General features: G+C 41.9%; 2 protein-coding genes across 4 annotated transcripts; one reads left to right on the top strand and one right to left on the bottom strand.

Annotated features, from left to right (window-relative positions):
• Window positions 1-2,988: 2,988 nt before the first annotated feature.
• CLDN10 (claudin 10) lies at window positions 2,989-65,238 on the top strand (the record flags this gene model as incomplete). 3 transcript variants are annotated; one of them, XM_080350871.1, is made up of 5 exons in its annotated part: window positions 2,989-3,136; window positions 56,381-56,542; window positions 56,708-56,789; window positions 64,278-64,385; window positions 65,124-65,238. In XM_080350871.1, 5 exons carry the CDS (start codon window positions 3,067-3,069, stop codon window positions 65,236-65,238), a joined length of 537 nt encoding a protein of 178 aa, XP_080206997.1. The 3 variants fall into 3 exon arrangements, with proteins under 3 accessions (XP_080206997.1, XP_080206996.1, XP_080206995.1); XM_080350870.1 differs by lacking the exon at window positions 2,989-3,136 and adding an exon at window positions 49,558-49,777 and having other exon boundaries at window positions 56,501-56,542; XM_080350869.1 differs by lacking the exon at window positions 2,989-3,136 and adding an exon at window positions 49,558-49,777.
• A 2,012-nt stretch (window positions 65,239-67,250) lies between these two features.
• DZIP1 (DAZ interacting zinc finger protein 1) lies at window positions 67,251-104,031 on the bottom strand (the record flags this gene model as incomplete). The annotated part of the gene is made up of 18 exons (XM_080363774.1): window positions 67,251-67,379; window positions 68,159-68,324; window positions 74,383-74,513; window positions 74,890-75,092; window positions 75,959-76,009; window positions 76,201-76,330; window positions 76,690-76,885; window positions 77,213-77,358; window positions 80,206-80,265; window positions 87,689-87,745; window positions 89,030-89,078; window positions 91,485-91,625; window positions 92,878-92,940; window positions 94,162-94,299; window positions 95,028-95,189; window positions 98,391-98,515; window positions 99,999-100,083; window positions 103,441-104,031. The coding sequence occupies 18 exons, from the start codon at window positions 104,029-104,031 to the stop codon at window positions 67,297-67,299; spliced, it is 2,577 nt and encodes an 858-aa protein (XP_080219900.1). The 3' UTR covers window positions 67,251-67,296.
• Between the last annotated feature and the right edge of the window lie 13,667 nt (window positions 104,032-117,698).

Raw genomic sequence — 117,698 nt, 5'->3', positions numbered from 1 at the left:
TTAACGAAGTCCTGCAGCAGTTTTCCCCTTTCCAACTTTGTATTTAAACACTCCTTAAGCTCCCAGATGCTTTCCAACTTTTGTCTGTTCAGTAACAGAGAAAACAAGTTTTGATGTAATGGAAAATGCCATTAACAGGTTAACTTTCAACTTTGCCTTCAACTTCTTAAATGACTGATTAACTTACTTTCTGACAGTTTATAGAAGAAATGAGTGTTGTAAACAGGACCTCTTACTTCTTTCTTATCACCTAAGTATCTGTTTAATTTATTCATCACTCACACACTAACAGCCTAGAAACAATGCAGGGTGAAGTGCTTGCAACCATGAATTCCACAAAGTCATGCACTAGACTAGGCTCAGCATAAAGGCCAAAGAACCACTAAGTCTCCCTTGAGCCCTGCAAGTGCAGTCTACAGTTCAAGTGGTGCCTACAAGCACTTTCCAATAAAGTGTCTTTCATTGTCCCACAAGCGAGTGACACGCATGAGTGAATGTGTATTGGATGGGACCTTTGTTTATGAGCATCTAAGAGTGAAAAGGGAAATGACTTATGAGTTTGTAGTTCAGTTTATCTAGAAACAGAAATGTGAAGCCGCTTCCTAGCATGATACCAGTTTAAAAGAAAAAAAAAAGGAGGAAAAAGAGAAAAAAAAGATAAAAAGGAGAAAAAAGATAAAAGGTCTTACTGAGGAGGCACCACTGCCTTTGGCCCGTGTCACTAGGAAGCAACCTGTGCTGATCCTGGGTAGCTCCTCACAGCACAGGGCAGAGCAAGGAAGGATGGAGCAGTGTTTGTATCCAGTCACCTTTGCTTTCCCAGCCAAAACAGTGGCTGCTCCATTTTGTTCTCGATCAGAGAGGAGAATACCCAGGGCAAGTCCAGAACAGGGCCTGAATTTAGCATCAGATGTAAAACATGTATTTGAGCTTCTCTGAGCACTCAGCCAACATCACTTTCACTGGGCTGGTTTAATAAAAAAACGATACCCAATGACATCTCCTGTCAGTCTCCTCTGCGAACCAGCACAGCCTTTGACAAACAAACAAACAAAAAACCCACAACAAAAACAAACAACACTTTCCCCCTCAAAACAAACCCAAATCTTAAAAACCAAAAACCTAAGACTAAATCACTCAACCAACAAAAAAACAATCAAACAAGCAAAAACAGCAATGACAACAAAAACAAACAACCAAACCCCACAACATTTTGTATGGTAGAAGTTGAACAAAAACCAGTATAAGCTCTCAGGAATCTACTTCAAAGATCAACCCATTTCTGTATACTTCTCTATACCATTTCAGATTTACTGAAAAGATATGTGAAGGATTACATGAAGGTTGAGCCTTGCCATACGAAAAATATGTTACTGCATTATTTGACAGCAAGGAAAAATAGCTCCCTGGGTAATATGGTCCTCATCATTAGAACAATCTGCTATATTATAATGTTACTCTGTAGCAAAACCACTTTCCATGTCTCCCAAGCTGGCTGTGTTAATAAAAAGCTTTATATTTATCCTTGATATGTGGATTGTGAGCCTACTAATTACTCTGAAAATGAATTCCTTCTTGTAGGGTAATTCTTTGACCTGCATAATCATACTTTTGGGTCCTACTTCTTATCACTGAGGTGATGGTACAACAGGACAGTCTCAGTAAAACTCCTCTTAGTCCTGACGAAGGTTATCAATAGCGCTTTAGTATCCTTCATTACTTGTCCTTGAGATTTGGAAATCTATAGAAAAATTCAGAAGCCAAAGCTCAGTATGGTGTTTATCACAGCTGTAAAAGGGAGAAACAACAGTAGAAGCATCCAAAAGGAAAAAAATAGACTACTTTTGTTGTCAAAAGAGATCTCCAGAGTGAACTCATGTCACCAAATTGCATGCAGTAACACCAAAGAGAGGAGACACTTGCTCATTCTTCAGAGGAGAGGCCAAAAGGACTGCAGCATGAGGGTGCATGAATAAAGCTAGAAGTTGTCCTACTGAAAGACTGGAGGCCACACATACTTGCAAAATCTTGTGTAAGTCTCACACATGTATTGAGAATTTACTGAGGAACTGGAAGCAGAATAGTTGTTGCAGTGTAGTGCTGCACCTGAGCTTATCAGATCTGCTGGGTGTCACATTGTATTAAATCAGCAGTATTCTCTCAGGATTTCTCATGGCATGAGGTTGCAGGAGCTCAGTCAGTGGTGGGACAGGTGTTTCCATGGTATGTTCATCGTGCAGGGCAGACATACTGTAAGACACAGTACATTTTCTACGCTGACCAGAAAACTCTCGATGGAGTATACATAAGGTTTATTCTGCTGAGTGCTGCAGGGAGCACTTGCTATTTCTGTTGTTTCTCTAGATTTGCAGTTCTACGAACACATCCACAGAGACTGCCTCCAAGACGCTACTGTTTTATGGTGGCTAGTGATGGCTGAATTAATTTCACAGCGTTTTCAAAATTTATTCTTCAAGTGTTGTGTGATCCTTCTAAAATGTTATGGTAATCTGTTAAATAGCACGGTACAGTTTGGACTCTGAACTTCTTTTGCTAGATGCAATGGTTGTAAGTTTCCAATTAACTGAAAATTAAGCATTAACTGGACTACCTTAATTGAAAAAATATGAAAAAAAAAAATCAATTAATTTTTACAATTAGAAATTAGTAAGTAAGTACTTGTAATTAGCTTCCATAAAGTTGTACCTTGTCTTGCTTTCTAAACATTTGTAATGCCTGAGGCCTTTCTTGAATCACTCAAGCATGACAATTTCTTTCAGCCATATTAACTTTCTGTAGCAAGTGTTACTGAACTTGTTCAAGGATAATTTGCTTATGTTATGCCTTTTTGCTTACTCACATGACTAAAGTACTTTTCTCTCCACGCAGTGGCATTACTAAGTCCCTGGGCTACAGAGAAACATGCTAGGAATACAGATTATAGCTTTCATATTTTGTTTCTGCGGGCTGGGAGCTGCTATTGCTGCTACTGCATCAAATGAGTGGAAAGTCACTAGTCGAGCATCATCTGTTATCACCGCAACCTGGGTTTTCCAGGGGCTTTGGATGAACTGTGCTGGCAATGCGCTGGGTGCTTTTCACTGCAGACCTCACCTAACTATCTTCAAAGTAGAAGGTAAGTAAGCGTAATTTAAGTGGAACCTATGAAGAACTATGTGTATTGCAAGGTGTGAGCCTGAGGAGAAAAAGATTATTCAGGCTTGTGTAAGAAATTATGATTAAAGCACTGAGATGAAATATAAGTAAAAGATATTGTGGGCAAAATATCAGAAACAACTTTGTAGGAATGATATGTGTTCCAAGAGAGACAGTAAGCTCTACTCTGTGGTTGGTGATATGTGATAAGCATACTAGACAAAGTTCCAGTAAGTATTCTATCAGTTACAAACCACTGTTAGCAGGGAGATCGACTACACTGTTTTCCAGCTCTAATTTCCGTGCAAAAATAAGTGGTCTGCTTGCTGGATGGGGAGAGGAGGAAAGATAGCAAGGTCTGTGACAGCTATCAATCCTCTTTTTAGTATCTAAGAAACTTAGATAGCAAAGAATCGTGTCCGTGAATATTATGCAAATATTCATATGCTGGGAATTATGTGTGTGTTTATATACTTGCTGCATCAGAGGCTAATATTGTAAGTTTAAAAATCAAAGTTGTGCTGTTTCAGAATGTGCATTTTGATGGAAAGCGTTGGATTTGGGAGCTGTTTGACAGAGTGTGAAAACGAACAAGTCCTTCTTGCCTTATATCAGAGATAGGGACTAACTAAAAGTCCACTGCACAAAGTGTCTTCCATGTTGCTCTGCCTGTAAGACAGTAAATGAAGAGGTTTGTTTTCTATTTGTTGTTAAACCTTGAGACAGTAGGCAAGGTAGTGTTTTCAGTGAAACTGTGCACCCACTCAGGAGAGCAAGGGCAGTGGGATTGCTCTCTCCTGGATGTGGGCAGCACATGAGCAAGATGGAGTCAGGCTACAGGAGGGAAAAATGAGTTAAGACACTGATGTTTTAGGAAACCAGAAAAGAAATCCAGAGTAGACAAAACATTCCAAAGCTTTTATGAGACCAGAAAAAAAGCACAATTGTAAGATGTAAACAGCCAGAGGCTGAACGAGGTATAAAACGTACTATTGAATCGTTACTATACTACATTAACAGGGTCATAGCACACACCTCACACACATGTGGAAACATGGAAACACAGGGATGTTACAGATTCCTACCTTTCCTTGCCTCTCATGGCCCTGCCACCTCAGACTGTGTGCCGGGACATACAGATCAACTCTCACACGTGTAGACGACTTGGAGATACAACTCAGCATCATTTTTGTACACGTTTTATCATGTCCTGCTCCAAACCATCACAAATTGCACATGAGGGATGTGAATGGATAAGAATAGTTTTATTTCTTTTAAAGAATGCTGTTCATCAGAAATTACTTAAGCATAGAAACTCACACATGCACTTTAAAAACAAATATTAGATCTTTGCGGATCACCATTTGTGCATTACTTCTGCTGAGATTTAAAGAGAAAAAGAAGAAAACAACACTCTTCTTCTCAGGGACATATGATCAAATTTGTTTCAAACAATGTAAAGTACTTCAGTAACTTGAAACTACCGTGGTTGCTATTATTAGTACTAGAAAAGCTGCTTTCAGAATAATCAGCTGTAATCCATTTGCCACTGTGTATTGCTACTATTATTTTGATCACTGAAACCTGAATAAACAAAATACACATCATTATGTGTGCATCCTTTATGTACGTACCTAAGCATCTGAGTTAGATTTTGCTTATTTTCTGTGCAGAGAAACATAGACAAGAAATTCACCACACGTTAAAGAAGCACGCTCTCGCTAAAGGAAGCAAGTAGCAAGCTGCTGCCTTGACATTTAGGAAGTCTAATTTTAACCTGTCAGTGCACACACCAGCAGAGGATAATGTTACACGTAGCATAAACACTCCTGGGAAAGAGTGAGGTATTTTGTTTGAAAAACCTGCTAATCATAAACTCCTGGTAATCCGAGGAAAACAGGATCTCAACAGGGAAAGAGCTTTGTACTCTCACTCCATCCTGCGTTGTAAAACAATAAAATGCTCAGATTAAGCAGGTAATGAGCTCCCATCTCTGTCCTCAAAGCTTCAATGTATCATCATCATTTGCATGCTGACATTAGAGTCAGCTGGTAATATAAATTTTTCTTCTGCATGTTTATGATTTTATGGAATCTATTTGCAGTTTGTCCTCTAGCCAAAGATAATGGTTACACAAGCTCCTCACTCCATGGACAGGTAGGCCTGTCCATTGCTCCACAGACTGTAGTTACCTCTCTTCTCATTCCTCTTATGTTTATCATCCTGAATCCTTATAATCCCAGAATTATCCAGATCTGACAAGAATTAGCTTTGAGTTGTCTAGCACCACTTAGACACTTTATTTAGAGTTGTTTCGTTCACATAAAATACTGAAGTGTAACCAGAAAACTGAATTGTGCCCACAACCCTTTCCTATGGCACTTCCCTAGTCTGTCAGGGCAGCTACTAGGCTTCTTCGAACAATTAGTTCAGCATTTGTCATGCCTAACTTACAGTACTGTTTAATGTCTCCTCTGCACTCCCTGGTTTTCCATGCCATGTGTTCAGGAAGAGTGCCAGCACATAGAAGAAACGTGCTTCCTTGAACCTTCGCTTGTCTGAGCCTCGAATCTTCTGCTGGCACCTCTTATTCTTGCCAGTGCCTATTTTGATGGAGCCACATGGGACAAACAGTGCTATCCTGATGGTAGCCAATATGGGCTATGGCCAGGTGTTCTGGGTCACATCAGCAGACAGATTCGGAGATGCCATTTCATGAAGGTGTTGCTGTAAAGCAGCTGAGGGGTGGAAGGAAGATGAAACTGGGCAACTGCTATTGCAGCACCTGTAGCCAGATGAGCCTTGCTCAGGTGAACACCATCTGAGTTCACCAGAGTGTGGAGAGCAATTTCAGTCGTGCTTCAGGGTGCCATTCACAACTTTCTCAGAAGGTTCAGCCAAGAACAGGAATCATGGAATCACAGAATGCTTGGGCTTCGAAGGGACCTCTGGAGATGATCTAGTCCAACCTACCTGCTAAAGCAGGTTCACCCAGACCAGATCACACAGGAATCTGTCTGGGCAAGTTTTGAATGTCTCCAGAGTAGGAGACTCCACAACCTCTCTGGGCAGCCTGTTCCAGTGCTCTGGCACCCTCACAGTAAAGAAGTTTCTCCTCATATTCAGGTGGAACCTCCTGTGTTTCAGTTTGTGCCCATTGCCCATTATCCTGTCACTGAGCACCACTGGAAAGAGTCTGGTGCCATACTCTTGACACTTGCCCCGGGAAAGGACTGCCATGAGAGCTTCCCTCACTAGACAGAAACTTACTGCCAGGGAAAACACTATCCATTTGTTTGCTGCCAGCCAACAACAAGCCAGCCAGAAACCTACATGGCAGCCAAAACCAGGGATTTAGTACTAAAACCCTACTGCTCTGTACTCATCACAAGTGGGCTTACGTGGAAGGCAGGCTGAGTGAGGGCTGGGGACAGAGAATGCGCTCCTGCTCCCCACTGCCTGCCAGATCCAGCTTGAGATTCAGCAAATTCAGCTTACTAAGTAACATGAAGCAGAGAGTGTATCAAAAATCACACAACCTTATAATTCTAGATGATTCATTCTACTCAGTACACATTTCATTAAGCTAAAAGATTGATATGAAACTTAAATTAGGCTCATCCACTGATCTGTGAGTAGTAAAAAAGCATCACCATACAGCCATCTTACTTATCAGAGAGAGTTCAAAGTAGGCTCACCCAGACTGTCATATTTATAGAATAAAGTGTTTGACTCGTAGTCAAATCGCACACAGTGGGAAAGGTCTGCACGAGACTCCCTGCACCCACAACTCATCAGTGTTCAATGCTGTTCTGCTTCCTTGTGAGTTTCCTAAAAGCAGTTATAGAGTCATAGAATCATGGAATGTCCTGAGTTGGAAGGGGCCCACAAGGATCATCGAGTCCAAGTCCTGTCCCTGCACAGGACAACCCCACAGTTCACACCATGTGTCTGAGGGCTTGTCCAGTCTCTGCTTGAACACTGTCAGGCTTGGGGCCGTGACACCTCCCTGGGGAGCCTGTTCCAGTGCTGCACCACCCTCTGGGGGAAGAACCTTTTCCCCATGTCCAACCTAAACCTCCCCTGGCACATCTTCCTGCCATTCCCTTGGGTTCTGTCACTGGTCACCAGAGAGAGGAGATCAGCGCCTGCCCCTCCTCCTCCCCCGGTGAAGAAGCTGCAGCCGCCATGAGGTCTCCCCTCTTCGGGCTGAACAAACCAAGTGACTTTAGCCACTCCTCATATGGCTTCCTCTCCAAACCCTTCACCAACTTTGTAGCCCTCTTCTGGACACTATCCAGCAGCTTTATACCCTTTTTATCTTGTGTTGCCCAGAACTGCACACAGTGCTCCAGGTGAGGCCGCACCACTGCAGAGCAGAGCGGGACAATCACCTCCCTCGCCCGGCTGGCAATGCTGTGCTTGATGCACCCTGGAACACAGGTGGCCATCTTGGCTGCCAGGGCACAGGGCTCCAGCTCAGGCCTTTACCTCCTTTGGAGCCTGGACCAAATGGTGCTGATTTGGCTTGGGGTTTGGGTGCATCCACCGCAAATCCCGGCTCCTGGGCCATTCCAGCCCGCAGAATCGGGTGTGCTCCCCTCTCCATGGTGCTGCAGGTCGATGTCCAGCCACACAGGACTCTGCTGAGGGACACTACAGGTGGTCAAAGGGACAGAGTCACAGGGTCCGATTTTGAGGGTAGAAGATAACTGTGCCTAAGAACTTTCCTGTAGCAAGCAAATCCTCCTAGGAAAAGTGCTAACTGAAGGGAAATATGGTTGATTTGTGTTCAGTAGACTGACACACCCCTCCGTTAGGTTTTTCTGCCCACTGAGTACAATGTCCATTTAGAAAAACAAAGTCAAAAGAGCATTGGCAAAGCTGCATCAATATAAAAGAAATGCACAATAGGATCAATAGTGCAAATTTGGCAATGGTGACCTTGAGACATGGCCAAGATTCCTGTCAGATTTTTATGGCATAATTCCAAAATAATCCCCATTTCTCAACAGGCAGAAGATTCACTATTTAGACTGATCGAAATACTGATTCTTGCATGTGGACTTTACTGTATGCAGAGAAACAGGGTGTTAAATCTTGATAGTGAACGGTTCTCCACTCTCACAGTTTGCCTCTCCATTGCAGAAAACCTCTTTCCGGGCTCATGGACTCCATTCTGACATTAGATGGCTAGGTCTGCTCTCTGCTTAAACAAGATAGCCTGAAACACGTGTTTGGTCCTTAGAGGAAGCTGGTAATGCACTAGAGGTCATGAGATGTCCCAACAATATACGTTAAAAGTTTTGTGAATCTGTTATATATTGTATACTATTCCCAAGAGTAAAAGAAGAGAATAAATTTAAAAGTTCAGCCTAGGTAGGAGTTAGTCAGAGATGTAACGGGTCTTATTTGGGTGGTTTCAAGTAAGGGAAGGAATTTATTCATATGCAGCAGAGCTATTCATGAAGCAGAGAGCCATGTTTGACCTGAAAAATATGAACTGAAGGAGGGAGCTAATTCCCAAGTATCCCCCAGGGACCTCCAGTGACAGGTTTGCTGAGCAAAACCCAGGGCTTCCATGGGCATGGTGAGTTCCAGAGGAGGCATCCAGAGCCCAGAATTCCCCCAAGAGGCAGGACAGCTCTGTGAAACCTGGCTTTTTGGATCTCAGAGCTGAAACATAGGTTAGAAATTTTGAAGTGGTTCACATGGAATCTTGGTGCCAAGTTTTGTTTTCTCTTCGAGCCTTTTGTTTCCAAGATTTTAATCTATATGCTCTGAAAATTCATGAATCTAAACCACAATGAATCACTATTTACTGCTATTACTATGAAGACTGACTGGATCTGGCTGATTACTTGACCCAGATTAGTCCAGAGCTGTGGGGCAGACTGGCAAGAGGTGTGCCTACTGGGGGATCTGCAGCCACAAGGACATACAAAAGGAGTCCAAGAACTGCAGGACTAGACTGCACAGAGCCATCTGGAAAACGCCAAGAGTGGAGGCTTTCACAGCCAGCTGCCAGTTTTGGAGGAGAAGCTGATGGCAGGTTACAAAGAACAGACTCTGACACCACATTAAAATCTGCAGGATTCCAGGAAGACATAAGGCATTGTGGACCAGCCCCCCTTTTTAGCCCTTGTTTACACCTGGCAATTTGACAGTATCTCTGCAATCTTTTTGGTGCTACAAGCCTTCTGTCTTCCCACCTCTGTGCAAGGGCAGAGGTTACGGTGCTGAGACCTTTTTCACAATTGTCAAGACCTGGACAAGATTAATGATGCTTATGCTTCTCTTCAGTCATCCTTACAGATTTTTGCCTGGTGGGCAGTCCCCGAGAGGGAGTCTACATTTGCAGAACATCAGTGAGGAAATCTGGAAAGTGCAAAGTGCTGCCATTTGCTAGCGTGGTTCCCATGCAGCTGGTGCAAGAATGGGAATGCAAAGCTTGTTATTGGGGCATTAATAATGAAGCTCTTTCATCTTCTAATACTCACACCAGGATAGATTGTTATCTCTGCTTTGCTTTTAGCTTTCTTTGATTACTCCTACACAGCAGCATAGAGCGTACTGCAAAATGAATAGACCTCAGCTGTAATTGGTATGCAGCCAATGTCTTAAAATACCTCTGTTCAAACAGGTTTTGTAGCCTGGTCTGCCTTGTGAGCGAGGGCAGGGGAGGTGGGCGAGGGGAGCTTGCCTGTAGCCTGAGCTGAGGAGCATAAGGCCAGCATACCTTTTCTAATCTTTTTAGCAGTCGTACTACAACCACAGCTTCATTCAAAGTTACAGAGATACAATCCATTTCATTTTTACAAGTCCCTGTAGCAGGAGCGAAGAGGAAACCTGTCAAAAACAACCATGGTAAGCAGATGGGTGAGAGAAGGAGGCTGGAGTAGAAATCATTAAAGCTGATGATTTTGGAATTCAGACTGCTGAAACGAAAGATTTTAAGTCTTTAACCTTCTATCACACATGACATTTTCAGAGAGTGGTGCAAGGGGGAGGAGAGAGGCTGGAACAGCAAATAGCTTAGGAATGGATATTGGGGAATAAGTGTAGCAAATGGTCATGAGATGAGAAATTGTAAAGAAAGAAATATATATACACAAAAATCTCTGCTGTGGATACCATATGGAGTTGACTGAGCAAGTGTGAGATAAGTGACAATTTGGTAGAGAAAGCAAATTGCTACACAGACAACAGAGGTGTTAAATCCCTCAATGCAGGTGCTACTCTGTGTCTTATGGTACTTACACATAGTTTTGAAATGTCAAGCAAGGTGCCAGATGTGTGCAGCCTTTTAAATACAGCTGTGCCCATGGGATTACCCTCCATATCCCACATGCATCAGGTACTACAGTGTCTGATTATCTTTATAACCCTTCCCTGGAGCGGGTGCCTTGGGGCTCTCTAGTGGTTTAGAGGCTGAGTGACATATCCTCTTGGGTGTTTCACTGATTCAGATGAGATCAAATGCCTGGAGCAGTGGTGTTGCCAGGGGTGTTACTGAGGGCTTCAGATCCTCGTTTTTTCAGGGCATTTATTCCTTGACTCGGTCCTGGTGTCAATACTGTGAAGGACCTCTGGCTTTGGCCAGCAACCCACTCAGTCTCTCTCTGCAGACTGGACATGGAAGCCCAGGGCTCTTGTATGGTTTTCTTCTCCAGAGATGCATTTCCTAACACAGGAGAGAGCACATCAGCTCACATGGCTGTGCCTTAAAGCAGGGGTTTGTTATGAGCAAGGACATTTCTTCTTTTCCCATGCCATGCCTCTTAGACCATGGCCTCATTTGCCCCGCACAGCCATGCAGCAGCTCATGGACCTGCTGACCAAATGGTCTTATCATGAGGGTGAGCAGCCAGGGGTGCAGGAGGTAAAGCAGGGGCCTGGAATTTGGGAAGCTGAGAAGGTATGAGATGGGCAGGCTTGGTAGTGGGGTACCTGGCAAGGTACTTGATGCGGTGGCACAGATAACCAACAACACTGAGCAGATATCTACCAGAATCTGTTAGTGTAGACCCTACAAACTGACATTCAGCTAGCTGAGGTCACTCAAGAACAAAGATGACGGCTAAATAGGGTGGACCCATAGAATGAGATGGCCTTATATCTACTTCATGTCAGGCACAGGACTGACAGGGGATGAGTGAATGTGCTGGACTGCAGAGAAAGACGGAAAGCCAGATTATTGTTCTGCCCCTACAGTCACCTTTGTGGGATGCTGGGAGACACCGTTGCCTGACCAAATATTAAAAAATCTAGAATTTAAACATTTATGGTCTTAATTCAGTGAAGCACATATTGAAATTCAGGCATATGCAAAGTCTCCTGAGAACATTTCACTCACCTCTCACCTTTGATACCTTATGCTGGTCATCCAGACATTTGCCTATTAAATTTCTAAAAAAGAATCTGAAACAGTCAAAAAAGCAGAGGCATTGGAAGGCTTCTAAAGGTCATGCCCAACAGTTCACAGATGTGATAATTTTACACTTACGTTTCTCTTACTGTGTTAGCTTTTTTCTAAAGAAAATGTATGTTAATCTGGAGGTAATTAGTCAAACTCTGGTATAACACATCCTCAGGATTAACCTGCTTAAAGATGGAATTTTAAAATTCTATATCCTGAGCTAAGATTTATGTTGCACTATTTAAGAGTTTTCCATAAATCAAGACTTCAATGCAGTAGATTTTATTACTATACATTTTCAACTGTATATGACATTAATCTTATTTTCTAAGATTATTTTATGTTAAAGTCCAAAATCTCCCTTCTAGTCCTTTACTTTCCCAAAAGTTAATTACACAGACTCCACTAGTATTTGAAAGAGTACAATTACATAACCTCACAGTCCAAATGAGAAGCAAAACTGAATACCTGAAGATACTAATGAATTTGCTTTCACAATAATATATACTGGTTTCCTACCAGGTCCACTCTACCGATTTTTGTACTTGCTAGTTTTTTTCTATCCAGCTAAGATGTGAATCTACTCTTCTGCAGACATCAGTCAGACACAAATACGTGTCTCATGCTCATATTCAGGGCAATGCATACCGATTCATATTTCCGAAGGAAACAAGAGCTCAGAAGTTCTAAATTTCCGCTGCAGGTGGAAATCTGCCAAAATCCTTTGTTATTTGGAGACTGCCTTTTCCTTCTTCACAAATGGATTTCTAAACAATAACATAGAATGTCACATAAAAGCCTTTCTATTGATTTTTCATTCTATAAACTGGCAAAAGCAGAAATCAACCCCCAGCCCCTAAGAAACAGTGAAAGTGAGTCATTAAGCCTATGTCAGTACAGCGTTTAATTGGGTGACCAGGAGAACAGCATGCTTGGGAGGCATAAACACCTTCTCCACCGCAAGCCCAGCACCAGCCCAGGCTGCTGCCCCAGGCTGGCATCCCACCTCGAGCAAGCACCACACCATATATTGGTGCCCTGAGTTCAGCCACCTTTTGTTAATAACAGAAGTAGTTATCTCACAAAGTCGGGAAAAGAGGTAATTTAATAAACTAAATAATCAATATGGCATATGGCTGTTCAATAGCATGATTTTAATGGAAACATTCCACCTTACAAAACAGATGATACCATTATATACCAGCAAAACCAATGCAAGAGACAATTTTACTTTCATTTACACCACTTTTCAACATCTTCAAGCTGCAAGAAGTTTCACTTTGCTCAGTGGCTATTACAAAACCTCCAATATCATGATTTTTTAATATTCTGTCTAGAAATGCAGTGGTTTGCATTTAATCTTTACAGAAATTCAGCATTTGAAAGTGTCTGTAACTCTCGTGCCTCTGTGTGCAGGAAGGCTCAGGTCCTCTTTGAGCAGACCTGTTTGCCTGGGCTAGTGGAAGTCTTTTGACCCTCATAAGTGCATTCCTGTTCAGATCAAAGCGTCCTGCAAAGATGTCCTTTCAGTGCAAAAGCCAAAGCTTCTTCAGCTTTCCTGTTGAGCTGGATCTCATCTTGCTAGGCTACAAAACCTCCACACCGGCTGTACTGATGAGGTAGGAAATCCCAATATGATGTGACCTGACCAAAAAGCCCCACCAGCTGAGAAGTCACCCAGCACCCTAGTCAGAGCCCTGGACCTCCACTTTTAAAACAAAGGCACCCACCACAGCCAGGGACAGGATATGAGTGTAAGACATAAAATTTGTTTTCCTCCCTGGCAGGGATTTGGGTCAATTCCTGCTGAGTCAGAAAGACTCGCTGCCATCCCAGGCAGCTGATGGCAGCCAGGACTTCTCACCCTGCAGTTCCGGAGGCTGAGCAAGCACCATGGTCTGGCACTGCTCACAGAGCTCTGCTAGGGAGGTCACTGCCCATGGTGCTGCGAACACCAGCACTTCTCCACAGCACGGCCCTCCTGCACATCTCGTACCAACCATATGGCCTTTATCTTCTTTGCTTTTCTCTCTCAGCTCTTTTCTCCCAAGAGCATCTCCAGCTGAGACCACCACAGGGCTCCTCTTCTGTTCCTGGCTGACACTGGAGTCTGACAGTACAGGTTGCAGAGGAACCATCACATTACTGCTGCCTCTGTGTAGGCATTTGGTACAGAGACATCCTTCTAGGAGATGCAGGAAGCTCAGCTGACATAGAATGTGGGATGCTCAAAGGCAGAGAAATAAACTACAGCAGGAAATGTGTACCCCTGAGGGAGCAGGAGGCCACATACAGTAGAGCCACCTTCCCCAAAGTAAATGAGATGCAGTGTGGTCGGAGATGGTGAGGTTCGGTGCAGGGTTATTCGACAGAGCACTGGAACAGGCTGCTCAGAGAGGTTGTGGAGTCTCCTTCTCTGGAGACATTCAAAACCCACCTGGACACATTCCTGTGTGACTTACTCTGGGTGAACCTGCTTTAGCAGATGCATTGGACTAGATGATCTCTAGAGGTCACTTTCAACCCCAACCATTCTGTGATTCTGTGATATAGCTAGGAGCAAAGGGGTTGTGCTTCTCCAGCTCTGTGCATCTTGTTTGCTTTCTGGGCTGTGGTACAGGCCTCACTCTCAGAGGATCAATAGCCACTCGGGTCTCTGTGGCAGAGACATCCTGCACCACTATAGCCATACTTTGGCCTCGGCTTCACTGGGGGTGCAGATACCCCCAACCCATGGCTCAGCTAAGTTCTGAGCAACAAAGCTCCCTTGTCCTAGCTGCTGGTGGTGGTGGTCCCTTTGGAGACGCAGTGCTTGGGATGGCTAGGGAGAGAGGCAGGAGAGCCAGGCAGCCAAAGCCAGAGTCCCTCCCTGCAGGCAGCAGTGACCACCCTCAGGCAGGACACACAGCCTGGACACACGGCGAAGAGGTGCGGTGGGCTGCGAGGGAGGTGGCTGCGTGGGGTGGCATGTCCTTCCCCTCCCTCCCTGCGTCAGGCACGGAGCAGAGTGCTGTGTGTGTTAACAGGAACAAGGATAAACATTTCCAGCTAAGGTACTTAACACTAGTGTGTTTGCCAAATGGCTTCACTAACCTTCTTTGGTTAAGGTTAAGAGAAATGTTGTTGCTCAAAGGAGAAAACAAGTGGGGGTGTTTTCCCCCCTCACCCTTCCTGTCTGCAAATCCAGGCACCTCTGGTCTGCCGTTCCTTATAAACAAAAGAAGGAGCTTTTATGGAGCCTGTTGATAAGAGACACTCCACACCACTTCACATCCCACAGATTTTTATTATTATTTTTATGTTTGCAATAATATGCAAATGTTTGAGAACGTTCTAAGGTCACTCACTGGTTGTGCTGCAGTGTGGTGATCACACCGGTTACCGCAGAGATCTAAGGACAAGTCCAGGGCACAGTAAGACATGACTGGTTGTCTCGGCCATCTGATGGGATTTGCACTCAATCAGCAAGACCTAAGTGTGCAAGACTTAGATGCTCCCTGGTGAGAGGACAGTCAGGGACATAGGAGTGGCTTTCTCTTGCATTCCTCTTTCTTGGGAACACTTTGCAAGGACACAAAACGCTTGCAGCCAAGGGAAGTGAGTCTGGTGTATGACAGCTGGAGCATGGAGCAGGGAGAGAGCCCGTGACAAATCACGTAGGCCACAGACACCCAAAATACATCAGGGAGCTTGATGGAAGCAGATCATCAGGAAAGCAGAAAGTGAGCTTGCGAGGTACAAGGCTCTGACTTGACCTAGTTGTGACAATTTGGCCACTGCTTTCAGTATAAGACGGACCAGGCCCAAGTTCTCCGCAATCTCAGCAAAGGCTCACCACTCAGCTGGGAGAGATTAGCACATTTCCAAAAACCTCCAGCATTTTAATCAAAAGAATGAGTGGGAGTTCTTATTTAAGGAACCTGAATGCCTTCAACCACCTGTTCTTTATAATTTTGCCACCTTGGATCATTTTGAATAAAAGTCTGTGTCCAGCAACAGAGTTCCATGCTGTACCCACTTGCTCACACAGCCTTGCAGCAAGATGGTTATGGTTCGTAATACTGAAGGGAAATCGCTGCTGAACAAGGGAGACGAACTAGGAAGGAAAGAAATGTACTTCAGGTGTGCAGGGCTCCTGAATAGCTCTTTAAAATAAGAAGGAATTATGAGGAAAAGTCTGTTGCCAAACAACACTCATTTCTAATATAAATGAGTCATACAAAGTGATTTTTAGAGCCAGAGATTTCTTCACTGGCGTTGCTCACTTTTCTCAGCAAAAGAAAAAACATTACTTCGAGGTCTGAAGTTCACTGGGTTACATCTGCTTTCACTCATTTCTACCAACAGTAATATTTTCTAAATGGATTTATTTCTTTTTTTATTCCTTTCCTCTCAACATCTTTGCAGCCTTACTGTCTCCTTCATGCTACTAGCAGAGACAGGATCATAAATTAGTTCAGTGCCATGTCTGACCCAGTACTGTTGCTCAAGTAATGTTAAGTTTTTATAATCTATCCCCTCCTTTGCCTCAAAATATCTACCTTCTCCTTTCTGAATAACTTACTGGAAACTCAACAGAAAAGAAATCCCACAAGGTTCTAGTCGATTATTTGATCTGGGTAGATGGAGGAGCAGAATCCTCTCATTTGGGATCAGGCAATGTATGACATATAGATTGTACTGTGTTGGGGAAGAAAAAAATAAGGGGGGGAGGGGAAGGGCAAGTCTTTATTAAAAAAAATGGCTTGTCTGTAAGACGTGAGATGGCTTCTGCTTGGCCCAAGCAAAGCCTCTGCTGCAGTACTGTGTCCAGTTTGGGTACTACACCTGAAGCAAAGTGCACAGCACTTGGAAAGAGCAGACAGATAAGAGCAACAAGAACGCCTCAAGTTTACGAAATGTGACCTATGAGGAAAGACTGGAAAAGTTAAGGCTGTTTAGTCTGAAGAAGAGTAGACTAACCATAGGCATGAAAATAGCCTTCAAATACGTAAAAGATGGCTGCAAACAAGAAGAGTATAATCAGTTCCGCATGTCCAGTGGCAACACCACAGGAAACGGTGAGCCTGAATTACCACAAAGACTATTAGCAGTTTTAGCACTCTACCCTAAAAGCAACTGTCCTTTTTTGTCCGTCTACAGACAGCCTACCTCTAACTTTTAGCTTAATTTTGTTAGTCTGTGGTTGTTTTACTCTGTGATTAGCTGCATCGATGTAGCCTTATACCCCTCAGTCAGTCCTAGCTGCCAGAAGTCAACTGTGCCCCCTGAAGTCCTCACCTGTTCTCTCTCAGATTGCCCCTTGAAACATGCTTAGGTTGAAAGCTATAATTCAGAAAATACCATTTATAAAGTATCTAAGGTCCACTGGTTAGTAGCCTTTAGTCTACAAAGGTCTTTTAGTGGACCTTTGCTTTGGTCTGCAAAGGTTGATTGGTACTAAATCCTCTTGCACTTTTTCTATACATTTCCTACTGTCTGTCTGAACTTGGAGAGGGCATTTTTCTCTGTACTTGCAGAGCACATAGCTCTGTGAAACACATTTGATGCCCATGATTTGGCCTAGATATTGCTGAGACACCTATAGTCCTGAGCAAAGGCAGCACACTCGCATTCATCCCATTTTACTTCTCTGTGGTATTTTCACTGTGAAACAATATGCTCTTAACATACCTGAAACAGCCAAAATGGAGGAGGTAGGCAGACAATATAGGCCAAAATGCTTGAAGTACTCAAGATGTACATTATCTTCCTTGCATCAAATATAAACAGTATTTAAACTGGAATCTGAAAAAAATCATTCAGTTAATAGCCAACTCAGGGAAGAGTCAAGTGAGGCTGGCAGAGAAAGGGAATACTTTGAATAAGCATCATGTCCTCTGTAACAGCTGAGATTTGCTGTGAGATGGTAAACCTGTGTACAGAAAGGAGAGTCACAGATCAATAATCTTGAATGGTGTGGGTCCCGTAGTTCTCCTTTCTTCCTACCTAGGAGAGCTTGTCCTGCTTCATCAGGTACCTAAAGCTGGGCACAGATGGGATGCTAAAAATGCTGCACTGAATCTTAAGCATAGGCTTAAGATTTATCCCAGACTACTTCAGACATCTGTGGTGTTACATGCTGTGTGGGAGCTAGTCACCCTCCGATCCCCTTATAGTCAACAGGGACAGAATCAATCCTGTCCCTGTGAGACACCTACACCAAGTCAGCGGAGCCGTCTAGACACGCCAATGGACAGTAAAGCAGATGGATGATCAGTGAAGGTATAGACATACTGGGCAGGATTTGACTGAATCCCACCCTGACTCAGTAGATACCGGAGGGTGAATCCTACCCTATCTCAGATCAGTTGGATGTAACTTATACCCACAATTTTCAGTCCAAACTAGAGTGCACATGGAGAGCACTTTCCTCCTTTCCTTCTGCAGTTAATTTTTCCATATTTCATGTCTCTCTCTTCTCTCAGTCTGTGCCTGAATTTTGGCCAAAGCTGCTGCAGTTGGTAGCATACTGAAGCCCTTAAAATGTCACCTTGCATTGAGGACCCCCTGTCCATCCCACATTATTAATCTCCATTGAATAGACCATTAGCTGACCAGGATTCAAACTGGCCTTGATGTGCAAATCCTTGTCACCTACCTCTTTCCATGCAGCCTGGGTGACCCAATGAAATCCACATTCTTCTTTAGCCATAACACGGTGATTGGCATGAATAGGAAAACAAGTGTCTGCTAGGCATTTGCTGACAGCCTGGATCTCACTCACGCAAGAGATAACACCAGCTATTTCAAAAACTAAGTCTGTCATTTGTTCTTTTGATCAAGCTTTTACATAAGGCATGTTCAGTGTGTGTGTGTGCACACCAAGTCAAGCTGTCCCTCATTTTCCTTGCAGAAGTCATGCTATCCTTCTTGAAAGATGCTTCACTAATAAAAGGCTGTTGGAGAAGCAGTTACACTGGACAAAAAGGCTAATTAAGAGCAAGGGTTGTTTAAGATCAGTTGTTTAAGGTTATATCATTGCCAGACAGCTTTTGGGAATCAATGGACATTTTCATAAAGTGTTTAATAGTTAGAATGCACTGAGACAATATAAACCCTTTCCAAAGGAGCCCTTTGTTGAAATTTTGGCAGTGTATCTGGCTGCAGTGAAATCAATTAGTCATCAGATAAACCGGTCATGCCAGCTATGAGATTGATACCAAAATAAACAGAATGTTTTAGTCAAATCCATGAAACAAAAGGATCAGCAAATCTTATTTAAAATTCCCCCATGTAATTGATGCATAATTAAGCTTCTAAACATGAATGCAAGCGTGCTGTTTCAGAGTATGTGACGATGAAGATTGTATCTTTGAAAGTAAATGGGGATCTCCGGATGCGATTAAAAGTAATTTTGGAATTGGTAGCTCCAAGTTCCTACTGGCAAAATCCAATAAATTCACAGCCTGAGTCATTCCCAAATTACTGCAGTTTTGATGCCAGGGAAACTCCAGAGATTTTGATGGAGTTACACCAGATTCAGGTTGAATCAGGCCCTCAGGACTTAGTCCCATTTAAAATGTATTTGAAATATTTTTATAGGAAAATGTCAGCATAAGTTTATAGAAATTGCATTCCACGATAAAAACAGTTCAATACCAGCAATTTGACTGCCTTATCCCAAACATAATCTACCTTAGTAGGTCTAAAATACACAAATATTCTGAATTCTTTTAAATTTTTCTTGTCCTAAAATACTGACAAAATAATAACAGTGATACCTTTATAATTATTCCAGTTATCTTTATGTTTAGCTCATATGTTAATAATTATTTTCATATAAAATACTGCTAAAAAGCTACTTCTTTTACCAGTGTCCTTACTCTACTCCTTGGGATGCCTGTCAATCTGGCAAAGGACCTGGGTCCTGGGAGGGCATGAAAAAGAGCCCATCGGTTGTAGTCAGTGTTTGTTTCCTAAGAGCTGCTGTCTCAGCCCAAAATATTACACTTCATGCGCCTAATGTCAGATAAGTAAACAGATTAACTGGCCTTGTGCATAGAGGATGCAATTCTCACTGGCTTTGGTTGTCCAAGTCTCTGAAATCAAGTCTGGAAGGGATGCAGGGGCAAATTCTCCTTTACCCCGAGTACATTAAGATACATCAAGTCTCACAGCTTCAGTGTGAGTCTCGCACTGTCCTCCCATCCCATGCATCCTTGTGCCACATAGCCATGGTCACCTCTGTCCTGCTCCGATCCTCCCTATGTCAAGTGCAGCTGATGATCGTGTCCTTCAGGCAAGGAGACCTGCAAGGGGGTGGCTTGAGTATGGATGACCTATACTCAAGTATTAAAGCAATTAATGCATTTTAGCTCAGGCAGATGATGGGATCCCTAACTGAAACAGTACAGAGAGGTCTCTCAGAGGTAGGATTTCCTCTTCTTCCATTACTGAGCACTTGTTTCCATGAGATACCTCCCCCAAAAACTAAAACTGCTCCTTACTTATTAAGTCCCTTAGTAGGACATACCCTAAAAGTAACAGCCTTTGTCACATTTATTCACTAATGTTGTATTCAATGTGCACATACAAGAAAGGACAGGACATCACCTCTGTGCACACTCACCAAATTCCACTGAAAAGAGACTAGGGAACAAGCTTCAGACGTATATTGTTTGGAGGAATATTCTCAAAGCAGAGAAATTTCATATTTCCTCATGGAGCCTTGTTGAGATTTGGCAATGTGATCAATAGTAGTGCTGAAGTTTGACTTATATTACTTCACTTTTACAGCAGCTCATATACTGTTGAATTCCATATCTACATTTTAATTCAAGCAATAATGTGTTCTTTCTCTTGAAGCATCAACTAAAGTCAATATGTATTTGCATTGGAAAGGCTGTACCACTTTCAGTAGTACCATAAACCACACAGATTTTAGAATTGGCAAGGACTAGAAGGAAAATATTGCTCTGTAGGATGCTCAGGGGATTTGTGAATCTGATTCTGCTTGATGAGGTGTTTTCACTGCTCTGCTGATGGTCAGCTATATTCACATATTTTGGGGATTACACCTCTCTCATGCAGTGCTCCACAAAGGAACCAAACATAGGCATTGTGTTCTGTTCGCACTTATCAGGAACCACTGAAACCAGAGCAAATGTTTATTATTTGTTATTATTACTGGCTTCTAGGAGCACAGCTTGTAATTGGCACTGTGCAAACACAGAACACAAAGGACAGTTCTGTCCCAAAGTATTTATAATCTAGGGAGCAAACTTCAAAAGAAGTGGGTAGGTTTAAGCCATGAAGGAAGAGGAAGAAGGAGGTGGAAGAAGCTTGTTTGATCACACTGCTTCACAAAAACCAAAAGGGAAATTCCTTTGGATTGGTGGGGTTTGTAGACTCTTCGTCAGGCTGTTCCTCCAGGGCACTGGGAGCTTCTCCACCGGTCACTCCTGCATTTCCCACCTTGGAATCTTTTCTGTCAAAATTGAGAAAGTACAGCACCCCCGCTCTTCTTTTGAAATGTTTTATAGTTTATAGTTTTTCGCTGTCTTGAAGAAAAGGATCAAAATGCCCAGTCAGACCGCACCCAGGAGTGAGATGGGAGCCAGAACTGTGACCCCCAGATAGGAAACCGGGTGGACGATGGTGGCAGCTAAGGTATTGGTGGCCCCCACCTGCTCTGCAGCACCTGCAAGGCTGTGGAGGGCACTTTCTTCTGCTGGGCCATGCAGGTGCCCAGCCCAGCAACAGCAGAGCATTAGAGATGGGAAATCGGATCCAGTCCTCTATAGCTCCTGAGTTTCACACAAAACCTTAGTGCATCTTACAGCAAAACATAGTCTGCAGGATGAGAGGGTGTTTTGGAGTGGTTGATTGACATTGGAGCTAGAGAACAAGCTTGTGAAAAGCAGCTGATTATGAAAGAGACAAAAACTCAGCTCTGAAACCCCGTGGGCACTTTCCCAAATTATTTAATAATATCTGAGTTGGTAATAGCACCAGAACCCTCTTCTTATATCAGTACAAGACAGATTCAAATGATTCCTCCACTTGCCACTTCAGACAAGTCACATTATAAATGGTCTGTTTTCCAAGCCAGGATAATTTAAACACATAAAGGGTTTGACTGTTTAGCTTCTGTATATTTTACACAGCTAATACTTTCTAAATATGAGGTTTGGATTTAAATAATTTAGAGTTTTTGAGGAGAGAGCATAAGATAACCGAGATTTCCTGGGAAAAAACATGTCTCTGACTTTTACACTATTCAAACAACAAATCTGAGGCTGAGAAGAATGTGTGTAGGGAACATCTATATGCATGGATAAAGACAAAAGTCCTGATCGTACATAATTTGAAACCATTATCCCATATGTCACGGAGGCACCCCAAAGTCAGTTTTAGGCGGACGTGTTCCAAAACAGTCTTTATTCTAGACAGAAAAGTGCAGCCAATAAATCAACTAGAAACAGGGTTTATACAATTAGTTAGCACTCCGACAATATAAAATACAGGTTCAGATATCAGTTGAGGAGATTATTGGGGTACAGCAAAATAAGAATAATGAGGATCCACAGCATGCATGCACACACTCACAAGAAACGAAAACAGAGCCCTCTGACTCCAGGGTACCCACAAGAAATAATCACTTGCTTGGGTTAGGCAAGGACTCATTTAAGGATATATCCAGTAAATTACCACTCACCCAAACGAGAAGGTGAGGCGCTTTCATTTCCAGGAAGTCTCCTTAGACGGTGTCCCAGTCTAAGGAGAGGGCTCCAGTTCACAGACCAGCTGCTCTGAGAAGACCACTCCAAAGGGGGCCTTCAGTGGGAACCCCATTTTATAGTCTGGTCAGATCTGGCTGTGAGCATTACCACATGGTTCAGAAGCTCTGAAGCTACTCTGGGTACCTCCTCTCGTAATGACCCTCTCAATTGACTCAAGGTCCTGTTAAGGACCATGTCAATTGACCAAGGGTCCCACCCCTCCTGCCCCACCAGCTGGTGGAGATGAAGTCACCCTGCCCCAGGGTAGGGGATGATGTGACTGACAGCACCTTGGTATCACCCTAGGTGTGTGCATGGGGACAGGCACAGTGGGGCACAAAAGGTGCTAAAAGAGCCATCAATTGCCCTGCTGAGGGCTCCAGATCTCAGGAGGCTATGCAACTGCCACACCATAAAACAATTTCAATTTTCCCCTTCAGTTCAGTTCATATATCTCATATTCTGCTCTTATTTTTTAACGTTAGGAGAAATTAATCTGCAATCACAGGAAGCAGGTTTTGATGTAGGCACCAGTCTGTCTGTAAACATCTGAGCAGGAGTGAGTTGGCCACTTATGCAAGCTTATGTGATACATCTAAGAAGAAACAGATGACTTCTTTTGTGTCTTGGTTTTGTGATAATAATTCATTTATTATCGTCCACTAACAGGTATATGGCAGAAGCTCTTATATGGTCAATTACAACTGAGACTAGGGTCCAAGAAACAACCATTAGGGGAAGAACCTTATGCAACTGCATTAAGAATTGCCTTTGGTAGCAGGATTAAAAGTTTTTATTTTATCCTCCAGGATAAACGTGTATAAAAATTTTATTTTGGATCCCCTTGTTAAATTATGTTATGCCCTTACTTAATTCTCCCTATTCAGTTTTCTGGTTGCCTCCACTTTTAGTTAAAGCTTAAATACATGTTAGAAAAATAATAAAAATATACATAGAATTAACAACTGCAGGTTATTTTCATTGGTAAGTCAAGGTAGAATGCCTGGAAGGTGCTCAGATATTTAATAAATTCTTCTTTTAAGAGGAGTTAGCTAATTCTGCTTACCGGACAATGCTGATTATTATTATTGAAACAATCTATATCACCCTTCCTTGCTACCACATATGGAAAAATAGTAATAGACGCATTTAGGATTTACTATTCAAATTACTGTGCACACAGAAAAAACAAATCTCTCTCACCTATAGACAAAAAGGAGAGGACAGTGTCACATTACCCATCACAGATGCTTCTTCTTTCTCTGGTTCCTCTCCATCTTTATGCTGGCATTTTCAACTGGACCTTACTTGGAAGGAGGAGAGGTTTTACAGTGGATAATGCTTTTTGCCCTTGAAATGCCCAAGTACATGGACCTTCTTGTATTTTTTTTTCCTTTTTCTTTTTTTTCCTAAGACTTTAGGTCATATTTCTAGAAATTCAAAAGTTCACCAGTAAAATCCCAAAATCAGTCTGTTAGGATGTTCAGGCCAATTATGACTAAGAGTAATGTAAGAGTATACAAACCCAGTGAGGTTTCCACAACATGCAAAATATTGTCAAATGTTGTTTAAACATTTCATTTGAAATGTTGTCTTGCACAACCCTTGGATGTTAACATATGCGATTAAAGTTTAAACTTACACCTAGCACTCCTTAATCGGCTTATAGCTTCCCTCAGCAATACCAGTGAAAAGATATGCACCAAGACTGATGTAATTTACCCGGGTTTATGTAAGTCTGGGCATAACATCTCATTTAAAAGGGGGTAGCACCTCATTTTGTAAGCCTGGGAACTCCAGAGGAGCCTTAGCTGGGAGCACCATGGCCTGTGTTGTCCAGGGCAGCCCCTGCACTCAGAGAGGGCAAGGGGTTTCCAGGGAGATAGGCGCAAATCTAGAAATCACCTTGCAAATAATGTGAAAGAATTGGGAATACTTCAGTACACATACGTGGTTTCAATAGTTCGTGCTGTAGCTCTGCTAGTGGTAACAGAGATCCTGTTTGCCAGCTATACTAACAAAGGACCCAAAAGCACTAGGTTTAGCACAGATTCCTGCAGACCCCTCATGAGAGCATCATGGACAGGAAGCCATTAATGATGATTCAGCAGGGGTTTGGTGTCTCTGCTTTAGGGTGATCTCAGCAAACTTGATATTGTTTTTATCGAGTGTAAAAAACCTCAAGGTATACAATATATAAGTACAATTTTCTAACCAGGAGGCTTTCTACTCTTTCAGGAAAGAAATTAGATTGATTTGACATGACTCATCTGCACTGGCTGTTATGCATCTCTTCATTGTCTTACGGGTACTTATAAATACTTACCTTGGTACTTACTTTGGGCCCCTCACTACAAGAAAGACTTTGAGGTACTACAGAGAGTGCAGAGAAGGGCAACGAAGCTGATGAGGGGCCTGGAGCACAAGTTTGATGAGAAGCAGCTGAGGGAACTGGGGCTGTTCAGCCTGGAGAAAAGGAGGCTGAGGGGAGACCTTATCGCTGTCTGCAACTACCTGAAAGGAGGTTGTAGCATGGAGGGTGTTGGTCTCTTCTCCCAAATAACAAGTGATAGGACAAGAGGAAATGGCCTCAAGCTGCACCAGAGGAGGTTTAGATTGGATATTAGGAAAAAATTCTTCACATACAGAGTTGTCAGGTATTGGAACAGGCTGCCCAGGGAAGTGCTGGAGTCACCATCCCTGGAGGTGTCTAAAAGATGTTTAGACAAGGTTCTTAGGGACATGGTTTAGTGCTAGAGTTAGGTTATGGCTGGACTTGGTGATCCTGAGAGTCTCTTCCAACGAAAAAGATTCTATGATTCTACAAAATAGTTTATTTCCCTACCCGTTCAAAAATATTTTCCAACAATTGACATTAGGTGTATGATGGGTCTTGCATCTTCCTGTGCCTTTTTTTTTAAATTTGTCCCTGTTTGTCGTTGTCAAAGCCTCTCCATTTACAAATCCTCCAAGAGCCTGAGAAGGCTCTGACTATGGCACGACATAAAACAGCCCTGAGCGGGCTCAGGGCACGCTCCAGAGCAGACATGTCTTGGGGAAAGCCAGCTGGTGTGGCCTAAACCAAGCCATAAAGTTGTACAACTGGCGATCAGAAGTCTGAAGCCATAGCTCTTTGCTTGGACTTTCTTTCTCTAGAAGCATGCATATACTGAAAACTACATGAACTTCTCTAAGACTGCTTCAAACTCATTATATCATTCCAGGCTATATATAAGGCATCTGCCTTCTCCCCATAAAACAACAGCTCTGGTCTGCCAGAAGTGTGGACACAGGCACGCTGCCCTGGCCGAACGCCCGCAGGGGAATTATTGCCCCGTCAATGTGCCACCGAACAGAAAAAGGACACAGCAAGGACAGAAAACTTTACCCATAGAGATTTTGCTGCCACGTCTGATCTTTAAAGATCTTAAAAGTAATCATCTGTCTTTAAAATTCCTTTTAGTGCAAAAGGAAAGCTTCAAATAGGTATAATTACACCACCACACATATCACAGCCCTTCAGTTATGTAGTATTTAAAAATCACCCTTTAGGACTTTGGCTCTGAGTCTTTATGCAGGTATTTTCCAGACAAGATTGTTCCCTGATCCTTCATAGGAGAATAGACAGAAGCCCAGAAGCTTCATGTCATAGATTTATTTCAAATCATGCCTTATAATGCCAATCAGGAGAACACCTCTTTCCAGACTTGATGAGTGCCCTCCCTGCTCCTGTGGTTCTCTGTCATCCCCATATCCCATTCTCAAGGGAGCTTTTGAAGTCTAAATGAAAGTTTGCCAGATGACAAAGCAGCAAGATCTCCTGACATGAGCAGATTAAGATGATTTACCCATGGGTTCCTTTGCTCTGTGAGACCTTTCAGACTGGAATAATGTGAGGAGTATTCAAATCTCACCCACTACTACACAGGAGCAAAGAGAACAAGCCAAGTATCTCAGCTTTGGGTGTTGTTACCAAGATCTGTCAGGCTGATCTTGCAAAATTCTTGCTTCTCTCTCCATAGATTCTTGGGATCTGCTTCCCTCTAAAGGCCATTCAGTGAATGATGGTATTTCCCTGAATGTCAATCAAGTCTTAATGCAAAATCAGTTCTCAGAGGCATTCCTTACCTGGAGAGGTGTTTGAGCTCTATGAAGGAGAGGAATAAATACTTTAAAGGTTGCTTCTTCTTGTAAGACAGCTTAAAATAAGTAAGATTTAAGTCAAGTCATAGAATTTATCAACAAGCAGAGGTTTTAATGATAAAATTTATCTAAAACAGAATCTAAAGCATGCATGCTTTTGAAGTAGTATGTTATTGTACAATAAAGTGAACTTCAAACCTGCACTAGCTTGTCCCAGGCAGAAACTGGGATCTGGCCATCCTTGCTCCCAACCCAGTGCTCAGAGCAGTAAGTGAGTCTCTCCAAATATGATGGAACATTTGACCTTGTATTGCTGCAGTTTCACATGATTCCAGCTAAGGAACTTCCTGGTGTAGTGGAGTTTGAGCAGACTGTGTTTTATCTCAAAAGATGAATTGCACCTTCAGCTGAGAGGCTTAGATGTGCCATGAAATCGAGACCTTTAACTGAGCTGTTGGACTCTCACTGCTCTCAGAGGACAAAGAGAAGCCCAGGTTGGTATCTCTGGAGGGGAAGGGATCAGATTTTAGGCAAATTGAGCACCTCTCTCCAGTCCCCTCTGCAGGGGGAGCACACAGCAGTTCCACTCCTGAACTGAATCGGATAAACGAGGGTCTGAGAGAAGGGCTCGTCTAACTTAGAGTCAAGGGAACAACTGAGATATTTAAACATAGGCCATTTTAAAAGCCCTTAAAATATTTGAGACTTTCCACAGGCCTGGCAAATATGATAGAGGAGACCTACGTCCTGCAGTCAGGGCACTAGAGGATACATTAGGGCAATTAGAATGGTACAAGCCACATACACTCAAGTACCTGCATTGCTCCTTAGTTGTTTTGTCTACTGTAAGTGCCCTAACCAGAGAAGGAATCATCCTTTGGGATTGCCTCCTCATCTCTCTGCAAACTATAAGAATCTGCATGACAAATTCAGGTTAAATCTTTAAGCTAAATTCGGCAGAGCTGCATCCTGCCCTGACGTAACGAAGCAGCAGTAGGGCTCCTTATTTGTGTTTTAGCCTCCTCCAGATGTAACATAGTGATTCCAGGTGACTTCCAGCTGTTTGGGGTCCTGTTCTTAGAGACTGAAGTCTCCAGGTGAAGAGTTGACCCCACTGCCACTGGGTCTTCACCAGACCCTTCATTGTCCTCGCCATCATTGTCCACACTATTTCATTTAGTTCACTTCCAGGATGTCTTTTGGAGATAACTCATTGATTTGGTCAAAACACAAACTGGGATGTAATTCTGAGGACAGCAGGCTCCACAGATTGGCTTTACCAGTAGGCAACACCTTCTCCCACACATGCCAACGTGCTATACTGGGATATGAAAACCTTATATTCATTTTCATTACATAAAAACACTGAAAAAAAGTTTACCTTAAAATTCATAACTATGTCTTAGAGCTGTCACGTCACTTAGGATCTGGCAGAGATCCAAACCAAACAGCATACAATGAGATCCTGGACAATTTGCTTCAGTAATAGCTAGTGGGTGGATATAAACCACCCTGGAAATTTGGCCTGAGAGCACCATTTGATCCCCCTTTAGCTACATGGAGGCAGCCTGTAATTCTTACACCTTTAGGAAGGTACCGAAGCTGTGCATGAACGCAGTGTTCACAGCAGCCAGCCCAGCTGACTCGCAGCTCACACAACACTCGGTTAACAGCAAAGCCATTGCTGCTAGGGACCTGCTGAAGGTATTGGTCACAAAGGTATTGCAAAGAAAATCCTCTGCAGATCTTCACCCTCTTCAAAGTAGACAGAACAAATTAAAAATTAAGCCACCTAGGTGTTTAGGTACTTTGAACTAGATCTGAATCCTGAGCTACTGTTTTCTGAGGGTGCACCTCCTTAGTTCTTCAAGCTGATCCTGAATCCAGTTTCAGCATTTCTTAAGACTGCTCATCTTTGCTTTATTCATCCGTGCAGCCAGCCCTCCAGTCCTCTGTGCTTTACTCCTGCTGTTAATGAGAGCTCTGCCACATGCCTCGCACTTTCCAAGGTCAGCACAAAAATATAAAGCCCATGCAAGCAACAGAACATTCAAACCTAATAAATGGGAAATTGTTAAAATAGGTGAGAGAGCAGATATTGCCAAAGGTGTTTTGGAACATGTACAAAACATTAGACATAACCAGTTTTGCAAGACCTGTGTCCGGAGTATCTGTAGAGTCCAAACCTCTGTGAGACACTTCTATGAGAACAGAGAACAATATACAGTAAAATGAGATATCCTGAATACAGTTAAGTATTATTTACAGAAAATATTATGTTCTTTGGCAGGTGATGGGGGCACAAAGAGATTTTAGAAAGGGAAAGGATGTAAGACAAATCTTCTACCAATAAGTTGTTTATAGAAAGAAGTTACATAAACCAAGTAAGTTCTTACCGCTTATAGAACCAAAGCTGCCTACAACAGTAGCTCAGTGCAGTGGAATAATGAGATAATAATGAGATAAACAGGTTAGTTATTAGGTTTGTTAAAAAGCACTGTTCAGACTATGGCTGACTTAGGGGAAAACAGTTCTCGAAGATACACAACAGACCTCAAGGTCACTGAAGATTAGCAGATCAGAGCTTTCTTGTTCACTTTGGTGCGAAGAAAGTACAAATAACTAATCCTATCTCTCCCCAGCCAGGTAGAGCATTATCCTGCAAACATGAAGAAAAAGGTACTACCTTCTTTCAAATACTGTATGATTGGAGGTATCAGATTGTCAAAGCTGAAGATGAAAATCCTCTAATGTCCAAAAAGTTGATGCAAAGAGGGCAATAATAATTAAATGACTGGTTTCTTCTCTCCCTACTGTCAAGAGAAAAAAAGAGGAAACTCACCCCACCTATCTCAGACAACTATTTTTGTATATGATGTCCCTCCCCATCTGTTGTCTCTGTCTTGTCTGTAAGGCAGCCTAGAGAATTGGCGTAAACTACCCCTAAAATTTTAGTCTGCTCCAGCTGGGCTACATGAAACACATCTTAACAGTGCAAGTTTCTTCAGCAGTGCTTCGTCCTGGAGTGAGGATGCCCATCTCTCAAAAGCGAGGTTTAGTTACCTCTCTGTGACACTGTCAGATGGTCAGTGTGTGCTATTTGCAATGGTCATTTGGTACCTGTGTACCTTCTGTAGCTGCCTGTGCAGATCATTTTCCATCCATAATCTGAAAGCACCAGCTGTAACGTCTGTATGTTATGTTCCCAGAAGGAAGTTCATAGAGGTACAGTTTCGTTATCTTAGGAGCAGTTGATACTAGATCAGTTACCCAAAGTATTGCAACAAGTGCCTCAGCTGAGAACTGCTGAAGCAATACCAAGTGAGGGCCACCAAGACCCTTGCCTCGGCTAAGCTGTTTAGACAGCAAAGCCACAAATATTATCCTGGTAGTGGGGCTCCCCTCCATCACTCATTGAAAAAGTTTGAGTTTAGAGAAAGGTTGAAATGTTCCTTACAGGAGTACCTCCATGAAAATGCTCAAGGTTAGAGAAATTAATCTGTAACACTGCCCCAAATTTGAAGTTCAGACATTTAACATGTGTTTCTCCGGCAGCTTTGCCTTGTTCCCCCTGGTCCCCACAGAGACCACCCATTCAAAGGGGTAAGCAGAAGGCAGGAGAAGGTCCATGCACTAGTGCTGGGAAGTTCAAACATGAGATTCTTGTAGATCTTGAAGTCCAGCCTGTTATGCATTGTCTGGTAGATGTCAAATCCTAGACAGAGTTCAAAAAGGTTTTAGAAAGGGAAAATATAGCATATTGGGGCAGTTGAGAGAAAGATCTACTAGTTACAAATAAATAAATACATACATACAGAAGACATTGAGAAAATATATAGGATTGTGTTTCAAAGAGAATTGTGTTTCAAATACTGCAAGGCTCAGACGTGAGAAATAAAGGTATATGGTATGAAGAGAACAAATGCTTTCATGTGCTCAAAATGACCACCAACCAGGTCACATATTATGATTTACTTTTAATTCTGCTGAAACGCTGAAATGTAATATTACCTGGTGAACTGATGCTTGGGAGGTCAAGCAGACTCATTCACCAATTTCAAATAATAAAAGTAGCATTTACAAAGTACTGTCGAGAGGATCAGATAAACATATAGGGGAAAACGAGCAAGTGGAACAAACCAATACCAGGTCAGCTCAGCTTTTTACAATGGCAGGCGGAAAGCAGCAGAACATCTCCCACATATACAGTTCTCTCCCCTGCAAGAACAAAGGCATGTCTCCCGCCTGGGAAGCAGTGTGCTGCCCATCTCCAGAAAACTCTTGCAGTCATTTTACAGTCACAGTGTAGCTAAGACAAATGAATCCGCAAGAGCAGTAGTAATGTTCCTTGAAATATAAGGTGCGCTGTCATAGGGGACATGCAGTTTGCCCTGTAATATCTGAAACTCCTCAACACAACACGGACACAGCTGAGGTGTCTGAAAGAGAAAGAATAAAGAGTAACTAGGTGGGGTAAAGTTGAACAAGTCAGTATAGAAGGAAGGAGTGATCCATATTCTTGGCTAAGGGCTGTAAGTGGAAAAAAAAATAAATGCGCAAGAAAAACAAAAGTGATGACAGAAGAGTAAAAATGCAACAAAGGACTTCAGGTAAGAAATGAAGTAGGTGAAAAGCCATTCCCTCCCCAGAAGAGATGCTGTGAAGTCAGGTAACTTAGCTGAAGCCATCATGATGGCTTGAACTCATTAAAAATCCAAGCCTATTCCCATGGCGAAGTTTGCAGCAGTAGACCTTACCTGGGAAAAGCATTGTTTTTAGGACAAAACCATTCATACTGGAGCTTCCCTACTACCACACTGAACATCAATGAAAATTTAAAACAAAAAAAAAACAAAAAAAAAACCAACAAAAACCAACAGATCACTTTGCACAGAATACATTTGTCTCAAAATTTCCCATCAACTCCTCACATTCCACACCAAAAAATGTAGAAGTGTCTTAAGAAGTGGCAAGAACATGTCCAGAGTTACTCCCAGTGGGCACCTTAGAGGTAGATGTTAATCAGATCCCCATTTTCTAAGCACCAAGTGGTAAAGCCCTCCCTTGCTTCCCCCCATCACCTCCCATAGAGCACCAGAAGGACCCAGTAGCAGGGACCAGAGCAGCAGCAGCCTCCCATGTATTCCTCCCAGAGGTAGTGAATGACTTGATGAACAAGATCTACGTGAATAGATATCTGAAGAGATGGCCATAATTCAACCGAGGGCAGTAAGAGGACATGCCAAGGCAAACACATTCCAGATGACTTGCAACACAGTGTGAAACTTCACCCTATCATAAATAACACAGTAAACGTGAATGTTGTATTTCCCGAGGTACTGGTCGGACACATCCTTTTCCTGTCGCGGTTGAGACGGACAAGCGACATGGACCAAATTCTTTCAAGATGAAAGTAATAGATGCCATTTATTGCTACAAGTGCATTTTTATACAATTCTGCCAGTTCATTTGTCTTTTCACTATTGGTTACAAGTTACAGCACTAACATCTCATTGGTTGAACTTGCTATCATCCATGTTATTCTTCTATCCCCTTCTCTCTCACGGGTACATCTCTCCTCTCTCACAGGTACAACTCCATATCTCTGGATACTCCTTTACTCCCATCCTTCTCAAGGGTAAATCTTAATATCTTCAAGGCTGATCTCTACCCCCATATTTTCTGACAAGAATTCCACAGACCCGCTGCAGTTTCCCACATTTTCCCTCAGGAGCAGATGTGGAGGAAATGTAGTGTCCCTGCTCCGTACCCCTGAGAAGCAGATGGGAGGGATTCCTGCTGTGAGGATGACTGTGTTGCCCACTGATCCCACCTGCTGTCTGCCTGAGCAGAGAAAAATGCTTCCAAAGCTGCAGCCAGGGCACACACAGTCAGTGAATTACATAAATACCAGCAACTCCTGGGAAGACAATGCACAAAGGTGTCCTCCTTCCCCTTTCTTGATGTGACCTTTTCACTGCATTCAAGCCATCCACAGCACAATACCTTGATTCCACTGTAATTTGAAGACATACACTTTCACATGCATAAAAGCCAACCCATTTGTTATGCTGAAAGCAGGTTTTTTTCAGTTGTGTCTATACCTTATTAGTCGACAGCCAGGCTCATCCAACCACATCTGGAGCAGAAATCATCTCAGAGGAGAGAAATCCTTTGCAAGTGTGACCACGGGGTCTGTCCACAGCCAGGAGATGGTGCAGACAGGCACCAAACCGTGGGCATTACGTGCAGTTTATTATCAGCCCAGAAAGCTGCTCTTCCAGGGGCGCAGTCATTCATTTCAACAGCACGACCTCTTGAGTTGAGCAGTGCTTAGGAGGTGGGACTCACCTCACTAATTTTAGCATTCTAAAGTGGATGTCTAAAATAATACTCTTAAAATTCCTTCTGTAACAAGTGAAAACAGGCAGGTGTCCCCACAGGGCAATTTGTATGAGGTCAAAAGGATATATCACCCTCTGGAAGTGTCCAACCGCTACATATGGAGCTTAGAGTTTAGGCTAAATCCTTAAACTTTAGACAGTTAATTTAAGAGGGACAAATCCCATCCAAAAGAAGTAAGTGGCTCAGGCTTGTGGCTCATAGGTGAGACCCATGGTTAATGTATCATGGATTCATCATGGATTCTTCCATATTCACAGCCCTATTAGTTGGAGAGTGAGTTTTTCTTACAAAATAACCATATATTTAATTTTTCTGTGCTTTCCTAGCTTTGTGCCAAATCACTCATAAGTGCTGAGAGGTCCTTCCTCAGGGCTTGCTCTTACTTTTCATGCCTGTTTTTTCCCTGCCTATGGGCAACATATTGTGAAGTGCCACACATTTCCACATCTCCTGGGTCCACAGAAGCTTGGTTCTTCTTCTTTCTCCCTTTTTTTCACCTACCAGTCCTATTGGAACTTCTACATCTCCATGCTCCCATTGCTCTTACAGAATATCGAAGTGCGAACAGACTTATTCCTGCATCACAATGTGCAGTTTGGGAACTCACAGGAAATTCAGTTCCCAAAAATAGATTTTTACCATCCTTGGAAAGCTTAGGTGCCCCATTGCCAAGGTCCTAGTAGCAAAATACATTCAGGTCCAAGATCAGCAAGAGTGCAGGAAGCTGAAGTGCCATTCAGGTTGGCAAGAGGTGGGACGTGCCACCAGTTTGCAGACTGGGCCCTTCCTGTAGATGAGCATCGTATTTGCCAACTTCCAGTCAACTGGGACCTCCCCAGTTAGCCAGGACTGCTGAGAGATAATGGAAAGTGTTTTGGTGATCGTCTCAGTACCCTTGGGTGGACCCCATCTGGCCCCATAGACTTGTGTGTCAAAGTGGTGTAGCAGGTCACTCACCATTTCCACTTGCATTATTGGGGCTTCATTCTGCTCCCCATCCCTGCTTTCCAGCTCAGGGGTCTAAGTACCTGGAGCACCACTGGTCTGACTATTAAAGACTGAGGCAAGGAAGGCATTTAGTATCTCAGCCATTCTTGTCCTCTGTCACTGTTTTCCCTCGCATCCTTTCTCAAGGACATTTAGCAAATATCAACAGCTCAGCAAAGCAGAGCTAACAGGCTGGTCTCGGACTTCATCCTGCTTTACCCAGGCTGGAGAAAAGGACTGGCCTGAAACACAGCTGATTTCACAGAATAAATCTCATTTCTTCTCCCTGGCAAAGCTTCTTTTCTTTCTGAAACTCAAAATGACTAGAGAGAGATGATCATGCTAGTGACCCTTTTCAGACTGTTGGCTATAACTCTGCCAAAGATGGGGTTAATACACACTATTTGTCTGTCAAACGTACAAAGAGTAGTTTTGCAGGTACCCTGCAAAAACTTCTGCTGAGTTCATACAGATGGGGAACTTTGGCAACTGCTTGCTCCGTTTTAGTTTACCATGTTTAAATGAGAAGTTTAGAAGAGGTGTTATTCAACTGAATTGAACAAAACCACTCAGAGACATAAATGTGCAGATCCCATCTGGAAAGCTCTCCATACTCTTCTCACGTTCCTTTTCATGTACGTTTCAAGTTTCAGACTTTGAACCTACCACGTAAGTGGGCAAACTGGTAGCTCTCTTTTTTGATAGTCAAAATTACCATTCTTCCTAGGCTTGCTAGGTCCAACCATTTCTTTCGTTTGCATTATCCAACTGCCACATTTCAGCTTGTTCAGGGAGATAAGGTTTGTGTTATAGCCCTGAAAAGTGTCATTTATTCTTACAAGTGAAATAATAATTGTTGTTTACTTTCCTGTGACTGGATATAGGATCTGATAATGAACTCAGAGCTGCATAAATCTTAACGGTGTAGATGCTAATTGAGTGATGTTGCCGTAAAACTGCCACAGTTGAGATCAAATTCAGACTTGTTGGGTCATTTTCTGTTCTGGGTTTTCCAGGTGCACAGATACCAAAAGACTTTTTTTAATTTTTTTTTTTTAAACTCTGTTTTCATGGAGCTTCGGTATATTCAGTCAAATTCATATTTCACAAGAGTCTACAGTCTAGTTATTAACTTCATCAGCAGATAAAGTCACAATTCAGGAGCCATTATGTGCCGGTGTGTCTAAGTGATCAGAACTGAAGGAACAGTCAGCATCTAACAAGCTGTTCATTGTGCCAAGTCTGCTCTAGGAAAAAAAATGGATTCACTAGTATAGATGGGTTCACTGTATAGATGTCTTTTTTTTATATGTATCTTTTATTACATCAATGTGGCAAACATTTTTTCCAGAAGAGGGCGCAAAATTTATCTCCAGCAATACAAAAGAACTATGTTGCTTCCAGCCTGTATTTGTGTGTGCTGAAAACTTTTCATACTGTTTCTCTCTCCATTTGTAAAATTCCCATCCTGTGACATTTACGATATAGATGACTACATATGAATCTGTCAGTCTTGGTTCCTTTTACAGAACAGAAAAAGAGAACAGGCATTTCAAGGACACAGTTCATCCCATTTCACCCTGTATTTGATCAGCTGAGTAGCTCTCCAGACTCCTTTGACTGTATTGCCTGTAGCTCTGATGACCACTGTGGAGCCTGGACATCCACCCAACATGTGGACACCTACAACTAATGCCAAAATCTAGATGTCTACAATCTGGAATTGAATTCCATACCTGGGGTAGGATTCACCTGGCCTATTTTACATAGCAACAAGGGTGACTAGCCCAGATATGTATATCTGCACATTGGATATCTAAAAGAGAATCCCACCTCTTGCATTTGCCAGGTAATGCTCTGCAGTGGCAGTTTGGGACAGGGCCACCCATACTGTGCTTATTGCCAGACACCAGTTGTCATATTACATCATATTCATTGTAAATTTAAGTGAACTTATGGAAAGTTCTGATTACCTAATTTGTGGGGCTGTTATCAATGTTGCAATAGAGAGAGGGATGAAGGGCACCTTGCCGAGATGCTAAAGAAGTCATGATGAAAATGGCTGGCAAGGGAAGGGAGAGGAAGACAAGCATCACTGCAGTTGGACCACACTGTTCCTTATGCCAGCTGTCACACAGATCAATCACTCTGGTTATTTATGTGTCATCAATCCCTGTTACCATTTCACATGGCCTTTGTCAGTGCTCTTTAAACTTCACAGGCTGGTGGATCTTTAGGAAGGGTTGAAAGCTTGAAGTAAGCCCTTCCTGCTGAGGCTTCCTCATAATTGTTCACACGAAAATGAACAAGTGTGGATCATTATTCAAAAAAGTTGTTCATTTCAGAGATATATATGCTGTGTAGATTGTATCACCTTTGCTGGATATGATACAATCTTCAAACACACTGCTTCTGTGATTTATGTATTCACAAAGAGTTGCTTTCACAGCTGCTTTCAGCAACCCTGCCCCTTAAGCATATATGCAGCAGTCATGGCACAAAACCACTTCTGTTAAGGTGTCTCCGCATACTCAGGTGCCAAACAAGTGTTATATTTCCAGCCGTGGCCTAGCCAAATGGTGAGGTTACACAGCATGCCCTCCTGTTGTCTCAGCCTACAGAGGTGGAGGAGGATTTTACATTTCCCTAGGGTTTTCCATCTGAAGATTTCTTCCCAGGCACAAATGCTCTTTAACGTCACCCCTGCTCACAGCAAACAGCGATAGCTAATATTTATGTAGTGATATTGTCTTAGTTTAAGAAGCAACTAAAGTAAGTCTAAGAGAAATTCATAAGCACGCTAATACAGAGGGCAAGGTCAACCCTTGCTATCACAATTTAGAGATCCTTCCTGAAATGGGCATCAGAGAAGGATTCGGGAGCTGGAGAAACAGCATTCACAGCTGCTTCACACCTACATTAAAATACTCTGATATTAACATAACAACAAGGTAAGTCCTTCACTGAATTGCCTCTTATGGTGTTGATCCCTCACTTCTGCCAAAATAATAATAAAACCCATCAGCATCAGGCTCATAATGAAGAAAGAACCATTGGCAATTGGCTTTGGATATGAACTATTTAGTGAGTTGGTCATGAGCAGAAATCATTCAAATAGGACCATAAGTCGCTGGATGCATGGTATAGAAATAATTGTGCAAACCAACAGCTGGCTGATCTGAAGGAAGACACTGGGCAGAATAAGACTACAGCAAATTTGCATGAGTTGGCAACTTCATCCTTTTAATACAAAATCTGGCAAGCTCTGCTGATGACTACAAATTACTCCCAAATCCTCCTGATGAGAGAGTGATTATACAGAGTGACCATCAAAGCTCTGGGTACTCCTAAGCTTACAAATATATTTGGACAGCTAATGCCACTAAAAGTGATGAGACACTAAAGTGAAAAATACAGCACTGTGACACTACAGAGAATGCCCACCGAAATGCTGAACACTCTCTTTATTGCCCACCTGAGTATCAGGAAGGGCTTGAGATAGCTTATCTAGCCAAGCATGACTGCTGTCATAAAACAAAAAAAAGTGAAATCAGCATCAAATGCTGGAAAACAACAGGGAAAGGACCTCAGAAACACGTCTTCGTTCAAGGCTACTGCAGCCCTATTGAAAACAAATCGAGATTACTCAAGTACCTTACTTTCCCCTTACAAAAATCCCAGCTGTTGCACAAACAAACCAAGCCAGAATGTCATACCTCATCATAACCTGCCATTTGAGTGGAGCAGATGAAAGGTAACGACCTGTGATTCACAACTTCACAACATATGGGGAATCTTCTCTAGTGGATTAAACACACCACAGCAAGTTCTTTGTGTCAAGAACACCAATACTGTAGAAGAGAAAAAATAAAGTATGAAAAGCAAAGTCCTAATGAAATTAATGTAGTGATGGGCGTTTTTAGGACAGCGGTTTTTAAAGCAAAACTATGAAGGAAGTACCTCTCTGTTTTGCAAGTAAATCTAGATAATTCCTGATAAGGCTGATGAATTGTTATGCCCATCCTGCTCCTAGTAACAAAAAAATCCTAAGGATACACAGGTGGTAGGTAGTAGTATGCAGGAATATCTAATGCAGAAGAAATTCTGTGAACAAAGAGAAGCCCTGTGATCAGACACCATTTGTGGTCCCTAGTTGCAGATTTCTGTAATGAAAGGGAAAATAACATTTTTATCTGCTAAGAAGGGGTTGAGTTACTCTAGTCTCCTCTATTTATCCCAAATCTTTCTTTCTCTCTTTCTGTTTTATGAATTGGCTTCATCAGTTTGTAGTGGTAGTGCTTACTTATTGAGCCATGTAGGCATTCAGTTTTGCGAAGAAAAGATCAAACTGTGGTTGGTGGTGTTTGTGGGTAATAATTTTGCTCCTATATCAAGGAAATAGCAGTTATGATAAAAGCCTCATCTCTCCTATTTTTAGACATTATATAAGGCAAGGATATAAAAAAGTCTTAGTATCATATTCTTTCAATATATACAAATACATATATATGAGAGTGTGCTTGTTTGGTTTGTTCTAAGAAGTGAGAGATTTTCTTTGTAAAAGATCAGTGACTGGTGTTTCAGTCCATTTGATATTCTGCAGACCAAATTCTGTTTTCAGGGCTGCACATCCTAGGCTAATGGCTTTTTTTTAATTTACTCATGTATATTAACATACTCAGTGATGCATGTGCCACATAAAGGACTATGGATAATTTCTCAGCATGATGAGCATGTGGCATGAATCGTTCCCTTAAGCACAGCTACAGGTTTTGATGTACTCAAGGGAGGGCTCACTCCACTGAGTTTAAAGTTCAGAAGTTCAAAGGCACTTCTCATTAGAAATTAACCATGAGACTTCAAAAATTAGAAGGGAACAACCTACTCTACGCCTGAAGAGCTTGGCAGGGGCCCTTCTCACAAGCCAACAGACACTGGTGTGCTGAGAAATGTCTCGGAGAAAAGGGGTTGAGCTCACAGGCAGCACAAAGAGAAGAGTGACCTCTTACAGTCCTGCCTTGGAAAACACAGCCCCATGGCTTCTCCAAGCCTTGTTTGGAACGCAAGGTCTGCAATATGAGCTGTAATGGGCTTTATTTACAGCTATCCATATTGCTCTGACCAAGTGGCAGCTGAATACCTAGACGGATGCCCACTCTTGGGGCACCATACCAGCCCCAGGCAGTCCAAGCAAATCTTTAACCTTCCTGTCTTTCTGGTGCGGTGTAGAAACCCATAAGCTGACAGACAGAGGTAGCAGGTTAATCGCTGAAATGCAGCCGGGCAAAGAGCCTGTTAGCTGCCAGGCCTGCATCCAAAGCTGCCACTGGTCCCTGCCAAATGCCAAGAAATGTGCCGGCACCTGCGAGGTTCAACGGGCAACTGGTCAGATTCTGCTTGCAGGAGACGCTCGCCTGTGGGAGCCACTGTGGGAGACGTGAGAGGGGCAGAGGGATTTGGGCTCAAAATTTGGGGATGGCGGTTTGCTGAGCGACTCGTGGGGATGAGAGCTGGCAGGCGATGTGTACCTTTGGGTGGGAGGCCTGGAAGAGCCCAGGACAATATTGGGTTGTGGAGTGGGCAAATGGAGGCTGCTTGGTCAGTGCTCCAGGAGTGAGGCTTGCCAGAAAAATATGAGATATAACTTCTGTTGAACACAGGGGAGGATTGAATTTTCCCTTTGTTTTAATCGTGGCTTTTCCTTTCTGTACTTTAAACTCAACCTTCAAAACCATCATTTCTTCCATTTCTCTGGTCAGATCTGGGGTGTGATGCCTGCCTGAGGCTGGTGACCTTCAGCCAGCATCCCCCTAGAAGCAGTGGCTTGAAACAGAGCTGCTATGGGGCTCTGCTGAGAGACCCTGCAGGCAAGACACACAGACTTGCAGCTTGGGTCACGCTTAAGCAAACCTCAGCCTGCAGAGGTGCCCAGAACTGGGGTTTCCAGAGCTGGAAAACAGCTGTGGCAGAGGTGGGAAAAACCTCCTGCAAAGTACAGTCAGCAAATGGACTTGAAGGAACCTCCAGGGCATTCCACTGGCTTGACAAGGATCTCAGCTCAAGGCTAGCTCCTGTTTGGGATGGGAGGAAAACTGAAACTGGTTCAGGCACGTGATCCCAAAATCAATATTTTCACAGCTCAGGGCATGTGGCGTGTCACCGGAAAGTGCCCGGTGAGGACAATGGCCGACACAGGACCACAGCTCCACAAGCCTCTAAACGTGCCCCACCACTGACCAGCCTGTCCATGGGCATCTATAAGCTGATGCCTACACCTAAGGCAGTCTTTCTAAGTTTCCTTTACAGCCAAGAAAATTCCTCTGATAAATCGGTACATCTGCCAGAGATGCCCTGTATTTAATGGGACTGGAGGGGAGATGGCAGGATTTATGATTGGGAAATGAATTTCATGCATGATTACATGTTGCATTTCATACTTAAGTACAGTATTTTGCATTAACAGTATATCCAGCAATAACACAAATGCTTCCTCCAGCTGAATTTTGACATTTGTGTCAGGTTCTTTAATGGATGCAGCAAAACTGTGGCGTCTGCATACCAGGTTATGTCCTAACTCTCTCTTACCAAATCAGGTTTTTCCCGTATGTATATAGAAACGTTAACACTTCCCAGAACACTGCATGAAAAAAAGGCTCTGGGCCATCTTTCCCAACAAACTCTGCATCCTTGGACATCACCAAAAGTCATTTTTGTCAGCAGTGCACCATCCTGGAGAAAAACACAGGGTAGCCACTGCAGTAAGTACTGGTGTCTCCAACCTCACATCCACTGGCATTTTTATTTTGTTGGTATTTGTCTAACAATTTACAATCAAAAGCCACCACTTTGTCACATGGAGACATTTGAAATTTTTTAATTCACTGTTGGAAGGTTTTCTGATTCCTACCTACACATAACACATAAGATAATTACACCAGAAAGACAGGGGGGGTTGGGGGGGTAGAAAGAAACAAACAAAAAAAGAAACTAAATGTTCCCAGAGCTGGCACAAAGTAAACACATTGCTACATTATCCCATTTTCCCCCACTGTACAACTCTGCTTACTGAAAAAAAGTGCAGTGCAACATTTAAATCCACATGAAAGCCTCACCATCAAACCCAGAAACACTGACTGTGTGCATGAGGCATAATTCAGTGCTGCAAACTTTCCTTACAAACTGGACATAAGTCAAAATAAGTTAAGAATATCTCCTTTTCTAAAAGTTGAAATGCATGAAACAAGACTTTAGGTAGTTTTAACGCTAAATTCTCAAAAGTGATTCTGCCTTTTTTCCCCTGGCTTGCAGCTATAATGAATTAAAAAATCTAGAATGAACACCTAAATGAGCCACAGAAATAAATAGTCAGCTGAGAAAAGACACTCGAACAAAGAGGAAAACAGAAGAACGTGGTGCATACTTGAATCTCTATTATCAGTGGAAAACACTTTATTTCTTTGCAAGGACAATGGTAAGGTAGAACTGCTGCAACGTAATGAAAGAATAATATTTTCAGTGTGGGAACATGAAAGCATTAACAGAACAGGTAAAGCACATTGTGTCCTACTCTTGGTGAATGTCTTTTTGGCTGCTCTGGACTGAGACCCAGCAAAAACAAGCAGTCCAAACAAATTTTCTCCTAGGCAATATGCTATTTCACTGCATACAGTAGGCACTATCAGACTGTTTTCTTGAGAGTCAGCTTGTGGTCACAACATTGCATCCAGGAATAGGAAGACCCTGTAATGCACGCAAATTGCACACAAAATGAGCCAAAGCCCAGCTTGGTACACTAAAAAACTTCTGAGTACATTTGATTCATTTGATTTTTTGATAAGGCAGTGCTCTTGGAGGATGGGAACACAGCGGGAACCAGAGCATGTACCCCAGCACATGCACGCTCCCATCGGCATTTATAAGGTGTGTGTTTCTCCTCATTACTGCCAGTTGTATTCGTGACTCCTTAAGCTCAGCAACTTTAAATTTTATTTTAAATCTGTCCTCTTTATCCAAGAGCTTCTGCATCTGCAGGCAGCCCCCCCTTTTTGCTGGAGGGTTTTACCCACTTGTGTCAGATCAGTCTGGCTATCACTTCTATAAAACAAATCAAACCAGTAGGATCAAAAGAAACAGTATTGCTGATGGAGCAAATGCACATTAATTTCAACCTGTTTTATCATTTTTTTTTAATCTGTATTGATCGTAAAAAAGTCACATATTATTTCCTTATTCCCTTTGTTTCTGAGTTGCTGAACATGTTGATCCAAGTCAGCTTTTAACTCCGCTTTGTCACCGTGACCTTTTTTGATCCCAGCCCGTTTGCTCTCAGATTAAGTCACGCTACAGAATCTGCTTTGCTCCAGATTGTGGTTTTCACGCTCTCGGTTAAATGAAATCTTTCTGTGCCACTGGCCGGGACAACTGGTGCCTGACAAACAGCGGGGCCAAAAACGGTAAACCACAATACCCTCTTTGTGGCACAACCCTTCTCTGAGTAAATACAGGTCCACTGTGGGAATCAGGGAAAGGAACCAGAGAAGGGCAGGGGAAGAGCTTCCTTGCAGACAGAGATACTGCTGAGAAGATATAAGGCTGACTCTCACCTTCACCTGTCTCCCCTTCCTCCCAGCTGCAAACTGGGATAAATTTGGGTCGAGGGCTAGGCTGTACCTAACCAGGGCTAAGTACAAAGAGCAATGTAAATAATCACCCCTTGCCCATGATCTCCCATGGCTCATTTCTACCCCTGCCAGGACATTTGCCATGCTTGCCAGTCACCTCACACTGTGTCATCTCCTCCACCATTGCCTCCAGTTGCTACCATCCCCTTTAGCTGAAGCACACACTCATCATCTTTTGCAGCAGCTCCTCTCTCCTCTTCATCCCCGCCCTGCTGCCTCATGAAGGGTATTTCATTGGCAGAGCTAAAGGCCTCCATGCCATGCTCCCCGCCTTGGGTTTTCTTTAGCATATCCAGAGGGATCCTAAAAAAAAGGACGACCACTGAAGCACAAGTCTGATGAGGAGCGGCTGAGGGAGCTAGGGCTGTTCAGCCTGGAGAAAAGGAGGCTGAGGGGAGACCTTATCGCTGTCTGCAACTACTTGAAAGGAGGTTGTAGCATGGAAGGAGTTGGTCTCTTCTCCCAAGTAACAAGTGACAGGACAAGAGGAAATGGCCTCAAGTTGCACCAGGGGAGGTTCAGACTGGATATTAGGAAAAAATTCTTCGCAGAAAGGGTTGTCGGGCATTGGAACAGGCTGCCCAGGGAAGTGGTGGAGTTGCTATCCCTGAAGGTGTTTAAAAGACCTGTAGAGAAGGTTCTTAGGGACATGGTTTAGTGCTAGAGTTAGGTTATGGTTGAACTCGATGATCTTGAGGGTCTCTTCCAAGTGAAATGATTATATGAAATATTTCCCTCTGTGTAAACAGCTGGAAAAGTCGTTAAATGTACTGCTGCTATGAACTGAAATACACAGATCTCTGAAAATATTTCAGCACGTGGGCTAAATAACAGGGTAGTAGGAATGACGTGCCATTACGTTCTGAGTGTAATACATAAAATGTAATTATTAGTCGCACTGGTGTACCACGTAGAGCTATAATAAGCCAAACGTGTCCCAGTGCTACTCTATTTGCTCCAGTGAGGTAACAAAATTGTAGGGTAGCAGAATAATTCAGGACCTCCAGAGGCTGCCTAGTCCAAAATACACCTGATCAGATGGGCTTGTTCAGGGCAATGTCCGGTGAGGTCTTGAACACCCCCACAGAGGGAGATCCCACAGCGTCTGTGGGCAGCCTGCTCCAGGGCTTGACCACCCTCATGGAAAACAATTTTCTCCTAATACCTAACGGAAATTTCCCACGTTGCAACTCATGCCCCTTGTCGTGCTGCTTTTTTGGGTCAGCTCCAGTTTCTCCGAGTCCTCTGACTGGGAGCTACGTTGGTATCTGTAAAAGATGACAGACTTTTCATGCCCAGATCCACCAAGTGCTCAGGAAATGACTGAGACCAGCTGTGGCACATGAGGGCAGAGGACACATGGGGCAGGAAAATGTTCCCGCTCTGCGAACACTGTGATCTCAGCCCCGGCTGCCGCTCAGCCACCGGTCAGGACTCGACCTCTTCATCTTTATGGCTCATAGCAAGGATCGCTTCTGAACTCTGGCTGCTTTGGAAAGACATTTGCCTATCTGCCTCCCACCCTGATTAAATCCTTTTAAATTCCATTAGATACCATATTCTTTTATTTTGCCAACACTTTGTAAACCGCTTTATATAGGGCCGTATAGTCTAAAAATCAGCCTGAAAGTTTCTCACCACTGCAATCTACCTGTGTTTAGCAAAACTTAATTTGATGTGGAGGCAACTTCTGAATGACGAGACCTGCACCTGTGCTCTTGGCCAGGTGGAATGCACCTCTAGTAAAGTAGGAGATGCACTTCTTCACATTTCCTGCTTAGTTTGTTAAACAGGTTATATCTATTTTTAAAAGCATTGTATTACAAACTTTCAGGGAACAACACAGGCCTTTTTTCAACGAAGTTAACCCGAGCTGAAAAAAATGAAAAAAAGAAATAATGTATTAATCTCAGTGTCAAGAAACAAAAGTCTGCAGTGTCCGAACGTGCTGCACAGAATGAGAGAGAGGAAAGTTTATTGGCTTATGGAATGCAATTTTTCACTCCTTGAAAGCTGAGTTTTCACTTCCTATTAAATTTTCTACTTTTTGTTATATAACATATGAACATAATGCCTATCTCAAAATCATTTTTTGTCTTAGCAGTTTACAAAAAACATGCAGTAATTTAATTCAATTTCTTATAGCTTAAGAAAAACAACAGTAGCGACCCCAGCAAGGACTGGTGATCATTAACTGATGTTCTCACTCTGCTGGACTGTTTTTAGGCAACACAGGAACATTCCTTTGTCTACTCCCTTTTGGAGAAGATGATCTGGTTGCTCACTTTTTAGGTGGCACTTTTTGTTCTTCCCAATGCAGAACACCGTGCAAGCCTCCTCATTTTACAGTCGTGTTAATCTCCTCTAATGCGTATGCCAATTTGAGGTGTACTCCTCAGACCTATCACTGATAGAAGACCCAACTTTGTCCAGATGATGATGCTCTTAGAAGCCTGTCTATATTCCCTGCATGTCTGCCTTACCTTTTCAATATTCAAATTCTCACTGAAAACCTAGCAAACAAGGAAGTTGTCCTTCAGCCTTAGAAAAATAAAGTTGAGTTTTTTGTTTTTATTCTTTTGCACAAGTGCTCTAGGCACCCTGGAAATCACAACACGGCAGAGCCAAGAAAGAGTCTCAAGTTGCCCAACCTGTGCCTGGTAAAATTACAAGAAAAATTACTCTAGGCCAAAGGCATGACGACCCTAGCCTGCTTATCCTGGCTGAAGAACAAATGCTGTTGTCATCCGGTGTTTAATTTAGGATTGCTTGTAATTTTGATCCTGCAAGAGCTAAAATAATATCCTGTATTTCAAACTTGGGAGCAAAGCCAGTTCCAAAGGACTTCTGTACACAGGAGTGCAAGAAACGTTTGTACATTGTAAAAATCCAACTATTGAATAATATTCCATTCTGATTTGTAAAATACATGTAGTTTTAAAATCTTGGGAGTCTGGGGAGGTTCCTGCTGACTGGAAGCTAGCCAGTGTTACTCCAACCTGCAAAAAAGGTGTGCGGGAAGACCCAAGGAACTACAGACCTGTTAGTCTAACCCCAGTTCCTGGGAAAATTGTGGAGAAGCTTCTACTGAGTACTGCTAAATGACATTTAAAGAACAGTGCAAACATCAAGCACAGTCAACATGGATTCACAAATGAAGGGGGAGGTGCTGATTTCTTCTTCCTGGGATCCAGTGATAGAACACGTGGGAATGGCTCAAAGCTGTGCCAGGGGAAGGTTTAGACTGGACATTAAGAAGCATTTCTTTACCAAGAGGATGGTCAAACACTGGAACAGGCTTCCTAGAGAGGTAGTTGATGCCCCAAATCTGTCAGTGTTTAAGAAGCCTTTGAACAATTCCCTTAACAACATGCTTTAACTTTTGGTCAGCCCTGAAGTGGTCAGACAGTTGGACTAGGTGATCACTGTAGGTCCCTTCCAACTCAGATATTCTATTCTATTCTATTCTATTCTATTCTATTCTATTCTATTCTATTCTATTCTATTCTAAACAGTTACTTATAATTCCCCTCAAAACACATTTTTTATGCCCAAGAGCCAATGAGATGTACCACAAAAAAAAATGGAACACAAGGGTTGGTTTTCTTACAAAAAGATATGAGCACCTTTCTTTTCCAGTCTGAGAGAATACATCCAGCTTCATTCAAATGACCCAGCACAAAACTGTCCAATGGTCCAATCAATTTATGTACAGAAAATAACAGGAATCAGTCCCACAGCAGTCTGAGGAGCTTCAACAAAATTCCCAAGGCATAGCTTGTCCCAAAACACAGGAACAAGAAACAAAGCAAAGGCCAAGTCTTTCACTCCATTACACAAGTTAAACATAGCTAAGATAGCCAAGTAAGCAAAGGCAAAGCTGGAGGGAGCTATGGTGGCAGGAAGACAGGGGTTGAATGGAGTTATATGCGTGTCTTCATATGGATATCAAGTTCCCAGCACAGCAATGGAGAGAAAAGGGACCATTGTTTTCTGGAAAACTGGAAGCTGGAAGACACGTGAGTTATGGTCATGATGGAAGAATTTGCAGTTGCACAAGAGAGCAAAGCTGAAAATGTAATAAAGGGAGAAACATAGCCTCACAGATGAATGTTTTCCAACATCTAATCCCTGCAGATCCCAGCCAACACAAAGAAAATATCACAGAGGAAGGGCATCTCTTGCAGCTTCCCTTAGCCCTCAACCTGAACACTCAGCCATGCACAATGTCATTTTGGGTTTACACCACAGAGGAGACCACAAGCTCAGCCTCTGGATTTTTACATGAGAAAGACAGTAGCAACTGGACTAGTAACATGAATGTCCCTAGAAGCAGCAGTGTCAGGAGCGGAAAAGAGAAGCCTTTCCCTGAAGCTGAAGTGAGTCTGGTTCTTGTGTATTCTGAGTCCACCTTACGTCATTCTGGATAAAAAGGTGTTTACAAAGGAATAAACATATAAATTAGCCCTGCTTGAAGAGTCTTTGCTCATAGAAAGAGTAGGTTTGAGGTGGAGTTAACTTCGTTTATCTTAAGCCACCTGCATAGGGCTCCCTCTGAAGTCACTGGTGGTAGATAGGTGCCTGCCAGAGGGACACGGACCCACATTCCATATCGCAACCAAAGTCCAACTCTGCTGAAAGCAGAGTGGTCTGGGACAGCAGAATTGGTTGTTGGAGATCACAGTTGGAGCCCACAGCAGCTTCAGTAGAGTTACCCACCTTCAGCAGTGTTATCCGCCCAGCCTACCCCTTCCACAGCCTCTCTGGGAAGGGGTGCTTATGCTTGTCAGGAAGCTTCTCTTCCTCCTCCTCTTCTTCCCCAGGGCTCAGACTCAGACGTAGCAGTCCCCAGACAGTGCTTCTGTTCTTCAACACTCGTTCCAGCCTTCTGGTTATAGCGTGGCAGCACACTGTAACCTTCTGATGTGCCCTGGCCAAAATTTGCCTAGAGACTAGTCCCTGGGATTCAATAAGCTTTACACCAACCAAATTGGCATTATCAACAAAAGAATAGCTGAATTCCCTGCATGAAGTAAAAATGATGACCCAGACTTGGACTCAAGTCTCCTGCCTCAGACTGGATTAGATCCCAGCTGATAGCTGCTTGGATTGACCTAGCTTTCCACCACCAAGAGAAATCCAGTCTGCAAGACCTGAAAGTGCTATGATGGGGGAAAACACTTAAAACCCTTTTTTTTTTTTCCCTTTCTGCTGCCATGTCCTACAATAAATAGGTCAGAATGCCATGTAAATGAGACTTGGATCTACGGTCATGCCCCTATTGCTTGACCCAGAAGCACTTCCCTGTGTCCCCAAATGAGCTCTGGCTATAGCCCGACACCACAGCAGAGTGCAGGTCACAGAATCACAGAAACACAGAATGTTAGGGATTGGAAGGGATCTCAAAAGATCATCTAGTCCAATCCCCCCACTGGTTACTCACCCACATCCAGGCCCTTTCTCTCTCTTTTCTCTCCTGAGAGGAGATCTTGGCACAGAGGTTGAACAGGAGCTGTTGCAGACTCCATGCTCAATGCTGCTGTGCAAACATGCCTACTGCTGCTTTCCCTTCTCCCTCTTCCCTGCCAGTGCCTCTGTGCGTCACCTGCAAGCTGGAGGGTACCAAGGAGGCAGAGAGAGGGCAGAGAGCCAATGCATCAGCAAACATGGCTGTGGACCCCATTTTATCACGCTGAGGCATTAACAGATTAACAAACAGCCTGTTCGCATTGTATTCTGACACACATCCAAAGATACACCCAACTCTAGCTTTTTTTTTTTCTTTTTTTTTTTAGTATCTATAATGTGATTACATCCGGGTTTATGTCCACACAGCAAAACCAAAGAGCATTCATTATAAGAATAATGATGTAAACGTGGCTACTTATCCTTCAGTGATTGCCCATCTGGCAAAAAGGTTTAGAAAATGTAACAATAGTTTTGAAATAAATAGGAGGAAAGTAAAGACCGGCAGTGTACTTTCCACATCAATGGCAAATATACTACTCATGTGGAAAGTAAACAGCTTCAGACAAGAGAACAAGCCGCAGTGGATAACTTTACCCCTGTGAGCTGCAGGATCGGATGCCAGTGCATTAAGACTGAGGTAGAAAATCCCAAGTTCATCACCTCACATTGCAAAACCAGCTATTAAAGGCTGTATCATCTGTGGCTGGATAATAACAGGAGGCCAGCTGAAATTCAGAAGGTTAAAAAACCTTGCCACATATTTTAAAAGCTTACCTCCTTGCATGAATATGGAGTGTTCAATATGGTTGATACGACTCCATTCTATAAGCCTTGCTTGAAACTACCCCCTGGTAGGGCTGTTTTTGAGGGCCAGAAGGATGTCTGCATGGAGAAAGAGATGCAAACCTGAAACTACTGAGAAAAATGCAAAGGAACCATAGAATAGTTCGGGTTGGAAGGGGCCTTCAAAGGTCATCTAGTCCAACCCCGCTGCAATGAGCAGGGACATCTTCAACTAGATCAGGTTGCTCAGAGCCCTGTCCAGCCTGGACCTGAATGTCTCCAGCACCTGCCAAGTCGCTGCCACCCTGTCCCATGCCCTGCCGGGCTCACCTGCAGGGGAAGGAGAAGTTAAAGCCTAATTGTAGGTCGTGCCGCCGTTCGTTGCTTTTCTTTTTTTGAGGTCTGTTTTTTATTGCTGCCCCGGGGGATCGCCCCGCTCCCCGCGCCGTGCCGCAGGGCTGGGGTCCGCTCCGGCGGCAGCGCCCCGCTCCCCGCCCCGCTGCGGCCGCGGGGACCCCGGGCAGGCTCCGCGGGGGCCGGGCGGGGCGGGGGCGGCCCCGCGGGCGCCGGGAGCTGCCTCTGCTGATTGGGCTGCGCAGCCCAGGGCGGCCGTCACCGTCCCGCTCCGCCCGCTGCCGCCGTCGGGACTCCGCCGCTGCCGGGACTCCTGCCGCCGCCGCCGGGCTGCCGCCTCCGCGGCTCCGCGCCGCCTGCCCGCCCGTCCGTCCGCCCGCTGCCTGCTGCCGGGCCCATGGCGAGCACGTCGGCGGAGATCATCGCCTTCCTGCTGACCATCTCGGGTTGGGTGCTGGTATCCTCCACGCTGCCCACCGACTACTGGAAGGTGTCCACCATCGACGGCACGGTCATCACCACCGCCACCTTCTGGGCCAACCTCTGGAAAACCTGCGTGACCGATTCCACCGGTGTCTCCAACTGCAAGGACTTCCCATCCATGCTGGCGCTGGACGGTCAGGCTCCCGCCGAACCCCATCCCAATTCACTTACCCCCACCACACACACCCCGTGCCGGTCTGTGGGAATCGGGGACTCTGGGGCTTCCCCCGGGCCGGGCGGGCGCTGCCCCACGGCGGGGCTGGCGGGCAGCGGGGGTCGGGGCGCACCGAGCGGGCCCGGGAGGCGGCGGGGACCCCGTGGAGGCAGCTTCCACGCGGGCTTGTGGGCAAGTGCCCTCCTGTCCCCGAGCAGGTGGCAGCGCGCTGCTTGTGCACGCCCGTGGAAGTGGCTCTTTTTCCCCAGACACATGCTGATTGAGCTTATATTTGGTTCTTAAGTGCCCGGTTTAGCCTTTCTCACTCTCGCTACCTCCTGCTTTTTTTTTCGTCCTTCATCGGAAGACTCTGTGCGTGTGGATTTGACACAAGAAGAATGCAGGCGGATTTTTCTTGCCAATTTATTTTCTGACTGTCGTGACAATCCTCTTTTTTTGTGGTTTTGCCAGCTGTGCAACGGTCAGTGAAGAAGAACAAGCCTTGGCGTCCTGTTGGTTTAATTAATGTTCCTTTCCTTTTTTTTGCTAAGTGGTTATTAACTCGGATGTAATTGCTTCGTTGATAAATGACAGTGTAAAAGCTTGGGGCAGTAAGGGATGCAAAGGTATGCAAAAGTGATGCATAGCTCGGCTTGCATTTAGGACAGCGTTACTTTGAAGCAAAACTGAGAGTTTTGCTCTAGTGCCTGACACCAAAGACAGAGTTGGTGCTGGGTTTCTGCTCTGGTGAGGGGGAAACATTTTTGCCCTTTAAGAAAGCCCAACTGGGAAACTGGGTCGCTGCAGGAAATCTGTACAACTAAACTTTTAGGTGATAAATCTGCACTGATCACGGCTGGTAGAAACGGGGAAAGTGCAGATTGCATCAGTTTGCAGCCTCAGGAGTGAGTGTACAGAAAGGGAGGAGAGCTTTTTAAAATGATGGCACTGTTTCTGAGTTTTTATAGTCATAAACTAATAAACTACACAGGGTCCCCGTGTCTGTGATACTCCTGCTGTCCACGGTCTGGCCAGGCGCTCCCTTTGCACTGGACTTTGGGTGTGGATTTTGGTGTGAAAGGTTTGTTTAAAAGGAAAAGAAAGCCTGTTAATCAAATCACTAACAGAGATTAATGTTATGATAACAAGGATTAATATTGTTGTGAAGCTAATTAATACTAATACCAGAAAACATTTAAGCTCCGTATGCAAAAAGGGCTAAAAGAGGTCAAGACACTAAAAAGAGGTAACACAGGGAACACTTAAGTGTCACTATTGCAAGGTGCTTCCCTTGGCTGGAGAAGTACCATTCCCCAGACCTTATTTTGACACAGCCCCATGGTCACAGAGGGGTTTTCCAGTTTCTGTGAAAGGATAGGAGTGCTGACTCAACTCCATTGGCATCAGTGACTCTATGGCCAAGTGTAGCGGCTGAGAATGTGGTTTCCAGGCTTGGGCAAGGAACTGTGGTCTGTGTGTAGGCGGGCACAGAGTGATCACCAGTGTGTAACATTTCAGATCCACCGAATCTATTGTTTAGCTGTTCTTTCAGTTCTGGGTTAATCTGTTTTCAGAATAAGAAGACCGTAGTTACAAACAAAGTATTCAGAATTGGGAATATTTTAAATTGCAGTCCTTACCACCCCTTCCTCTAAATTCAAGTCTGGATTAGGCATACCTAATGTGTTGGCTAACACTTGCCCAAGAAATGAGTTCCTGAGGCATCTGCTGCACAGTGAAACAGCCATCTGAGCTCTAACTCATTTTGGAAAGAAATGGGTCCGAATTGCACATCTGGAAGGGCCTTATCCTGTCCTCCTGGCCAGAATCTTTGTTAGTAGTAGGAAGAAGCTTGGCTTTGGTGTTTCTTAATAACACCTCTAAATGCTGTGGGGCAAGATCCTGTGGTGCTCTGCTGGGAACCCGTTACCATCTGACAGTGCGTGGGTACGTTCCTGTTTCGCCCTAACCCTGCCCTGGTGCAGACGTGTACTTCGGCGTTGCAGTGTGTTACGCATAGCTTAGAAGGATTTGTATGTCAGCATGGACAATGTGGGTGGTAAAACACTGGCACGTTGCCCAGAGAGGTGGTGGATGCCCCATCCCTGGAGGCATGCCAGGCCAGGCTGGATGGGGCTCTGAGCAACCTGATCTAGTTGAAGGTGACCCTGTTCATTGCGGGTGGTTGGACTAGATGACCTTTGAAGGTCCCTTCCAACCCAAACTATTCTATGATTCTATGAAGCCAAATCTGCCCCAGCACTCAAGTGGCCTCTCCCTTCCTCTGCACCCAGACTTATGTGGCTAAGCCAAATCCCCTTCCCTGTGACCAGGAACATGGGAAATTCCTCACTCCATCCTCAGGTGAGGGACTCGGAAGACACAAAAAAGGGCAGTTCTGGTTTGCCGTTTTCCCATAAGTGTTTGTGAGCAGAACCAATAACCCTATCAAGATACATGTAGGAATAACATATTGCTCTCCTCAAAATGGTAAGGCAGGACTGGGAAATTGCTGTAATGCTTGTCCAGCATGGCTTCACTCCATTCCTTCCTCACATAACGGGAGAGAATTTGCCTTGCAGAGCAGTTCCTCTTCTACGGAAATGTTTGGGTTTTTTTGTCAGATTGGAAACCTCTGAGTTTTGACAGTCTTGTGCAGAGGCACCACTCATGTCTACCAGAAGGTCAGATGAAAACAAGAGGGTAAGGAATCAGGGTATCACCATGCTTTCGTGTACTCCTTCTTCAGAAGCGATGTCCTAGTTTGGGTCAGGAGTAATTTGAAGATCGTTACCCTTATTTTGGCTTGTGTTACGGAGTGCCCCAGATTGCCATAGGGTAGTGGGCTTTCAGACCATCACTCCGCATGAGTGGCCACCAGAGAAACTTGCAGGTGATGCCCCTCCACCTTCATGCATTCCTGTACAAGAAATCAGTTTGGCCAGGCCTCGTTAGGGGCTCAGCCACACATTCTGTGTGTGAGCAAAACTATTCTTGGTGTCCGTAGGACTTGCAATCATTTGGGGTTTACTTTTGTGTACTACAGGCCATAGGTAGAAACTCAGTGATGAAATCACCATCCTCAAAAGAGGACGTATCAGCTACCGTGTTTCCGATGGTGGATCTAATGACCTTCTGCAAGAACACAGCTGAACAAAAATTTACTTATGAGCTAAAAGAGGGTATTAGAGCGTAGAAAAACATACAAACACAATGGGTGTGTACTTTTAGAAGGCATCTGCGATTTATCTGTAAGGCAACCTCTTATAATACATGTGATGTAGACTGCCGGTTGCCAGTGGAGGCATTTATTGTTAAAGTGACAGTCCCCAGAACTTTGCTTATGTGTTTTTTTCTGAGTGTCGTATGATAGGAATATATGAATCCCTCCAAACTCTTTGTGAGCATGAGAGGCAAGCGTGGGAGCAGCAAGGCAAGAAAGATGAAGTTCTAACAAGATTAATTTGAATGTAAGACAAAACACATTTGTTTAAAAGAAAAAAAGCCCACACTTTGAAATAGGTTTCTCTTGGAATGTAGCTAAACATGACTGCTTGTCTGTTTAAAACATGGTTTTTTCTTGCTTGGGAGCTTCATTTGGGTCGCCAATGCATACATGGCAAGCTTCCTACCAGAGCTGGTGCAAATACAGACAATAAATATTTGGAAAGGGGACAGTCTTTGGTCTTGAGTGGAAGAGTGTGAAGAAATAAGCAGCTCCCCCTTACACTTCTCTGCATTATAGGCCTTGGTGAGCAATGTAACGTTCTTGCTTTCTAGGGAGCAAAGAAAAAGTTAAATTACTTTACAGCCAAATGCCATACAAAGTTTTAACATAGGGTACAAGCAATAGAAGGCTGGATTTGGTGAAAAGATTAGTTTCACACTTTCAGGCTTCCCAATGCTCCGGTCAATCTAGTAGACTGGCAGAGTCTTCTGCTCTTTTATGTTACTGGTGTAGATTGTGAATTTTTTTCATATATTTTGTTTTTAGAAGGTGTGCTGGTTGGATGTTTGCTGTGGTGAACTGAAACAAGTTCTGCTGTGGCTGGCCTGCCTAATTGAGTGAAATATTTAATGAGGAAGGTTATTCATTCTGCAGAACTGAGCAGTCCTCCAGCTCATGCTGTTTATAATTGAAAATGATTTCTGAGTGAGTTAATTATTTCTTGCTGTCTCACTACCCTCTACCTATTCTAAAACTGTGTAGTGACCTTCAGGAACAGCTGAATTTCAGCCATGTGGTTCCATCATATGCTGGTTATTTTGTTTGAGGTGAATATTTACTGTTTCTCCTAGGAGGTTCAGACATAAATAAAAGTTTAGAGGACCTCTGGGTAAATATGTTCATGGTTCAGCACTTTAATGTGTCAATTAGCTACTAACAGTGTCAATAAATTGGACCTGTCAAAAATAATAGCTTCCTTGCCAGTTTTCATCTCCTGCTTTACCTGTGTGCTACAAGAAATGCATTACACATCATCAGAAGTAGTAAAAGCCAACTTTTCCATGCCTATGGCAAAAAATAACAAACCAAGACCACTTTCTTCAGACTTGAGTTTCATAAACTAAGATCCACCTTTTGAAATCTTTGTGAAGCTCTTTTCCTACAGACGTTGCTTGAGTTTTGCCCAGGTGAAAAAATAGGAGTAAGAACAAGGGATTTGACTCAAAAGCAGGGGTCTACCTGTTACCTGAGTTTAAACTGAACTATTTGGGAGTACAGTGTTGTGTAATTTTACTCTGCCCAGCTGGATGAGAAAGGTGATCATCTCACCTGATTATAGGTAACCGCAATCTGGCTGTTCCCTGTGAGTCACCTTGGGCTCTCTGCTTCGTTTATTGTGAGTGGAGGAAAGGAGGTTTCTTCGGACGGTGGCTCATCCTTCTACCATAGGAATGTACCTTATAGTTCAGTCTTAATTTACCTATTTGTAATGACAGACACTTCAACAGGCACAAGTGACTCTCTCTCTCTCTCTCTCTCTTACATTCCAACATGAGAGATGCACGACAGTTGCAGTTATTTCATTGACTATTGTATTTCTTTAGCAGAAGGGTTACAGAAGCATGGTGCAAATGCAAGAAGTCTCCATGCATGCCAACAGATGTCGATAAATGGCAGTAGGGTATGTTCGCAGATGTGCAGCACAGCACCTAAATTCCATAGGCCTGATAGAGTGTTAGGTGGCACAAATTGCTTCTTGTGTGCTGCTTGTTCCACCAAGCTGTGAATCAATGAGTTTTCAAGAAGTATTGTTCAAACACGAAGCAGTCATCCTGGAGCTGATGTGCCTCCAGCAGTGGCCAAAGTGGGTGGCAGTAAGGAGAGCAGAAGGTGGCCAAACATCAGTGATAGCCATCTCCAGCTAAAGGACCTGCCAGCCAGACACAGGTTTCTCTTTAATGAATCTCTTTCTGAATCTCTGCAAACTTTTAGCATTTAGGTAGCCTGTGGAAAGGAGTTCCACAACTTGGTTGGATAAATGAGCACACCTTTTGTTTTGAATCTGCTGCCTTATATTTTTATTACGTGTCCTCTAGTTCCTGGTTTAATATATATATATATATATATATATATAGACTTTTATGCAGGGTTGGTTTTTTTTTTTTTTTTGATCTGTTATTATGTAAAATTTGCTGTAATAGGCAGTGAAAATGTGGTTTAGCTCTCAACATTTCCACCCACTGGAGATCAAAGCGAAAAGAATGAATATCCTAATAGTGGAAGCACATTGTCATTTTAAATGAGATGTAACAAGAGGTTATGAAGAAAAGCATCTTGTCATGGTTATTCACCCGTGTAAGATTGCTGTGTTCCACCCTGTAAACAGTGATACGGGATTATCGCAGTCTTTCCATTCCAAGATGTTCTCGGAAGGCACAAGAGGCCAAGCAACTGGTTGTCCTGTTGGAACGCCCTGCCTCTGGGAGGTCCCGCTCAGAGCAGCCTCAGCCACCTCAGCAGAATCGCCTATGGCTAAACGCAGCCACACTGGTCCAGGCTTAAACATGGCAGAAGTTTACCTCAAAGGGTTCCTGATGTCCATGAAGCTGAACGCATGTTTGACTTTCTTGCAGAATGGGGGCTGTCTTGGCTCTAAATCAAATCAGTGGCACGTCCAGGCAGGCTCAGGACTCTGCCCAGGGTCAGCGCTGCCCATCTGCTGCCGTCGTATTGCACCCGCGACACACACGCACAACAAGACTGACATGTAAGACTTGCTTTGTGTGCACAGAGCGGCTCTGCAACCTGTGACAGCCGCTGCAGGGACCGCTTGGAGTTGCTCTTCAAAACCTCCTGGATACAACTTCTTTCACATACTGTACCCAATGCCACAGGTGTATTTTTGGCAGCCCTGGATACCATAGTCTGTTTCTTGTGGGCTGGGCTGAGGTGATGATGCCCTGTGAAGGTCATACGTCACCTAGGAGAATGCACTCAATGGTAGGGTGACATTACTCCAGCCAAAGTCTGGTTCAGTTTTCTGCAGTGAATGTCTAATGCACAGAGGGAGGGGAGCTACAGCAAAACCCCTTCTGGTTCCAGTTCTCATGTCAGCCTTACTCTTTCTCACTGCAGGTTACATCCAAGCCTGCAGAGGACTGATGATCTCCGCTGTCTGCCTGGGCTTCTTTGGAGCTGTTTTTGGACTGGTCGGGATGAAGTGCACAAAAGTTGGAGGCTCTGATCAGACCAAAGCAAAAATAGCTTGTTTAGCTGGACTGATTTTCATACTCTCTGGTAAATATACCTTATTTCTTTAAGTTTGGGTAGCTGAAGTCATACCAGAGCTGCTTCTTTATTCTCACAAATTCACACACAGTTTTCCATGACTTCATTGGCTTCAGGGTCAAGCCCAAAGGTCTTCTGCTGGCTCCACTGAATGGTTTGTCTTATGCTTTTCAGGGTTGTGCTCTATGACTAGTTGTTCCCTGTATGCAAACAGGATTACGTCTGAGTTCTTTGATCCTACTTTTGTTGCACAAAAGTAAGTACTTTCCTATACCCATAAATCTTTCAAAGACGTAGACCTTAAGTTTCATACTGCACACCAGAACCCGTTTAAACAGAGAGCTGGAGCTTCTCCCGTCGGGCAGAGGAAGAGAGTGGGCTGCAGTTTTATTTAATCGTATTTTCCAACTGTAGTAACCATGTGCTGAAATGTGACAAATTGACACCTCACCACACAGTGATTGCTCTGTCATTTTTGTTTCCTGGGCTTATCGTAGCTCAGCAGGGTTCTGCACCACTTGCTGCAGAGCAAATGGGAGGAAAGCTTGCATTTATGTGAGAGATGTAGCAAAGGGATTTTGCAAGACAGAGGCACTCATTAGGTGCATCATTCAACAGGGAAGGAAGAAAATGATTTCCTTAAGGTTTTGCTAGAAGGTGGTTTCCATAAAGGTGTTGAGCACAGCACAATGTTGACTCCTCTTGAAGACAGGTTTTTGGCAGGGTCTGTGGACATTTTGCTGACAGATCTTCAAATACAGATGACTGAAATTTGAATTCTAAACCTTATTATAACCAGTAATCGTACAAGCACTAACATAAATGTTTTGACTGTACATGCAATGAAATTTAAGGGAGCAAGTGTTTATAGAATTGCAGGATCTGTATAAAAGATAATGAGCATCCCTAAAAACTCCCTTTAAAGCTGTGCAGGTTCTCAGGACCTACAAAGGCAGCAGTTCGCGAACCATGCTTAGATTTTGGATTCATGTCTTATCCACCAAGTCTGAAAACATTGGCTGTAAATTATACCATTACAGACTTTCTTGTTTTGGCTTCTTACGTAATGTAAAGTTATCTTCAGATACCAGAACTTCAAAGTTTTCTTGGTGGTGATTCCAGAATGTGTGAAGCATTGGGTATAAATTTCCCTGAGATGCAATTAAGGGCTCAGTAAAGAGTCTGAGCCTTTCTGTTTCTTCTTGGTAGAAAGAAAATAGTCTGAATAAATAATATTAACTGGATCTGTGTTTGTGGTAGGGCTGACACTGTTTCTGCTGTCTTGAAAACAAGTTCATATAAGATTTCCTCCATAATTCTGCTATAGTTTCTGCTTGTTTGATACAGTGAGGACAGGATCCAAAGGCCTCCAGAAGAAACAAAGATGTGAGGTACTGTGAAGAAAATGGAGCCTGGCTATATAGCCAGAAGTTAATAATTCATCAGGCTTACTGTTCCTAGTGAAAAATACCATGGTTGTTGCCAGAAGTCCCTTTCCTACACTGTATTCTTATGCTGTTCTGCTGCAAAAGAGCAGGCAGACCTCACAGTGGAACTTTACTGTGAGCAAATAGGAAGTTCAGTTTAAATATTGAAATAAAGGCAGTAAAATACCTTTTGCAGGTATTACCTCTTTTTTTTCCTTTTCCTGAACAACCAACATAGCTCAACTGCTTGCACACATAATCATAACTACAAAGATAAAGGCCGAGAGGAGAGCCAGAAGTTGTATTTGAATTGCGCACAGTATAGCTCATTCAGTGACCTTGGGTCAGATTAAGCTAAGGGTGGCATTCAAGTCCTTTCTCAACCACTGTAAAATAGGTTGGAGTAATGTGTTCCATTGCCTGCTCTGAATTCTTTCTTTTATATGCATTTCAGAAGCATTTAATGCGCTTTGTGGGTATATTGTGGAAATTTGGCATTGGCTCTTCACAGATAGAGGGTGCTGCTTTGAGTTTCAACCCTGAAGTTATTTTGGCAGCATCAAAAACAGGCTTGAGGTAGCGTTAATGGGAAGTGAATGACACAAGATGCTAAGCATCGTCTCAGCCATCACAATTTCCCTCCAGCCTTCTGCATTTGAAAGAAGCACCCTGAATATATATGGGTGCAGGAGGAATCAGAGATATGCCTAAAGCTGCAGAGACTTCTGGTTTGAATTTATGTACTGAGGAATGAATTTATGTATTGAGGAATTTGTGAACGGGAATATTGTGTCCAGTTCTGGGCCCCTCAGTTTCAGAAGGACTTGGAACTGCTGGAGAGAGCAGGACAACAAAGATGATTAAGGGAGTGGAGCATCTCCCTTATGAGGAAAGGCTGAGGGAGCTGGGGCTCTTTAGCTTGGAGAAGAGGAGACTGAGGGGTGACCTTATTAATGTTTATAAATATATAAAAGGTGAGTGTCACGAGGATGGAGCCAGGCTCTTCTCGGTGACAACCAGCAGTAGGACAAGGGGTAATGGGTTCAAACTGGAACACAAAAGGTTCCACTTAAATTTGAGAAGAAACTTCTTCTCAGTGAGGGTGCCAGAGCACTGGAACAGGCTGCCCAGGGGGGTTGTGGAGTCTCCTTCTCTGGAGACATTCAAAACCCACCTGGACACATTCCTGTGTAGCCTCATCTAGGTGTTCCTGCTCCAGCAGGGGGATTGGACTAGATGATCTTTTGAGGTCCCTTCCAATCCCTAATATTCTGTGATTCTGTGAACTGAAGAATGGCAGAGGCCACCATGGGGACACCCTGAAACTTTTCTTACTTAGGAAGAAATGTGAGGCTGGATGCCTAAAATGCAACAGTTTGTATTGCCAATTTGAAAGAGCTCCAAAGGAATTGTTTCACCCTACATAATAACACGTGCAGAGTCTTTGCGACAGCATGGGACACCTCAGTGCTTGCAGCCAAGATGGATTTCATTTTTCTTCAGACACCTCTAATATTAATAGGAGAAAACCTGTTCTTCTGCTTTGCTGTCTTGCTGATGTTCCTACAGGTTCTCTTAAGGAAACCATTTTGTCACTTTACAACATTTAGTTTAAAAAAACCTTCTCACAGTCTATACTTTTTGCTCCTTGCCACAGTTTGAACTCTGTAATCGTGATCATTTTTACTGATGAATGGGGTTAATTTATCCAAATTATCTAACTCCCTGCTCTTTTTTTATAGGGAATTGTTTACCTTCATCTTTCTTGTATCTGAATGGATTGCTCCATTCACACAGTTCCTTTTTCCACTGTCCTGTTGTGACATTTGAATCTATTTTTAAGTTTCCAAAGACTGTAAGAATTAGATATTAAAAATGTGTATTTCCCTTGAGTAGTTGTGTAGATCCATTTGGAAGGTATGCCCTCTATGTATGCTTACATCCAGTTGGCTAATGAAACTTCCACTGATTTGATTGGGAGTTTGTTTCATGGTCCTAATGTATGTAACAACTAGAATATTATTCTTCTATACTGATCTTATACTTTTTTTCATGTCATTGAGTTCTGCCTCCCTGGATTATGGCAAAAAATCTGCTCTTGGCCCGCTTGGTGAGCATAGTTGAAGGTGGCTTTCAGTTCCCTGCAGCTGAATTCTAGTCTTCAGCAGTCATCACCTCTAGCCCCTTCATCAATGTCCCACTCCTCCCCGAGCTGCCAGAAATCCCTAAATGATCCTTCAGCAGATTCATTTCACTGATTGGAGACAGTGGATATGGAGCCACAGACTTAGGAGAGTGGCTGCTTTAGTTCTTGAACCAAGAATTATAAGAACAGAAGAGTGTATTCCCCTTCCCAGGGAAGGTAAAAACAGCAAATGCAGAAATTTCTTCTAAAAAAAGCTTTTCAAGTCTTTCTTTCTCTACTTTTTTTTTTCCCCTCTTGGAGGTACCAATGTATTTGAGCATTTTTTCATATGGTAAGAGGTTTTTTTTTATGTACTGGATTTTTTGGGACATTAGAGTTGGCTTCTTAAACGCTGAAAAGGTAGATTGGATAAAAAACAGGGAGCCATACACAGGTTGATATACGATGGAAAATTGGAACTTTTTCTTCATAAGCACCAGTGTAAATCAATAAGTCTTTTACCTGTTTAAACATGTGGAGGAAAGACCAATTAGGCCAGTTCTGCAACTCATTAACCTGGCGGTGTGGCAGTCACCAGAGAAGGATCCATATTCACACAATCTGTTTATACATATTATAGTAATAGATGTTGCTTTAAAAGTACACATAGTCACGAGAACAAAGGCTGGACCCCATGTCTTCTTTCCCCACCAGTAGGCAATGGTCAGGTAATCATTTTCTAGACAATTAAACCCAATGCAATCTTGATTTCTTTTCTGTACAACTGAAGAGCTTCAGGAGGAGAAATGGTCTCCTTATCTCCCTCACATTAGCTTCTGGCCAACTGACTAATGTTAGCGGCAAATGTGGCAATGAACTTGTGTTTCCCGCTTTCTAGGCAAATGATCTTGGTGATTAAGTTCTTAAAGCAACAGCCTTTCTGGGCCTTGGCCCATTTTGATCTGCATTTAGAGCTCATTAAAAGAGGATCCTTGAGGGTATGATTAATTTGCTTGTGTTTCTTGCATGTTGACTATAACGGGATCCTAGGTGATGAACTCTGACATAGAGATCTGCTGAACTCTGACAACCCCCAGTCCTTGAACAGCCAGAAAACTGCTCAAGTCTTGTGAAAACTGTAGCACATGGTTGGAAATGTGAGCATAGTTAGAATTAAAGCTTTACAGGTTTGGCAGATTTTGAAGTCAAAAGGGGCTGGGTGTAGAGTTTTCCAGGGTGAAAGGCAGCTGAGCTATGGTTTCCAGCAGTTTAATTTGGGGCTTGGGTGCCTAAGTCCCACACTGCATATGGAGAACGTTTGAGGGAGTCTGATCTTTTTTTAGCAAGGGATGATGAATAAAAACTCCACTTAGGATGATGTGAACATAAAATGAAAAAGCAGCCTAGGAGTTAGAGCACTAGTAGGGCCATGAAGAGTCAGGTGCAAACCCTCACCAAGTGCCCTCTAAAGGTTTCCATCTCAAACCTGGGTGTGTGTCCATAGCATCCAGGCAAATGCCTAAGCACTAATATTCTAAGTGTGGTTTTTCTCCCTGTGTGACTTTTTTTTGGTCTCCAGCCAACACTTACCCCTTGTGATGTATTATAGGAGTTGCTGCGTCATTTTCTGGTTGTCTGGGCTCACAGTCAATTTTTGAGTGTTTCCACAGTGTCATCTTTGTAAACACACAAGTTTTGCAGAGCAGGCAATAGGTGGTTTCAGTTGAGTATTTCAGCTAATGTTAAATTAGTATCTGTTCACCAAATCACAGAATGTCAGGGATTGGAAGGGACCTCAAAAGATCATCCAGTCCAATCCCCCTGCCGGAGCAGGAACACCTAGATGAGGTTACACAGGAATGTGTCCAGGTGGGTTTTGAATGTCTCCAGAGTAGGAGACTTCACAACCACCCTGGGCAGCCTGTTCCAGTGCTCTGGCACCCTCACTGAGAAGAAGTTTCTTCTCAAATTTAAGTGGAACCTTTTGTGTTCCAGTTTGAACCCATTACCCCTTGTCCTACCGCTGTTTGTCACCAAGAAGAGCCTGGCTCCATCCTCGTGACACTCACCCTTTATATATTTATAAACATTAATGAGGTCACCCCTCAGTCTCCTCTTCTCCAAGCTAAAGAGCCCCAGCTCCCTCAGCCTTTCCTCATAAGGGAGATGCTCCACTCCCTTCATCATCTTTGTTGCCCCGCGCTGGACTCTCTCCAGCAGTTCACATGGAAGCAACTACAAAATCTTTAATTTGTCCAGGCAGGCTGTCAACTAATGAGGCTTTCATTCGGCGGCCTCACCAGAGCTTAGAACAAACAAATTTGGTAACCAAGGCCTCAACGGCAGAGCCACCTGCCCCATGACTGGGGCTGGCTGGGGACAGGAGCCTGTGCTTTCAATGCAGGATCTGAAGCGTCAGGAGGTGATAAAGGTTTCCCCAAGGAGGAACTGGAGCTGAGAAGCCGGAGCAGGAGACACAGTCTGTCCTAATAGTGAGGAATGTGTGGCTCTGGAGATTCTTGGGCCTGCGGGCTAATGCAGGTCATCTCAAAAGCGTTTTAAAGAGCAGCACCTCAGACAAAGAGCTGGAGAAGGGAGAAAAGTGGCAGCCGAGGCTTAGTCCTTGTCTTGAAGCTCCAGAGCTCAGGTCGCTGAGCAGGGAGGAGAAGAATCTCTTCCCCGTGCCCTTCTTTTCCTTCACTTACTGCTGTCGCTTTAGAAACTTGGGCTTAACCTGGTGTGATAATGCTCCTCAAGAACCACTATCTCCTCTCGGAGCCAAACTGAGCAGTTTCTGGCTGCAAACAAATGGTGACTGCCATAGGAGGGCCATGGCTGGTGACCTGGAGCTGTGCCCCAGGGCTGGGAGCGATGTCTTGTAACCTGAATCCAGCGACGGGCACTAGAGACACAGTAAGTTGCCAGCACATGCACATGTGCGTGTGTGCACACATGTACATCTGCATGTGTGTGCAGGTATGTGCATATCTGTAGGTGCATATATTGCCCCTGCTTATGTATATATTGCATATTTTATTTTATGAATTAGTACTGTTGCAATTCAGGAGAGAAAAGGGCAGAGCTGTAGAGATGCACAAGGAACACAGGAGTCTGAGTGCTAAGAACGTAGCCATCCGTATTATTTCATTATTTGGAAGACAAAGGGAAAACATAATCAACATTTTAAAAATCTTTGAAAAATCACTTTACGGAACATAGAACATAGGAAAAACGTAATGAAAGTTCAAACAATCATCTTCCTACATTTCCGTTTAAAAAGCAAAACAAGCATTCAGCAGCTCTATTTTTTATGAAGAATACGCCTGTGTTTACTCTGAATGCAGAATATATATTTTCAGAAAATTCAAATATATTGGTCAATTAGTCAGAGTCCTTTAGAAAGGTTGTTTGTCAAATGATTTTGCATTGTCCTGGATTGTACTGGCTTTAAACTGAAGGAGGGGAGATTTAGGTTGGGTATAAGGAAGAAATTCTTCCCCATGAGGGTGGTGAGGCACTGGAACAGGCTGCCCGGAGAAGCTGTGGATGTTCCATCCCTGGAGGTGTTCCAGGCCAGGTTGGATGGGGCTTTGAGCAACCTGGTCTAGTGGAAAGTGTTCCTGCCCATGGCAGGGAGGGCTTGGAACTACATGATCGTTAAGGTTCCTTCCAACCCAAACCATTCTAGGATTCTATATACATATGTACAAAACCCTCATGTTTTAAGCAGGCTGGAGTGTGGATAAGGAGGGAGAGAGATCCTGAGGGCCAGAGGGGACACTAAAGAAGAGCTGTAGGCAGCAGCTCTACTCGCCACTCCAGTGAAAGACCCGGTTTAGCTTGGGAGCCAGTGGGAAGAAACCCAAGATGGTCCAAGGGGACAAGCGCTGTGCACTGTAAATGGGTCGAAAACTGATGTAACCCCAGAGCCAAGCAATCCAGGAGGAGTGGCAGAAAAACCAGGCATCCTGGCTGGCTGCGTGGAGGGGATAGGCAGGGACAGTTTGCCTCCTACGAGTAAAATAATGCAAAGAACATGGGTGAATGGCAGAGCTGCTGATTTTATGATGAATAATGTGTATGTCAATGGAAATTTATTAAAGAAAAAATAAAATTGAGTTATTTTATTCTGAAAAAAATACTTTAAAATCCATGCTCTCTTGTGTTAAACCCATTTGTTAACTTCCTGTAGGTATGAATTAGGAGCAGCTTTGTTCATTGGATGGGCTGGAGCTTCGCTCTGCATAATTGGTGGCAGTATATTCTGCTTCTCCATAGCTGAAAACAGTAACTCTCCAAGGTAAAACACAAGTTGTACTTATCGAAAGAAATCAATGCTAGTGCATTTGTACCCGCTATACGTATGTGGTTTGATTACTTTTCCAAAACGCTTTGTGATGAGGCTCACAAAAAGATTGTGTGGATGAAAGAAAATAATGGGATTTAAGGACAATGCTCTTTCCATCATTAATGTATTTAAGAAAAGCTATTGACTCGGAACAAGTACTTGTGTTATATATACTTTGTAAATTTACTGCAGCTGGGAAAAAAAAAAAAAGGCATTCGCTGATGTAGGAAAAGTGGTCGGGTAACTTTACAGGTGTGAATAGGCAAATTTATTTAATCCCAAATTGTCAGATGACAAGTGGGAGAGGTGAAGGGCAGCGGTGGCAGCAGCAGCACATCCAGCAGCAGGAGAGGGGTCATAATGAAGAGGCACAGCTGGAGGGAGTAACTGTTCACCTAGGATCTGCCAGAGCCTTCATATTTCATGATTGGGCCCTAATTTACTTAGTTGTGAACAAGAGATTTGCTTTTATAGAAAAGTGAATTGCAAAGAGAGATGCTGGAGGGGGAATCTCAAACCAGAAAGAGACCACACAGGGAAGGAAGGTGCCCCCCCTGCCCCCTCCCATGAGATCTGTAAGCAAGTTCCTATACATTTCTTCTAGTTTTATATTGCTATGATGCTTGGATACAGGGATGTTAACCTGTCTGTGGGATGAGCTGTAAATGGTTGATTCTCTTTCCTTTTCAGGAGGGGGTATGCGTATAATGGAGCCACATCTGTGATGTCTTCTCGTACAAAGGTCCAAAACAGTGTCCCAGACAAAACCCCACCAAAGCACTTTGACAAGAATGCTTATGTTTAATTGTACTGTTGGAAGATTCAAGGCATTATAAAAATGTTTCTACGTTTCATTCAGAGTGATTTTCCCCCCAATCCAATGTAATTACCACTAAGACAATGACTTTTTAAAATATTAACTTGCAGCTTTTTACATATTGATGTAAATTTTAGTATATACTGTTTTAAGATTGATATTGGTATTGTAAAGTTTATACCTGGAAATCATGATCTGATGTTGCTTTCTGGAGAAAAAATAAATGGGGTATTTACCAAATCAGTGTGTCAGTTGCTTATGGGAATGACATCACACATGATATTGACCACAGAGCATCATTACAATGAGGTTGGTGAAACACTGGCCCGGGTTGTCCAGGTTGGTGGTAGATGCCCCATCCCTGGAGACATTCCAGGCCAGGCTGGACAGGGCTCTGAGCCACCTGATCTAGTTGCAGATGTCCCTGCTCATTGCAGGAGGTTGGACTAGATGGCCTTTGAAGGTCCCCTCCAAACCGAACTAGTCTGTGATTGCAACTGTTTCTTAAATGGGTTCAGTACTGGACAAAACAGCCCTTCTCTGTGCAGGTTAGTATGAAAAATACCTCACCACTGATGAGCAGTGACACTGGAATTGCAGAGCACACGGCAACTGCGGGGCCAGACGACAGTCAGTGGCAATCACCAGGCTCTTGCCTCCTTATCTCATTGCCGGGGTGGACAAATGTGGCACTGGGTCAATTCAGTGCCGTAGGAACAAGAAATGAAAATAAGCATGGGATTTGGGGGTTGTTTTTGTCCCCTCTGCCTGGGTAGGGTGGCCGGGACACCTTTGGCTCTAGAGTGGCTCCAAACCCCTGGGTCACTGCCCTGCCAGTGCCATTACTGAAGGGCTGCCCAAATAGAAGCAGGCAATGCTTACCAGCGCTATTTTAGATAATCCTGAATTAGTTACACCAGTTCAAAAATTCAGCTGGCTTTTTTGAAAGATTTCATTTACCTGCCCATAGAAATGTGATGGCTTTTGAGGGAATATTTGTACAATGAGTCAATAAATGAGATCAGAGATTATGAATAACCACAAAATGCTTTCTAGGCTGAGACCTGAAAATAAGTCACACACTCGGGTCTGTCTTGAAGTTTGAATTGATAGACCCTTAGAGTTTCAATACATTGCTTATTTTTGGAGAAAGACATAAATATAAAAAATTAATAATCCTATTTATTTCTAGGCACAGTATGACAGAAAAGGTTTTGCATCTGATACCATCTAAAATACAACAAAACTACAAAGCCATTCAAGGATCTTTTTATGTTACTTTATTTTTGTATTTCACTGAAGTGAAAGCACCATTGTTTTTTTTTTAAGAAGGCAGCCAATGTGGACGAAACAGAAACATGAAAGTATTTGCGCAATGGCAAGTCAGTATTTTCCTCACCTTAGCTTGACATTTGATTATTTTTTTCCAGTTGTTGTGCTTTTATGTTGACCAAGACTCGAGTCTAATTTAAAATAAAACAACAAAACCTTCCCAAAATAGGAGGCATTTCGTAATAACTAGTTTTATAGCTAAGGCCTTTTTTTCTTTTCATTTGGTGTTTATTGTAAACCATGTTAGAAACGTAACATTTTCATAGACGGAAATATTCTATTTAAAATGTTCACAATTCTATATAAAGTTTATGATAAAAAACCAAGAAAATATGCATCTAAAAATTTAAAAAGTAATACTCTGGAGTAAACTCTGTTCATTGCTTAACAGGCTTTCTTGCAAGACCAGTTTCAATCTTTAATGTAAACATTAGAGGCAAGATCTTCACCTCAATGAAATCAAAGAGATTTTCACCACTAAGTTCACAAGAAAGAGGAATTAACTCTCAATTTCCAAACAGACATGGCCAGTAATGTGCATATGAATATTCTTGTTTCAAATTCAGGACTGAAAGACACAGGAGCTCTGTAGAAAGTTTTCCTTCTTATTACATGACCTGAATGAGAAATGAATAGAAAACACTTGATGTTTTCAACGACATTTTCAAGGGAAACAGAACGGGACAGCAGCGCCTCCCATCAGGAGTGCAACAGTTATATATCCGAAGAATCGCTCCAATCTGTTACAGTGACTAAGCTGCTTTTTAATGTGCTTGTATTCTCAGCTTCTTGCAGGACTGTTAAAAGAACAAAAACCATATTATTAACAATTATTAATAATATTTTGGGGGTATTTTTACTTTGTACTTATCTATGGGAGAAAATTATGTGCTATGTGAGCAAACAGCTGTGGATTTCAGGAAGTCCAGAATTTCAACCAGTGAGGAAATTACAAGTGTTGATAATTGGAAGGCTGTTTCTGTCACAGAATACAACGCACAGCCCAAGCAGTCAGTGTCAACATTACTTTAACAATAACCTGAAGTATCTTTATATAACTGACACAGCTTTAACCTTGAAGTATATTGAAACGTGAGGGCTAGAAACTACTGTATAAGTTCTATGTAAGACTGCAGTGATTACCAGTACCTCAAATATTTATCTCAGCCTGGTAGGTCACTCAGATTTCTTGAACAAACCTGAAATTTGATTCTTATTCTCAAGACAAAGGAAGAAAGTTTCTCCCCTCCCTTAAATCTGAGAAGGGACTAAAAGAAAAATCCTGGATGATTAGTCTTTAAGATGAGGCTGAAGCCTGATAGTACTATATGTTTTGAAATGTCAAATTTAAGTTTCTTGTCACCCCTGTGTATTTATGTGTGTGTTGTTTACTTGTTTATATCAAAAGCATCATACATGATATTTATATGCCATAAAACCAAACACGCAGTTTTTACTTGTTCTTTTCTTACAAAATACCATACATTGAATTGCAATTTGCAATACAATATACTTGAGCTCTCCTTTAGGTGTGTCAGTCGCTTAAGGCTCATACATAGCAGTATGAATATGTTACCTTCTTCCTTCGGTGCATTTCTCTTGGGAAGACCCCACGCCTGTACCACAGCGGGAGCATTCGACTCATTTTTATGAACCGTCAGTGGCTTCTGAGCCTTATCTTTCGTCAATAAAAAGTCTTCTACTGATGATATATCCCAATCATCTTCATCAGCTTCTGTGAACTAAAAGGGAGAAGAAAAAAGACACATTTTTCCTCTGTCTGCTCAAGTTGTGCTGAGTTGTCCTATAACCTCAATGCACTGGCACATACCTGGTATGACATCTATCCCCACAACTTTAAAGTCTGTATAATTCAATTACCTAAATTATATTAACCCACTATTATAGTTCCAAAGCTAAAAGTGTTGGTTGGGGTTTTTCATAACTGGCAGAAATCTATGGTTTTGGGCACCACACATCTAACTTAAAAAAGGATCGTCTTTTCTGGGATATTAGCTATTCCAATGAGAAAGTCCTTTAAGCATTAGAATGTATATTAGTTACATGAAAATAGAGACATGACATCATCATGCAAGTTGGCAGTTTAGTTTGCTATATAAGAGTTCTATATTCACACTAGAAAAATTCAATTTTGCAACAAAGGCCTTTTCAATTTAAAATCATTTATTTTTTAAGAAAAATAACAAAGGTTTAGAAAAATCACATGGTGCTCAAAGTTAAAATATGTATTCTTCTTACAACTCACTGTCAGCATGTACAAGCATATTTTAATGAAGTGGTGGATCTGCACAATGAGCTCCCAAAATGAGAGTCACGTCAAACAGATGAACCTAAGGCAGTATGTCCTGATCTTTCTTCTCTCATCTACCTCAGAACTAAATACCATCATTCAGCTTTTGAAGGAAAAGCGACAGCAGCTCCCTGTTCGTCAATCAGATGTGGCTCAATGGAATCGAGCCATTATTAGAGAGCTTAGCTGGGGAAAGTGAAAGATGGTTTCTCACAAAGCTACAATCTTCCTTCACTGGAGTCTCTCAGTGTTACAGGAAGATACAGAAGGTGCTTCTATTGCACAGAAGAAAGATCCAGATGCTATCAGAAAACAATGTAAGGTATGTATATACTAGAGAAAAATCAACAAATATGAACGTGTCGTGTGTCTCGAAAGAAGGAAGAGACTGCAGTAAAACTCTATCTTGCAACATAATCCAATTTGAACATTGCAAACCGTTTTTCAAAAGCTGACAGATCTGCTCAGTGTGCTGTGTTATTAACATACCAGGATTCAGCATTTTGCTGTTTTAAATGATGTGCGTTTGGAGGGCGTGGTAATGGGAAAGTCAGTCACATATACTGAGAAATGCTGGATGACATTTCCTCAAACATTCACTAAGTCTCAACTGATTTTTAAAGTACAAAATTCAGAGAAAAATGTCAATTTCAAAGATAATTCAGTTTTGATCAAGTGTAAATATACAGCACCAATCAAAATTGCTAAGCTGTTTTATTAACTCAAAGATTTACTCCAAAGAAATACCATTATCCAAACAATGTCTGGTACAGGTAATACAGCTTCAGGTAAGCACAAAATTAATTTTCTCTAAAATGTTTCTGAAGTAACTTCCTTAAAACATGACCTTTATAACACATATGAGAATGGGATGCTTTACAAAGGTTTTATGGTATTGTGGGTTTTGAGAACAACCATTAGCAGCTCTAAGTATTCAAGCTATTAGTATTTAAGCTAATAAATATATTTGGATTTTCTGATAAACCGTTATTCCAGTGGTATTTTCCACTTACGTCTTTGGATACCTTTGAAAATCCCTCCTAATATTTAAAGAATGAACTTGATCTATATGCCTACATTGAAACATACAACTATGGACATGAATCTATGTACATGCACACATAATTAGCAAGAATACAAGATGGTGTGTTGTTATGTAAAGATTCCAGAAATAAAGTAGCAACACCTGCCCTGGGTTCATAACCTCATTTCAAACTCATCACACTCATACAGCAACACACCACTGTGTTAATACATCAGGGGCACTATGTAGGGGCAATGTAGGCCCACTGAGGAATGGGGTGGGTGCCCTGGTGGCGGAAGATACAGAGAAGGCAGAATTACTGAATGCCTTCTTTGTCTCTGTCTACTCTGCCGGAGGCTGTCCTGGGGAGCCCTGTACCCCTGAGACCCCAGATGAAGCGAGGTCAATGGAAGAGCTTGCTTTAGTTGATGAGGACTGGGTTAAGGAGCAATTAAATAGACTGGACATCCATAAATCCATGGGTCCAGATGGGATGCATCCGCGGGTGCTGAGGGAGCTGGCTGAGGTCATTGCTGGACCGCTCTCCATCATCTTTGCCAAGTCTTGGGAAACGGGAGAGGTGCCCGAGGATTGGAGGAAAGCAAATGTCACTCCAATCTTCAAAAAGGGCAAGAAGGAGGACCCGGGTAACTATAGACCGGTCAGCCTCACCTCTGTCCCTGGGAAAGTAATGGAACAACTTATCCTTGGTGCTATCTCAAGGCATATCAAGGATAAGAAGGTTATTAGGGGCAGTCAGCATGGCTTTACCAAGGGTAAGTCATGCTTGACCAACCTCATAGCCTTTTATGAGAATGTTACAAGGTGGGTGGATGATGGCAGAGCCGTGGATGTGGTCTACCTTGACTTCAGTAAAGCCTTTGACACAGTCTCCCACAGCATCCTAGTTGCTAAGTTGCAGAGGTGTGGTCTAGACAATAGAGTAGTGAGGTGGGTTACAAACTGGCTTAAGGAGAGAAGCCAGAGAGTGGTAGTCAATGGTGCGAAGTCTAGTTGGAGACCAGTATCTAGTGGAGTACCTCAGGGGTCAGTACTGGGGCCAGTATTATTCAATATATTCATTAACGACTTAGACGAGGGAATAGAGTGTACTATCAGCAAGTTTGCTGATGACACTAAGCTGGGAGGAGTGGCTGACACGCCAGAAGGCTGTGCTGCCATCCAGCGAGACCTAGACAGGCTGGAGAGTTGGGCGGGGAATAACCTAATGAAATTTAACAAGGAAAAGTGTAGAGTCCTGCATCTGGGCAGGAACAACCCCAGGTTCCAGTATCGGTTGGGAAATTACATATTAGAGAGCAGTGTAGGGGAAAGGGACCTGGGGATCCTGGTGGACAACAGGATGACCATGAGCCAGCACTGTGCCCTTGTGGCCAGGAAGGCCAATGGCATCCTGGGATGTATTAGAAGGGGGGTGGTTAGTAGATCAAGAGAGGTCCTCCTTCCCCTCTACTCTGCCCTGGTGAGACCCCATCTGGAATATTGTGTCCAGTTCTGGGCCCCTCAGTTCAAGAAGGACAAGGAACTGCTGGAGAGGGTCCAGCGTAGGGCAACCAAGATGATTAAGGGAGTGGAGCACCTCCCTTATGAGGAAAGGCTGAGGGAGCTGGGTCTCTTTAGTTTGGAGAAGAGGAGACTGAGGGGTGACCTTATTAATGTTTATAAATATATAAAAGATGAGTGCCATGAGGATGGAGCCAGGCTCTTCTCGTTGGCAAACAATGATAGGACAAGGGGCAATGGGATCAAGCTGGAACACAAGAGGTTCCACTTAAATTTGAGAAGAAACTTCTTCTCAGTAAGGGTGACAGAGCACTGGAACAGGCTGCCCAGGGGGGTTGTGGAGTCTCCTTCTCTGGAGACATTCAAGACCCACCTGGACATGTTCCTGTGCAACCTCACTTAGGCGTTCCTGCTCCAGCAGGGGGATTGGACTAGATGATCTTTTGAGGTCCCTTCCAATCCAGAACATACTGTGATACTGTGATACTGTGATGTTTTCTAAATTAATCATAGCAAAAATATTTTTCATGGAATCATGGAATGGTTTGGGTTAGAAAGGAATTTTAGAGATCACCTAGTCCAACCCCACTGCCATGGGCAGGGACACCGTCCACTGGACCAGGTTGCTTAAAGGCCTGTCCTGCCTGGCCTGGAACACTCCCAGGGATGGGGCATCCACAGCTTCTCCGGGCAGCCTGTTCCAGTGCCTCACCACCCTCATGGGGAAGAATTTCTTCCTTCTGTCTAATCTAAACCATCTAATCTAAATCTACTCTCAGCTTAAAACAACTGCCTCATGTGCTGTCACTATAAACCCTGCTAAAAAGACTGTCCTCATCTTTCTTACAGGCCCCTTTAAGTACTGAAAGGCCACAATAAGGTCTCCCCAGAACCTTCTCTTCTCCAGGCTGAACAACCCCAACTCTCTCAGCCTGTCCTCACAGCAGAGCTCTTCCAGCCCTCTGGTCATTTTCGTGGCCTCCTCTGGCCCCTCTCCAACAGGTCCATGTCTTTCCTGTACTGAGGGCTCCAGAGCTGGACACAGGACTCCAGGTGGGGTCTCACCAGAGCGGAGCAGAGGGGCAGAATCACCTCCCTCGACCTGCTGGCCACGCTGCTTTTGATGCAGCCCAGGATATTATTTGATTTCTGGGCTGCAAGCGCACGTTGCTGGCTCTTGTCCTGTTTTTCATCCACCAGTACCCACAAGTCCTTCTCTGCTGCTCTCAATCCCTTCATCTTCTGTGCCTGTACTGATATTGAGGATTCCCCTGACCCAGGTGCAGGACCTTGCACTTGGCCTTGTTGAACTTCACGAGGTTCACCTTGGTCCACTTCTTGAGCTTGTCTGGGTCCTTCTGGATGGCATCCTGTCCCTCAGGCATGTCAACTGCACCACTCAGCTTGGTGTCATCCACAGACTTCCTGGGGGTGTGCTCGATACCACCATGTAATTAATAAAGATTGGTGAGCAGCGATGTTCATTTATCAATCTAACAGTCCATCTATCAAACCCACGTGTCTCCAATTTAGAGGTAAGAATGTTGCAGGGGGCAGTACTAAATGCCTTACAGAGTCCAAGTAAATGACATCTGTAGCTCTTCCCTTGTCCACTGATGCAGTCACTCCATTGCAGAAGGCCACTAGATTAGTCAGGCACAATTTGCCCTTGGTGAAGTCATGTTGTTTGTCTCTAATGGCCTCCCTGTTTTCTGTGTGTTTTGCATATCTGCCAGGAGGATCTGTTCCATGATCTTAACAGGCACAGAGGTGAGGCCGACAGGTTGGTAGTTCCCTGGGTTCCTCTTTTTAAAAATGGGTTTGATGTTTCCCTTTTTTTCAGTGAGGGACTTCTGAGTGCCATGACTTTTCAAATATGATAAGAACTGGCTTAACAGCTACATCAGCCAATTCCCTCAGGACCCTGGGTGGCATTTTGTCAGGTCCCAGGGATGTTCCTCTGGTGGTCTTGAAACTGATCTTCTCTCACAATGGGAGGGACTTCATTCTTCTGGTAGGAGTGATAAACTTCAGATTCATATGCTACTCAGGAAGCTCCAAGGTATCAGTTTTACTATCGATAACAGGATTTTCAGTAATTATTATTTATTTAGTGAAAAAATATTTTCTTGAATGCTAGAACTAGTATTTGGATGTCTACTTTGATCTAATAATAACTACTAAAACTGAAATGAATAGCACTATCTGCTGCTGACTTTTGGTTTTGAGTAACTTTTGGGATTTTTTAAAAAAATGTTCAGGAAAAGATCAGTTCATATCAAAGTGGTTAACAACTATAAAACTCTAAACTAAGGGGAAGACTGGGACTTTAGGAGCCTGAGGGGCAAAGAATAAGTTGTGTTAGTATTCTGATTATGAACACATGCCATACTCAATGGAGAGACATCAGTGAGATATCTGATGTAGTCTGAAAACGCTATGGGATTGTAAACAGATGCAGCAGAACAAAGACCATACTCAGTAATGGAATTTGTCCCCTCACTAAAAGGTATGTAAAAGTTCCATATCAGATAAAGCTCTAGAAATAAAAATATTTTAAAATATTAGATAAGCAAACTCATTTTTTTCCTTTGTCAAAACAAGTTATTAGGAAAGCAAGTAAAGAAGGGCTCTCTCTATACTGCTAGAATAGAAGATAAAAATGATATCAATTGTTCCCAAACTTTGGGCTACCTGTAGTGACCCAAAATAGTCATGGCATAAGCTGGTAAGTGTGGATGAAGAGGTCACTTGCCACAGCTCACTCACTTGCTAGTGCTTTTCCATATACCAGTGCAGATGTACCCAAAAAGACTAAAAGGCTATAACTCCAAAACCGTCTTTGAGTTCTTCAATGCATCAAGATAGTTTCAGCATGAAAAAAAGACATATATCTAGTTCAATTACTTAATGAAATAACAATGGCTATTAGAAGTGATACCTTCAGTTCTTGCACCTCTTCTTTCTTAATAAATGCCTGCGCAACATTAACGCCTCCAGCTGGTTTGTTCTTATTTCCATGGTTAGAAAGGCTCTTTCCAACTTGTTCAGTCAGTTTTTGAATAACTGCTCCTAAAGTTCACAAAAAAGTTATATTGACAATTTCCATTCACAAGTAAAGGGCTTTACTGTAAACCATATAGAAATCTCCCACAAAGTAAAAATAAGTTAAAGGCTGAGAAAAAATGTATTAGACAGAAGTCTCTCCGAGCCACAGACTGTCTCTTTTTCTGCATTTATATACAACAGCATGATACACATCTAGTTTGAACTTACATCTCTAAGTACTATATTAATATAAACATATTAGCAAAAATATAAAGTGCGCACAAATATACATACACTCAAGGCTGCCTTCATCGTGTTTTGTAACATAGAAATATTACCAGCAAATGCAAAATCATGCACAGCTATGAAAACAAGCATATACAAAAGTAGGGAAAAAAACCTTTTGAAGTTTTGGCAGGTGTCCCAGTTTCTTCAGTTTCACTTTCCTCCATCCCATCCATATCGCTTTTGGCAGGAACCTTCTGAAAAGCGCTGACGTTGCTGTTCGATGTTTTTGACAGCTTTTCCAATAATTCTGGTGATATGTAAGACTGCTTAATATCATCTTCATCTACTTCTTCCTCTGAACTGAATGGTGGAGTTCTATGCAAAAACACATAAAAACCGAAGACTTACTGGGTTTCAGTGACTGCACTGATACATAGATATTTAAGCTTCCCTGTATTTTCCTTTCCTGTAGCATGTTTTTCTTCTGTGAAAAAGACAAGAACTCCCATAAATTCTACCTATCCATAAAACTATTTAAAATAAATCATGCTGCTAAGTAAACTTGCCAAGTTATCACAAAATAATGTCCTGTACAGATAAGATTATTTCCATCTACACAACTATCTTTACAAAACAACAGACTAATATATAACAAGTCTTGCCATGCAAACAAAGATAGGCCTTCATGGATCAACAGGGAGAGGAAAACTCAGGGTCAAGAAATCTGCACCACAGAAAGTCTGTTCTGATATTCTGTTAATAATAATATTTTATTTATAATAGTAGTTATAATTATAATAATAATTCAGGAATTTTTCAGTGCGGGAAATCACAAAGTAATGTGCCTGATGTGAGTGGAATCTGAAATATCATGTTTCATTTTGGTCCTAGTATGAAAATATCAATAAAATGAAAAAACAAGGTTACCAAAGCCTTTAAAGGCTTTTAACTGGCTCAGAAAAAGCATCTGAGAACGAAACTAAAGGAAGTGATACTACCCAATTTTTTTGAATGTGCCTCTCTGGTTCACAATAAAGAATACATCTGCTGAAAGGAGAACATGCTGTCTTTCAGGGATGATAACAACAGACTCAAATGGAATAATACTTTAAAACAAAATATGAAATACGCAGTCCAGAAAATGTTTAATTTCAGCTTAACAACAGCTTTTGCGTGGCAAGCATGTAAATGTTCAGTCACCAAAAATGGTTTCTTCAAAAATACAAGGGAACAAAACATACGTGGTACTAGATGTCCTTCTGGAACCTTCATTTACAATAGGCTTCCTGGATCTAAAAATAATAAGACAAGTTATTTCAACACTGCCAGTCAACTAAGTAAGCATAAAGTAATGTGAATTCTTTGCTCAGTTCTCAAAATATGTTCAAAAAGATGTTCAAAAGATGTTCACATCTGTCACTAAAACCCAAACCCATAGGACTGTTACCTGAGGTATGAGTACTATGAGAAGAGCATCTCTTACTTTGGTGTAGACGTATTCTGAGTGATGGCTGTTCTTTGTTCAGCTGGGCGGACGGCTGTTGAAGGCCGTTTTACTGGCTTTTGTGTTGTGGCAGATGCAGAAACTCCCAATTGATTGAACTTCTGTTTATCTACAACAAACATTATCTCATTATTAGAAACAATGTTTGGTATCTTTTATATTTAATTTCTAAAATTAAAGATGTCTCTACTGCAGATTGTAGTTTTATGGAAAAAGAAGAACAAAAGTAATTTTTTTTCTTCAGAGCAGTTCAGAGTTACCACGTTTGGCATCACAGGACCAAAGATTTCTGCAGTTAAACACCATGCCAAGAACCCTCCAAAGGAAATTGTTTAGTTGGCCATAACTATATAGAATATTTCTATAAAAATTATGAAAGCAGCTATACAGAAATGTTGCTAAATAAAATCTTAAAACAGCAGTTATACAATGTAAGAGAATGAATAAACAAAACAAAAAGATTTTAACCTTGTGGAGGAAGCTGAGGATAGGAAACAGGTCTATAACAAGATGATGATTTCTCCTCAACCCTAAAGCTAACTTGACGTTCAAGGTGCTCTCGAATTCGCTGAATGTCAGGCTCATGCTTCTGTTTGCATTCTCTGGCTGATTCAATTGCACGCAAAATTTTATTTAAGCGATCATTTGGGATACCACGAACACCCTAAGGAAACAAATTGTATTGTAAACACAGGGGTTATTATTTCTAGGATTTCTATCCTACAATCATATACGCTCTTTTAAACTTCACATAGCACAAAGCTTGTAGAAAACACACAGAAGCTGCTAACACTGCTCACAGGTGCAGCCATATCCTCCACAGCTGTAATCTGATGGGCATCCTCTCAGGTTAGTAAATTATACTGATTTATAACACACAGAAATTTAGCTTTGGATTTCATAGGTTGAGGGTTGTGGTACAAGAGTGAGAGAAGAGCAAAAAAGTGGGACAAAGATGACCACTCTTTTAAATAACTCAGAATAATCTTACTGCTTTAATTCCCAAGGTTTCCAGCTTCTCCTCCAGGGCTTGCTCCAAAACAACTCGTAATTCTTTAGTTAAGGAAGGATCAGTCTTCAAAGCATTTATTAAATGGTGGTTGCTTCTACCTGTTTTATGATCACCTTTCTCAGCTTCTGAAATACGAATGGAAAAAAACACGTTTAAGAGACATTTGAGAAATCCACAGTACATGAGATGACTAAAAACCACACTGAAGCATGCATTTTTTTAGAAACACCATAGACATACGTATGCACTTTTTGTCTACAAGGAGTTGTATTCTTTTTAAAATCTTGGGCTAGCTTACAAAAGTCAGCTCACTAGGAATCTATAATTCAGTACTGTTGTACTCACCATCACAAGTATCTTTTATTTTTCCTTGTTACAGAATCACTGTAAAGATATATGTCTGAATATTTAGCAACAAAGATCTTTACTATCAGAACTGTGTTTGGAAACTTCTGATAGAGTATCTTATGATAATTAAGTTCTCTAAAAGTGGTATTTCAAATCAAAGCTGAGCTCTAGCAGGAACTAGAACAGGAATATGACAAAGGTTGTCAAGAAGACCTTCAAACAACTTCATGTTCTCTGATAAAAAGCACCTACCAAAACCAAATCTTTGGAAAACTGTAACACTTTCAGAAGTCTTAGTAAAGACAAAACCTTAGTCTGAGGCAGATTGTTTCACAGAAAACACAAGACAGATAATACTTCAAAACTCTTTCAAGGACAAAGTTCAGTGTCGTGTTTTCTTCCACGCGCCTATGACATCATACATACTTAAAAGCAGACAAAGAAGTTTCTATCTCTTTCCCTTGCTTTAAGTTCCAGTAATGACATGACCTCTTATGCAAGAGATAAAGAATCATCAGACAGATTCTTCCATCGAAATTAAAGACTGACATTTAAGTTAGGCCAAAGTATTCTGGGGTCATATGGGGGAAAGAGAGAAGCAAAACATACCATTGGGAACCTGGCTATAAAGTGTCTTGGGCAAGACAAAACTTTACTGAATGCCAGCCCACAGACAAGGACATAAATGAAGGAATTATTCCATACTGTGACTTCCAAACATTTTCTTTCAAAACAAACACGCCACTTTTCCTATTTTTAATTGACAACTGCTTAAAAAGTTCAGCTTTCCATTTAGTTTTCATTTTTCTTTAAGGGAAAGATAAGCACCCTGAAGAGGACCCAAAAAAGCTTCAAGATACACAAATGATATTTAGGTTGTTTTGAGGCAGCGGCTTCCGACAGATCTGCGAAAGAACTATAGGTAATGAAAACTGAAAAAGAGTCCAGCTACCATACTAAGAGATCTGTGCTGAGGAGGACAAAATCTGGCTGAAATCCTAACTGTCCTTGGGGACTGTGTGGACAACTCAGTCCCTGAGAGAGGTGCGATTAAAAGTGATTTGATGGAGAGCTGAGTCCTAGAAGAGGCAAACTATGGGTCAGTGTGGAAACACAGGGCTATCAGACTATACCTTGTCAGGAAAAGGGGCATTACGCAGTATGAAATCTTCCCAGAAAACCAGACATGAGACATTTTAAAGTGGAAGGCTCCAAGGAGCCTTCTGAAAATCCTGTCCCTTTCAGATGTTAATGCTCACAACAAAACAGATCCATCTAAAATAATTTTAAAATTCATAATTACTACATACCGATATGGGTAACAAGACTATCCAGCATTATCCTAATTAATGACAATATTAATTCTTGCTAATTAGCTCAAGCCAAATCCTCTTTGCTGGAGCCAAGTATTTAAGGAACTGTTTCCTTATTCACTTTTGGTTTTTTTAAAAAACCCCTAAATACTAGATTTGACGACTTTGAAGACAAGGGACCTTAAGTCTGCTCCCACTGTCTCAGCTCCTACATAAGCCTGTGAAATAATCTGAGAAGTCAAGAATTTTCACACTCTCCCTTTTCAAGGGCTGTCACTGAAAACAAAAAAATCTTGGTCTATCTTTTCAGACTGCATTCTTTCTTTTTCTCTTGTGTACTGCAGGCCATGCCTTTAGGCACAGCAGAAGAATCAAAGACAATCCATCAAGAGAGAAGACGGCAAGCAAGAGCAATAGCAGAAAGCACGGCAAAAATGCGAGCAGTCTTTATTTCAGATTGTTCAGAGTCACTGGGTTTTCCCTGGGGAAACACCTCTCACTTACGTGCAGAGGTATTCAAATGACAATTTAGTTTTCGAAACAGCATCATTCCTTCAAAATTTAAACTCATCAGCTACAAGGCTCAAAACTTATTTTAATTTTGCGCATGGTACAGATTATTATGTCCTTCAGCTATTTGGTGTTTCATCTAAAGTACTGTTACCCTTCTTCAGGAGAAGAATACCCTGCGAGTTGAACGAACACTTTATTTTCTGTCACTGTAAATGTTGCCTTTTCCAAGTTTTCCTCAAACGAAGCAGAAGAACAGCTGTCAACACTGAGCTATGTAATTTCATTCAGAATTGCACAAATCTGGCTGGAGCTGTGGCTTCTTGGAGGGAGGCGTAAATGAGATTGCCTGCTGAAGTATCTTGGGTGCACCTACAAAAATGGACAGCTTCAACCTCCACCACCAACCTCCTTCTTCTGTCTGAACTCCTTGTCCTCTCACAGAGTTTGAAAGAGAAGTAAGCATCCATTGCGACAGCATGAATGCCAAGAAGCTTCCAGTAAGGGGGTATTCCTAATGAAACATCTTCGTTCTGCTTAGCTCACGTGCCTTTAGGCATACGGAATATGCCTGACTTAAAGAGTTAGCCAGCTTTCCATAAAAACATTGAATTGGATAAGGAATTCATAATATTAGCAAGCACCAATAGCAAACAGGAGACTGACAGAAAGAATGTTCCCACCCAAATCACATAAGCATACTCAAATATAATGAAAAAATACTGTAGGTGTCAAGAAATATTTACATTTTTATTTTCAAAAAACACATGCCACTACATTTTGAGCTGAATCAACCATTACCTTTTTCCTCTTCTGAAAGCTCCTCTATGGGTTCCAGCATATGCACCAAGGGTGCCTGCTCTAATAATGAGGAAAAACAGGAACACCAGACAAACAGGACAGAAGAAGGTCAAGGTCCAGAGTGGGAAAGTTAGGCAAAAAAACACACTGATGTCAATTTTCCCGATTGCTGACAACCTGTTTAACAATCACAAACCCAATGCAACGTGACTCTTCACTGCCTTGATGGTACATTTTTGTAGAGGACACCCAAATACAGTAGACACTTCAGGAACGATTAACTTGCCCAAACATGGGTGTCTAGTGTCATCTCGGATACATCAGAGTTTCAAGTCATGGGGACAGGTCAGGCTGGTATGTCACACAACCACAGAAAAACCTGTGCCCTTCTGCAGTGGCACCCAGAGGCCAGGTGGGATGTTTTGAGGCATCTACAATGACAAGACCACCTAGGATTAAGCAAATTAATACTGTCATTCATTTCTCATAAGGAGTATTTGAATTTTAAAATTTATTTTTAAATAATTTTAATACATAATTTGATACAAAAAGTTTACAAAATGGACAGCCATAGAAATCCTGAAAAATATATGGAAAAAATATGTTAACTCATCATTCCAAAGAATTATTAAGTACTGAGTCCATATATGCAAAAGATAGAGAAATTTTATATATATATGATACTTTCCAATAAAACCAACTTAAAAAATCTTCAATCACTCCAATATCGTGAGACTCAGTATTTTCATGTGCTTTAAAGAAATCTTGAAATGTCTTCTGCTGAAAACAGCTTCCTAAACACATTGAAATTATAATTCTATAGGCTGTCAGGTACCATTTGGTTTATATAAACGAAGTCAGAGTACAGTTTATTTACAACTTTATAGACTTCAGACACAAGAGATGCAGGAAAATGCTTACATGTAGAATAATAAAAATTCAGGTTTTTTAAATGTTAATATTCGCCTTCCATAAATAAATTTATTTCAATGAAAACTAGAATTTGGTTTATAATAAACACAGAAATGGACAAACTGTATCTGCAGCATTCAACTACTGGCAGTATAGGCGAGAAGAATTTATCGGCCAATATTTTGGGCCAACATAGATTTGCCCCAGCCTTCACAAGAAACCTCTGGCACTATAAGTGGTTGCTACACCATATGGGTAGAAGGGGAGAAGATGATGCTGCAGCAAAGGTGCCTGCTCTGCAGCACTTCCCATACAACAAGGTACAAACATGGGTGCGCTGGGATGGATAATCAGGGTGAAATGAGCACATGGAGCTAAGTGACATTTACTGTCACATCTCCAATATTCCCCATGTAAAGGGGGCTTAAAGCAGTGTTGTAAATGCTTGGGTACGGCTGCTCTCTCTCCACACTTTCCATACTTGTGGTTATATTCAGTCTCTCACCTGCTTTTCCAAGCAGGTTACAAGACTTAAGATTTGCTCTCATATAATTTGCACTAAATAAGAAGCTCTAAAAAAATGCTTCTTACACCATCACAAGATGCTAACAAGATGCAAATGTCAATGTATTTTATGGAAACACTTAAAAGCAAAACTCTAAGAGACTGATTGATAAATAGGCTTCTGGTCTTTCAGTCTCTAAAGCGGTAAAATTCAGCAGTGGCCAGAGCATTCCTGTGCACTGGAATATGATCCTCCACACTACTGAACTCCTATAGCTGCTCCTGCCACATTGTTGTCCTGCACCAACTACCATAATCCTCCAAAACAATTTTCAGGCACAGTTGGGGATCACCCCAAAAGCCTGCAGTGAGCCCATTTTGGAGGACAGAGCCAGAAGCACAGATGAGGGATGTTCTCAGGGTGATTTAATTCAGCTGCACGGGCACTGAGGCCTCCAAGTTTCTTGGCTGAACGTATCAGATAGTAAGACAGTCGCTCTGTAATTGGATTTAATCTATACTTGTTTTACCTGTACTTTGCTCAAACACAATCTGCTTAAAGGAGCTGACTCATCTCTGCACAAGCCCTTGTTAAGTAACTTAATTTCACTTAAAGCCCAGTCCCCAGAACTCAGACCTCAAAATAGTCTGCTGATCTGGCGTAAGGTATGTGCTTCTCTTTCTCAGTATACTAGAAACAGAGGAAGTTAAATTCAGTAAAAGAACAGTTGCAAGAGCAAAAACAAAATGCATTACTTGCTACAGGTAATGTCGTTCACTGCATGGCGATAGAATGCTAAGACACAGGGGAGTGCAACATCTGGTTAACACCAATTTCTCCAATATGAGTGGGCCTTTTCTTTTCTGTACGTTTGTTCCAAGAGATAATTATTAAAAAACACTCTGGAATCCTATGTAAGAAAAAAACAGCTTAGTTCACCTCTCCTCTGGTTTATAGACAGGTGTAGAGATCACTCCCCTAAGGAGCTCTCTCCTTAGGTCTTCCAGGGATGTGCTGCTTCTAGCCATTTGATCAGACCTCTCAGCTCTTAACTTACTCCACATCCTTGAAATCAGCAGCACCTAAATATTATCAAGCATATTTTTAGGAATCTTTCAAGTCTGACTATCCATCTAAGCCTCAAATCTTTACAAAGCAGTCTTTCCTAACTTCCTATCTAAAACGATCCTCCTGATGCAGACTGAAATCCTCACTACTCTGAATTATTTTAACCTTTCCTAGTTAATCAGATCTTTTTGCCCAAAATCTCACCAAACCACAATCCAGTGTTAGCTTTAAACAAGAAATCACTACTTCTGACTTAAGTAGAGTCAGTTACCTTCCTATCAATTACCAGCACTAAGTCTAGTTCAGCTGACTCGAGTGGATGCTGCTCTCCATCAACGTCTTCAGTATCAGACCTTGTTGGCCAAGATTGTACTCCTAGCTTTCAACCTAGTGTGAGTGTTGAACCTAGAGAGACTCCTATCCTCCCTTTTGGACTCACGCCTAGATATAAATTACTTGGTCCTAGTCACTTCTCTGTTCCCTAGTCCAGATAAACACCCAAACTGTCCTTGCCTTACTGGAAGAGGATCCCAGGAGGCTGAAGCAAGGCAGGAGGCACTTTGGGCTCCAGGAGATCACCTGCTTTGGACTACCAGAGTACTGGTAGAACTGGAGATTATATCAGCATTGCAGTTCAGATGCAACCTCAATTATACTTTGTTCATTGACACTACTTGAACCCTTGCTCTCATCTCCACCCCTTTCTTGGCTATGAAATAAAGATAAATTTCAACTTCATACGTAAACCTATTTAGCTGCTGCTACCTTGCTTAACTGATCCTTCTTAACTGTAAGTCTCATTTGCCAATTGTTGTCTGCCTAAATCTAATCCTAACCCTAATCAAAGATCAGTGATCCCTGAATAACCAGGTGGCTCTGGGTCATACCAGCCCATTGTAGACCCTGCCATAAATAAACTTCTACTGCTGTCATGAACCAGCTTAACTCCAAACCTAATTGACAGAATCATAGAATCATTTTGATTGGAAGAGACCCTCAAGATCATAGAGTGCAACCTAAGTCTGGCACTAAACCATGTCCTGAAGAACCTCATATACGTGTCTTTTAAACAGCTTCAGGGATGGTGACTCAACCACTTCCCTGGGCAGCCTGTTCCAGTGCCCAACAACCCTTTCTGTGAAGAAATTTTTCCTCATATCCAATCTAAACCTTCCCTGGCGCAATTAATTCAGTCCTCCTCAACAGTCCCATACCTGACTCTAACCTAATAAAATTTATTGCTAAATCCTATACCTAGCCTGTTGGCAAATTCTAGACACACCCTCATCATATGTCATCAGTCAGCCTCAGTTCCAAATCTAATTCTACCTTTATCCTGAGGAGAATGGTTCCTGCCAGCTTCAGGCTTGAACCTGGTTCAAGTTGCAGTTTCCAACACCATTCTGAATGCAGGCTGGTCATATTCATATCTCACCAGCCTGTATGTTAATACTTAGCCAACATTAAGGCCAGCAACCTTCAGATGACCTCCACAATGATGTGTCTGTCATCCCACATCTTCCAGAACATTTTTTTTGCCAGCTACAATGTGTGGAGAGAGGAGATGAGATGTATCAAAAGTACAGGTTGCCTTAGCTTCTTCAGTGGATAATTATACTACTGAAAAATTATTTGCCTTGCATACTTTGACAAGTCATAAAATATCAGTTTTAAATATTTGAAGACAATTTCTATGTAGTGGAATAGGAAAAAATATCTAACAATAATGAAGAATTCAGGCTGTGAATATTTCAAGCACATAATATATTATTTCTCTATTCTTATCTAATAGTTTAAAAAAACCCAATATTCTGACAATACCATTGGAATGGAAGTCTTCTGGCCAATATTTAAAGGAGAAATCCTGTCCATTTACTCCAAAATATGAAATGCTGAAGTACTTTTAGCTTGAACAGACGTGTTAGAATTATCTATAGTGGAATATCACCTACAGTAAGCACTTTGGGCTTGTATTATGAAAACCAAGGAAGAAATGGAAAACTTGTTTGTTATAAATTGCTGCACTTCTTAAAGACATAAAGAATGAAAGCCACGACTATATTAGTTATCTACACGTTTAATTTATACTCAAATTTCACATCCAAAGAGCCACCAGACTTAATCTGTGATACCTGTAATTTTGACTGTCATCTTTGAATCAATGCACTTCATATATTTTCCTCCTAACTAATCAACGGGAAGCCATAGACTGCAGATAAGCAGCATAAATATTAATTTTAAACCAATATTCTTAAATATGATAGATTTTTGACACTTACCTGAGGCCTCCTTAGTTAAGAGCCTAGTCATCTCAGACTCCTTCTACATTCAACAAAGAGACACAGACAGCTTCAAAGAGCAGATCTTAGTTCTGCTGAACCAAACTCTGAAGATGCTCCTTTTCTCTGATAACTGGCTAGGAAGACTACTTGGACTAAATTTTCCTCAGATGCTTCAGTTATGTCCCTAATGATAGCTGGGCCTTGGTCCACACCATATTTGAAGACCGAGTCATAGGTTTTAATGGACTATCAAATTTAATTTCTTTGCTTTTTAACTACTGTCTTCAATTCTGTCTAGCATTATTGATCTAACAAAGATTAAATAGTGAACAAGTATCAAGATTTCATGACGAATATAGGAGCAAAAGTATGATTTTAAAATATGACTAAAAAAACCCAAACATAATTAAAGCATTGCCTTTTTGTGAGACTTAAGTAATCTTGGAAGATAAGATAAAACCCTAAAGCTAGCTCAGAAAGTGAGATAAGAATGGTCAGCTAGGATGGCACTCAAAGCAGACTGTTAGCTCTCCCAAGAGATCATGAACACAAATATGAAAACACCATGCTAACACAATCTACAACTTCACACCTAAGATACCGCATTTATAATTCAGGTATCTTTTCATAGCACAGATTTAGGAACTAATCTTAGGATGCAAAATCTTCCAGGCAACTTTGAAAAGTGTACTTAAGTTCACATAAGAGAGCCTTTTCTAGAATTGATTTAATTTCAAACAGAAAAAAAAAAAAAAGTAAAAAAAAAAAAAGTAAGATATTCCACATACAGGCAATTGCTTGGTAGGAAAACTATAATGTTTGTGATTTCAGAGATGCTCTGTGCTAGATAAATTTGTGTGCTTAGGTTGACAGCAAGCCCTTTCATTTTCATAAAAGCATGAGATGCAGTCATGATGTCCCAATTCAGTACATAAGTGAATCCTCGAGAGGTCACGAAAATTTTGGGAAAGACCCTATAATTTCTGATAACCTTTATATCCAGAAATGAGGTAGGATAAGTTTAAATAAAATCCAGAAGGGAAGAAAGAGGGCAGACAACAGACCTGCAGAGATAAATAAAATTATAATCAACAAAGGCATCTGAAGGAAACACCTTCTTGGAGGTTTCATAACAAACTGATAGTGAATCTCATATATCAATGGCAGGAACAGCCTCTTCTATCTTGAGAAGGTTTGTAATGTGTCATGAACTTCACATTTGGGACAGTAAGACATGAGGAAACATCTGAATGAGCTGATATAAACTGTCAGAGTACAGAAAATACTAATGTTCACAGAACTGTCCTCCTCCTCATTCCAAATGACAGTAAATGCACTAAGAAAGCAATGCCTGACAAGCTTGGTGTGTGAGCACTTAGCAGCAATACTCTTCATAAAACTCGTTTCTTAAACTCAAGGCAATAGCTAAGCTACTTGCTGTGAGATCTTTTAGCTAGAACCAGCACCACTGTGTTGGTGCAATGGAGCTGGTTTGAATGAAAAATAATTGGATTTTTTTAAATACTATTATTAATAATCTATATTAATATGTTATTACTTTTCTCCACACAACATTTCATCTACACAGTTTCACTTAAAAAAGCTTTTAGCAATGAACAGCTACCTTGCATAGGTTTGCAAGAAATCTCCGTATTTTTAAAATAATTTTACCATATGACAAAGATTTTTCCTTAGTTTAATAATTCCTGACACAACAAATGTTTTGAAATCAGTACTTCATCAGTTTTTCATTTGTCATGCTTCTGTTGTACACTGCTCTTTGTCCCCATCTGCCTTTTTAGAACTTTTTGAATTTGTTTAAGAAAACTTCTGTACATTTATCTTAGACAATTCCATCTCCTCTCCCCTTGACAGATTTTAAAATTAAGAGAAATAATAGTTAAAAAAAAATCAATAATTAATTATAGTTCAATAACTCAAACAATTAATAAACTGGTTTTAACATTTGAGCATTTTACTTGCTCAAAGTGCATTTTCCCTATTACTTCCCCAATTGAAATGAATGTAAAGAATTGATCACAGAATACTGGTATGGTAACAATACTCTTCATTACTTTGCATACTGAGAAAAAAAGTGAAAACTATTTTCACAAAGCACCAAACAATATAAATGGAGGTTCATTTCTTCCTCCAATTACTAAATGATATCACAATGTCACAAGTTAAACTAACTAAATAATGATCTAAATATAACTACAGATATACTCTGTAAGAACTCTCTAGATGGGATGACTGTCTGTTTTGATTGTCTTCTGTATTTTTCCTCCTTGACATTTGAAGTTACATGAAAAATACAGCATTTCAAGGTTATAACATCTCCACATTTTTCTCTATACAAATTCCAGTTCATGCACATACCTATCAAGTATATGCATATACCAGAAAATAAGCATATTTTCTAGAAGAAAACATAAATTTCCTCAATCAGTTTAATTTACCTTAAAGTGCTCCAATATTACACACATGCTAGGAAATATTCTCAAACTATTTCATTTTGTTTTCATTTATTGTTTTCAATAGTGCATTTTTACAAGTACTTCATAGGAATCCTCAATGCTGACATACAGTAAAGCAATTCAAATTACATTATTTCAATATAGCCACTCTTACAGCTTTGATTTGACAAGCAACACATTTGAGAAGGCAGAGCGTTAGATTTGAACGTGCTGGATCTGGACCTATCAAAAAAACTTACCATGTGCCAATGGCAGACTTGGTTTAGATTCCTCAAGATGCTCTACAGTCGTATTCACTAAAATAGCATAAAAGTAAAAAATAATTAAATGTGTTACAGTAAACAGATATAGACAGATTCATAACTGTTGCAATATTTAATCATAAAGTATGCAATTTTTGGTGTGTTACAAATAGTTTACAAAGTAAAAATTGGTCCTTCACAACATCAACGTATGTCTCTATATATGCTTAACATTTTCAGTACTTCAAGAACCAGGAAAAGGAACTACTAAATTGTCACCAAACTGGAAAGTGAACCAGCGCTAGCCAGATCATCTCTTTGGTCACATCTGTATGTTGTCTGTGTGGCCCAGGGAAGAAGCTATGGACCAACGTCAAGTCCGGCCTGATCAACACTTGTACTGGCCAAAGAGGATCTTCTGCATCCACACTTCATATCAATTAGTGCAAACCCCGTATATAACATGTAGAGAGGGTAGCCTTGGAGTGAATTATCACTTCAATCCTACATTCCTCAGATCAGCTTGGGGCCTAGGAGCAAATTCACTTGTGCACCATGGGCTGCGCCTCTGTGCAGCTGAATACGACTGGCTCCAGTTGAGAAGCCAGACAGCCACACTATCGCTGTGCTCTCCTCAAACTCACTTACTCCCTGCTCATAGACTCAGTTCAAGACAATGTCCTGCTAATAAATCAAGATGGTTTCCACACTGGGATTAGAATTAATCCAGCTGTCATCATCTATTGCAATAAACTTATTTCAAGTCACTGCAGCTGCAGCATCAGCTACATGGGTGTTTGTGGCAGGACTGCATCCCAAAACACTATTATCAGGCTTAGCTACTTGTAATGGACTGCAGTTGTTAAAGCACTGCACAGACAAAAATATCAGAGTTCTTATAATTCTCGGAACATCTGTAACTTAGCTGATAAATTAATCGATTTTGTTTGCTCTTTCAGTATTTCCCTTTTTTTGAGTTCTGCAGCCTAAGGACAGTCAAGCATGAAGAAACAATTAAAATTACACTTCATAAAGCAAAGCCAAAAGTTGTTTACATGTTACAAAACAGAGTTGCTATATTTCACATCTCTTCACCACTCAAGCAATTAACTTTGAACATTAGAAGTCCTTCCAGCTGCAAAACATGAACTTCGGAAATCATGGCATGGAAATAAGGAGGCATCCTGTGAAACGCAAATAAATTGCCAGTGCTGATTTGATTTCAACATTTAGTTAGTAAAGTTGATACCTGTATTTTCTAATTAACTGTAACATTTGTTTCAGACAAGCTGCTGAAATCAGAAACAAAATCTGCTTTTTCTTACAGTTTGTACTTACCATCATATGGTTTAATGCTTGCAACTGATCTTGTGGACAATTCTTTTATCTAAGAGAGAAAAGACAGATACGTTAACAGTTACAAATGTAAATGACCAATACTTAGAAATGCACACTTACTACAAATTACCTAGTTTGACTACTATTCCATAACAGAAATTATTGTTCATGATTTGGGGAAAAAATACCGCTCTTGTGGAACTCTATTCTTCTTCCTAATGCATATTTCATTCATGCTTAATGAATGTTGAAGACATATTTCTGTTCGTTGTCCTGTGTGAACTCAGGCTTTGTACACCCCGTTTTTACAAGCTATAAAGTGAAATGAGAGTGGGCTTGTGGGCCACCTCAGCACTGGTAGTTGCAATATGTTCTGCTTCAGCAGTTCATGTTCAGTTTTGCAAGTCCAGGTCCACTCTGGGCAAACATTTGATAACAGATTGATTTTAAATATACAAAGAGTTATCTTGTTTGCTCCACAGTTTTCTCTGTTTGACAACCAAGACACGCACTGAAGAAAACTGAGAGCGTAGAGAGAACATATTGGTTGCAATTCAGTCTAAAGAAAACAGGAAACTTGTGAATCCTCTATCATTAAAACAATGTTATGCACTCCCATTCCAAAACCAGAACCTAAACCCAAGCCATATAGACAACAGGCAAGGTCAGCTGGAACCGGCACAAAATACTAGACCCTAGTCGTCTTTTATACATCTGTCTGGATACAACAAGTAGTGCCTCAATTCATTGTCCATTCAGTTCGGATTCTACAGAAGTGTTAGCCATTTCTCAAGCCCTTCCAGTTTCCAGGTATTGAGAATGTAGATCTTCGCAATTCTATTTCACAAACACCAAATTCAGATCCCTCTGAATCTATGTTACATCTGTGGATATACTGTTTTAAAAGGTCATTTTACAGCAAGTAATTTGTCTAGGATTAAGTCCTCTATTGCTCTAGCTATCAAATTCATTATGGTGGAGATATAAAAGCTATTATTTGTCTCTCCAAATATTTAAGCACTTATGTATAGGTTTAACACTAATCTCAATAAAAACACGTAAAATCAGATGTTGATTTGTAAAGAAAGCACCATCTAACAGAGGAACAGGTTGTAAGGATCACAAAATCATGCTATTCTCTATATCCCAGGCCACCCAGATCTTCACCCACTGATCGAAAAATTTATAGTTATGTTTGAACAAAAGTGCATTTTAAAGAAAAAACAATCTGTTTTCAAGGAAATAATTTCATAGAATTATAGACTATCTCAAGCTGGAAAGGACCCCTAAGGATCACTTAGCCCAACTCCCTGCTTGTCACAGAACTACCTAAAACTAAACTGTGTATGACTAAGAGCATTGTCCAGACACTTCTTGAGCTCTGATTGACTTTGTGCTGTGACCATTTCCCTGGGGAGCCTGTTCCAGTGAATGAACATCCCCTCAGTTAAGAACCTTTTCCTAATGTCCCATCTGAACTTCCCCCAGCACAGCATCATTCCATTTCCTTGTGTCCTATTGCTGGTCATCAGAGAGAGATCAGCAACTTCCCAACCGCTGCCAGCCTTGAGGAAGGTGCAGACTGTGGTGAGGTTGCTCCTCAGCCGTCTCTTCTCCAAGCTGAACAAACCAAGTGACCTCAACCACTCCATACAAGCCTTGTCCTTGAGGCCTTTCACCATCTTTGTTACCCTCCTCTCAACATGCTCTAATAGTTTGATGTTCTTCTTGTATTGAGGTGCCCAAAACTGCCCCCAGCACTCAAGGCAGAGCTGCACCAGTGCAGAGCAGAGTGGGAAAATCACCTCCCTTGACCAGCCAGTGATTCTGTGCTTGATGCGCCCCAGGACACAGGTGGCCCTTCTGGCTGCCAGGGCACACTGCTGCTCGTGTTCAACTTGCCACCAAGCCGAACCCCAGATCCCTTTCCATGGCACTGTTATCCAGCCTCTCATTCCCCAGTTTGTACATATAACCAGGATTGCCTCATCCCAGGTGGAGAATCTGGCACTTGCTCTTCTTAAGTTTCATAGAGTAATAATTTAATTATATATTCTCACAGAGATAAATACGATACTTTATTTTTAGTGTGAGAAGTCATGCCTTTTCAGATTTCAAATCCTACATTTCATCATGATTGTTTTGTGACAGATTAAATCTTTTTCACTATCAGAAATTTTTCATCTGTAGAGGCCTTTTGTGACCTAGTAATCTTTTAACTTTGCGTTGAACTTACTAAAAACATTTATTTTATTAATCCTTTCCTTCTAAATTGTGGTTTAATTCCTCGTTTACACTCCCGTGTCTCTTTTCCAGATCTATTCTTACTTATCAACATAATTTCCAAAGGAGAATGTTAATTACACAACGAGAGACATATCAAAGACCAAATGCTAGTGTAACATTTCTCTGTGTCCTGTGGTCTCTGAAACATAGAGTACTTCACAAAACAGACCTGCTTCTTCTGAGTAATAATCAGATCATTCTGCTCTTGAAGCCTCTGCCCCAATTCTTCTATCCTCCTCTTGTAAAAGGTGTTATTTTTATTCAGGTCTTCCCTCACTGATGATTTAAGCTTCTCAATCTGTGACAGTAGCTAAAAAGCAATCAGAAGAAAAGTAATTTAATATTCATATTATATAAAATATTTTAATGCTATGGTTTAAACAAGCATCATGCTTAAATATTTTTAACACTTTTTTTCAGTAAAAACATTATGTCTCCTGTGATTTCATTGTGGCTCGTATTACAAAACAGTTGTCTAGATCACTTTTTATTTACACAAAGAAGACTACCTAAATCTCAATAAGAAGAAAGGGACATACAAATACATTGCTGAGACTGTAAAAGTAAGATTTCAGGAAAAAGCACACAACACTATAAAAAATGTTTTGGTTATAAATAGCATCAAATAATGATATTTCAAAGTGATGAGATGTGAATTTGCATGATAAACCTAATATATTCGCTCTGAATATAGAAGAAAGGGAACAATATTTTAGGTGCACCATCCCAAAAGTAATACTTACATTACTCCTCCCTTATTCTATTCTTGCATTGTGTGTGGGTGTATCATTAACTACATCCTTTTTGGGGAATGTTCCATGGTTCCTCCCCACTGCTTTCTTGCCAGAGGAGGAGAAGCATTGGTCAGACCACTATGATCTGCTCAGTTCTTACATGGTCACGCAGATGAAAGGAAAATTAAAGGAAAAGAAGCAAGAGAAACAAAGCAGGAAAGAGATTAAAAAAGAAATGCAGACATAAAAAAAAATCTGAGGAATAAAGCTTTGTATAGTAAAAATATATAAACGGATGCAAAATAAAATGCCATGGTGTTTTTTCCTAGAAAAGCTGAACAGATTCTGTGTTAGAAAGCTACAACAGAAAAAGCAGCAGAGAAGTGATAGTAAAGAGGAAAAAAAAGACTGAGACATATGCCATAGGTCCATGGTAGCAGAAGGTACAGGGTAGATGAAAGCTACATGTTGGCAAGTTACATCTCAACTATCCAGTATCTTCACATAACACAGAAAACACTGTATAACATACAGGGCTCACAGTATTAGCTGCGAGCTCTTAAAAACAGAGATACAGTTTCAGGCGTCTGCTGGATTCTTAAAGAATAAATTCCATTTCAACTATGGATTTAACTGAAATGTCTAGATTCTAGCATAATAGAAATACAGAGATAATAAATACGTCAAAGGGGACACACTCTTATAAACTCTTGAGATCTAGGCTTTCTAATGAAAGAGATTTATTATAGCCTATCAAAAACTATCTAAAGGGTAAGAAAATGAGAAAAAAGTCTCCTTTTAGTTTAGGTGGTTTGCTGTGCCACTTACCAGTGACTTTTCTGTCGCATGGTCATGACGAAGGGCTTGTATTCTAGATGTCCACTTACTTTCCTGCATAGAATAAATCAATATTAATTCCTGTTAATAACACATTAACATTTAGTTTGATATATGCAACTTTATTTTTTCTAAATAAGGCATATATACTGAAAATACTATTGATGATATGAAATGTGAGTAACCCCATACTTAAAGCCTAGAACAGTCACCAGCATGTTTCATACATCTGAGTGTGGTGTTCTCACCAATCACTCTGTATTTGTGCTTTGATTTGTATATATAGTAACTATGAGTGAGAAATACACTAGCATTTAGATACATCTCTGCATATTAACAATAAGAATAGTAAGAGCAGGGTTTTTTTCCCCAAAAAGCACTCATTTCAAGTACTTGTTGACAATGTATTTTGCATAATGATGATAAAACCCAATATTAATATATGAGTTTTAGACTGCACTGAATTTTCTTTGATGAAATAAAACAAACCCACAAAACAAAACTCACTAAGTTTTCCACATCTTTGAGCAGAAGTGATCAAAATTCTGGATACCAGCAGTTTACAAACACTTTCACATTCCAAGAACCATGAAATAAATAATGAGTGTCTCAAAGTGTCAAAAAATAAAAAAAAAGAGTAAAAAGGTTTGTAGGTATTTCCAAAGGCCTCAAAACTCACCACAGGCAGGTGAGTCTCAGAGCAATGCAATGATCTTGGCCTTGGTGGCCTTTCCTAGCTCAGCCTTTCCTATAGGTGGAACTTGGATTGTTGGAGGGCTTTGCACCAGCATCTGTGCCGGTCAGATGACACAGTTCTGGTACAGAAGCTGCACCTGAGAAGCTCAAGTGCTTCATATGACTCAAAAGCCACAAGCTGACAAATCCTGTCAGGAAATTTCTTAACTTTTTTTTTCATCTTGGAAAATTGGAAAATTCCAATTTTTCCATAAGTGGCCTCACAGATCAGCAGCCATAAATGGTTTATTAGAGCCTTCTGGAACTGAACTGAAACCATACTTGTTAAAGCTTAATATATTTAATAATAAAGAATATTAGAATATCAATAAATAAATAACAATTTCTTTATAAAGGATAAGGGAATAATTCCTTGATTTCCATTATAGAGATTGTGCTAAATAGTAGTAAAACTTTTTAAAAAGTTATTTTAGACATTCAGAGAGATGAGAATTTTATGCGTTTAAAACTCAGAGGTGTACAAAAATGAAAAGAACACAAGTAGTCCGTCAAAAGCAATACATTAAATTACAGTGTTACCTGTTTTTCAAGAAGCTTAACCACATTGTGATAATCCTGAGGACTCTGAGGTTTCTCTTCCATAAATTCTTGGCTGTCTTTCAGTGTCCCTAAATTGGACTTTTGTTGCATATTGGACTTCTGTAATTCTAACAGTTGCTAAAAGGCAGGGAGAAAAATGAAGACTTGAATATGTATACAGATTTTGTTTTATAAAACTATCATTTTGTACAAAATGTACTTTAAACATACCTACATGGAGGTTGCACCAGACACTTCTCCCATTTCTCATGAGCTCAGCATTTATCAAATCTCATGTAATAATTAATATATACATATAAATATAGCTTGCAAATACACAAAGGAACTAGCAGCTACAAAACACAAGCTGCTCTTGCAATGTCACATGTAGTTGTTTTCTGACCCACCTATACTTTCACAATTTTCTAGTCAAGACTCTGGAAAGCATTTCCAGAGCATGTAATGAAAACACCTGCAGTCCTACTGCAAGGACTATAATGCAGAGGTTAGTCTCCTCCACACCAGTTGTAAGAATATTAATATAAGGATATTTAACAGACAGCAATAATAACAATACCTAGTAACCTACAAAGAGACAGTCAACAGTTGTTGAGTAAGAAAAAACTAACATACTTGATGAAGGCATAATTCATTCATCCAAAACAATGCTATTAAAAAAAGAACTGAAGTTATGTTAATAAAGTACCAGTATCCGAAGATACAATTACAGCTATCATTTAATCATTATTTTTAAAGATTTGTAATGACTGTGAGATGACTACATCACATTTCAAAAATGTGAGCTTCACTACCATCTTCTGTAAGGGATTCATGCCTTAAAATGTTAAAGAATTTAAATCGCTTACATTTTCTAATGTTGAATTTCTTGAAGATAACTCCTTAAGCTCTTTCATAAACATCTGTTTCACTTTTTCTATTTCATCAGCCAATTTCTCTTTTTCCTCCTCTTTCCATTTATGAAATGACTGTAGAATTTCTTCTTCTTTTGATTTTTGGTGTTCACATTCCTGAAATTATTTTTAAAATATTATTTGTTATTTTTCCTCATATGCAATACCAATTCATGCACCTAAACTCTGTGTGGGAAGCACTCACTTTCAACGGGCAACATTGTGACATCAAAACACATGAAAAAATACCAGTTTCTCAAGAATTCTGGGGTAGCAAACTGTATTTGCTAGCAAAACAAGTATGTTTCAAGAAGTTCTTGTAGTTCATTATTTCTCATTTAATAAGAAGTGAATGACCTTACATGGTCATATCAAGGATCTACCTCATTCAGTGCCCTGTTTCTCACAGAGGCTGTAAGTATATAGGTAGGAAAGGATAAAAACAGGGCAAAGCAAACGTGCACGTTCTCCTTAAGAGCCTCCAAGTTGCCAACTGTTTTCAGCTCAGAGAACCTCCTCAGCATGATGCTGTTTTGTAGACTTGTTAACCTTTGATACGACCCTCCTCATGTTCTTTTGCAGTCATCCCTTGTGACTGTGTCAGCTTCTAGCAACTGCAACATCTTTTGCTAAGGTGCTCCACAGGTCTACCACAAGTTGCATGCAGAGCCAACACTTCTTTTTCGGTTTGAAACTGGCTCCTGCCAGGTTTCTTTGATGGATGTTAGCTCCTGAGCTAGAAAAAAAGAGTGAATAATTGATTACCTGTTCACTCTGGGTAAGCCATGACTTTGCAGTCTGTATTTAGAATGGCCGAGCATGCTAAGTGTTGTCAGTCTTTGTGGGGATAAAGGGTGAGACACTCATGTCTGCAGAGACCTTTAGGATCACTGAGTCCAACTGCAAACCTAACACTGCCAAATCTACCACTAAACCATGTCCCTAAGTGTCACATCTATACATCTTTTAAATACCTCCAGGACATTTAATTCTATCATATTCTTTTTGAGATGACAGGACTAGACCTACACACAGTATTTCAGCAGTGCTTTGCACAGTGATTTTTCAGAATAATTTGTAATATTTTATTTTATTTGCTGGCTGTTACTAACCACTGGACAGACATTCCCCTGGAACTATGTATCAGAACCTTAAGATCTTGCCCTTCTGTAAGAACACTCAGCTCAGAACCCATAATTTTGTAGATTGTTAAAATTATTTTTCCCCCCATTTACATTTGCCCCACTTTATCTGTTAAATTACTTTTACCATTCCGTTACCTAGTCACTCAGTCACTTTCAGACAGTGCTCAACTTGTTCAATGTCCTGCCAGACAGTCACTGGCCAGAATACAGATACTTTTTAGGTAATCTCTACGTTTTTCCATCACAGCATTCACTCTGAATTTGTTCTCTGACTAACTATAACCAGCAATCATTGTACACTTAAGAAAGAATGGGACCTTCTGTATCCTTTCATCTCAAAGGAATGGAAGGGAGCAAGAACTGGAAGCATGATAGTTTTTATCCAAATTTCCTCCAGTAGCGCTTCTCCTAAAAAAAACACAGGGGAAAGATCTTCTGCTCTTTCAATCAAAAGACAACAACAACATGATACCTGAATTGACAGTGGATGTCAGTCATGGCAGACAAACTGCAACCAGTCACACTTCACATTTCTATCTTCCTTGACATCCCAGAAAAACACAGAAGCTTTGAAAGCTTCTTGTTGTGTAACACTGGAGGCCGTAGCTTCAGGATATTTCAGGCAGTCTTTGTGTAGTTAGGAGACTCAGTGACTTCAAAACAGGCCCCTAAGGCACCAAAAAAATCTACACTGCACTGTTAAGAAAACTCCAGGTTCCATCTTATAAGAAAAACAATGCTTCAGGGGCAGGAGAAATATGTTACAGAAGAACCTTTCAAAAGTGAGGCACAGAATTAATGTGTAGAAAATCTAGCAGATGTCCACACAGGGCCAAGGCCCATTATTCTGACACTGCTTGTACTCCCAAGTGAAACTCTACCCACACTCTTCATTTGGTCATTCACTAATTTTGAAAATGGAAAAACAGCACAAAGCTGAGTGGTCCTGAGAAAAGAGGAACAAGAGAACTCAAGAAAGTAGAGTCTGGAGCTGTGTTCAGGGGAAGAAACACTGCATGTTTTACAGAAGATCAGGTTTTCTTCTGAAAAGAAGGAAGAAAATAATTAATGAAAGCCATGTTTTAGATTCAAAATGCATCGCTTGTTTCCAAATGTAATGGTTGGGTTTATGTTTGAAGGTCCTCAAATTCCACTGGGAAAGCCATTTAGAAGTTCAGAATATCAGGAGAAGGTTCTTACAGGTTAATAACCATAAACCACTGCTTTTGAATGGGATACAGAGCAAACTGCAACCCAAAGACCAAAGTTTAACTCAATCACTAGAAGTATCTTGTCTCTTATGCCAAGAATTTGCTCCTCAAATTGAAATGCAAAGTCCCTCCCCTGTGAAAAAAATTTCCATCCCTATTTTGATAGCAAATTATCTGATTGTATTTACTTAGATATAAATGAAAACTGTGAGATGATCTGAAATTATAGAGCTTTAAAAAAAATTAAACAGGTAACTTAAAGATTCTTTTTTCTCTTTACAAGCCAGTAAGTGTACTTACAATATTTAATATAATTCTAAACAAAGGCTTGCATGTGATTACACACAGATAATGACTGCTTTAAAATCATTCTGGTCTAAAGTCTTTTTATTCACACAGCAGTAGCTAAGACTACTTTCTGCTTGGGCTCTCCAGTCAGCCAGATCCTAAGTATTTAAAGACCAACACAGAAGTTCTAGATTGCTTTGTTTCTTCTCGGCCTCTCTTCCTTGAACTGCTTTACACCTCTGTTAAACAGTAAAGTTCTTCATAGCAAACAATAAATCCTACTCACTTTATAAAGTCACAAAAAATCACAGTCATATCTAAGAAATGCTTAATCATCACAAAACATCATAATGTCAAAAATAGCTTATATTTCACCACAGCAAGGCACTCTTATCTGCTTCAATAACAAGCCACACATCTTACGAAGGGGCAAGTGCTAGCAGAAGTGTTGTATCAAGTATTAATCTAAATTATGTCTACAATGCAAGTAAGAAGAAAGTGGATGCTCAAAATTACGGGAGGCGAGAGAGGGCTACGCTCTAATGCCCAAGAACCATCAGTGCCAGACAGGCAAGCTGTAGAAACATTTTTGTTCTGTTCCAGTTACAAACCAAGTGAATACAGTCCAAAGTACCAATTCTTTTGAAGGTTTCACATTACTTACTACATATTACCTTAGAAAACCTGACCATATTAGCCTGTTGTTCAGCCTCTAGCTGGGACCTGGTGAGCTGCAACTGCTCCTTCAGTTTATCAATCTCATCCTGCAATTTGTCTGTCTTCGCTTTCCTCTTCTGCTCTGTTTGAAAGAACACAGATTTTTAAAATGTTTGTTGTAATTTCTGGAAATCTGATACTTACTGCAAATGTGTTTCTACCATGTTTCAATAACATCCTCATGAAGTGTGACTCACATAGACTTCTTACTATCATGAATCTCCAAAAATGCTTTTATAATAAATACATATGTTCTTTGCACTGCTAACACCCTCAAAGATTGAAAAATATCAATATTACTGACCCATGAAATAGTTTATAAAATATTTACAAGAAAAAGTATTATATGATCTAATTTCAAAGGAATCTAAGCAACACAGGCTCAAAAAACTCATTCTAAATAACTTTAGTAAGGAGTCCATTTGGAATACGACTTATTATTAATCCGGAATGAGTCGGGGAAAGTCACTGTAAAAAAAACATTTTATAAACATGCAAAAATTACAACAATCTTTAATCTTGAAATATTTTACCAATCTACCCAGTACTTACTAGGCTGCCCATCATCTGGAAGTCTAAGCAGAATGAAGAGTATTATTTCAGAAACAAATGCCTGAAGTATTTCCCAAATATGGACATTTCAAACCAATTCTTTATCTAATAATTAGTTCAACTGGTTCTGCAGCTCCTTCCTTCATTTTTATCAAGTATAAAGTGGACAAGAACTTCTTTCTTCTCCATTAACACTTCCTCAGATGCCTGCTCAGACGCCTTTCACTTCTCCTGTTTTATTTGCCTGACAAGCCACAGTTCAGACCTCACTGGATTCTTCCCTCTCTTTCTCTTACCAAATGCTCTTTTTTTCCTAAATCATTTCTAATCACTGCCATTTGTCAATATTTGTTAGTCCTTAGCAATAAATCATAAGCAGGCAGCCTAAAAGGAATGAAAGAATTTAGAGATGGATGAAGCAAAACTTTGAGAATAATATTTTTCAAACTAAATATTTTTCAATGAAGTGAGACAAATTATAAACACTATTGGTATAGCAACTAAGATGATCATAGATACATGAAGTTAGATTACTCTTGATAGTTTATCTTTCTCACCATATTTTACAGTGAGTTTAGTTCAGGAGAGCCTGATCATATTCAAACTGATTTCAGGTGAGTTTGATTTTTTCTGTTCTGACAATTCATATATATTCACAAAACATATTTGCCTTAGTGCAACTTGTTCATTCTGCCCACACATTCATAACACACATGCCTAAAGAGAAACTAGGCTCTGAACTCTGCTACTGAATAAAGTATTCAGTGGGAATCCTAGTTTGAAAAGGTACTGTAAATGTAGCATACACTTTTTGTTAAATACTTCACAGAGATTTAAACATATGTCACCCAATACATTTTGTCAGTCAGTGTTGTTTGCGTTCACACAAATTGGTATCTGCCACCTAAAAATGGAACATGAAAATCATTACACAAAATCATAGACTGCACATCCTCACTATGTTTACAGTTTTCTAAACTACTTAATTTTTTTGATAATGTTAAAGTACATACCAATCTGAGATTCTTCCGGATGACGCCTTTGCATGTGACTTTGTAAAAAGGAATAGTTCATAAAAGCCTTTTCACAAAACTGACACTAAAAGAACAAATAAAACTATGTTAGCTATTATTAGTAACTTCTGGTTGGTAAGTGTAATGGTTAAGGTTTTTAATAGGTTATCAAATCTGTCCAGATGTCAAAAGTAGGTGACTTTAGTAAATCCAATTTCACAAGAATAATGACTAGAATTCTCATGGTGCCAGATTTCTGTGAAGTTATTAATATATTTGTGTTATTTAATGTGTCTCGGTGATGGTCATGGGCAAGAATCCCATCACGCTAGGCACTGTACAAATTCTGAACAAAAGATACTCTGGCCAAGTAAGTTTAAATTCAGATATAAACCACAGGTATGAGATGACTATAGATAGGTAGAGAAGTATAAGTAAGACAATACTGTTCAGCAAAATATACAGACTCCAGCCAACCAGCGGCTCAGGTATTTTGAGACTCTTGTATCACAACAAAAGAGACCAACAAATATGGGTTTGAATATACATAACGAGTTGTAAGATGACAATACTAGAAGGACCATAGATATGTAAAAATGTCAGAGATTTCAACCAAAATAAGGTAACATTACACAATTTTGCAAGAAAAGGTACACACATACATTAGTACACTAGCACTAATGCTCAGAATATTAAAAACAGATGGGTGGTACAAAGACAGAAGCCACATCTACAGATTTTGCAGCATACTAGTAAGACTGTGAATCAAAACCCCTAATTGCTTTAGGTAGGGTTGCCTGTTACCTCTTTTGAATTTTTTCTTTTCAAATAAATATATATAACAAACCACAAATACTCAACTGAGTCCTTTTTCCTCAGAAATGGGATATGACTGTACAAGACTGACTTAACAGATTTAAGACCTTGTCACCATAATCAAATTCCCAGATTTCATCTAATATTTAAAATACTGACAATGATAGTCAGGTAGGCTTTTAAATATAGGGATCTTTCAGCATACACTAAAGCAATGAATTATTAAGACAAATTTTGTTGGACAAATGTTAAAAAAGTGCTAACATAAAACTAAGTAAAGAGATACAGTCTGGCAGTAAAGCATTGCTGCCAACCAAGAGGGAGCTCCCAGTGTAACATATTGCACATGATTTATGGAATGAAATTGGCTGTGAAATAATGTTATCCATTCAAGCACAAACTTCATGTCAGTTCGACTTGCTGCTAGTGAAAGAAAGCTCTTACTGCAGGAGACAGGATTAGCACAGGGAATATTTAGGTTTTGAATTATGTAACATTATTCTTGCAACTACTTTTCACAGTGCTGGATACAATGTGCACTTTGTGCCTACATTGTGCATGAAAATATTAGATTAAAAATTATTGTTTAAAATTAAATTTGTTTACTCAGATGAAGGTATGGACCAACAGGTCTTAAATATATGGCTTCTGGCTACTAGTACCATTTTATAGTAGTATTTCATGACTCAGCTGACATTGGTGGTGGGTTAAAGGCATTAAATCTAAATTCCAAAGCATGGTTACATTAGATAAAAGTGTACTATTTGCAGGCTTGTCTGCTAAGATGTCGGCCTGTAAGTCAGCCAAGACTTCATGGGGGCTTCATGGGGACAAAACCTCAGGAACACTGGCAAACCCCTTATTAGCTGGCACTGCAGATCAGCCAAGATCATGGTACAGACATATAATACACAATTATTGTTTACTGATCATACTGCTGCCTTGCATTTGCAAACCATAGGAAGAGTTTAATTTATCTCTAGCATTCTCACGCAGAATCCTGAAAACATGGCGGGAACTGCAGGAACTGTTCAGCATCATTCCCTGAATACATTTTTCCCATGTGAACCTCAAAAACTTCTAGAGACAAGAATTTACTAACAGAGAGGAAAAAAGGGGGGAAGGCTCACATTTACTTTATATGAAATTTAACTAAAAATGGGAAATAGCTTTCCATCTCTGCTTTATTGTAAATGCCACCAAACACAAGATTAGTGATGTGCCAAGATCACTACCATGTTCTTCAGCTTCCACTGAGACAGCATGAGAATTACTTAACTTTACACATAGAATTATGCATGCAATCAGTTTTCTTTTGCAACACAGGACAGAAAAACTGTTCTGTAGGTTGCACAAAGGCTTTTTAAAACAATTCAACATCAGCAGTTTGTCCTTAAGACTAACACTCAAATTAATGCATTGAGACGAGGTTCCAATGAAGTAAAATGTACGTATAATACTACTCATGGGGCATAAAGTATCTTTTCCCCTAGAGAAAAACTTGAGCCAACTTAGCTGATGTATTAAAAAAATTAAACTCTGCCAGCCTGCTGAAACTGGTATTATACTGTGGAATAAGGCTGCACATACTCTAAGAAAACTTGTATTGTTTCTGTATTGCAACTATTCCATGATTAAGGAGAACTTCAACAATCAGGACTGCTAGTATCCCAAGAATTGAAAGAAAAAAAATTTAAAAAGTAAAGCCATAACTTTAAACAAATAGACAAAAAGAGCTAGCCTGAAATCATGTCAAGTTTGTGTCCAGTGTACTCTCTAGATTTCAGACTACATTTGAAGCTGCAGTCTGCATTCCTGAAACCTGCTGAAAAATGCCAAAGCTGAAAAACATTTAAATCAAACTATTTGGCCCAGAACACAAAATCTCCACTCAAAAAAACCAAGTGTGCTATGATAAAGAGAGTCAGAACAGCAATGCAGCAAGGTTCTTGGGGAAGACCCTTATGGGACAGATTGTTGTGGAGTTAGGGGTGAGCTACCTCACTGGGGCTCCTTACCATCATGCCTGAGTCACTTCTGAGTCACACACAGAAGCAGAAACTTTGTGCCTGAAGAACATTACTGCAAGAAAGTGACAGCTCACAGACAGGCAGGTTATTGCTTAGCACCAGTTCTGATGTACTTGCTCTGTGTGTTTTCTGACCATTTAGTTGATACACAAGGCAGCAACAGAAAGCAGAAACACATGTATCACAGTTTTTTAATGTGTGTGTCTATCTGACACTTCAGATGTGTCAAAAGCGAATCCAAGAATATATAGCACTTGTTAGTAAAAAGCAGATTTGTTGAAGATGATCACAGAATCATAGAATGTCCTGAGTTGGAAAGAACCCACAAGGATCATTGAGTCCAACTCCTGTGCCTGCAGAGGACAACCCCTGATAATGTAGCACTCTCCTAAATGTCTGTGATATCAGCAAAATGCCTGTGAAACACAGATAGGAAGCAAAGCACCTGCAAGCCATGCACCTCCTTCTTCTAAGGTCACTGGTCCCTGCAGCTCCAGCCATTCACCCAGCAAGCAGGACTGCTCTGCCGCTTGTTCCCGGTGGGCTCAGAGCCAGCAAGCTGTGGGTGACCAGGCTGCCAGGACCTCCCATCTCACCTGGTGGTAGCTGGCTCGGGCCTCCAGCATCATCTGCTGGGTGCTGATCATCTTCTTCCTGCGGCGGCATTCCTCCTTGAGCCCCTTGATCTCCTGCAGGCGCTGGGCCACCTCCTTGCCCAGCTGGTCGCGCTGGGCCTGGGCCGTCCGCAGGGCCTCCTCCAGGCTGCCGAGCTGGGCGCTGAGGAACTCCTGCGAGTGCAGCAGGTACTCGGTGCAGAGCTGCGCCAGGCGCAGCAGCTTGAGCAGCAGCGGGTCGGCGGGGCCCTGGCAGTGGGGGCAGCGCTCCCGCTCGGCGCTGCAGAAGGTGACGTGCTCCAGGTGCTCCTGCAGGACCGCCACGTCCCCCTCCCGCGACACTCGGCCCACGTCCACGGCGCTCAGCCGCCGCCAGTCCGGGCCCTCATGGCGGCCGCGGAACTGGAAGGCGGGAAACGGCGCCGGCCCCGCGCCGGCCCCGTTTCCCCCCGCCGCCGGCGGGTAGTAGGCGCGCTCGGTGAAGGGCTGCGGGAGCGACAGAGAACATGGCTCAGCCCGGGCCGGCACCCACCCCGCCCCGCCCCGCCGCCCGCCCTGCCCGGAGCTCACCATGTCCGGGCTCCGTACCCCGCGCTCCGCTCGGCGCCGGCGTCCTCAGCGTCGCTATGGCAGCCGCAGCCTGTGCGGAAGAGCGGACGGGAGTGAGGCCCGGCCGCGTCGCGCCCCGCGGCTCCCCGGGACACCGCCCTCCGAGCGCCCGCCCCGCCGCGGCGGTACCGGCAGCGGCGCCCGGGCCAGGCGGCGGGCTGCCTGTCGCCACGACGCCCAGGCACACTGCGGCCGTGTCCCACTACGGGGACCCGGTAGTACTCCCGTCCGCTTCCCTGTCCCGGTACCTGCTTCCCCCGGCACCTCATACACCTGGCAGCGTCAGGCTAACCAGCCCGCTCCCGTGAGTCCCAGAGCTCCTCCTGCTCTGAGCACCACACACTTGTACCAATGCATCTTCACACATCACTCACATCTATAAATATATCTGGGGCTCTTTAGCCTGGAGAAAAGAAGGCTGACGGGAGACCTTAACGCTGTCTACAACTACTTGAAAGGAGGTTGTAGCATGGAGGGTGTTGGTCTCTTCTCCCAAGTAACAAGTGATAGGACAAGAGGAAATGGACTCAAGTTGCACCAGGGGAGGTTTGGATTGGATATTAAGGAAGACCTCTTCACAGAAAGGGTTGTCAGGCATTGGAACAGGCTGCCCAGGGAAGTGCTGGAGTCACCATCCCTGGAGGAGTTTAAAAACATGTAGACGTGTCACTCAGGGACATAGTTTAGTGCCAATGTTAGGTTATCAGTTGCACTCAATGATCTTGAGGGTCCCTTCCAACCAAAATTATCTTATGATTCTGTGATCCTCAGCTACACTATTATGTATATGGACCCTTACCAGTGCTACACAAGAGTGTTTTTTCTCCCTTCACTGGTATGAATTCTACACATGGCACCCTATAGACCCATTTCACTTCACTGCATCAATGTGTCTCCTCACCTACCGCTCTGTCCCTCCTCCGAGCCACTACTGACTCACAAAGCTTTCTCACTCTACCAAAGTGCTACACTCCTCTACTCCTGTGCTGTTTTATGCCGTTCTCCAACCTTACGTACCCATCTCCCTGGTGCAGTGACACCTGTCACCTCCCCACCACCAGCATATGGTACGTATACCATTTCTCTGTACATCGGCTTCACACTTCTGCAGCCCTGTGCCCCTCAGCTCCATACAATCTCTCCAGCGCAACTCCATACCCTTCCAATGCCTGCACACCAACCTCCTGCCAGGTACTTTCACACACTTTCTTCACCCTAACACAGTCATACACCCTTTCCATACTGCTTCCAGATGCTCTCCCCACCCACCACACTGACTCACCTCTGCCTGGTATCACCACACACCACACCACCTCTTACAACCATATAACCCTACCACCTCACCATGTCTGCCTGTCATTCTTGTCTCACTCCACCAGTCTCAAAGACTTCATCCCCATGAAGCATCTCATGGCTTACATACATCACCTCCTTCACCATCCCATGCTCAAATACTTTTCTTCAAAGGCAAACAACAACTGGTGCCTATCTCCCTGCCTCACCAAAATTCCTAGTACTCCTCAGCCTGGTGTTCCCATTTCCCTGCTCCTGCTCAGTTGCTTCAAACACTGTCCCCAGGCAGGATCATCCTTTTCCATCATATGAAATTATCCCATTCCCTTGCTCATCCTCACTACTCTTCTCAAAAACCTGTTCTTCCTGTTAACCATTTCTTACTATTTCAGTCCTCTACACTGCCTCTGTCTTACCACCATGTTCCATGTTTATACCAACTGGCTTCTTAGTGCCTTCCACAGATGCCTGAGTTTTTCATTCTCCTGGTCATTTATAGATACATACCTCTCCAGGAGCATTCACACAGTACATACTTGATTATACACTCCATTCCAGAGGTTTCTCTATATCATATGCCATAGACTCACAGAAATGTTGTTCACCAGTGGCCTCTGGTAATCATCTAGTACAACTTTCTGCTCAATGCAGGGCTATCACCTACACTAGTTCACATCATCCACGGTTTTTAAGATGAACAAGCAGCACATGACCTCTCTGGGCAACCTGCTGCATGACTGTGCTCTCTTCCTGATAAAAACCATTTTCCCCATATCTCACCAAGTATCTGCTACTACTGAGAAAAAAAATGGTTCTGATATCTTTGTGACTCTTCTCCAAATAACTGTAGGCCACTATTAATTAGAGTGCCCCTTTGCCTTCTCTTCACCACACTAAACAAGCCCAGCCCTCTCAATCTCTTCTTGTAGATCCTGCGCTGTAGACCCCTAACCATCTTGCTAGCCCTCTTCTTTGTTCTCTTTCAGTTTCTCCACATCCCTCAGGCTACACCTTAATATTTTCCTCTATTAATCTCCGAGGAACTTGAAAGGAACCTCACCTCTCGTCTGCATTTTTAACATGGCCCTATCCGATATAAACAGTAGCACGTGTTCCTCGCAGTCAGCACACCCACCATGCACTCAAAAATGACTGCGGGACACACCTCTGCTTCACAGCACAGACGCAAGCACTTCCTCCAGCCCCCAGCTACCAAAACCCTACCCCAGCCAGTACCAGAGACACTCAAATCAGTCTCAGATCACTCACCTCAGCAACCCAGAGTCCAGCTCTTGCCAGCATCTCCCATCCTTCACACCCACATCTACCTGCACGAAAAGAGAAAGCTGGAGGAAATGTCTTCTATGCACAGAGAACCACAAGGACTTGTCTCTTGCTTTATCCACATGCAGAAAAGTTACACCCTTGTGTCATGCCAACTTCTGTAAAAGGTTGAAAATCAACCTTTCCAATAAAGTATCTAGGCCCAGCATGAGGTTTCATTAATCTACAGAATTAATGTCAATGTATTAGAAGTATGAACAGAGAAGGTAATAACATGAATCAAGGACAGTGAGCCCTTCTGCCTGTTGGCTCAAGCCACCCTGAAAGGCAATCATCCAAAATACTTGGCACTGCAACTTGCTTTAGGACCTTTAACCTTAAGCCTACTGGCCACACTTAACTGCAATATCTAAGGCTCAGTACATATTCCATTCAGACTCTTCCATCACTTACCACAACATATTTTTTTAATTTAGAAAGATATCATGCGGTGTTTGTAACAGTGCAGCCTTCTCCTGCAAGGGTGACATTTTTGCCATCTCATTTTACACAACAGGGCCTCCAGCACTTGCTACCTTCAAAGAAATGTATTTAACTTTAAAAAATATATATATCAAATACAGATCTGCCTGGTTTACCACTGAACTTCGCACTGCTCTGACTCCTGTAATATTAAGAAAACACACCACTGATCTCGTTTAGAGCTATTTCTAATATACTGCAGACTCACTTCCATTTGCAGTGTATAAATACACTTTTACTTGTAGGCAGCTAGATTTTTTAAAAAATGCCCAAATACTGACTACTGTCTAAAATATCCATGCCTTTATTTCTTTATAACACCTTGAAAACCTGTAATTGGATACTTTTCCTAGTCAAATGAACTGTTAAATTGTAGATCATGAAATCTATCTCCCAATGACCTGCTCTGACATAGGAGAAATTTCTTTACAAAGAAAACACATGAATTTTGTAAACTACCAATTTGTGTGTCAAGGAGCCTGAAAAAGCACACATGCAATACAGCTTTGACTCACAGATACATGGGTTTAATAAAACACCCTGTTATATAAAGCCAGCAAAGTTAAACCAAACCTGTGGATATGCTTATGTTCCTTGACTGATGTATTTAGCTAGGAATATCCACATGGAGTTTCATGCAGCTGCAACTAAACCTGCTTTAAACTGAACATGACCTGGCAGTGGTGCATCACTAAACTGAGGAGAGGTGCAAGGTGCCTGGGTATCAGGCTGAAAGACAGAAAAAAGGTCACCAAGAAGGGCAGTCTCAGTCTGTACGGTTTTCCATCACTTGTTTTCTTCTTTCTTTCTGAAGATTGACTCCAACCTTGGAGCTGTGCCCATGCAGAAGTCAGGCTGTCACCCTCTTGGTTACAGTGGCACCTCTGTAACTGGAGGGTGGCGGGCAGCGGGGGAGGCCTGTTCCCCCGAGCCCCCCTTCCCACCCAGGGGACGGCACAAGGGAAAAGAGGCGCTTGTCCCGGTTGTGCCCGCAGGCCAGGCCCGGGCCCGGCGGGCCGGCAGCGGGGCGCTCGGCGGGATGCACCGGAGTCGGCCGAGCAGGGCCCGGCCTACGGGAGGCCCTAAGTCTGGCTCCATCTCCCAGCCAAAACCTCCGCTTCGGAGCGCGGCCTCCTCCCCGCTCCCTCCCGCCTGAGGAGGGGCCTCCCCTCACCCTCCTGCGCCCCAACGGCTGCCCGGCCCCGCGGGGGAGAGGGGGAGCCCCTCCGCTCACCTCAGGCTGCTGCTCGGCGGCGGTGGGGGTGCGAGGGTTCCCCGCCGCCGTGCGCGGAGGGGCGGCGGGGCCGCGGCTGCTCCCCGGCCCGGGCGGTTGGTTACTGGTGCGTGCCGCAGAGGGAGGCAGCTCCCCCGCTCCTTCTCCTCCTCCTCGCCGCTCCAGTCGCCATCCCCCTGCGCCTCCCGCTGCCCCGGGGCCGCGGAGGATGAGTCGGGGCGGCTGCGGGGCGGGGGTAACGGCTGCGGGAGCTGCGGGCTGTGAGCGAGGGGCTCCCCCGCTGCTCCCCCGCTGCTCGCCGGCCCTCGGCTCTTGAAACCGGCCCGGCAGACGTTGATGCCCAGGCCGGATGTCCTTTGGTTCTGACCCAGGAACTCGCGGGGTGGAGGGGGTGGCTCTTTCGTGAGTGTTTTCCTGAAGTGTGCAAGAGGACACGAGTCCAGGTGTGTATGCTTTCCTGAAGGCACCTTGACCTAAGGCATCTTCTCCCGAGTAGGAAGCAACAGGACAAGAGGAAATGGCCTCAGGTTGCACCAAGGGAGGTTTGGATTGGATATTAGCATCAATTTATTCACAGAAGGAGTTGTCAGGCATTGGAACAGGCTGCCCAGGGAAGAGATTGAATCACCACCCCGGAGGTGTTTAAAAGACACTTAAATGAGGTTCTTGGGGACATGGTTTAGTGCCAGAGTCAGGCCAACACTTGGACTCGATGATCTTGAGGGTCTCTTCCAACCTCAATGATTCTATGATTCTAAGTAACGTCAGGCAAAGCAATTGGATTAAATTAAAAAATGTATCATGCAGGTAGAATCATTCCAACAGCTGCAGTTTACACCAGATCCTCTTGATTTTCTTCCTCTTCCTTGTATGGTTTTGAATTGTGTTGTTCCAAAATAAATGTTGTGCAGTCTTTGTGGCAAGGAGGAAAATTTCAAACATCTTGTATTTAATATAAAACAGCAAATTCAGCAGAGATGACCATTGCACATTTACAACACCTAAACTTCACTGAGGAGTTCCGTTTGGCATGGGAGACACCATTTTTCTTTTCAAATCACATAGGCGATAAGCTCTGGAAAACTTTTGGCTCTCAATATGCATGCCAGAGATTTACAAAGACACCAGCTTTCCTTCCTGAACCCTGGATTTCTGTTGAGATAATGTTGGTGTGGGCACATATGCTACGTACACCAGCTTTAAGAAAATAAGTAATCATTTGGATGCTTCTGTTTTCAACGTCCAAAGGGCACCTCAGCATGCTCCAGTCACTAATGGGCACTCAATCCAGAGGATTAGGCTAGAGCTAGTCTGAAGAAAAACCTGAACATGTATAAAACATGGATGGCAGGTCCTCAGTACTGACTTTTGCTTCTGCAGAACTGCTCCTGTTGGGCTACTAAAGCAGCCATTGCCAGAGGAAGATGGTGATTTCAAGGCTTCAGTGTGGTAAACATTAATTAACACTAACAATGAAGAGAGGACTTCAAAAACTAGCAATGTGACAGTCACAGCCTCTGTGGGTCAGGCCTAGAGGCAGATATGCAATACGAGTTGATGAGCACATGATGTGAATGGTTGGAGCAGACACTTAGAAAATAAGGTGTGCAAGTGCAGCCTTTCCTGTGCCCACAAAGTTTTATACCCCATACCCTTCTTAAAATACCCTAAAGGCAACACTATAGTCTGTTCAGTGTGCTTTCTAGGGATCTGTTGCTGAAGCTGTTTTTTATATCAAAGTAAATGCTAACTGGGTGAGAAAATGTTGGAGATTCTCATCAGTTGATCAGGGGACATGCGTATCAAGTGTGCAGGAACACTTGGATCTTGGTCACTTTTTCTAGTATTTAATATGAAATACACAAGCAGCCCTTGGAAGGAGAGCTAGAACCAAGTTTTCTATTCTGTGAGGGCAGGGCCTTCACCCTGTCTGCCAGACAGTCTCATTCTTTCCCTCTTACTTCCTTCCAGAGCTTGATTAATCTTTAATTACTTGCTGTAAGTGGTACAGCCTCACTTGGTGAGAGTGGGTATTCTTTAACCCGCATTAGGGCCTAGCTCCTCTCTCCTCATACCATGTAACTTGGTGACAAAAGTATTCTTTTAAAGCATGGATGGTTTTGCTAGGAAAGGACCAAGAGCATTTTAGCTTTTCCCAATGAGTATGACTTGACACAGGAGGTTTAGGACAGCCAGCAGTCTGGCTGGAGCAGACAGGCAATTACTTTTCATGCACAAACAGGCAGTGGTGTGCAATCGCCATAGATCCAATGTGCACCTACATCTGCCAAGAAGGTTTCAGCTGATATCCAGCCACACAGGTGACGTACTCTGTGAACTGCTGCTTTGAGAGATGGTAAACTTTCTCCATCGGCCTTCTTCTGAAGTTCAGTAATTCTCACATTTTACAAATGTACTGTGAGAAAACATGGGATATGCTCCTCTGGTGAACTCACTTAAGGTATGCCCAGCTTGTTCACACCATGAAGCACTGGAAAAGACTCTCAGCAGCTTGTTTCTTGAAGGCATGGTGCTTTGGGTGTTTGCAGACACAGTGTTGTATGTTTTTCTTTAAGTACCTAGCAGACAGTAAAATATTAGCTTCTCCAGTTTGCTACTGACTTTTTTTTTCACAGTAAGAGATGATAGCTGAATGGGAATTTTAGGAATCTAAATTTTCACTGGGGCACTTTAGGACTTTCTAGAGTACTAACTCAAAGCCCTTTCTTCCCCTTGTATTGTTTTAGTCCCAGCTTCCCCTACCCAGTCACAATTCAAATTTTACACACTTTTCCTGTTCTAGGCTGTACATCTCGTTATTATACACTAACACATTATTTTCCACATGCCAGCCCACTGCAGGGAATGGTTTAAATAAAGATATAATTCCCAGCTTGTGGTTCAAGTTTATCAAATACAAGTCTGTTACTACTTCAGTCCTCTATTCAATGCAGAGGACTGGCAATTAACAGAGTCCTCTACAGGTAGTTTGTGTGCTTGACGTTTTTATGAAACTACAGTCTGTTTCAAAAAGGTGGACCCAATTTCAAAGCGGTATATTGTGTAAATTGGGTCCATCATTTTGAAACACCCTGTATTACGCAACTATGATCTGTTGTTCTGGGAGGATGTTGTTCTGTTGACACAGTACAATGATGAACATGGAGGGCTTTTTGGTTGAATTCAGGAAAAAGGAGTAGGGAAGAATGGAGGTTTCTAGGAAGAAGAAGGATTTTCATAGAAAGCTGGTGAGAATTGCTAAGGAAGAATTAGGATAGGATGAGGAAAGCAAGTTAAAGTGCAAGAAGTAAACCTAAGATATTGATTGGAGCAAGGTATTTGTGAAGTATATAGAGGGCACCTGAAACTGGAGGATACAAAAAGGAGAGATTATTCTGATTGTGGGGTGAAATGCAATGGCATCTTGGCCACGGCTATTTGGGAAATGTCCCGTGCAGCACGGGTGCCAGGGTACAGCCATCTGCTCCTCATGTGGTGTCAACACAGGACCCCCCAGCCAGGAGCAGGGGGGACCAGGGCAGCCTCAGCCCCAGGCATCAGGCACCTCTCTGGGGACAGGGATGGGCTGTGGCTCCGTGGGGCCCATGGCTGGGCAGGGCAGCACTGTGGGGAGCTGGACACTGGCCCTACTACAGTATCACTGGGGAAGGGGCTGAAGTGGGGTCCTGGGCCCTGGTCTGCTGGGAGGAGGCTGGGCAGGGACAGCCAGGCCTGGCGGTGCCCTCGGGGCCCTGATGCCATGCCTTAGTAGAAAAAATGATCTGTGTGTATTGCAGAATGGAGGAGGATGCCATACATTACCTACAAGATGTTTTAATTTGAGGAGGCAGTGGAAAAACCGTCTTGGGAACCGAGAAATAGACTCTTCAGGAATCTTTCTCCTGTAGCAGACTCATAGTGACGCATACCAGTAATCATTAACTCTGGTGGAAAGTTGACTTGAGTAGTACGATACAGGTATAATAATGACTCTAGCCAGATTCTCAGTTTATTTAATCTTTTCCTTCCTGCCAACTCCCTCCATGGTACATTTTTCAATTTTAATGCCTATAATACTCCCATCAGTTCAGTCTTTCCATCACTTAGTTTACCTGAGGAAATAATTTAAATATATATTTTTATCACAGGAAGACAAAACTTTTAAAAGAAAAGAAAGGTAGGGTGAGCCACTCTTCTGTCTCCTCTGTGCCACCTCCTTTGTTCAACACACACCACCAGTTGCGATTAAGTGGTTTGAAGAGACGCTGCCTCATGTAGTTTAACAAGTTTCATTTTCAGGTTAGGGTACTTCAGTCTCTTCTCCAACTTAATCTTATTTTCTTCAAATAAATAGTTTTTGCTGCTGTAACTGTGCCGTCAGCATACCCCAGAGTCCTCTCGTTGAGCTTTGGACACAGAAATCGTGTTTGCACTGCTTCCAGGTGGTCTGCACCTCCAGGCAGGGCAGATATTCCTCTTCCAACCCATGGAGTTCACCCACTGAGCTCCATTCAGGTGTGCACTCAGGAAAACACCCACTGTCCACTGTCTGACACATGCGGTACTTAACTTTTTTGTATTTAGAAACTGTTGATATAATTGGGGCAATAGGAAAGTCACTGAACAGTAAAACCAAATCAAGGACTTATTTTTTAACACTAAGCAACCTCTAGGTGCATTTTTAATAGCATACATCAGATGTTTGTTCTTTTTCTAGCAACTACATTGCACTTTTACACTGACTGGGACACAATCACCTTTGTGGGCAAGAAATAAACTATGACAAAGGAAAATGAACCAACATCTCAGAGTCTCAGTCACAAAGCATACAAGGGCAATCTATTCCCCCCCTCCTTTTGTTTTTAAATGTTTTTAATCCTGATACGGAAAATTTAAGGGCATGCCTTAGGACTCTGTGCCCCTTCACGACTTTTCAGAGCCCTGGATTCAGCAAAACCCAAATTTCTGAAAACGAAAGAAATGATTTAATAAACATACCAGGCATTCTGCAGTATGTACACAAGCTCTGTTGTCTTTCTTAGTCTGCACTTGTCTGCAGGTTGCTGTACTGAATGGCAAGATGTGATTAGTTGGAGCAAATCTGTGGGCGTGAGGAGAGGATAGATAGATGGATAGATGGATAGATGGATAGATAGATAGATAGATAGATAGATAGATAGATAGATATGATCTCTGCTTGGACTCTGGATATCTGGTCGTAACAGAGATGAGGTGGCTGCACCAGCAAGGAGAATTCTCTTGCTTTTCAGACTGTGAGTAGTCAGAGGATAAACAAAGTCTGTTGATTTGGAGGTGAGCAAGGAAAAGAGGATGCTAAATGCCATCACACGCCAATGGCTTATATGCTTGTAAAAATGTGCATGGGGGGAACTCCACCGCAGAATGGCTGGAAAAATTGCTTCAGAGATGCAGGAATCTTCCACTTATGAAGGAAGAGTATGGAGGTGTCTGCTAGAGCAGGCAGAGGTAAGGTTGCACACACACACACTCACACAGACACACACACACACATACGCACACTCTCTAACTTCTAGTCTAAATTCTTGGAAGTGTGAACTTTGCTGACCATGGTGTTTTGGCAGGACATAAGATAGGAACAAACGCCTTCAGTGATGGCACAGCATTTTGTTAGTGATATTTTTAATGTTTTTTAAAATCAAATTGGCATTAGAGACAAACAAACAGCTTGCAGTTATCATGTATGTTTGAAACTCGGAATTGATCTGAGAAAAATATTGGTAAGAAATGTCAGGTAAACCAAAACCAGTTTCAGGAAAATCAAATCTAGTTATGAAAATAGGTTGAATTTCATAAACTGTTCCAATAAAAAAGAGAGTTAATTAATGTTAACATTTTCCATGTATTTTCAAACCAGAATGCTTTCTTTCAGAAATACCAAAATATTTTAAATGTTGAAGCAACACTTTGATTCAAGAGTAGCATTTTTCTTTTAAAATGTTCTATGCCTTAAAAATTGAAAATAAATGTTTTAAAAGGGGTGTGCTTTCATAATAGATGTAATATGTTGCTTTCTGTTAAGACTCCATCATCCCAACAAAAGTGAATTTACAGCTTAGTGAATAAAGCAGACTCGAGGACCTTTATTACAAGAATCTTTAAATAAGTGAGACCAGATGGCCCACATAAAGCATATTTACAGCAGTATAAGCAGCAGGTAGTAGCTAGCACGTTTATGTAGCATCTAAACATGTGGTCATAGCACAATGAGTTAAATAAATACACAATGTGCTTCTCACATAACAGGTATGATGACTTCATACATGCAGAATTTTCTTAGAATAATACAGAGGGGAAAGCCTTACCAGAGGCTAGTCCTGCCCTAAAGAAGCCTGGTCCCTCTCAACTCCCTTTCAAGTCCATGGACAAAGATAAACTTTTCCAAGTGCAAGTTTAGAGCATGTAGATTAAGTTATTGTGCTGAACTGTGGTTTGCAAGCACCTTGCTACTTCCATTTACTGCAAAAGGGGCCAAGAAAAATGAGTTTCCCTGAAGCCCTCTCTTATAAATACCACTCCAAACGTGAAATTACCAAAAGACGTGGCTACACAAACAATAATCGCACATTAACCAGATGCACGCTATTATTTAATTTAGCTACAACACATCTAAGTTTCTGATAGAGATGTACAAAGACAAGAATAAAAAATGGGTGTAAGGTGTGAGAGACCTCTAACAAGAAGTGGCCCTTAGAATAGGATTTTTGTGTTATCATCCTCTCTTAGCTCCTCCTTTATTTTATACTAGACTGAGTATGCAACACAACAGCCTGCTATACTGCTTGTTTTCCTGTATCAGGTAACTGTTTTTCCTGGATGTTTTTGGAAACGAGATTATTAATTAAAATGTATTGTCAAACATACTGGCTCACAGGTAATGAGCAGGGCCCTTCCAGTACCTTGTGTGTTGTTGCGTCTAATCTTCTTTATTATAATGTATTATACCTAGTAGGTTTCTCATTTAATACATAGAAACTACAGATTTAATTATCTCCACCCTATGACACCAGATTGAGTTCACCGTCCCTATTAGAAGCAATGAATAGCTTCAAGTCATTCCTTGCTAATTGCCGCCATCTGCTGCTACTATATATATAGTACCAGCAGTAACTCGGAGAAAATTAATTGACTTTGTCTTTTGACCGCTTTGAACGTTACTGTAGACTTTGCCGTCCACTCTTTCACTCCGAAATGCAAGGCTGCTGAAGAAACCAGTTTTAGATACCAGTCTAATTGTGACTTTTTACATTACAGCTGTATTGCTTTGCTCTTTTATGAATTCCATAATATAATGTTGTCTTGTCATACAGAATCATTTAGGTTAGAAAAGACCCTTAAGATCATGGAGTTAAACGCATTTGTTCTTTCAAGTCTTTCTCCTTTTCTGCATTTTGTCTTCTGTTAAAATTGCACAAGGGAATACGTGTTAAAGAACTTTTTTCTCCTAGATTTATACTAAATATCTAAATTACATGTTTGGGGATCTGTAATAAGCAAGAACAGCCCTTCACAGTTTATGGTCTCTTTCAAGAATTACTGTGTAATTCTGGGTACCTAGTGCCATGTCTAGCACGGAGTGACAATGATAAATGCTTTCTCTTTGAACAGATAATTTTGTAGTGCTGGCATTACACACCATTCTTTACTGTGTCAGCCTGAAATATCGACCTTGGCTCAGTATTTCAGAGTCAAGGTCAAGGACCAAGGGCTTGTCAAGTATCTACTCAAAATGATACTTGACACTTTAATCATACTACTTCCATCTTACCTTAAAGGATTTGATGCTTGAATCTTTATGCTTGGTATTCAAGTATGAGGTACTGAGTTTTCTACAGATTGTTTTCTCCTAATCTTGTTACTGACGGCCCAGTAAGTTTATCATCATCCTTACTATTATTTCCAGATATCTTAGAGGGCTGGAGGTGTAAATTTCCTTTCATTTCATTTTATCTGGCTTTGGTCTAATACTTTTTTTCCTCAAGAGAAATCAAATGAATTAACTGTAGCAGTGATTGCATTCTGCTCAGTTCAGTTTTAGGCTTCTGTATTTTGTCTTATCCATAGTGCCAGAGCTGTCATGTTCTTCCTTATGCTGACGTCTACAGAATGTCATCAATTATTCATTTCACATCTATCACTTCTTAGACTATTTCAAGTTCTTATTTCTGAATATCTTCTGCAGGTCAAATTTCAAGGTGATACCTTTGAAGCATCATCTTCCAAATGAAATGTTGAAGAAGGAAAACTTACTTTTCTTTTTTTCAGTCTGATCTTTCAAGAAAGCTTGTAAATTTTATCGTCTGGGGTGAGAAGGGTAATGTGACAGTACCCGTGCAATGAAAAAAGAAATTTCTGTCCTTGCCGAATTGGACCTGAAGCCTCAAGTTTGCTACTTTCTCAGCAGATTTCCCCTAAGGCTTTTTTTGGTTGTTTTGTTTTTTACATAATACGCCTCCAATATATTTATCCAACAACACAAAGCAGATGATTTGAACCTATGAACCGCTAGGCACATACAAGATTAGTTCTTCTGTGGTATAAGAATGCATTGTATTTTCCTATGACACAAAGGAAAAGAGGTCTCCAAAAGTATGTGTTAGATTGCAGGCTATCTTAGCAGGCTTTGCTTTCAGTGTACAGATCCAATACAAACTTTTAGTATGAAAATACTGTGCTCTCTGAAGTCATATAACCAATTTTTCTGCAGTCTGGTAAATTCTCTAATGCTTTTTTGGCATGCCTCGAGGTCAGTACAGTTAAGGCCATGCTATCTTGGCTTTGCTGCTCTGCCTAAACATGATTCTGTTCTGACGACAGTCAAGCATGGTTTGAAATTGAACTTGCCATCCTCTCTGCTCTATGGCTAAGTCAGACACAGCAATAAAGAACTAGGATCAATGTACTTAAAACTTACTACCCAACTTTTCTACTACTTGAGTAGTTCAGAGATGCTGTCTTTGAAGAATGAAGGTTAACAGCAATCATCAGACCCCAGAAGGTGTCCATGACAGTGCTAAGCGCATTCCATTAGCCCTAATACCAGCCGTTTAACCCCCAGGCCAAGCCGCCTGCATCCTTCTCCAGGCCTCTGCCGAGCACCCTCAGAGGGGCTACACCGGGGCCTGGAGCAAAGCCCAGGATAAGCCCGGCTGCGGTAGAAGGGGCTCGGCAAAGAGACACGACATAAAACAGACAAGCCGGCAGAAACACTGAGGGTGTATCTTTTCGCTGAAGGTCTGAGACGCGACATCTCACCCGA

Source organism: Nesoenas mayeri, assembly GCF_963082525.1.
Source record: "Nesoenas mayeri genome assembly, chromosome: 1".
Classification (NCBI taxonomy): domain Eukaryota; kingdom Metazoa; phylum Chordata; class Aves; order Columbiformes; family Columbidae; genus Nesoenas; species Nesoenas mayeri.
Note: the sequence above shows the minus strand (reverse complement) of the source record. Positions and strands in the feature narration are given on the sequence as shown.